Raw genomic sequence first — 137,073 nt, 5'->3', positions numbered from 1 at the left:
TTTCCATTTTCTCTTTTTCTCTATGTTTTAATTGTGACAGTCCAGCCCCAACAAATTATAAGACACTCAGAGCTACCTGGCAGTTTAAAAAAGCAGACAGCTTTGTTATGTCATTTGCACATTTTTATTGTAGGGCTTTGTTAATCCCAACGGGGCTAAATTTAGGTGGTGCAATAGCTCAAATTACAGGTTTAACAAGTAAATCAAGGTAGAAAGCTAGATACAGTACATTACCCTAAACCTGAGTGCATAAATGAACCATATGGGGAAAACCAGTACAGCAGGTTACTTATACTCCAGAACAAAGTCATATCAATACAGTATATTTATATATAAAGTTATAAGTATGCATAGGAACTATATTCAAGAATAATGTGTATAAACATCAAATCACTGTACATTATAAAGTCAAGATGTATGTGTATATGCAACAACAGATGAAAGGTTACTTATGCAATACATTATAGTCCAAAAGGTAAGAGCCAAAAAAGATAAGAGGCAAAAATATTTAATAAAATATTTATTGTATGCATTTGTCCACCAGGGGGCGCTATGGTGTTATCTATATATTCTCCAGTACCTCATTGAAGGCATGTTCACCACATTGAAAAAAAAGTTTTGAGTAATTGTTAATTAGTGTCATGCAACTAGATACTAGATACTAGTATATGGTCTCAAATCTGGTCTCCTTTCCATCTAAAACCTTTATTTTGACAAGTTCAATATGGAAACTCTTTGGCTTATAAGTTCACTGATACAAGAAACATCTTATGGCAGTATACCAACAGGACATTCATTTTTATTGAATGAAATGACTAAACATAAAAAAAATTGTTACAAATACAGATATCTGAGGCATGTGATTGATTGATGTGACTATGGATTATAACATCTAGTCTACTGATATGTTATAATATGTTGCGTGTGTATGTCAGTATGAAGCATCTAAATTAACAATTAAACTCAAAAACATTCCTTTTCATAATAATAATGCATTATCTGACTTTCCATTCCACCACTAATCCCCCTCATCATGGGCAATTTACATGAGACATTAAGTACATGAAAGTCATCCCCTGTTTTCAAAGGAAATGGAAAATTCTACCTTGAGAAGTTATGGTCAAATAAAGCGAATGACAGAAACCACACACACCTAGAGTAGAGTTCAAACACCCACGATACACGCCAATCTAATGTACCTCCTGTTCACACACCTCTCTTTCCTTTTTTTGCTCAGACTTGTTAACCGAAACCTTCCCTCCCACTAGACTGTGTCTCGAGACTATGGGGCCACGGGGCAGGTTGAAACAGACCTTCACGTTTACACTGAAAACCCCCTGGCTTGTCCTCTTGGTGCAGGATCAGTGTGTTGAGTAATCCCAAGCTCCATCTGTGTGAAGACTTGTAGCTGGTGATCAACTTGTCAGAATGTGGTACTGTATCTTGCAGTAGTAGGATGAATCACAATGTAATACAGTATTAAACTGACTGTTTCACGTCATTCAGAGTTAATGTAACATAATTTTAACACAGGTTTTATTGATAATTATAACTAGTCTACAGTCATCCCTTCCAAGAATTACAGAATCAGAATCAGAATCAGAAATACTTTAATAATCCCAGGGGGAAATTATTTTCGTTACAACACTCCAGATATACAAACAACAATTATTTATTAATTCATTAATTATACAAGTGTAATGACAGATGTGATTATTTCAAACGACCACAAGGAGTTTTTTAAGTGGATGTGAAACAGTCTCAATTCAATACTGATGCCTCTAACATAAGGAGAGAAAATTAGCCATTTCTATATAGTTATTCAGAGTCCCCTTGATATCAATGAAATGAGGCAATGGCAACACAATCGCTGCATTAAGTATGATTAGCTAATGTGTGTTACATCTCTTATAAAGTACTAATCACTTGATGTAATAATGTGATTTTATGACACGGTCTGGTAAAGTGTAGTGTTGAAAGGCCTTTTTATTTTAACAGTTTGACAATCATCAGTTGCTCATCTACATTTAAATTTTTCTGCAAACATTAAATAAATCAAACTTTTTTTTAAATAAAATGAGAATTTAAAAAAGTGGTTCACATGGAAATGAATAACAGAAACATAACAACACTTCACTTGAACCCCCCACTCTCATCCCACTATTCAGAATTTAAAAGCACTATATAGATATTCAATAAAAACATAAATACTACATTAAGATATAAGGTGTTTTCTTATTTAACTGATAATGAACAAAAAAATCTATAAAATATGTCTTCATGCAACTCTTGCACTCTTATAAACACTTAAACATGTCCTTGTATCTGCTTACAACTTTATTTTAGTGTGTTACAAACACTTTCTATAGTGCAAATGCTACAGAGGGGATAAAGTAAAGTAAAGTGTAACCACATAACTGAGGATGCAGTGCTGTTACTGAAGTTGCTATTTAGGTTTTACATGTAGGTACAGTATGTACACTTTTTGTTTCTCACACTCACTCACCACAGTAGGCAACATCTGCACCCTCATCTATAGATACACACACCCTAACCACACACCTCACTTTTCTCATTTCATGTTTCAGCTTACCCTGGCTCAATTGACAACAGAAAGAATTACAAGAATATGTTTAATGTGTGTTGTTTAAATTAGAATATACAAAAAAAGCAATATTTTTGTATTCCAAAAAGAAAAAGCTGTAAAATTACCAATTTTAAATTAATTGAGAACTCTTAAGGGACCCATGTTAATTCTCATGTTTCAAAGGAAAGAGGCAGTTGCTTTCCGCTGAAGAGGCACTCAAACCTCATATCTTCAGCACAGTCCATGGCCAATCAGCGATATCTGTGGCCCACATCACTTCCTATGGGTACACTGTGTATGTGACACTGACATTGTTTGTCCTCAGAGACTCTATCTACCCTGTCATTAAGGTGTGTGTTTACAGGAAAACTATGAGAGTGGGCATGTTTGGTTAACCACTATCTAAACTCCTGATAAGCCCCCAAATATCAACCTGAGCCCTGCGGTCTGTTAATGGCGCAGGGTCTCTGAACAATAGCCCCTGGAGTGAGTTCATCCCTGCTGAGGCACGTATGCTTGTAATCAGCTGTCAAATTTGGCAGGTGTGTGATGACTGAGATAGGAAGTCAGCAGAGAGATAATTTTTTGAATTGTCAGAGGAGGGAATAACAAATATTTAGGTCTACAGAGCCATTTTCATTGTGTTTCTCAATCTCTCTGTCTCACACACACATGCACACACACACACACACACACACACACACACACACACAGAGTTGTGGTTAATAGAGTGATAGAAAAGATTGTATGGGCAGGTGTGGACCTGGTTTTACACTACAGGATGCAAAGATTAGGATGATGTTAAAACACCTCCTATCAGCGAATCTCCCACATCCCTTCATAATAAAGAAGTGTTCATGTCGCTGGTATATAAGGAAAAACATGTCTTGTACATAGTTCCCTAGAGCATAGCAATAAAACACAATAAAAAATACTCAATAAATAAAATGTAAAAGTAAGAAAAGACCTCCACTCAAAATTGCACTTGTTGTTACTCTGTAACGTGTAAAGTTACAAAAGTATTAGTAACAAAATGCACTTAAAATTAATACAAGTAGAAGTACCCCTTATTCAGAATGGTCCCACTCAATGTTATTTTATTATAATATTGTATTATGATGCATTAACATGTAAGCAGCAGGGTCAGATCTCAAGGAATAGTCATGCCAAGAAGGTGGCATGGAGACTGCAGAAATATACAGTGTGATGATTTATTTGCAAAAAATCATCAATATTTGCTTGGAAAAGCCCCCAAAACATTACATTATTGGGGTACATTAGTAAAGCATATCTAAAGGTGGCATTAGGAATCAATGAATTGTTTTCATTCCAAATCTTACGACATTTTTCCAAATACATGTCTAAACTTCTTCAGACTTCAGCCACTAAAATGTCAGAAATCAGATAATTAAATTATATACAAGGCACCTTTCTAGATCTGCCCCTGGTAAGCAGAATCCATGTAAGTGGATCATAATCTTGTCAAATTCAACCCACTGGAGCTCTCGTCCTACTAGCAACAAGGTCATCTCTGATTCTTACTTATTTATAAAAGTAGGAAAATCACTGACTCATACCATCTGAATTGATATTCTTCAATAATAAGAAGCACTGATAAATTTCAAGTGGAAATAAACTGAAGTGTTTCAGGAATACTGTGTGTTGTTTTTCCTAGTACACATTCTGACTCTGAGAAAAGCACAGCTGTCACTAATAACATTTAAGGAAGCAAGTGAAACAGCATGCACAACACCAGTCTGTAACTGGAGAAACCTAAATCCAATGCTGTCATTATTTAGGTAATTAAATACACTTGTGTTTTTTCTATTATAAATGGATATTCATATAAAGGATGCTTACATGTGAGTAAAGTGAGAAAAGGTCAGCCACAGGCTACGTTGTCTTCAGGCTCTTAAAAACACGACCAGATGGGGGCGCTGTTGCTCATGTGATTTATCATAAAAACAATGGCGAATTTAGCTAATTTGCCAATAGACACAGATGAAAAGTACTGGGAAAGAAATGCCACTTTTCTGATTCAGAATGGCTTTTCCCTTTCATGATGAGCCATTTAATTAACATTTTTTTAGAGAAAGAAGTTCAAGATTGGTGTTTATGTGTGTGCATGTGTGCTGTATTGAGTGCGCATGTAAGTAGTGAGAGTGAAATGAAATGACAGATTGAAGGATGCTTATTAGATTACTGTAACGGTCCTGTATCACATTTAACCATCAATGAGGACTGGATGCAATTATCACGATACAAGATTAGCGATAATTTTGTTTTCATGTTGATTAAAGCAAGAGTTATGGAAAGAGATGATGAAGGTAGAAAGTAATGTTTTTACAAGTGGAAGATGGATTGTTTTACAAGGAGCAGAGGGACAGACTGTGGGTAGGAGGGACAGGCAAAGTGGGGGAGTATAGATGTCACATCTGTTCCTGCCACTCCCTAGCAGGCCTGAGAGCATGGGAACCCTCAGCAGCTCCAATGGTTGCAACAGGCTTCACAGAGTCCACTTCATTTATCAATTTAAAATGTAAAAGAAACCATACATTGGTCTGAATGCATCGTATTCGTAGGCGTAAAGGATGGATACTTAGCAGAGTTCAAATCCTGATCCACCCATCATCCAGTTGTGTGTTAAAATAAACTCTGCATGCTTAGTCTTTGGGTACGGCAAGGGAAATAAAAGCATCTGTCATCAGCATTTCATGCATGTGGTGTGCTCCATGTATGTAAATACACGCAATAAAAGTGTCTGGGGCTTCCTGTCTGCGGCTTGTGGCCCACACCATGCTCAGTTTGCCAGAGAAGGTTTTGAGTTTCCGTCACTGTCTTGCTCCAGTGTTGGCCCCCCAGAATGGTGACCACCTCACTTTAATAAGCTATTTCACAGGGGTCAATTCTCCTTTCTCCACGCCGTCAGCTGGGTCGTCCCATTCACCGTCTTCTTCACCCCTTCCTCACCCAGGCTCCCCCGTTGGCATGTGTTCAGTCCAGCGTTGTTTACTGGACAGAGCATTTAGAGGGGTTAGCGTTTCACCACGGCAGCTGTTGGCACCATGTGCCTCTCTCTTGGGCGGCTGGCCGACGGCACGCAGGCCACAGCTTCACACACCCTCCAGCATCCCCCTGAGGACCCTGCCCTCCCTCGCCCCCTTCACTTGGCCTTGGTTGAAACCAGTAGCCTCGATCAAATATCATACACCAGTTTAATGTGAAGACAGGGTTCTGGCTTTAATTGATTGCTCCCGGATGGTACTGACAGCCTGCAGCCAATGCTGCTTCAACTTGAAAATATAAATTCTGTGTCAACAAGGAGCACCCACTTTCTGTGTATACCGTATATATCTAACGTGTACAGACTTTATTCATTCTAGCACAACAGCTAATATCATATCGTCTGTCATTAGCAGGATTAGTGGCTCCTGTCACAGCATTTTCCACATCACCTTTCTCATTGATTGGCCTGACTGTAACGACCTCCAGGGCTCAACAAAAAACACAATGTGATTTTTCAGCTGCCTCTGTTTTTAGACACGCCGGTGGCGCAGCTCTAGGGATGGCAATGTCGTTCTGTTGGTTGGTCAGACCGCGACATTGGTCTACACTGAAATTCCTCTACAACTATTGCATGGATTGTCACAATATGTTATGGTTGCCAGAGAATAATTCTAATGACTTTGGTGATTGTCTGACTTTTCCTCTTTTGTCACCAATTGGCTAACATTTTTTGTCTTTTGGTGACATGTCGTCACAACTATTTGATGGATGTCTGTGAAATGTGGTACATATATCCATGGTTCTCAGACAAAGTGACCTAATGACATTAGTGATCCCCTGACTTTTCCTGTAGTGACCTGTGCTCATTAGTAAATGTAAGTGTGCTAACATGCTAAACTAAGATGTGTTACCATTCAGCTCCCATCACTGTGTCTGAATACAGCAAAGCAGTGTTGTTTACGAATAAGAAAGAGATGAAGAATAAAAGAACTAAAAGAAAATGTGGACATATGATTAGATGAGAATAAAGATACAGGGAAGATGAGTGCAGAGAGCGAAGTTATGTGCTACTTTGTGAAGATGTAGAGTGTAGAGTATGTGACCTATCTCTATGACATTTAGTTCTGTAAATCAGATGGAGTTCACTAATCAGCCAATCATCCGGTCAGCAATTTCTGTCTGACTAGTTGTCACTTTCTGCTGTGATTCAAGGTGACATGCAAGAGAGGCACACAAACAATTATCTTAAAGGTCCAGTCTGTGATTTTAGGAAACCAAACACTGGCTCTAGATAGGGTTAGGGTTTTTGTGCGTTTTGTGGCCACCATAGTTTCTCCTTCGCACTGGGTGGAGTTGCGATCTGCAACTATCCTGCTAGATGCCACTAAATCCGACACACACTGGACCTTTAAATAAAAAAACATGAAGACATACTCTGAGATCCTAACATGTTAGTGTCTTCATTTGAACTACCCCATCATGACTATATCTCTGTGATTGACAGATGGCTGTGTTTTTGGAGAGACAGGGGAGATTGTGAATGTTGGTAATCTCATCCCACCCGCCGCATAGAGTCTAGTGAGTCTTGGGAGAGTGGTGTAGAAGCAAGGTCAGGGTGACAGTTGTTAGACACCCATCCATACCATTTGGATGGAAAGTGATACCACAGACAGCTGACGCTGCTTCTGTCACTCTCGGGGTTAATTTGGAGCGTCTTAACATTCACTTTGCTCTGGACGGATTTGTAATGAACGTGGAACTCGGGGCTAAATGGAAATCTCAGCATCTGTGTCTCCTTATCTCTCCCCTTCTCTGTCTCATACACGCACACCAAATTACAGTCAACATCTCGAGGCCACAGAACAGATTCTTGAGGTTGTCTCGTAACCACAGAGACATGCGGTGCCCATAACTCTTTCAATCATATTCATTGTGGCAAGGCCTGTCAACCCTCCTGCATGCATCCTGCCCCACCCTGGGGTCCGGATCATGATAAGAGACCCTCTGTGAATGTTTCTCTCCTTCGCCACAGTCAGGCTGCATGTCAGGAGGTCCCTAAAATAAACAGTGGGGGAATGGGATGAGGCTCTCTGGACACCAGATATTCAATCTCCAAATGAGTCCCAACAAGTTCCACACACACCTTCAGCGCCAGTGTATGAATTTAAGGAGGTATAAAAGGGATGGAATAAGCAGCGGCGTGTTAACGCTTGATACGACTTAATATGACGTGCACAGTGCGTCTACTGGCTCCCTGAACAGGATGTTTTCTTTGATAAACAAGGTCACATGTTGACCCTGTGTGTATTGCTGTACAGTGATGCTTTTGTTAAAGTAATTCTGGTATATTACAACTTTGTTGTTGTTATTATAGCCAGGCTAGAGGCATGACGAGGGATGCCAAGGATGGTCTGTCTGTCGGTTGACCACATTGGTCCAGACTGAAATATCCCAACAATTACCGGATGTATTGCCAAAACATTTTGTCCAGATATAAGTGCCAGGATGATGAAGCCGGTTGATTTTGGTGATACTTTTCCTCCGGCCACAACATGGGGTTGATCTTTTTGGTTAAAGGGAAACTCCATTCATGTCACACATCAAAGTCTGCTTATGGGTCTTGAGGAGTACTACTAAATATGTTGTTGTGTCTGATAAATTGAATAATGTGAAGTCACTTGAGTCAGCATCAGTTAGGGCTGAAGATTGCAAGTTTAAAAATCTGGGGGTGGGGAGTGCAAAAGAAGTGAGTTTACCAGACCTCTGTAGCCCGCTCCTCATCTCTGCTCAAGGCTACATTAGCTGGTTCTAGCATAACACACTCGAACCATCGGCCGAACTGTCAGTGGTCGAGTTGTATTGTGATTATATTTTCAAACCCTTAAATTGAGACCCTTAAGTTTACTGCCTGTTCATGCGCGCACACATGTGTGGTCCATGTCTGGTCTCTGTAATTGTGGGTAATGTAGGCCCCAGGTCTTGACATTAAGTAAGATTGAGTAGAATATCTCTGGTTCTGCTGCATCAATTTAGATTTTCTTTTTTTAGTCCATCTTGAGTTGAAGAGTGTTTTTTGACTTCTCATCAAGCGTCACCAGCATATCACAATTTTATTTTAACCGGAGACCTTTAGCATTTACCTCAAATCAAGCTTTGCTTAAATAATCACAGAGTCATAGTGTGGCTGTCTCACTCCACCTTCCTATCTGTACTGTAATAAAACTGTATTGACCAAGCTCAGAGTGGGCAAGAAACATGAGCAGTCAGACAATCATGCAGGTTTCTAATAAATGTTCATGTTAGGCAAACTGGGTTTTGGGAAAGAGAAAACAATAGTGAACTGAAAAATCCATCTAAACTGTTGTCTTATTTATAACCTGTCTGATTAACACTGTGTTCCCACATATCAGCATTCCCTCCAGTGAGTCATCTAAACTGATAGAACTGACTGCCAAAAATATGAACTCAAGTTGTAATAATCCAGAATTATCCTTTAATGATGGAATTTGCCATCCTCATTTGGCTGACACTGCATGAACCATCTCTTTGTACCCCAAAACTTGGCCAGCTCTCAAAGAGAGACAGCGAAGGCATACTGGCATCCATTAGTGTCCATTAGTACCAACACTGGTGATGTGCGTGAAAGAGGGAGATCATTATTCAAAGAACATCAACATTCAGTTAGTTATGACAGAGAAGACAGACTGCACTCCAAACTCTTTCAAGACTAATACACAGTCCAGCTGTCTTGTTGCCATTCTAGTTGAAGTTATTGTGGAGTTTTAGTGTTTCCTGCTCCCTTTTGTCTCACTTGTGCGTATGTATATTCATAAATTCACACACAAATGTTTGCAGAAAATACACTTTATAAAGTTAACACATGCTACAGGGGCTGGTCCCTGAACCCCACTTGTCTTTGGAGCCACAGGGGAGGAGGAATAATGGTGGTGGTGGTGGGGGGGAGGAAGGGGGGGTGGGGGGTGCCGAATCTTCTCCTAAAGTCTTTCTCTCCGCTTGCCTTTTGTTTACATTCCACACCCCCAAACCCCCTAACCAGAGCTAATCTCATCAGTAAATTCCCCGGCTGAACAAATATCTCCTCTCATAGTGAATATTCTCACTCTTTGTGTGCATGCAGACACACTCTCTCTCTCTCTCTCTCTCTCTCTCTCTCACACACACACACACACACACACACACACACACACACACATAAAGCTTCCAGGCTCACAGTTCCAGTTAGTTGGCCAGGCTGTGTCTTGTCTTTGATCCCCTTGCTAGATTGAGACTTTGGTTTACGTCTTCTCTCTTCTGCGGTCTAGCAGCATGTCAGCAGGAAATGAGTGTGGAGGTCATATTTTCACTTTGCACTTTCATTTTCTCTTTTATTTCACTCGTGAAGGACACGAGTCAGACCCAGTTACAGACTGCACTGAGAGGGATCAGGGTTTGGTGTGATGGGTTGTGGGGGGCTGCGGGTTCAGCAGGATAACGAGTATCTTTGTTCCAGTGCTGCAGTACTTGGCTGGCAGGAGAGAGACACACACACCGACACACTGCCCATAGAGAGACCTTGGGGCGGGGTGTGGAAGTGAATATGAAAGGCTGAGTGGACAGACAGACAGGCAGACAGACAGGGATGGTTATGGGTTGCTAGTGAGCCACAGAACAGAGCACAGGCCTCCAACTGTGCAACCCTGACCCAGTCGTGCAGCTATTATGGATCGGATCAGTGGGCCTGTAAAGGCCAACTCCATGGCCTGCTGCACTGCTCCAGACCTCAGCCAACCAGGAAATGTTTCCCTCTAAGTGCCTTGAACTCTGCTTACTGGGGCAGCAAATCTAATTTATGTACTTTTTTGGTGATTTGCTGATACAATTGATTTCTGTATTTGGGTGTGTGTATGTGTGTATGTGTGTGTGTGTGTGTGTGTGTGTGTGTGTGGTTGAGTTTCTCCAGTTGTCCTTTCTGACACAAGGTTGTGAATGAGGGCCCATTTCCTGCACTGTTCTCACTCTGGGCTATATAGGTGGGGGGAAGGACCCAAACTAATGGCGTTGTCTTGTGTGTATGTGCATGTAGGTATGTATGGCTTGTCTAGGACAGCACGGAGCCGGGCCCTTCCTGCGCACCATTGTCCTTCAGCAAACATATACTTGCAAGCACGTACATGTAGCCAATGAATATTTAAGATGATATTATAACATTCAGCAACAATGGCCAATCCCCCCTGTTAATACTCGAGTGGCATTATGGGAAATGTAGGCAACAGGTTTGGATGATGAAGAACAATGCGTGAAATATATAATATGATATCTTTTGTTCGGCTGCATCGATTTTGATTCTTGAACTATACATCACGAGTCCGACGTTATAGAAGTACAATGCTAAATCAGTGGAGTACTACTTTAATTATATTTGTGTATGTCGCATTCATATTCAGATATGCAGTGATAAGTGGGGACTGTCTTCTGTGTTGCCCTACCACTAGGAATTAGATGTGATGCACATGTGGCAAAGTGCTTGATCTGTAACACTCTTGTCTCATTACTAAGTGTCTGGGCATGTTTGACATTAGCATGACTTACATACGTATGAGAGGCTTGTCTAAAAACTGAATGTGACGGCCATCAACGGAGGGTGATAATTGGGACACCTGAGGACCTCTGTTCTCTGATCCAGGACCGTATACTCCAGAGAGAAAACAAACAGAGGCTCCACATCCACTCTTGATAAAGTGATGTGGTTTTCCAATCACTTATCTTCACATAACCACTAGAGGGGTTGTTTTCCAACAAACAGCCGCCGATTCAGTCCAAGCCCTTTAGTAAATACTAGGCTATCAGATTGATAGAGACAACGGTGTGAAGTACCTACAGCAACAGCACAAAGACTTTCTTTCCCTTAAACATTACTGGAGGAGCGGTATTGGTTTTCGGTTGTAAATTGATATGATGTTGTTTTTGTTTTTTTTATTTTTCATGAATTGTATCACGTTTAATTAAAAAAAATCCTGCCTTTAGAAAAACTAGCACTAGCTGTTAGACAACCTGCAACTTCTGCAGCCAAATCATTATTTGAATACTTTTATTTGAATAATGAATGAAGATAAAAATGTTTTTTTTTTAGAAGAATAGTAACTTAAAGTCACCAAAATTAAAAATAAAGTACATTTAAGTTATCAATATATTATGCATGCATGCAAAAGAATGTGTTTATGCATGATCAAGTACTTTTGACCATGCTATTTAGAGTAGTAGCACTAATACCTCTCATATGATATAGCTTTTTTTTGGTCAAAATGTAATATATTAAAGGCTATGATGATACAGATTCTTAACTATTTTGCCTAAATCATATATCATATCATCAACAACTCTGTTAACTTGTGTAAATGTTTATTTATGCCTAATTTATATATCCAATCAAGTCAAATGTATTCTAAATTAGTATAACTTGACCCTTATAACTTTTTATTTTCTACTTTAATAAAAGTTTGGAAAAGCAATAAACATCAGTATCAAAAAGAATGTAAATTCATTTTTATTGATCATTTTATAACAGGACCAAGTAGAAGACTATAATGTGAGCAAGACAAATGTAATTTACAAAACATTTAAAACTGATCATTCTTGTTTTGCTGCACTTAAACCATTAAAATATTCAACTGAAGGCTTTTAGGAAGTCACATTTAAACATTATTCTAGAGATGAATGAAAACTTATTTACTGGACACTAAACAACACTTTTCATTGACTGCTTTATACAGCTACATACTGTGTGTTATAGTGCTTTTTTAAGACTTTGTCACCACTGGTTGGGTGTGAACCAAGAATAATACCTCAGACTTTGAGGTCTGATAGTAGGATGACATCATGTAGTCCTTGTCAAGGAGAGCTACTTTTTATCAAAACCTCTGGCCTCGCTCCATTCCTGCTTCCAGAGGAGGAAGGAAGGGAGTCTGAGTTAAAGGAATTGCAATGTGCTGCAGGTCAGACTTTGTAGCTCTGAGCGGCCAGAGTTCATACTGCAGAGGTCAGTCGCATTTATATTTAATCTCAAAGAAATTACTCTGTTTTCTTGCACTTGGTGTCGACCTCTGCGGGTTTTGTTTCTATATTAAGCTTTGATAGAGTTTGTTTTTCCGAGCTTTGGGTCTTCCCCTCTCCAACCTTGTGAATCCATTACAGAGCGTTTTCTCATGGCCTTAAATTTTCCCCCCAAAAACAAATAAGTTTCTCAAGTCAGAGAGAGTTTCACAAACAAAAACAGCAGCTCCGATTTCATGACAGATAAAAGACAGCACGCTCTGCCAGCACTTCTAACAAATCAGCACTTTCTGATTTAAAGACCAACCACACCTTACTATGTGTATTGGGGATGCAAAAGGGCATGTGTTAACAGCACGCATGACTTAATATGAGTGTGTGCCTGATAGATTTGACATTTCTCACGGTGGGTCAGGTGTTTTCCTCCTACCACCCTACATGCCTGTACACATCTCTTTTATTTCATACATCCAACACTTCATATTTGCCTTTCTGTTACGCAATAAATTTGTAGCTGATTGCTCTCACTCCCTCTTTCCTTCTCTCTTCTCCCAGTGTTTCCCACACTTCGTGCACCTCAAGAGACCTAGCCCCTTTTGGCGTTGGTCCATTTGGCAGTCACACCAACAGAAGGACCAGCATGTGCGTGGGCTTCATAATAAAATAATCTTTGCCCTGGGGTGCTGAAACTCTGCAGCTACTCCTTGACAGTTTCACTCGCCCCGAGAGGGAGAAAAAAAGAGGAGGAATCTGGCACAGACATGCTCTAAGTGTCTGCACAATACTGAATGTTGTTACTGAAATACTATAGAAATATCATGTTTCATGTTATGCTTGTGGAAAAAGTTATGTTACAAGTAGTCACGCCTTTTGAAGAGTCAGTAGAACAAGGATCCATGCAGCGATTTATGATGTGAGAATGAAACTGTAACAGGAACTGACACGTGTCCTCCTTTCATGAAATTAAGATTTGGTGGTTTGGAACGTCCAAATTTCAAGAACATACATGACGATTATGATTCTCACATCAGATGCACAAGTGTGGAGTTTGTTGGAGACCAAAACACGATGAACTGGCTTCTCTGGTTGTTCCCTTATTATCTGACTTCAACTAGAACATAATTTTCTGCTTCTCTAATGTCAGTGGTGAAAGAAATTACTTACCCAAGTAAAAGTAGCAAAACAAAAGTATGTAAACATAACAATAAGTACAAAATGCACTTAAAAGTATCAAAAGTAAAAGTACTTGTTATTATACATTATACTGATAGCAAAGAAGTGTAATTTTAAACCATAGGGAAGTTTAATCTGTGAAAAAGTTAAGTTTATATGCTTTGGATGTACCCAAGCTGTCAAATAAACATAGTAGTAGCAGAAAAGGTATATACTTAAGTAAAGTACAAATACCTCTAAATTGTACTCAAGTACAGTACTTGAGTAAATGTACTTGGTTGCATTCAGTGGTGGAGAAAAGATTCAGATCCTTTAGTAAAAGTAACAACACTCTACAGTCAAAAAATACTCTGCAATCGATACCCTGCATTGAAAATCTTACTTAAAGGTAAAAGTATATTATTAGCTAAATGTACTTTAAGTATCAAAAGTAAAAGTACTCCACTAAGAAAATGGCCCGTGAGTGTTATACTATAATATTACTGTATTATTGGATTTTTATGACCGATTAATTAAGAATTTAATTGAGTTTTCCTGCTGCATTTTGTCAAGGTAAAGCAAGTATTCAATATAATGTAAATCTATAACGATGCATCATATTTGATTTGACGGTATTTTATACAACTGTTTGGTAGAGCACATTTTGAGTTACAGTATCTTATTGAAAAAAGCTGCTCAACTTGATTGAATCATCTCCAACGCTCAGTTTAAGTATGTTGTGCTCAAACAATACACTAGATGTCGCTCTGTCTTTCAGCAGTCTGTCCTTTTCAGTTCGCCTCCTTACAGAAAGTTTGCAACAAAAGGTCACTCCAAAGTAACGCATATTTTCCCGACATATTAATAGTTCAGAGGTCTTACTGAAAGAATTATGTAACTTAATACAACAATTAATTTTTTTAACAAGGGTCAAATAATTTTCTAAAACCACACGGGTTGTGTCATTTGAGGGTAAGCTAAAAGTTGCTACGCTAGCTAATGTAATTATTAATTATGAATTGTTTTTAAGAGGACATATTTAATGTTTTTCTTACATATATTTGAAATAAGTTATGATTTGTTGTGTCTAAAAACGCGCTGGAACAAATGATAATAAAATAATAAACAAACTATGTATAAATAATATAAACTTATGTTACTTACTGTTGTCCACATCGTATATTTTAAGTTATTGCATTATTTGATTTAAATATTCATATACCAGTATGATTCTTCATTCTTACTGTTACATCATTTGATAGAGGCCTATATAAAAAAAATAGATTTTTGTTAATTTTTTGCGAGGACTTTAAAGGGATGTGTTCAATCTTAATAAGTAAAGTAACTAGTATTATAGCTGTCAGATAAATGCAGTAATGGAGTAAAAAGTACAATGTTTCCCTCTGAAAATTTAGTAGAAAGTAAGTAGAAAATTCAAATAATACAGAACAAGTACCTCTAAATGGTACTTACATGCGGTAAATGCAGTTAGTTATTTTCCACCACTGTTCAATGTTAATAATTGTACTATTGGACAGTGTGTGTGTGTGTGTGTGTGTGGGGGGGGTGTTTGTTCCTCCTGCAGCATGTGGAGAGAGAGGCAGGTTTTATTTGGTCTGAGGAGGAGGAGAGGGGGTGAGGAGGAGGAGGAGAGGGGGGAGGCAGAGGAGTGGGAGGAACTTGTAGAGTTGACTGCAGATTTCATTGAGAACTCGGAAAGCAGCAGGTTAACATCTATGAACTGAGTCCTCTTCAAGACTTTTGCTCTCTCTGTTGGATTAACCTTCTCCTCTCTGCTTTTTTTTATTTTTATTTTTATTTTTTGCCAAGGATATTTATTTAACATCTGGAGTATACCAAACTGCGGATCTATGCGAACCCTACGTGGGAGTCAACGACATTTGTGAAGCTGAAGAAGAGGAATGTATCGTTTCTTTGTGAAACTAACATTTCTGATTCCTGCAATCGTCGTCTCACAAGGTAAAATGTTTTTTAAATGATTTGTGGCAGGGTTTCACGATGCAGGCTGCAGAGCATTGGTCAGTGGTTAAACCTGAACACTTAAAATACAGACTTTAAAGAACTTTGATTACTGGATGGTTAATGGCTGCATTTATATGATCCTACTTCAACAGCTATGTGACTATGAGCTGAAGATTAGAAAGTGATAATAAAAACCTCTAAGAAACTTTCATTGGGTTATTTTTAAGAGTCTTTCTCGGTCGTGGGAATGAAATCATGAAGGGCAGAAGCCAAAAGCTGCGGTGCGCTTGGCTGCTGACTTCCCCAGTGTACGCTTGTGAAAGTTATTCTACACAAGTTAACTGTTTACTTTGTCTGCACATGCAGATCGGTCACTGTAACCGGCCCTATACTTTATTTATAGCAATTACTTATCAAATACTCACAATCCCATCATTTCATTGGCTGTACGGCCAATTAAAGATATTTAATTAGTTGTACTCTTTGGATTTAGGCCCCTTGATAAACTTTTTTTTTAAAAAAGAAACGAGTTTAAATAAGATAAATGGAAGTTGGTGCGTGTGTTGGGGCAGGAGGGGGACGCGCAGGGGTTGGGGGATGCGAGGGGTGGGGGGGTAGGACACCTTTTGTCTGCATGTATGGGAGAGTGTTGTGAGTGCCGGGTGGAGGGTGTGGGGGTGGAGGAGGTCTCATTCCCGTCTGCCGGTAAACAATGCCCGAGGAGAGTGTTTTATGGCTCGTGCTGGACTCTGATTTCTTTTGTTCAGCATCTGAGCCCCGCAGCTGCTGCGCTTTCCCCGCAAAAGCGTGCGCCCCCCCACCACCACCATCAACACCCCCCCTCTAAAAAAAAAAAGCCACGCACCACGCGCTCTGGCCTCACCGGTGTCCACAACAGGCTTCCCAATATCCCCCACGGACAACTGTGTAACAAATCAATTTAAGATTGGGATGTGCAAGCGTGCGCGTTAAAAATTAAATTCCTGCGAATAAAGATGTATTAAAAATCTCACTGATGAATAATTTCATCTCTGTCTAATCCTTGTTAATCCTAACAGCTTGTTTAACAGTGTGGATTTCACATACAGTGGGGGTGTGCTTTGTGAGTTCATGTTGGGTCAGAGATGTGTTCTAATATTCTTTCACTGCTCAACAGGTCTAAAATGCTCCCTACCCACTGAATCATGTCTGAATGGAGGAAGGTGTGAGGGCACCTCAAATGGAAATGGAGAGTGCAGGTATGTAACTAAAAAGCAGCAACATGTGCAGCACCAGATCTTGCACCGCTACACCACGCAACATAAACATTTCCTGTTATCTGTTTGTGTAGTGTGTACGTGTGTTGTTCTTGTGTTTTGGAATCTGTGCATCCTTAGAGGTTCAGTGTAGTGTAATTTTGGTACTTGAAAGTGCTTTTTTGGTTGAAAAGAGAAGGGGCCACATATTCCCCTCTTTCATTCCAGCCTTTGAGTGGGCCCTGTGCCCGGCAACCAGAGAGGCCCTTGAGCTTCTTCTGGGCTGGTGTGCTCCTGTACCCTTCCAGGAGCCGCATTGCTCTGTGTGGCTGCACACATTCCCAAAAAAGAAAAGAGTTTAAGAAGTGAAGAAATAAAAAGAGAACGCGGTTCCAGAGAGGTGAGAGAGAGAGAGGGGTAGCTGGACAAAAGCCCACCGCCCCCCCATCAGTAGGCCCGTTAATGAATGCAAGACCCCTTCACCAGCAAAGTGAGAGGACGCGTCCAGCCCTAAATCTTGTTTTTCTGCCCTTTCATGGACGACAGCTGGGGCTCGCCCGCCGCCCGTCACCCATTGTCCTGCAGTCAGAATAATGCTGTGTGACTAATCTGAGTGGGGCTTCCCATCATGCCACAGCCACCCCAAACACCACAACACACACCAAACCCCTGCCATAACCCCCACCCCTTCCAAAAGACTTGTCTCCTGCTTTCTGAATGGCTACACCCCCCTCCCCTCCTCCACCACCTCTGCTCCACCCCCCACCTTACCCGCTTATGATCTCCATTAGAAAGCCAGATGGCTGTGAAATGTAATTGGATTGGATGTCAAGAGAGTGAGATTAATTGGAATAAAGTGCAGAAATTTGAAGGCAAACAAGTGGGAACAGACAGACAGATTGGCAGATTGTGGGGTATTTGTTTAGGCTATGGATTGATGTTAATGGTTTGTGGGGGAGACACTCAATATGCTAATATATTCCCTTTAAATTTGACCTACATATAAGGTTGTGAGCTTACTGATGCACCTTGAATGTTCTTGTGCAAGAAGACAAAATATGAGGTGAAAGATGATGTCAGTTTTTAGGTGTCACTCATAGATGGTCCTGAAGGGAGACAGAGAAAGTTTTCCAGTTGTGGCATCATTATTATCCGTCTGTAAAGAAGCTCAGGGGTGGCCTGGTTTACCCTCAGGGCATGTGGTCATGGCAGGCGCTTCTCTGTTCTGCAGGGACAAGGGGGAGCTATTGAAGAGCCCATGCTGCTAGACCAGGGCCACCAATTCACTATATCTAATCTGCACACTCCACACACACACTCACACAGACCGCCGCACGTGTACACGCACTTGCACACAGAAACTCTCCCTCCACCCTCCTCCTCCACAAAGCTGTTATTGTGGTCCTCATTTCTGCTCAGTCCAATTAAAAACAGACAGGATAAGAGCATCACTTCACCCACCCGCACTCGCTCTTCCTCCTTGCTTTTCCTCCCATTAATCATTCATCCCTGCCAAGCCAAGCAGCCATCAGTCACGGGGTTGCACTGGGAGATTCAGCATCAGTGCTCAAGGGTCAGAGTGTAGCGTCTATACTGGGGCTTCCAATAACTGTGCAACTTTTGTTTTTGTCATCGTTATTTAAGTTTTGTGTCACATTAACCTATAAATTCAGTCTGGAAAATATGCAGTGACATAAGTGGAAAGTCCACTCTGTGCATCTGCACACTGGTTGAAAGGAAGAAGAGGCTGGCGCTGTGGCAGCCAAGGGGAAACCGATGCCCCACATTCAGACTGGTGTTGTGTGAGGTTAGATTGTGCTGTTACCATCACACAATGATGTTAAAGGGGAATGTTAAACACATAAAAAGTTAAAATGCTTTAAACCCACACATGCAGCTCTTGAAGTTACCCATGAGTCATGTTGTGGTTGGTGCAGCACTGTGTGTGAATATGGTGACACAGACTTGAGTGCTAAGGTAGATTTAAATCCGCTTTCAGTGCCGTTTCCCACGAGTGTGAGAACAGAGAGTGAAATCACATGCTGGCATAGAGAACAAGGTTAGGCTTGGTGTAAACTGTGGTAATCAGATGTCTTATGGATGGGTTTAGTGGGATTAAGTCCATGTTGAGACAAAATTGGTATTTGATTACCCGTTCCTACAGAAAGGATGTTTTCTGTCCTTCTGGAGTCTAAAATTAGTCACTCTTAATTTAAATCTTTTCAGTACAGATCCTCTCTAAATCAGGAACTGGCTTGTGTCCTGTTTATTTACTTGCTGTATATTTATCTCTCTGGGGTCGATTGGGCTCAGCTTTTGTCCTGAGATACTCTTGTTCCTGTATCTGCCCTACAAAGGGTAGGGTTTAAAGTTTTCAGGAAGCCCGGCAAACTTAATTTTAGGAATTTTAAGGCCAATTATTTGACAACAAAGTGGCATAGACCATACTGTAGATGAGACCTAAAACTTCCACTCTGCCTTTTGGACAAACAGCAGCACACATGAGAGGAAAACATAGTGATATGTGATTTAAAGGTAACGTCACCACACAAAGTTCACAATCACGTACTCTGATAGCAGCTACTCTGCTAAGCCAGACTAGTTACCTTTTAGCATAACTGTTTTTGTTTTTTTCAATGATTTAATTTAGCCACTGCCTATTTATGTGGGATAACAAACCGCATATAAAACTGATATATATCAATTACAGGAAATAACTAGGCACAGTAATAATGGTTTTGTCACCAGCTATAGCTTTTCATTTGATTTGGCTCTATTGCTTTAACTTTGCTGTGTGGTTTGATTGTTAGGTTTGGTTTTAAGATGTGTAACTACAAATTTAACACTCTTGTTTTCTGTGAAATTTTACATTTATATGAACAGAGAGTATTTTTTAGTCTTCAAACTTGGATGGGGAATAGACATTTGTGTGTTTGATTGAAGACATCAACTTATTGTTATCTCCTTACACGTGAACTCCATTTAAGGTTTCTATGCATAATTTCTTAAAATCATATCTATGCCACAAATGACTTCATTACAGGTTTAATTTTTGGGGAAATCACAATGTTGTCTAGACTTTTCAAGTGTACTTCAGTTTGTGGTGGCAGCAGCAGACAAACGGAAACAACACAAAGCTGCTGTAATGGGGAAGCACTCTGCCATAGTTCTGTGAAGTAAGAGGTTATCTGAAGGTCTGGGGCTTCCTGTTTCCCATGGCGCTGTAGGCAGCTTAAAAACTTGTAAGGGCACAGTGTTGTGTGAGTCAAATTTAGTTTCCACTTGTGAGACAGTAATGAGGGCATAGTGAGGTTGAAAGGTTGTTGCCCTCAACCCCTGCCTTTGCATGACTGACTGTCGATGCTGCTTTGCTGAAATAGACACTGTTTTGGTCTGAGGTGACTGTTAATAATAAACCCAGAAAACATCTCAACTGTCTCACTACATGCCTCAAATACTGCAAGACGTCTGACAGAAATAGACTTGAGACAGAAAATTTGACTGAAAGTCTGCGGTGGCTGGTGTGATCGGACCTCTATGACCTTGCACAGAGCTGTCCAGTATTGCATATTGATGATAAAATGTCTCGCACATAAAGGCCGTCTAGAGCGAACCCAGCACAACTAAAAAGATGTTCCACTCTCCCTCAAGGAATGCCGCTCTTCATTTGTCCTCCTATAGGATTACCGAACAGGTCTCTGTTAAAGCTCAGCTCCATGTGGGCTTAAGTGAATCGGGAGCATGACTGGGTCAAGTGTGCCTGCTGGTGTTTGGCTTTTATTGGGGTTAAAGCTCTGAGGCTGCCACTCCCCTGGTTGGGCCCATTCCCTAGATGCCAGGGCCCCTCTGATACAGCAGTGAATGAGGCTGGCGGAGAGCAGTGTTTAAACCTTATGTTGAGTTTGAATTTCAGTTTTAAGAACAACCATGAAAAAGCTGCTGTGGGGGCAAATATTTCCGTACAGGGGCCTCAGAGTGGACCGGGCAGTGATCAGGATCCTGTGAGTCTGGAGATCCTCAGAGCGGCCGATCAAAGCCGTGCTGTCAGAGCAAAGAGATAAGAGGCTATTTGGCTCTAGTGGGTGCTGAAAGTTCACAGGCACCAGCACGGGCTGTCAAATGCCGAAACACAAACCTTTCTGGCTGGTCAATGTTGCACTACAGGGCATTAGGCAATGTTGTAAACAGGTTAGATGCATTTGTGTGAGTGCATGTTTCCCTATCTGTGTTTTAATGACATACATGAGAGGAAATATTATCATGAGTTAATTACAGCTCATTATCCCTAATGTCACCATATTGCAAATTGATATATCTGCCACAAGAGGCAAGAAAGACTGGGAAGATGCACTGTACCAACCTGATTCAGTGTAACCTGTGTAATGGACTCCAGTCTACAGGTACTTTAGCAGTGTGTTGTCACTGATAACCATCAGAAGAAGTGGAGTGGCAGGCAGGTGTTTTGACTTGTTTGTCTGTCAGGTGGGGTGTCGCCACAGTTTTTATAGAATACGGAAATGAATCTGCCACCAGTAAAACAAGGTGCGTCACTCACACGCACAGACACTGTTTAAGTTACGACCCTGTTGTTTGTTGACTGGTATGTTGTGCGTGAAAGTGATCCTGCAAGTCATTAGTCAAGCAGGTGCTCAGGTCTGGTTACTGACTCATAAATCTTCACACTTCACTCCTTTTAGACAGTGAGACGGGAAATAGCTTAATCACTATCAAAATGATGATACTTGGATATATCACTGCATCTATCGTAAATTCTTTATTTATATTGTTGTATCACATCCATTATTTATATTAAAGTGCAGATCAGTCATTGTGATGGGAGTTCAGAACTTTCCAGACCCAGCACATTTCTCATTTTGGCAGAACCTCACTGTTCTCAGTCTTGCTCACAGATGTGGACCCCAGGGGTCAGACCTTGGCTAATGATTAGACATCAGCTAACTAGACAAAATGAATGAGGAGAGGAAGGCAGAAACAAATAGCCACTTAAAGACAAAAGCGAGGGGGGGGAGTAGAAGTTTAAGTGAAGAGAAAAGCAAGATGGTGATGTTACACTTTCATAAACAAGAGGAAAGAAAACCCAAGAGTATGAAACTCATACTGACACACACATAATAACTTTACGCTGCCCTCAGACATTTACATAACATTTTCCACAGCGGTGGCATTTCCAGCACACAGTGGGGCTGGTTTTGTGTCGGAGGATAAAGTCACCCCCAGAGTGGCAGATGGTAGATCAGGCCCAGCAGGGAGAGAGGAGAGAGGGGAGAGAAGGCAAAGAGGCCGTCCCACAGTCACAAAAGTGTTTGGGGTCAGAGGTCGGGGAAGCATCTGCTCCGGCCTGAGGGGACATTGCATCGGTGGGAGAGACCTGTTGCCGTGGTGTGTGCTGCTTAGCTTTTCAGCATGTGGGTGGATCTTTGTCTCCGGCTAGGCTGACTTCAGGACAAAAGGGGATCTATTACAGTTAGTTAGTGTGGGATGAAACACAAACACACACACACACACGAGTGCACACACACATACAGTTCATCTGTTTCATTAAACTGAGAAGTGAGGATTTTATACCAAAACAATGATCAGTGATTATTCGATGCGTTTTCATGGTAAAGTGAAATGGGAAGCAGGGGAAACTTCAAAGCCACCCCAAATGCTTTTACAGTCTTCTGCCAATTGCAACTGTCTGGGCTCCCTGTGGGGCACATGGGACTGTTAACAAACTCCCTGATTGGTCTCACCTAACTAAGTCAACAAGGGAGTTTTCAGCAGCCCCGTGTGACATAAGGGGAACGCTGTAAAAAAGCGAACTGCTGGGAGTAGTAAAAACCACACAGAGGAGCGAAAATCAGAGCAATGAATGAAGCTGAAGAGCTGAGTTGAAGCAGGGCCAGGGAAAAGACTGCAGGGAAAGAGTCAATGTTTGGTCTCAAAAAGGACATTTGAAATAAAAAGAGGAACAGGTAAGGAAGAGAGGAATTAAGAATGAGTGTGATGGCTGAAGGGGTGGGGGGGCTGAAGAGACAGAAGTTGCAACAGCTGACTTCACATGGGTTCTTTATGTCCCTGGAGGAGAGGTTGGCTTGTCAGCACCCCCATCTGACAAGGGGACAGAGGGGAGGGTGGGAGGGTGGGAGGAGGGATAAGGGGGGGGGAGGAGGAGGAGGAGTCCTGTCCAACAGCTGCCTTCATTAACATGCGCACCTGCTCCCTGTGGAGATACTCGGAGGCCAACAGATGCCGTCCCTTACGCATAAACACTCATACGCTCATATGCACAACTACACACTCTCACACAAGCCCCAATTCAAACATAAACACCTTTTTGCTGACTTTAAATGCTCCTACACGTGACACACAGGACTTCACCGCTATGTACAAGTTGCTTGTTAAATGATGTCTGAGCAGTTTGGGAATCAATATGAATTCCCTGTAATTAGTTTTTTGGGTGTAAAACTACCCAGATATTAAAAAAGGGAAGGCCAGTCTTCTTTGTTGAGCTCCTGTCCTGGGTTTCTATGTCTTCACTCCTCATTATCAGCCAGTTTGAGCTATGTGGCTGTAGCAGCATCCATCCTTAGCCTGGATGGGAGGGAAGCACCCGGGGGCTTAGGGCCTGAATGCAGTGCTTCATATAGGACATCCAGAGCCGGCACAGTCCCCTTGATCTCTAGGGTCATTCAGGATGAGTGTGGACAGCGTGGGGGTAAAAGGTAGATGGGAACGGGCTGTTAACGGCCAGACTATTTCGTGGCGTCTGTTGTCCCAGCACAATGTGTTTTCAAGGTTCTGAGGGAGTCTAATCCAGAGAGACACACTAGAACAACATGCTGTCCCTGTCCCGCTGCAATGGGACTTTCCTGGGCGGGAAACTTTTAGTGCCCCTCCACTACTCCCTCCTCCCACCCTCCCCATGTTCCCCTTTTGTTTAGATAATGGCCCATGATTTAAAAAAAAACCCTTGTTTTCTACTCATCACTTCTTCCCTCCCTTCACTGTCTCTTCCCAGGTGTCCCAGTGACTACGTGGGCAACCGGTGCCAGTTTCCAAGTCCGTGCAGCCCCTCACCCTGCCGCAACGGTGGCGAATGCCGGGCGGTTTCCCATGGCAACACGTTTGATTTCCGTTGTGTGTGCCGCCTGGGTTTCACAGACCGGCTATGCCTGACCCCCACCAACCATGCCTGCATGAGCTCCCCCTGTCGCAATGGAGGAACCTGTGATCTCCTCACCCTCACTACCTACCGCTGCCGCTGCCCGCCTGGGTGGTCAGGTATGTAGATCAAATTTTATCACATTTTGTACTCCCTCATTTCATCTTAAATCATCAAGATTAATCCCCCTTGTCTTGTTGTTTCAAGGTAAAACCTGCCAACTCGCCAACCCGTGTGCTTCCAATCCGTGTGCAAACGGTGGCCAGTGCTCAGCCTTCGATTCCACCTACATCTGCACCTGCCCACCAGCCTTCCACGGCCAAACCTGCAAGCAAGACGTCAACGAGTGCGCCCAGACTCCCTCCCTGTGTCTTAACGGTGGTGTGTGTGTGAACGAGGTCGGCTCATACCACTGCCGCTGCCCTCAAGAGTACACTGGCCAACACTGTGACTCTCCCTACATGCCATGCAGCCCCTCACCATGCCAGAATGGAGGCACCTGTGTCCAGAAGGGAGACACCACCTATGACTGTAGCTGCCTGCCAGGTAACAGACAAATATATATCTACATAAAAACATGCAGAACAATAGTAGTTGTTTTTTTTCTGTTGACATACGGAGTTGCATATGGCTAGTGCAGCAACAAACACACACTTTTGTTTTCCTATGACATCAGTTGACCTAAAAAACAGTCTGTTGTTGTAGTAAAATCTTATTGAGTGGAATGTGTAATCTCTGGTTACCCCCTCTCCCATCTCTCTCTGCCAGCCTGCACTGGCAGGATGCAGTCACACAGACGTTTCCTTCTGATAATCACCAGCCCACAACACTAGGGATATGCACATACACATAAACGTATAGATATACACACCCTATTCACTAAGGTCCACACACACACACACACACACACACACACACACACACACACACACACACACACACACACACACAAATGTCTTGTTTTTCTGCTAAATACAGCCGTTCTGCATCTTTATTGTGTTGGCACCCAAAGCCGTTACAGTGTTGGGTAAAAATTTGGTTAATCTTTGTGGTTACTGCTCTTAGAGGCAATCCTGCAGCTGCAAAGAAACATTTCCTCTCCAAACCAAATTTCTGTGAAAAGTTCAACATTTGGTCATTGTTTAAGCTTTTCAGCCCGGCTGTGTTATTTTCTGACTGAGTGCTTATGACCAGCACTGAGCACAAGTTGTTTAGATATGCAGATGAATGAGGCATATTGTGGGATTGTGTGTTAAAGTTTAACCCATGCTGTGTGTCTCTCGTGGGTGTCCGTGCTGGAATGCGGCTAGATAGCGAAGCTGCACGGCACCTGCAGAGCCACGGGTTGATAGTTAATCAGACTATCGTGGTTGTAAAACTCCCACTCAAGCCTTTGATGTTTGATGAGGAGACAAGTTGAACTGTCGTCTACAGGGCATTAAAACAATCTGCCACGAGGATGTAGAGAGCTTATCTGTCGCTTAAGTGCACAGTGATAACAAGAGGAAGAAAGGGTCTGATTATTAACTTAAAGCAAATGTTGCTAGATCTTTTTCTGTGCCTTTGTAACTCCCCGCTTTTTCACATCTCGTTTTGTCTTGTTCCCTCTCTCTGTTCGTCAGGCTTCACAGGTCCTCACTGTGAGCATAACATCGATGACTGCCCAGGCCACAATTGCCAGAACGGTGGCATATGTGTGGATGGTGTGAATACCTACAATTGCCAGTGCCCCCCTCATTACACAGGTGACCTTTTGCTAAGAGACTAACCATAGACCTTTTTTCCCCCTGTTTTTTTCTAAATTAAATCAGAAAAGTACAAATACAGCTTTGATAAACTTTTCCCTCCCACTGTGCTTAAGCCTTTTTTCACCTTATGAACAATTTCAGGTCAATACTGCACAGAAAATGTGGATGAGTGCGAGTTGATGCCCAATGCGTGCCAGAATGGAGGGACGTGCCATGACACTCACGGCAGCTATCACTGCGTCTGCGTCAACGGGTGGACGGGCGACGACTGCAGCGAGAACATTGACGACTGTGCCAGTGCAGCTTGCTACCACGGTGCTACCTGCCACGACCGCGTAGCCTCCTTCTTTTGCGAGTGTCCTCACGGGCGCACAGGTACGAGTCTCCATGGCTGTTCCAGACATACTGCACACTCAGATTATGATCTTAATGAAGTGATTAAATGTAATGATGCAGTTTGGTGAACATTTGCTCTTATGATGCTCACAGGTTTGTTGTGCCACCTGGATGACGCCTGTATCAGCAATCCATGCCAAAAGGGTTCCAACTGTGACACCAACCCAGTCAATGGCAAGGCAATTTGTACCTGTCCCCCAGGCTATACTGGGTCAGCCTGCAACCTGGACATTGACGAGTGCTCCCTTGGTAAGTTATAAAGTGGTCTTCTGGTAAAGTCTAGAAATTAAATCCTTTACAGTTATTATACATAAATGACCACATATGTATGACAACTTGCATCTTTAATGTTGTAGGTGCCAACCCTTGTGAACATGGCGGTCGCTGCCTCAACACCAAAGGCTCTTTCCAGTGTAAATGTCTTCAAGGATATGAAGGGCCTCGTTGTGAGATGGATGTCAACGAATGCATGTCTAATCCTTGCCATAATGATGCCACCTGTCTGGATCAGATTGGCGGGTTCCACTGCATTTGTATGCCAGGTAAGAGCATTGGTTAATATTGCATGGAGAGGAAAGGGTGGAGGGGGTTAAATACATGTAACTTTATCATTTTGAAACATTATTTAACCCTGAGACAGTGAGTAGAGTAAGAAATGAAACATGATATGACTCCTATTCTCGTGTCTTTGGGATTTCAGGATACGAGGGTGTGTTCTGCCACATCAACACAGATGAGTGTGCCAGCCAACCTTGTCTCAACAATGGCAAGTGCATCGACAAGATCAATTCCTTCCACTGCGAGTGCCCCAAAGGTGAGAAAATATCAGGGAATGTGAAAAATAATAGAGTTAATGGAGTGAAAGGAACAGGTTCTTGCATCCTCTAGGTCTCTTTAAACCCCTTTTTGGTCAAACAATGGGAGCAGAGAAGAGGTTACTAAGGAGTGGATCATTAACCTAGCTGTCAATGAGTAAAGCACACCATATATGGTTCACAGATTGAGTGTAAATGATTTACTTTTTCTAATAGTGCCACTGAAGGGATTACGGGTGAACAGGAAAGAGCGGGTCAGGTTGCAGAAATATTAGCATATTTGGCGGGCATGAGAAGTTTGTGTAAAAGCTTAGCGCCAAACTTTGGGGGCAGAGATTGGTTTATGGCCGGTAAGCTGGAGGCCATTGTGTTGTGGTTTGAAAGAAAGATTTCACTGCACAGTCAGAGCCGAGGAAGGGGGGATGGGGTGGAGGAGGAAGGAGTGTTGTGAAATGTTTTTTTAAGACCTACAGTGTTCTGCAGACCTACTTCAGATAGAAATTAGATTTTTAGCTCTCCATTTTCACATCATGCTCAGCTATGATATACAGGGTACATTTCCTTTTTGAATTTCACACTTTTAAGCAACAATCTGAAGAAAAGTTCGGTATTTTTTTGCAATGCATATGCAGGTTTTTCTGGGAATCTGTGTCAAGTGGACATTGACGAGTGTGCCAGCACCCCCTGCAAGAATGGAGCTAAGTGTACCGATGGTCCCAACAAGTACACTTGCGAATGTGCTGAAGGTAAACCAAACAATTTGTTATTCTGAATTTTCTTGCAAATTTCTTCCATCTTATCGAAGTTTTTTCTCCAAAAGAACATTTCCATTATTCTATTAAATACTGCTCTCTTTTTCCTGTACAGGTTACACAGGGCAGCACTGTGAGACCGACATCAACGAGTGCTACTCTGATCCCTGCCACTATGGCACCTGTAAGGATGGCTTAGCCTCCTTCACCTGCTACTGCCGCCCTGGCTACACTGGCCGCCTGTGTGAGACCAACATCAACGAGTGTCTGAGCCAGCCCTGCAAGAATGGTGGTACTTGTCAGGACAGGGAGAACACATATATGTGTGCCTGCCCCAAAGGCACAGCAGGTGAGACATTTTCGACAACATTCAACAACTCTGTCAGATTCTTCCAGTTAAAATGTTGAGATTTTCTTCATGTCTTATGCTTACATGTGTTTCCAATCTACAGGTTTCAATTGTGAGGTGAACCTGGATGACTGTAAGAGCAAACCCTGCGACTACGGGAGGTGCATTGACAAAATCAACGGCTACGAGTGTGCATGTGAGCCCGGCTACACAGGTGAGTACTGGGTGGAGTTTACAGGTGCAGGGGGATGGTCCCCTGAGCTTTGGGAGGGGCAGGTAGGACAGGTGGCTGGCGGGTCCACTCCTGCGGAACAATGGTGTCAGATTGCCTGTGTGGGATGTTGGGGGGGAGAGACAAAGGAACATAGTCCCCAACCTGATACACACACACAAAGCGCTAACTTTGTTTGCCATTTGAAAAGGCTGTGACGTTGAGCCTGGAAAGAGTCTGTAAGGTGATACTTTAAAAGGAAAGGAGCCTGGCCTTTAATCACATAGCTGATGTTTATTAGTGTGTAACTGCAAGACAAATCCTGTAATAATAGTATATTCACCTCATTTACTTCACATTTCCACATAATCTAGGATATAAAACTTTAGTGGCAATCTTATTCCAGCAAGTGGACCACTTGTCTTCCTCCCTTTCATGGCCCAACAGAGCCGGTTCTGACTGGTAGTGGCTGTGTGATTATGCTAGAAAGGGGGCAGGGAGGAACAAGTGTGTGTGTGCAGGCTTCTGTGCATCCCTCCTCCTCTTCCTCCCCTCCATCTTTTTGTGCTGACGGGGTGAGTGTGGAGGGCACGGCGGGACTGAGACACAGAGGGACAGAGGACTATTGTAACTGAAGATCAGGCAGTTGGGCCCTCCCCTCCTGATTGATGAAGAGCAGAGGAGGAGGGAGCTGGGTAGGGGATCAGAGGGGGGTTTAATTGTTACTCAGCTGTGTGTGAAATGGGCCTGGCCTTCTGTCCCTGTAAACAGCTCTGGGTGAGGTTAGTTCTCCCTGGATGGGGGGTGTTGTGTGAATAGGCAGAGTAGCTACAGCCCCCCCTCTCTCCTGGCAGCACCTCCCCCTCTCAGATCCAGCTGAAACCTTCCTTCTGCCTATTCAACAGGGCCCCATTCAATCAATGGAAGAGAGGCAAAGGGGCCTCCAGGGGCCGCCAGGCTAGGCACACATTGGAGCTGCTACAGCTTCTGCCTGTTGAATGTTTAGGGAGTCTTTAGTGTTAGCTCTCTCTATTGTCCAGCTGCCACAGAGTGCACCTCAGCTAGGACCTTATAAAGGCTCCAAGAATACCAGAAATCAAAGCGTCCAGCTGTGGGACATCCATAACAGCCAGTGTAGATAACTGTTAACTTCTTAAATCTTTCAAAAAGAATATATTCTGCATTGTGCTAAAATCATACCTCATTGTCTTTCAGGAGCAATGTGTAACATCAACATTGATGAGTGTGCCATCAACCCCTGTCACAACGGGGGCACATGCGTTGATGGCATCAACAGCTTTACCTGCCTGTGCCCAGAGGGCTACAACGACGCCACCTGTTTGTCTCAGGTGGATGAGTGTGGCAGCAACCCCTGCATCCACGGCCGATGCCAGGACCTCATCAATGGGTGAGCACAGATCCATGTTTTAGAAAAAAAATGACATGGGATGAATAAAAGTCATTAAATAAACATTTTAAAAACATCCTCACTGACCTGACATTTCCTTTGCAATGAAGCTACAAATGTACCTGTGACTCTGGCTGGAGCGGCCCAAACTGTGACATCAATAACAACGAGTGTGAGTCCAATCCGTGCATGAACGGGGGAACCTGCAAGGACATGACCAGCGGATACCACTGCACATGCAGAGCTGGCTTCACCGGTCAGTTATATCCCTTATGACTTCTTGTCACTCTATTTCTTTTCTTTTGCTCATTGAGAGTGAGTGTGTGCCCTCTTAACCTATATCTAACCCAAGTGTGTTCTCTTATCCTGCCACTTTAGGACCTAACTGCCAAACTAACATCAACGAGTGTGCCTCCAACCCCTGCCTCAATCAGGGCACCTGCATTGACGATGTGGCTGGATACAAGTGCAACTGTTTGCTGCCCTACACTGGTACGACATGTAGCTACTTACTTTTCCCGCAAAACATCAGACTACTACCTGGGCTGTTTAATGTAGTTAGCTGCTGACTCAGCTGTTTGCAGAGGTTGTTAAGATAATCTTCCACTTTCCACACAGAAGGCTTATCCCGTCCTATCTTGTGTTGTTTTAGAAAACATCAGCCATTGGCCACTAACAGGGATGTCTGTTTTTGGCATCTCTGTGTGGAAAGATATGCCTGTCTGCTTTGCAGGGATAACAGTATGTGTGTGTGTTTTGGAATAACATGCCACTGTGGCTAATATAGCTGGAGAACTGGAGCCTGCTCCAAGCCCTATTCCCACTTCCTGTTTCCTGTCTGTGATCGCACAATAGCAGGAAACAGGAAGGCCCTTCCTGTTTGGCTAAGTCGTCATGGAAATGGATAAGGAAGTGGGATGTAAACTGGGATTTAAATCAGTCTTCAAAATTAAATATTTAACAGGAGTCTGGAAACATATGGAAATGTAATAATAAATAATATTGATACTGAAATGTGAAGCAGTTGCTCCATATTACCAATGCAATGCAAACTGATGTTTTCTTTTCACTTCCACCAGGTGAAAACTGTGAGACCCTGCTGGCGCCCTGCAGCCCCAGACCTTGTAAAAATGGTGGAGTATGTAAGGAGTCAGAAGACTACCAGAGCTTCTCCTGCATCTGCCCTGAAGGATGGCAAGGTACCCATCCATTTCTATTTCGCCTGTTTCATGCATCCATGAAATCCATCCAGTCACAGCACAATGTGATTAACTTTTCTTCAACTGTCTTTCTCTTCCCGTCAAGGTCAAACATGTGAGATTGATGTTAACGAATGTGTGAAGAGCCCATGCCGCAATGGCGCTATTTGCCATAACACTATGGGTAGCTATCAGTGCAAGTGCCAGCCTGGATACACTGGCCAGAAGTGTGAGACAGACACTGATGACTGCAAACCAAGTAAGTAACAGATTGCACCACTACGGGTTCTCATCCTGTCCACAGAAACATGATTACATGTGAATTTATTTCCTCTTCTCTGTGTTTCAGATCCCTGCAGTAACGGTGGTTTGTGCCGCGATGGCATCAACAGTTTCACATGTACCTGTTTGCCTGGGTTTCGTGGTGGCAGATGTGAGCAGGACATAAATGAGTGTGAGAGTAACCCCTGTAGGAATGGCGCCAACTGCACCGATTGTGTCAACAGCTACACCTGCACCTGCCCACCTGGCTTCAATGGCATCAACTGTGAGATCAACAGCAACGACTGCACAGACAGGTAGCTCACCTTGGTCAAAATATTTTCTGCACTTACCTAACTGTCAAACTTTGCTGAATAATCAACCCAAAGCAAGTCTGATAACATTTTAACGTTTTTATTTTCTTTTGTTTTTTCAGCTCTTGTTTCAATGGTGGCACCTGTGTGGATGGAATTAATGCGTTCACCTGCCTGTGTCTACCTGGATTCACTGGCAGCTACTGCCAATATGATATCAATGAGTGTGACTCCAAACCATGTCTCAATGGAGGCACTTGTCTTGACAGTTATGGGACCTACAAGTGCACCTGTACCCATGGCTACACAGGAGTCAATTGTCAGGTAGCGTGAACTCATCTTTTGTCAGGCTAGTTGTGGTAGTGGTGGTTTCACAGATTGCCTCCATGTGTACAGTTTGTTAAGTGTTTTCTATCTTTGTTTGCCTGTTAGAATCTTGTTCGCTGGTGTGATTCGTCCCCCTGTAAAAATGGAGGTTCGTGCTGGCAGCAGGGAGCCTCTTACACCTGCCAGTGTCAGACTGGATGGACTGGTCTCTATTGTGACATCCCCAGTGTGTCTTGTGAGGTCGCAGCCAAACAGCAAGGTACGACAGCCAGCCAAATGTTTCCCACCATGAAATACAGCTTTTTATATTAAACTTGTTGAATGTATAAGTCCTGTGTGTGGTTGATACATTCTCTAACTCCTTTCTCTATGATTTCAGGCGTGGAGGTGGCTCACCTGTGCAGAAACTCAGGCCAGTGTCTGGATGCTGGAAACACACATTACTGCCGCTGCCAGGCAGGCTACACCGGGAGCTACTGCCAGGAACAAGTGGACGAGTGCTCACCCAATCCTTGCCAGAATGGAGCTGCCTGTACTGATTATCTAGGAGGCTACAGTTGTGAGGTAGATTGTTTTAAAGTGAAATGAAGTAAAAGTGTATTTGTACAAAATATGATCATAAAAATTCAGATCAGATAAATTATTTCAATAATCATTTTTATTTTTGCTTCAGTGTGTCCCTGGCTACCATGGTGTGAACTGCTCCAAAGAGATCAATGAATGTCAGTCACAGCCCTGTCAGAATGGAGGCACCTGCATCGACCTCATCAACACATACAAATGCTCCTGTCCCAGAGGAACACAAGGTATATACCTCCATAGCACATTCATACATTGGACAAAAAAATCAATACGACCACAAAAACAAGGATATGGATATTGGTCTAATCCAAAGTTTCTGCCTCCTGTAGGTGTCCACTGTGAGATAAATTTGGATGACTGCACCCCCTCCACCGACCCACTGACCAATGAGCCCAAGTGCTTCAACAATGGCAAGTGTGTGGACCGCATTGGAGGTTACCAATGTGTGTGCCCGGCAGGCTACGTAGGCGAGCGCTGTGAGGGCGATGTCAACGAATGTTTGTCAGACCCCTGTGACCCCAGAGGATCCTACAACTGCATTCAGCTCACCAACAGCTATCGCTGCGAATGTCGCACTGGATATACAGGTACTGATGTGCTCCTAGCAGCACGTAGCAAGATGTGAGTGCAGTGTCTAAATGATGTACAAATAGTGATACAGAGATATTGCTTCTGTTTTTCAGGTCAGCGTTGTGATAAGGTGTTTGATGGCTGTAAAGGAAAACCCTGCAGGAACGGAGGAACATGTGCTGTTGCCAGTAACACACCTCATGGATTTATCTGCAAATGTCCACCTGTGAGTAAAGCTGTGTGATCCATTGCCTCTTCAGAGATATTTCTTTTTTCAAGTATAGCACAATGATCGTAACCTCTGTCCATTTCTGTTCCTGTAGGGCTTCACCGGCTCTTCTTGCGAGTATGATTCTCGCTCCTGCGGGAGTCTTAATTGCAGGAACGGAGGTACATGTGTGTCAGGCCACATAGGCCCACGCTGCCTGTGTCCGCCAACCTTCACTGGGCCTGAGTGCCAGACCCCCACCGACAGCCTCTGCATCTCCAACCCCTGCTACAACGGTGGTACTTGCCAGATCACCCCAGACGTGCCTTTCTTCCAGTGCAGCTGCCCCAGCAATTTCAACGGCCTGCTGTGCCACATCCTGGACTATTCCTTTGTAGGAGGTTTTGGTCGGGACATCACCCCACCTCCGGAAGTGGAGGTGAGCTGCGAGATTCCCCAGTGTGACGAGTGGGCGGGGAACCATATCTGTGACTCGCTCTGCAACAACCATGCCTGTGGCTGGGATGGAGGAGACTGCTCACTTAATTTTGATGATCCTTGGCAAAACTGCTCTGCGGCCTTGCAGTGCTGGCGCTACTTCAATGATGGGAAGTGTGATGGCCAGTGCAACAGCCCTGGGTGTCTCTATGATGGCTTTGATTGTCAAGGACAGGAAGGACAATGCAAGTAAGTCTAGAAAACAGAGAAAAATGCTTGTTTTATTGTATTGTAGAAGTATTTTGGAATTTGTCATATAATTGTGTCCAATCCAAATACTAACCCAGTCTCCTTCCTTTCTTTCAGCCCGCTGTATGACCAGTACTGCAAAGACCATTATGCTGATGGTCACTGTGATCAGGGCTGCAACAATGCAGAATGTGAATGGGACGGCCTGGACTGTGCCAACAATATGCCGGAGAAGCTGGCAGATGGGCACTTAGTTCTGGTGGTCCATATTTCCCCAGAACAGCTGAAAAATCGTTCTTCAGCTTTCCTCAGAGAACTCAGTAGTGTCCTCCACACCAACGTGGTATTCCGCCGTGATGCCAAAGGAGAACCAATGATCTTCCCTTACTATGGCAATGAACAGGACCTTGTGAAACATAATGTGCTGAAGCGCTCTGCAGATGGCTGGCCCGAGTGGGCCTCAGTGCCAGCCAATGTTTTGGGTCAAATGAAGGAAAGTGTGTCCGCCATGGTCAGCCCTCGGAAACGCAGAGAGCTGGATCCTGTGCAAGTCAAAGGGTAGGCACCACAAAGAAGTCTTCTTCTGTATTTTTATCAGCACAACATAGCAGAGCAATATTTTGATAAATACAATTATTTGTATTGTAATTAGTTTGGATGAATGTTAATGTTTACACCAATTTCTGCTTGTAGGTCTGTGGTGTACCTGGAGATTGACAACCGTCAGTGTTACCAGCAGTCTACTGAATGCTTCCAGAGCGCCACAGATGTAGCTGCATTCCTAGGAGCACTGGCTTCCAGTGGGAATCTCCATGTTCCCTACATTGAAGCTGTCACCAGTATGTAACTCATCTCCCACCCTGTCATATATATATATATATATATATTCAACGTGTGATATTACAAATGTTCACCAACTTGAAACCAAGTAACACTGTGACTTTGACTATCTTTCCAGGTGTGAGACCTACTCCTTCCAGCTCAGAGCTCTACCCCATGTATGTTGTCTTCCTGGGTTTGGCTGCTTTGGGTTTCATCTGCCTTGGTGTTCTGGTGTCCCGTAAGCGGCGACGAGAGCACGGTCAGCTCTGGTTTCCTGAGGGATTCAAAGTGTCGGAGCCCAGCAAAAAGAAACGCAGAGAGCCGTTGGGAGAGGATTCTGTAGGACTGAAGTAAGTAGACTTTGAAAGTGGAATATGAAGGCAGCTATGCTTTAAAGTTGACCTGCAGCTGGGTATTTTCTTAACCTTGACTGGAAGCAGCGTACTTTAACATGTGTCTACTCTATTTGATGTCATTTAACTTCTAACCTGCCTCCTCTTTTCAACAGGCCTATGAAAAACCCTGACATAAATCTTATGGATGACAATCAAAATGAATGGGATGATGAAGATCCTGACTGCAGGCGCTTCAGGGTGAGACAAACTATTTGATATGAGTCTCCTCTTTGTTTTAACAAACTGTCTATTTTTACCGTTTCCAAGTGTACTGAGGCTGACGTTGTGATGATTGGTGTCTTTCAGTTTGAGGAACAGGCCATGTTGGATTTAGGTGACCATACTGACCACCGAAAATGGACACAGCAGCATCTGGATGCAGCTGACCTGCGTATTGCCTCCATTGCTCCTACTCCTCCTCAAGGAGAGATTGAGAATGACTGCATGGACGTCAATGTCAGAGGACCAGGTGTGTACACTTGTTTTTGGATGATCTACAAAATTATTTATCATTCGTCATCCTGAAAACCCCATAAAATATTTCGCAATCATGCATGTGACATGCACATGACTGGAAGTTTACTGTAATTCTCTCCCTTCCTCTTTCAGATGGTTTCACTCCCCTTATGATCGCCTCCTGCAGCGGTGGAGGACTGGAGACTGGTAACAGTGAAGAGGAAGAGGATCCATCAGCAGAAATCATCTCTGACTTCATTTACCAGGGCGCCAACCTCCACAACCAGACTGACCGCACAGGCGAGACTGCCCTCCACCTGGCCGCTCGGTACGCCCGCTCTGATGCTGCCAAACGCCTCCTGGAGTCCAGCGCCGACGCCAACGTTCAGGACAACATGGGCCGCACTCCGCTTCACGCTGCTGTGGCTGCAGATGCACAGGGAGTGTTCCAGGTAACCGCCTCTTCTTCTTCTACAGGAGCCTCATATCTGTCTTTGATTTCTGATAAACGTTTGTCCAGCAGCATAACAGCAGTTAACTAAACAAGTCTGTTTCCTTGCAGATTTTGATCCGAAACCGCGCCACTGATCTTGACGCCCGCATGCACGACGGAACAACACCACTGATTCTGGCTGCCCGATTGGCGGTTGATGGCATGGTGGAAGAGCTTATCAACTGCCACGCTGATGCTAACGCCACCGATGATTCTGGTAGCTAGAATTTTTTATCAACCCATCATCTTCACAGTCCATTAAGATCCTTTAGTGCGGTTATGATAATTAACCCTCTCCCTTTTCATTCTCCCTGCAGGTAAATCTGCTCTTCACTGGGCCGCGGCTGTAAACAATGTGGAGGCTGCTATGGTGCTGCTGAAAAATGGTGCCAACAAAGACATGCAAGACAACAAGGTATGGGAAATGATGTGACTATGATGGAGGTATTGGACAAGTATTTACACTAGTAGAATGCCTCGTGTATTAACAGTTTTTTTTTTCTTGGTTACTTTTTAGGAGGAGACACCAATCTTCCTTGCTGCTCGGGAAGGCAGCTTCGAGACGGCCAAAGTTCTTCTGGAGCACTTTGCCAATCGCGAGATCACCGACCACCTCGACCAGCTGCCCAGAGATATCGCCAGCGAGCGCATGCACCATGACATTGTTCGCCTTCTGGATGAGTACAACGTTGTTAGGAGTCCCGGGCTTCACAGCGCCCCCCTAAGCACCTCCAGCCTCTCCCCACCTCTCTGCTCCCCCAATGACTACCTTAGCAACCTGAAGCCTGCCCTGTCTGTCAAGAAGGTTCGCAAACTTAGCTCGGGTGGAAAAGGAGGGAAGGACAGTGGAAAAGATAATAGAATGAAGAAGAAAAAGTCGTTAGATGGGAAGGGTAACTTGCTTGACACGTCGGCTGTCCTCTCCCCGGTTGATTCCCTTGAGTCACCGCATGGCTATCTGTCTGATGTGGCCTCTCCTCCCATGACATCACCCTTCCAGCAGTCCCCACCTATGTCTCTAAATCACCTACAAGGCAATGGAGACCATATGGGCCAGATGAGCATGGGTAAGGATATGGGCTGTATGTCTTTTGACCCCAACCCACCCCGTCTCTCCCACATGCCTGTTTCCAGCCCCAACAATCAGGGCACATCCATAGGTGGCAGCCGAGGAGGCCAGTGTGACTGGGTCACCAGGATGCACCCAGGTGTAGGCCAGCAAGGAAGCTTTGCTCAGGCACAACCCATGTCCCACAACATGATGGGTGCTCTGCATGGCGTCAGCACTGCCACTCTGTCTCAGATCATGGGCTACCAGAATCTGCAGACCAGCCACCTCGGGTCTGCTGCACACATGATGCAGCAAGCTCACTCGCGGCAGCTCCAGCACCAGAACTCCAACTCCACCACAGCCGGACAGTCCCTCGGACAGAGCTTCCCAAACATCGAGCTGAACGGCTCCGAAATGCAACAAAACAACGGCTCAGGTCGTGGTATGCCCATCCACACTGTTATGCCCCAGGAGACACAGATCCTCGGCACCCAATTTCTCACCCCTCCCTCCCAGCACAGCTATTCTGGCCCCATGGACAACACACCTAACCACCAGCTACAGGTGCCTGATCATCCATTTCTAACTCCCTCCCCCGGCTCCCCCGACCAGTGGTCCAGCTCGTCCCCACATTCCAACATGTCCGATTGGTCGGAAGGCATCTCCAGCCCGCCCACAAGTATCCATTCGCAGATGAATCTGATCCCAGACCAGTTTAAGTAGAGACTTGTAAAATGGACAAAACTCGTTAGTGGAAAACAATATATAAAGAAAGTTCATACAGAAAGAGAGTAACAAACCTGCCTCCAGACTGAACATGCTCCTTTTTTATTATCAGTTTTTATACTAACGATAAGAACAGTTTTAGTTATTTTGTATTTATTTATGTGCTTTTTTTGACCTGAAATATAAAGAAGATGCTTTTATATTTATGCTTTTTTGTTATTTTTTCGTTCTGTAATGTATGGGAAGATTAGAAACCGTTTAAAAGGAGTGTATATCAGAAGAAAAAAAAGACTCCTAGATGTGTACACTGGCTATTTATTTGTGTCTTGTGTTGCTATATTCACTGGATTTATTTTAATCTTTTGATGCATCGGCCTTCATAAATTTTATTTTTGGGATTTGCATTACGTTATGTCTGTACAGATTTTTTTCAACTTTTATAGATTATTTTAAATTTTCAGTATTAATTAATTATATTTTAACCTCCTTTGTCTTTTAAAGTGACACAGGTTTTGTTACTGAACTACATTTCACTAAGTCTTATCACTGAGTCTGTGTTAGATGATGATCAAATATATATATAAAGTGTCACCTTCCTAATGTTGCTTGCTACACTGTCCTCTCTTGGCAAAATGATGGAGAGTAACTGAGCTGAGTAAACGCAGATCTTGTAATTTAATTTTGGAGATTTGGGACCTTTAAGCACAGAACAAATATCCCTTATCAGTTGAGAGATGCTTTTCAAAATGAGTGGAAAACGCACCTAAATGAACCTGAGCCTATTTTTATTGAACAATGGTCTGGGCTGGTGCTGAGTAATTGATTTGTGATCATTTATGATGAAAGGACTTTTTCTTTATTTCATATTGTATCCCAAATCAGTGATTATGGTTACCATGTTTAACCTGTTAAGTGTTACATTGCAGACCTGTTGTAGAAAGTTGAAATGTTACATTTGCCACAGTTTAAAATAGTGCCAGTGTGATTTTTGTTTTTCCTAAGAAAAGCAACATATTTGTGAGATTTCTTGTAAAAAAAAATGTCTTCGAAGTGGAGAACATTGTTTGTGGAAGAAATGGGGACCTTTGTTTGTGTGTTTAACGGCATCACCTGCACTTTGCAAAGGAGTGTGGTTTAAGGTGTCTAAATGTCATGTTTTATAAACTAATTCAGAGATAAAGATGTTTTTAAGAAAAAATGTAATTCAAAAATCAATGTTCATGCAAAGTTGTAGTTTGCAAAGAAGTATTTCCTGATTAAAATGTTTTGTAAAAATTGTCTTGATTCAATAAAAACTGCTGTCAAGCTTTAAGATATGGTTTTATTTTATTTTCTGAAGTATGATGTGACTGACAGTATGGCCACCTCATCTGGAGTAGTCAAACTCACCCATGGCATTAAAAGGTAAAGTATCACCACAGGTGTGGGTGTTTGCTGCTCTCTAGTGGTGATAGTATGAGACTACCACAGGAAAGACAACACTGTTGGTGCTGAAAATCATTCCAGTTTATTTCAGCTAAGATTTTAGTCTTGAATAAATGAGTGGATACAACCATAAAAACATAGGCACTAGTACAAACAGGATGTTGATATTATTCTTTGCCTGTAGAATAAGATAATCAGATTCATAGATGTGCGCTGGATCCTTGGAAAAAGACAGAAAAATAGCTGGTTCAGTCTTATCTAGAGATGAACAAATGTCATGATGGGATTCAGTCTACACACAAGACATACCTCATATGTATTCATGTTCAATTCTCCACACTAAATGTGGTTGCTTACGGGGATCGCTACTGTATATGCATTTGTCTGGGATTGCATTGTTATCTTTGTTTTAAAGCCACTGACTATTTGGAACCTTGAGTATGAAAAATCATTTTGTGCACAGCTGAAATTGAATTTGAACAGTCTGTTAATCCATTCAGAGCAACTCTCCTAACACACCGAGAAAACCAAGGTTACTCTGTTTCCCTTAGACTTCTGTCTGTAAAAACCTCCTGCTGTGAGCACATGGACATCACAGGAAGCTGTGCTATATACGCTGTTCAATTGGAAGACAATGGGACAAAAGATTTTATCCATTAATCACTTAAACATTCCATAGATTAGGGCCATTGTTTTTTAGTTCAGCCAAAATTGCAATTCACAATGTCGGGAAATGGGGGTTTTAGGTTGTGGAGAATGGGATTAGTGGTGCTTTTATAGCCTCAGGTATCCCATCAGCAAACACTGGAGGGCTTCCATAATCCTCCAGTATTGATAATAATTCAATATCAAACAAATAAATAATATATTACGAAAAAATACTCATATTAGTTTCATATTAATTGTAAAATATTGTGTATTCTTTCTTTTTCTTACATATATTCTATAGATTACTGTTGCTTGAAATATTTCCTGTACGTTCTATACAGATCCAATACTTGTATTTTGGTGTTGGTTAGTTCAGTGGTGTAGTGGTGCCTAAAGAAGTGGGTATACTCTTAATTTATGCCCCAAATTTTCTTTTAAAAGGGCCCATCCAGCAAATAATAAACACCCTGTGATATAATCAGGGACATGTAATACTGCTCTTGTATATTGACTGAGTTCAGCCACAGAAGAATCAAGACTGACCCACAGAGGGGGGAGACAACTGCCTTCTTATAATTATGTAAAGATATATATATATATATATATATATATATATATATATATACATGAAGAATTCCTTATTCCTTATTCCATTCACTCATTAAAATTGGACAATTATGTCACGCCTTTGCCATCCTAGTAAAAAAATGACTCAGAATAGTGAATGAGGGAGGATATAGAAGTAGGTATACCTAATGACAACTGAAAAATAAGTGGGTATACTGGACCTATTACTTAAATAAATGCATGGTTGCAAGATTAAAACTTTTAATTTATTAATTTTAGATACATTATTTTGATTTGCCATAATTAAAAAAGATTGATGCAAACTGTTGCATTAATTTTAAGGCTAAAAACTGAAAAACAAAAACAACAACAAAAACAACAACAAGTTATTTGCGGGGAAAAAAATCGCATTATGAAATAAAACAGACATTAAATAATTAAATTAAAAAAAAAAGAAAGTTTGCTTATTCATATTATTCTTTATTTCATAGTGTCTTTTTCTTTTCTTTTTAAAAAAAAAATATATATATCTAACATTAAAACGTGTATTCTGTCAGTGTTGCAGTGCCACAAACATCCAGACCAGACCACCGTTGATACAGGCCTGCAGCGCCCCCAGCAGGTGAACAGTTGTATTGCAGCCGAGCTGACAGAAGACCACAGTCGTCCCCATAGAGACAGGCTCCGACAACAGGGCTGCCCGTTAGACCCGCTACCCCTCTGTCTCTGTCTCTGTCTCTCTCTGAGGCGATGGCAGCGACACTATGAAACCACCGGCTCTTGTACGTTGATAATTTCCTCGAAAACATACATCCGGATGGTTGCCAAACAGATTTTTTATTATTGGATTAACGACCATCAGCCGCCAGCCAGCTTTATCCTGAGAGGCCGGAGATTTCGTGTCGCCGTGCAGGGAGGAGTCCCTCCGTTATTTGACCGTTAACACCCGAAGCCATCATGTCGGCGTTTTAACAACACATCTCAGACACTAAAAAGCCTTGAGAGGACCCAATGCAGTCTTAGAGGTGAGGCTTTTTTTTTTGTTCGTGCTATGTCGGTTTATGTTTCGGGGTGTGTGCGTAGTTTAGCTGTAGCTAACCTTAGCTAACGAATGAACTTACATGGTGCGAGGTTGGTGTTGGGTCATTCATTGGTGTCCCCCCGTCCAGCCTCCACTGGACCTGGCTGGACAATAACCAACTACCACCAGCTGTCAAGGAAAGCTAGTATTTTATTTGATGTTTGGTGGCTAATAAACCCAATGAGCAGCTCTCATTCAGGTACCAAAGTGCAGCTTTTTCTTCCACATCACCAGCTGAACCTCAGCCGAAACAATATGCAAATAAAGGATGCTTGGGTGGGATTTAAAAGTGCATATAGATATATATATATAGATATGGTCAAAGCTTAAGAATCGTGGTGACTTGGCAGCAGACAGCTACAGCGCCAGCAGGTTAAACAAGGTGAGTCTATGTGTAGTATTTCATGTTATCCAGGGAGCAGGTGCTGTCAGAGAGCCAGGCCCCTGTTGTTGTTCCTTATATCGATGATGTAATGCCGTCGGCCTGCGACTGGCAGTAATGTTTCTGTGTCTCCTCCGTGCAGGATGAATGTGGAGGTGAGTGCTGGCAGGGACAGCACCAGGAGGAGAGCAGCGGCCGCAGCAGCAGCAGCAGCGGCGGCGGCGGATGATGCTGGTGGAGGAGGCATGGAGGCTCAGGTTGTACCGCTGGAGCTCTACGACTCTGCAAGAGCCAAAATAGACGCAAATCTCCGCTGGCTGTTTGCCAAAGCCTATGGTATAGGTAAGGCTTCCCCCTTGTTTTCCTCTCACGATTGAGACTTTGAATTGTTTAAAATACTTATTTATTTATTCATTGGAGAACTGAACTCATGCAGTTTAGTCTGGTCTAGCTATGCAGCCTAGGGTGAATGTGTACATTAATGATAAAATATCAGCAGCTGCACATGTTATAGTCTATACAGCCTTAATATAGACTCTGCACTGTGGTTGCATGAACAGTTTAGTTAATGCAAAAAATCCAAGTCGATTGAGCCTGAACAGTTGCACGCTGTCTTACAGAACAACAAAAACAGCCTTTATCACAGTTAAGCCAAGGCTAAAATAACAACACATCTTTTAACAACGCATACAGTAGCTGTATTTTTACCAGTACTTGTATTATTAGCTGATATTCTAAAGGCCAGTCACATCAGTTTGGTATCAGTGAAATAGAATATATAGTACATAATGTACACGACCTGTGCATGAGAGGATGTAGAGATGGTGGTGGTGTTGATACACAGTTGTTATATAAGGTCCACATCTCTCTTGCTTCACCCTCTCTTTCCGAGCACAAAGGAAAAACTAGTATGCCCCTATATAGAGCCAGTGTTTAGTTTGTCCCTTCTGGGCTATTGTAGAAAAATGGTGATTCAACATGGTGGACTCCAGGGAAGGCAGCCTGCAGCATCTGTATATATATGTATATATATATATATCATTCTGTTATATTACATAGATCCTCCTAAAAGTTATAAACTGGACCTTTAAGTCACCTTTCAACCAAAAATGCCCAGCTTCTTAAATGTGACTATTTGCTGCTTTTTGTGGTCTTATGTGAAAGTAAACTGAATATATTTGGGTTTTGGACATTTAAAGCCACCTTGGGCTTTAGGAAACCTTTTTTTCTGAACATTTTCTGACATTTTATTGACCAAAATCATGTCGTCATCCATGAATCAAGAAAGCAATCAGCAGATTAGTTGATAATGAAATTAATCATTATTTGCAGCCTTATATTGGAATACTGGTATTACCATCTGATATAATAGAGGCCTAAAACAGGGTTTAACCCAGAGAGTTGTGTAGCCGACGCAGTGAGCCACCCATATCTTTACGCATCTCGTCTTGAGATCCATTTAGATATCAGATGACTGCCCGCACAGTAGTCACATACACTAAATATACACCATTTGCTCTGTGAAATTACGCATTTGCTGTTCTCTCATAAAGATTTATGTTTTATCTTCTAAAAGTATAGTGTAGTGCTCTTTGTTTACAAGTGAAGTAGCTCACTGCCGCTATAAAACACTGCAGAAAAAACCCCTGCTCAGTTTGGTATCATTTAGAAACAGCGTTGATATTATATGGTCCAAAAAGACAATAACAATACATCTTGTCTAAATATTCAGTTCCCAGAAATGTTGAAATAAAGTTATTGAGTAACATCCCTAAGATTGTCATTTGTAAATGTAAATAAACCTCCTGAGCTCTTCATACCGTGACATTAAAGCAGCAGTCCAGAGCTTGATGATTGTGAGTGAAGATTTAGGCCGACATCGCACAATCAGCCAAAGTCTTTTATACACAGGTCACTAGCCTTGCCATCTCTGACGAGCCCTACTGAAACATTAAAAACGATTGCTCCACATTGCCAGTCTGTAAGCAAACGTCTGCAAATGACTCCTTGAATGTGGGTTTTTGTGTCACTCACTGACTGCTCTTTGGTGAATGTGACCATGCAGCTCTGCTAGTGGTGTTGTTATCAGTTTTTGGAAGGCCACACTGAGACAGAGATTCAGTGAAGGAAAAATCTTTGTCATCATATCCATTTTATGAGCCAGACTCATTGTAGTTTAAGTGTTTCCTGCCCTGCAGTGCTGTCTCCTGTGTTGCAGTGGATGACTCAGTAAATTGAATCTGAGAGAGGGAACAAATCCCTAAAAGCAGTCGATCATTAAGGATATTGTGAAAATGAAAGTGAAGAATACTGAAGTATATTCCAAATACGTGACTCATCCAGTGATTGCACCATCAGTATGACCGATCACATTAATCTCCCAACAGCTGGAGCATTTTTATGTTTAACAGAGATTTTGGAAATATCCAGAGCTCTGTCTCGCTGATCACAGCTTTGCCTCTCTGTTACCCAACGCTGTGTTGTTCCAGGGCAGAGATCAGATGCCCATAATAAACACAAAACCATCGCCCTTTCCCTTGTCAGGCTTCCTGCTTCCCTTAATCTGATTGGCTCCTCTTGACGTCAGTGTGCCAGGGACACTTACGAGCCCTTTACAGCTGATAGACTGAGTTCTTGCACTCTTACAGTACTAGTATTATATGATTTGATTGTTATCATAACAAGTACATACAGTAGAGCTGGTACAATCGGTGTAGTTTTGTATATCTCAACTATAGCTTAGTTTTTTTTTTTTTGATAAACTCAGGTACCAGTTGAAATAAAATGACCCAACCGCACTTGATTTTTTTTATGTACCTTCTGCAACCATAATCTGTATGGAATTATCAGCTATTCAGTTCTTCCTGCTTTACACTCAACCCATTTATTCCCATTCCGACATTCACCCTGATTTCCTTTGGTGGGGCCACTGGTGAGAGTCACTACCCATCTTAATGTTATGTAGGGCGGCAATGATTATTTTCATTGTCGATAAATCTGCTGATTACTTTCGCAATCGGTCTACAAAATGTTAGAAACAAGGGGAAAAAATGTGCAGAAAAATCAACGGGTTTCTTGAAACTTAAGGTGGCAACTTCAAATTGGTTATTTTGTACAACCAACAGTCCAAAACCCAACGATATTCGGTTTATAAGACAATCCTCACAAATTAGAATCTGAAACTAGGAAATATTTGACATTTTTGTGTTAAAAACTCATATCTAATGATCCATGTACCGATCCGATGCTAGTGCTCTCTTTCTCCGCCATTTAATATCTGTATACCTCACTGCAAAGAACTTATTGGAATCATTTATGTGAGTTAACATTAGGTCAGGGATTACTGTGGCATGGGACTTGGCAACGGCCACCATTGAAGGAATGTAACGCATAGGGGAAACACTGAATTTTAAAATGACAGACACAAAGAAATTTGCACTGATACCAATCGGATTGGTGCGTCCTAGTCAGGCTTGGTACCTTTGAGATGCCCCTCAACTTTATTTGCCCTTATACTTTCTTATTCTGTGTTGCCATTGCAATGATGCTGTACCAAAACCGATTTGGAATTTAGGTTTAGGCAAGAATTAAATATTTTGGTTAAAAGACTATGATACCGTAAGACAGCTAACTGACTGGAGCTTATGAATATATTATAGTTTATTCTTGCAAAATATTGATGAATTAATTCCCACTGACACATAATGCAGCATAATTGCAATTTATAACTACTTAAAAAGCTTTAATGCTTTATTCTTGTTAATCCTATAATGTCTACAATAAACAACCCCTACTTAAAGGCAGTGTGTTCCTGTTTTGAAACATCTCGTGTTGAAATACAATGTGTCCGTTTTATGTTTGTTTTCTGTGAAACAATCCCTGGTCACTGATAATCAGTGTGGAGGTCAGAAGAACCAAAACACTCTTATTAGATTATTAGATTAGATTAGAGTGCAAACCAACCAACACAGCAGTGCTGGGAGGACTGTGTTGTCTCTGTGTGCTGGTGTGAAAGTCATCACAGCCAGTCACATGTTTAAGTGTTTAATGGGATTGGACGTGAAGGCTTGTGTCTTTGTTCATTGTTTGTTTGTTTGTTGGTTTAGACCTATGACATGATAATCAATGACATTTGCCACTGAGAAAGTGTGTAGTACACTTAAATCGCAATGTAGTTTTAATTCGTTTTTTAAATTAAATTTAAGATATATTTTCTGCAATACATATTTCCTAAGTTCCAGAAAAGTCCATTATTTTCTTCAAGTAACAGTGTGTTTCACCAGTCGCCTGTCAATGGCATCATATCCCCTTTGTGCATGTGTCAGTGTTGTGGTTGTCTTTCAGAAGCTGTCATAAATGGGCTTATTTATCTAACTTTATCCAGTTTTAAACCACACTTTTACAATATGCCTTTTAGATCTTGATCCTTTTTAACTATATATTTTAACAGGATGAAGGACACAAGCTGTGCAAATGCTAGCAGCCGCTCGGCTCACAGCCCCTCAAAAGCATCCTTTGTTTGCCAGACAGCATCAGAATAACACTGATATTTAAGGTACTAGTTTTAATCACTGGTTGGTTTTGGAGAGGAGGAAACCTCTGCAAATAATTGGGCTCCTGGTAAAAAACTCTTGAACGATGAACACTGAAGGAATCCTAATCGAGAGAAGCTGACTGCAATGACAGCAATAGTGGTGAAGACAACAACTCCCGCAATTGCACGCTTCTTCACAACATCATCAAAGTTCTTATTGTTTTGTTGTGGGAGACCCCATAAAGGCAGAAATTACATATCGTACGTTTAACTAATAATGGCTGTAATTATATTATGAGATGTAAACAATACAGAACTGCAGATGTCCACAACATGGCTGCTGAGAGCACGTATAGTAATTATAACATGCAGTGAAGTACCACTGCCATTAAATCAAACCACACACTACATGATGAGAGTGAAAACTATATTTACGTTTACAGCGAATAAAGCACTCGTGGAATAGCACATCGAAAGTATGAGCTCCATTAAACTAAAGATCCTGACAGATTGTCCTCATATACCAGCTTTTTCATTGTCTCTGCAGGGTCAGACCTCCAAGTGTGCCTACAGGGTACATCGGCTTAAAGTCTGTGTTTTCCAAACATACTGTCTTGTGGAGGATCCTCCATTAAGCCTTCTTATTGGAGAGGATAGTTGTGTCTTTCCCCTGCAGAGCTTGCAGAGTCTGACAGCCTCGCCCTGACTGTCAGCAAGATCTCTGCTGATCAATCTGACCTTGTGTCTGAAAGAATAGGAACAAAGGCTTTCCCTGCACCCCCTCCTCTTGATTTCCCCTCACACACACACACACACACACACACACACACACACACACACATGCACACCAGGGGTGGGCTTTAACAGTTGGATCAGGTGGATAATAAATATCTAAGTATTAGTAACTAGGATTAGAGAGCAGTTCCCCCTCCCCTACAATTCTTCACGCCACTCATGCATACACACCCACACCCACACCTCCTGATGTCAGGGACCATAAAATGATCCAATGAGCAGGCCTTGGTGAGGAGGAGATGGGACAGCAACCCAGCCCCCACCTCCGGCCATGCTGGCATCCCCCATCACCATCTCCACGGCAACTGGGGAGGATGAGAGGGCATTCTGGGACAGCTGAGGCTCTTCAGCCTGGCAGTGGCAGGGTAAAGAGAGACGTGTTTGCAAATCTGCATGGGGGAGACATGCAAGATTTGCTTTTGTTGAGAGGAACAAATGAGACACATCAGGGCAGAACTGGAAGGATGTATAATGAGCAATTTCTCACGTGATCTGAGATTCTCATGCCCATATGGCAGCACCACACAGCAGCAGAGAGTGAGATAGATACTGTAGGTAGACTGTGCCAAACAAGCAGTCTGTTATGAAACACCCAGCTAAGGTTGGTGTGTGTGTGTGTGTGTGTGTGTGTGTGTGTGTGTGTGTGTGTGTGTGTGTGTGTGTGTGTGTCTGTTTTCCACTAATGGATTTTATTTTGCCAGTTCATCTCAGTCAGCTGGCTTCTAACGTGAAGCAAAATGAGAGATGAGGCCATTGTTGAGTGGTTGAATATTGATCTATGTATCATTTTCCCCTCTTATTAAATATGGGGATTTTAAAGCCTAATTTCTAATTTGCAACCAATGATGAATGTCTACAAAATGACCATTATGCATTATAAAAGTGTGTGTACAGTTTTAATGGTAGGTCAAAGTAGCACCAGAAAGTAGCTTGCTCTGTTGTCAGATAGTGATAGTTTAAGATTTTGGCTTTCTTGCCAAGAGTTAGATGAGAAGAATGATAGCACTTTCATGTCTGTGCATTAACTATAAAGCTAGAGCCAATGATACAAGCACCTCTAAAGCTTGTTATATATCTTGTTTGTTTACTCCGTGCAAAAACTGAAGTGTATAAATTACAATTTATGACTATTTCTTGAACCCTAATATGCTTCTGGCTGTAGCTTCATGTATAGCATCAACTCTTGGTAGGAAAGAGAATAAGTTGTATTTTGCAAAATGTGTATCTTAATTGTTTTAAGTTATGTTCACTGAAGTAGGCATCTCCATGTATCACCACAGCTGATCTGGATGGTGAAATGTAATCAATACTGATTGTTATAATGGACAAAACAGCTAATATAAGACAAATCTTTCTTAAAAGAGGTATTTTTCTTAAAACAATTCAGTTTGGTAATATTAATCATTCAAGATTTAATCTTGAACCCCATTTTAATTCCAGTCATTCACTTCCTTTCCTTTTCATCATATATAACCATAACAGTTGCTAACTCTATCAGACAACAGTCTCCCTGTTGCCTGAATTTACCCAGAAAGTGCTGGAAGCTACATTTCATGAGTGATTCAGGCCTTAACTCTGGATTAACATGTCCAAGACCTATAAAAATAGATGCCCCATGAGCAGGGAAACACTAGGCTGGCTGGGACAACACCATCCGCTTAAGTATCCCCACTAAGTCCTGTTAGCTCATTGGCTTAAAGCCTCTGGTCCACCTATTGGTATTCAGGGTTGCTACCTGGCATACTGTTTTAACCATTGACTTTGTCTCAGTGCTCTCTTCCAGCACTGGTTTCTTCTAAGACAGTCTAATACCTTGAACGTCTGTGTCTTGGGTTCTTCTCTGTTACGTAACGTGGTGAGGCAGTGGTGGACACGTGTCGGCACAAAAATAGTGTGGATACATGGTCTGATTTGTGACTTAATAAGTAAAAAAAAACCACACTACCTAACCCCGTCTCATAAAGTACACATTCATTTAATAATACATATATGCTTGTCATTCTTTCCAGATCACATCCCTGCAGACCTGCGGGACCCCTTTTATACCGACCAGTATGAGCAGGAACACATCAAGCCCCCCATCATCCACCTGCTGCTGTCTGGAGAGCTTTACTGCCGGGTGTGTGGGCTCATCCTGCACGCTGAGCAGGCCGCCTCACTCCAAAGCCATCAGTCTGTTATCCAGGCCCTGTCCAGGAAAAGCATCTATGTCCTGCAGAAAGACAACATGCCTGTCTCTGATATGGACCTCAGCTCGGCTCCCATCAAGATGGTGGGTAGCTTAACCTTATGTCTAGTTTAGATCACAGATGTTATAGACTTTTACCCAAGCCCATCCTAATGTATTCTGAAACCTGTAATCTGCGTATTAACTATATTTGTCCTGTGTGCACATTGGTTCATGCAGATTTATGCTGTCTGTATTTTAGGAGTCTTGTGTGCTTCAAGTGGTCACTCAAATGATAAGCATCAGTGATTGGTATCATTTTCACTAGATCAACTCATTGAAATCACAGCCTTTCTGTGGTTTTTAAAAGCCTTTGGTATTCCTTTATTTGGCATTTCCTTCCTTTCAGAGTTTGTTTTAACATTAATAGATGTTATCGTTAATTGCATCTAAATCGTATGTTTTTCAACATAATGTTTGGATCGATGATACTGTGTAGGGTCAAACGTGTCAGAAAGAACAGTGCTTTCTCAGTCGTTACATTGTAGGCCCTCAATTTTACAGTTTTGGATCAGTCTCACCGTTCTCATCAGTGTTTTCAGATGCAGCAGATGGCTGTTTGTCTACCTGCTTAGCAACAAATGGTAGACTGAAAAAGTTAGACAACAACAAAGTGAAGCACTTACCAGTTGCAGAGCCAGATATTTCCCTTAAGAGTTAGAAAAGTTAAAAGGAGAATGAATGTTGGACTTACATTCATCAAGATTCCTAACACGTTCACCAAAGCTACTTTATAAGCTGATAATATGTCTGTGTTGGGTTTACAATTTGTTACACTGCCTCCAAATGCCAAAAAAATTCAATTGATAAGGCTTTAAGAATTGTTAGATAATTAGCCACTCAGGAAATGATCACTGCAGTAGTATAACCTAGTGAACTGGCAACCCACACTTGCCATCTGGTAACGAGCTATTGTGACTTTGTTTTCCAGAGCCAAATATTGGAGTATTGGAATAAATAATGCACCAGTGAATGTGTTTTTCAGGTTTTAGAGTGTGTTACTAAAATATTCATGAAGCAAAAATGAACCAAAGGCTCAGTATTTGTCATTTATATGAACCCATTCTTCAGAGGTATTAGTCATATCCCACAGGTGTGAAAACACAAAAGGCAACAAGCTGGCTGAGAAGCAGCAGTTTATGTTGTCTTTAGGTGTCACTATGAATGCAATATTTGCTCTCAGCTACATAGACTCATATTAAACTCAAGTGGAGAAACTGAACAGAGACCATCATTAGATGGAATAGATTCTTCGACAACCATTAATTGACCGTCTATCCGACTGTCATCTTAGGAAGTGTTGATTGAGAATGAGTTAATCTAGTGATATCTATCTTTTCCATTATCATGAAATCACCCTAAGTAAAAGAGAAATCAATGTGCCAGTGCTTCCAGCAAAACTCACACTTTCATTTTGTACAGCCTTAGCTTACCCTTGGACTTTTTGTACCAATAAAAAACAGGGTGTGAGTCATACAATAATGACACAGGCTGACAAGGATTTTGCTCTTAGAAGGCTGCATGTTGCAGGCAGGAAGTTCTGCCCTGTTTCCATGGCAACTCAGTGATGGAGCACCTCTTAACTCTCACTCTTGTGATTGTAAAATCTGATTTGTCTTCACTGTCAACAGAAAAGCATGCATACTGCATGTACTACTATTAATAATGTGGTACAATAGTTGTATGCGGTATAAACAGACCTTTGTTTTCCGATACATATTTACATTGTACAGAAATGTGACATGAGGCAGGAAATGTTTCTATTGTAACGTTCAAAGAAAACAAAAAATGTGTGTTCTTCCAGAGCTCCCACATCCACCTTATTGATGCCCTGATGATGGCTTATATAGTGGAGATGATCAGCATAGAGAAGGTGGTGTCCAGCGTTAAGCGATTTTCGAACTTCAGTGCCTCCAAGGAGCTGCCTTTTGACCTGGAAGACGCTATGGTCTTTTGGATCAACAAGGTAAGAACCATACCTGGGTGTTAATGTGTGCATTTGTGCCTTCATGTATTCGTTTTGACCGCCAGTACCTTTGTTGCTACAGGTGAACATAAAGATGAGGGAGATCATGGAAAAAGAGCTGAAAATGAAGCAACATCTGCTGGAGTCTCCCAGCCACCAGAAGGTAACACCCTGAGTGTCTCTTTGTTTTATTCCCTTGCCTCACACTCTCTTTGTCTGTCTCTTCTCACTGCTTCAGAAAAACCCCCCTATCTGTTGAATAGTGTCTTTCTTTAGTGATGTCGTTGCCTTTGTTTATTGTCCTTCTGGCTGGGATTTTACATGCATGCTTCACTTACTCACTGGGTGTATTAACTAGGTGTGTAGGTTTAGTCATTGGATCTTGTTTGCATTGTGATCTGATGAGCACCTCACATCACCTTTTGATCACAGATTCATGTATTTTTTTATTTTTTTTTTTTGTTTGGCGCTCCAAGTGTGGATAGCTTATGTCTGACACTGTGTCTCCTCTTCCTTGGACAAAATTGAGAAAACCCCCAACAACCCCACCTGAGGCGCAATTTTAAAATTATTGACTTTTTGTCTGTATGTCCACAGGTTTTCATCACAGGGCAAGTATGTTTCTGGATAGTGGAAAGTGTCATGTTCCAAGAATATAAGAACTATGTTGATGTTGGGACATGTCATACTGTCGAAGTACTGTCAAAAATATTTATAGTGCAACATAAAAAAGTCTATAATTGATATTATTAATGGATTCATGTTTATTTTTACTTAACTGTTGTTTTGGAATTATATTTTCTTTAATTTGGGCGGCTTTGGGGATGTAAACAGATATAATTTTGCCAAATTAGCAAAATGTAAATGTAAAAGTATTGTGAATTTGCTTCTATCGTTCCTGTTTGCAATGTACCCATAGTCCAATGACAGTAGTACAGACTTCTATTACTGGATTACTTCGATACGGAAGAAAACTAAAAAACACAATGATTCTCGGGCAGGTTCTGGAGTTATAGGGAGCTTCTTTTTTCTACGACTTCTGAGTGGATTTATGGACATTTATTTGTGATGGAGAACGGAGATCCTGTTGAGGTGTAAGACACAGTTTGTCATATCCACGTGGTCACATTTGATTGAGCTATGACTCTGCGCTCCTCCTTCTCTCCCACGCCTCCCTGGGGAGGCACGCCACACAGTTTGAAAACCTCTGCACTATGTTGACTCGGCTTGGTTCCCCTCAACCAGTCAGAAAAGCTGTATATTGCTAAAAGACGAGTGTAAGCACAGTGTCTTGATAGGCTGCTTCTTAGAGGGTAATGGGGTTGCATTAGTCTGAAATAATGTGACAACACGAAGTGAAATCATGAATTGATAGTTACAATATGCTCAAAAGCCTGTAGACATTCTTGACTCTCTCTGCCTAACCCTCTCCAGTTGTCTTTAAGATCAGATCTATCTCCATGGCAACAGGGGATGATCTGATTCCTTGTGACTTTATATGACCCTTGACTTGTCTGCTGCTCTTCCTCTTTGTGTCTCCCAAAACTTTCCTTCCCTTCCTGCCTCTTGGATACTAGTCTCCCTCCAAATGGTACTGGAAGCTTGTACCTGTAAGTGCAACCGCTAGCAATCTCCTGTGTGAGCGTACAGTGTGTGTGTATGTCTGTTTGAGATGTGTGTGTCAGTGTCAGATTATATGTACTGTCAATGGTCATATCAGACGGCATAAAAAGGAGACAAACTAAAAATAATAGCTTCTGAGATACACAAAAAACGCCTGAGGTGAATTAAGACCAATTTTCCAGAGAATGCAGTGATGTATAAAGTCAGTGATGTGCACAGTAAAGATGACACAGTGCCCCTTAGTGGCAAAGGAAGAAACAGCAAGCTCATAAGACTTTTTTTCCCCTGCTCGTTTGCTTTTTTACGTTGCATGAAACCCTTTAGCAATTGCTTCAGTTGCAGAGCAGAGCTTTCACATTCATCACCTTCCCTCCCCCCAAAAACAATAACACACTGCTGCACTTTCTCATTTCTTTTTAACCAGCAATGGCAGTTCTGACTTATTGTTGCCATAAAGCAACCTGTCTGGAGTCCAGTGGTTAAAGTCCACTCATCCGGTCACGGCTTGCCTCATTTCATTAACTTCCTCCGAATCATTTCTTTCTTCCCTCACCAGCCTGATATATTTCATGCTCTGGCCCACTGCTTATTGGAGCCTGTGGAGTTCTCTCGCGTGGTAATGTACTCACCATTGAGCTTTTTCTTAATTTCATCCAGACCTTTATTGTTTTCCCCCTTTTTTTTAATCATTTATCACATGCAGCAAGTACTAAACCCACCCTTACCTGAAAATGGAACATCTTTATCAGTCTTTATGAGTGAAGGCACACATTATTTCTCCACATGACAGGTCAGATGCACATGGTACTCCTCTAAAAGACTTTGCAAAGCTCCACCTGACCTAATCTGATAAAGACCATGAAGCACTGGATGCCAGTTACAGACACTTACTCTACAGTATATGTGTTAAAGACAGCCACAGGATAATTTGTGAGAAATGTTGTGTTTGTATGTGACAAGTGAGCATATGACTCTGAGTGTTCTGATCAGATAAATGTGTGTACTTTGTTTAAATGTGTGCCCTCTCTTGCTGTGTAGGTGCGTTACCGCAGAGATCACCTGTCAGGTCGAACATTTCAGCACTTCCCTCTGCTGGACGACCTGTTGAAGGATGTGTGCGACGGCACGGCTCTGCTGGCTGTGATCCACTTCTACTGCCCAGAACTCATTAGACTGGAGGGTACAGTAACACTGGACTGAATAAAGATATATGATACTGTGGTTGTTCCCTTGAGCCACAGCCCACCTCTCTGTTGCTGTTGTTGTTATATGACCCTTTAAAAGAATAGTTTGACATTTTGGGAAATACTCTTATTTGCTCTCTTGACAAAAGTTTGATGAGTAGATTACTCGCATATCTGGACGCTAGATATGAAGTTAGATCCAGGAGTGTTGGCTTAGTTTAGCTTTAAGACAGGATGCAAAGGGAAACAGCTAGCCTTGCTAGTTGTAAAGGTAGGCTAAATAAATCAGCCTACTATCACCTCTAACACACTATTTAAACATTATAGCTCCTTTTTTATACCACCTCCCAGCTAGATCCAGGCTAGCTGTTTTTCTCATATTTAGTGTACAGATATGAGAGTGGTATTGATCTTCTCATCCGACTCTCGACAAGAAAGCAAAGTGCATTTCCCAAAACTATTACAGCATACAGTATTCACCTGATAGTGTTGACCACTATATCCTGTTCTGTGCAGATATCTGTCTGAAGGAGGTTCCCTCTATAGCAGACAGTGTGTACAACATCCAGCTACTGAAAGAGTTTTCGAATGAATACCTGAACAAATGCTTCTATCTGACACCTGAGGACATGCTGTATTCTCCACCAGTACTAAAGGTGAACCCAAAAACAGGAACCAGAAAATACTTGATCCAACGACATTATGATGTCTTTATATTGACCTTGATCATTGTGTCTTTCAGAATAATGTGATGGTCTTTATTGCTGAGCTCTTCTGGTGGTTTGAGAGTGTGAAGCCAGAGTTTGTTCAGCCCAGGGACCTTCAAGAAATCAGAGATGGTATAACATGCACTTTACTTTGATATATTTTTGTAATTTACTGAGCTGCTGCTGGCTCTTTCAAACAGTAGTGTGCTATGTAATGGCTTGGACAAATTGCCCACGTGAGCAGTGCGTGACTGCAACCTTGCTGAACTCCTGCAGTGGAACTCCTGTGGTGTACACACAGAGAGCGTTTCTGCTGCTGCGCTGCTGCTGCCAGCCCTCTCTTCCTACACTGAGTTTGCCTTTGATACAATACAATAAAAGCCTTGTTAACAAATGACTGGATTCGGTCCACAGAAACACTAGAGGGCTTTTAATCTGAAATGTATACAGAAGGTGTTGAGTTAAATATGTCTGTGACATGTGATGCAGATATAGACACTGAAACTGTTGTAAAAGGTGTATATGTCGCCGGTTTAATGTCAGTATGACTATGAACAGATCCTTTTCACTGTCTATTTTAGCCGGGTACTGCATGCTCTTTTTTAACTCTTGAAAAAATAGGCGAGAGCTCTATTCTAGTGAAGCGCAGCTGCAGCCACGCCTAAGACCTCATGCCTCATGCCGCCTGTGACTGCTCTAACCTGTGCACATGGGCACTAAAAAGCAAGGTGTTCCGCGATGCACAGGTGCTGCTGCAGATGTGGACAGTGTGTCCAGGCTGTTACAGCATCCCTTCTAATGGCTAATCTCTCTTTCTACCATGTTTGTAGTGAGATTGCTGCTGCAGCCTAAGAGTTCACGGCCCCATGTTCCCATCTCCAATGTCACTAAGCGTAGTTTCCTGACATCATCGAACTCTGCTGACACCTTGACCACACCCCTGAGCCCGGACCTCAGGTATTATCCAGTAACTGTGTATTCCAGTAACACCGTACAAGAACAGTTTTACTTTCAAGTTACAGGTTTACTGATATACTGTAGTTTTTTTTAGATCAGAGTTCTGAGAAAGGCCCCATGCCTAAACCTTGTTTTAGTTTTTTATTGATGTCTGCACATTTGTATGCTTGTAATGTAAAACTTACATGAGTCTTACCACTCATACACTAGTAAGTATGGTAAAATACAAAAATATGAACAGCCTCCATGTGTGATGTACATTTAAATCTTACTTCAGTAATTTTCTAACTTTAAGACCAGCAGTTTTTGGCCATTATCACAGTACTTTATGCCTCTGATCTTAACATATGAAAAAAATAATAATAAAAACTTCACACTACATTAGCGTTAGTATATACATTATTTGAGATACACATTATTAGAGTTTTATTAGGAAATATTTCTCAGTATAATAACATTTTTTTCTTATTTCAGCAGCTTAACTTTAAAAGTCAAATCTCTTTGTTCTTCCCTTACAGCACAAAACCAGACTCATTAAGCCCTTCTCACTCTTTACTGCCGCTGAGACAGAGACAACAGAAAGTGGCTGAGGAAAGCACTTCAGGTAATATAAAAAAATTACTCAGCCTCCTCAAGTCACAAACAAATTCTTTAAACACTGAAAAGGGAGAGGGAAGATAGAGAGTAGGAAGAACTTCTGATTGTTCTTTGAAGGTGAAATGTTGTATCGTTCCTTATTTGAACGTCCACTTCAAACAAAAAAACAAGGTACTTGATGAGTTGTAAATTAAATAATTTCACCTGTATGTTTAGTGGTGTAACATTTCAAAGTAGTGCACTTCTTCTGTTATATCAGTTGTTTGAGGTCAGTTTTATATTCTATCTTGAGAGTTCATTCTCCAATGAATGTTATGAAAATCGTCCACAATTAATTTAACATGTTTGAGAAGTCCTTTTTGTAATATGGATCATATTTTCTTTGTACAGAACTGAGAAATAGGTCCAACTCTATGGCGCGTACAGATACAGGCTCAATACTGGCCTGGCCGGAGAGGAGGCCGAGGTGAGTAGTGTGATTACAGCCTTTACAATTACTGTACTGACTATGGTTGCATTTCATATGTCAGCAGGTTCCGATATAACAGACAACGGTTGTTTCATGATTCATTATCCTTAGCTCACATTAATCGATTACTCCCTCTACCCCTGTCCAGGCCTTTATCCCAGCCGGGGCCCTACGCTCTGCATTGTCCCCTGGAGGATGATGCAGACAATATTAGCCTAGCTCGCTCCATCAGCAAAGACAGCTTGGCCTCCAATATTATGAGCATCACCCCAAAACACATCCTGGGGACGTGTCCTCAACTGCCTCCACACCGACTCAGTGGTCAAAGCCTGCTTAGTCACATGCGCATAGAGGATGAGGAGGAGGAAATAGAAGAGGAGGAACTGGTTGCTGTAATCCACCCGTCTGCATTTTCACGGCGTCGACTTGGGAGTGACATGGAACAGGATGAGCTGGAAATCCAGAGTGCGCCCTCCACGTCAAGGGTTTCTAATACTCGTTGCTCTCCTCGTCTTGACTTGGGTCCCTTTACTCCCGACCGCCAGGCAGACAGCTACTATCTGGAGCCTTTGATGCCTGCCATCCCTAAGCCAGCCAAAGAGAAGAGCATCAGCCTGAACAAGGAGGAGGAGAGTGGTGAGAGTCGCTGTAGAGGAGCAGCAGCAGCTGCTAGGAAAGCAACCACCAATGTCCCAAGCACCTCACAGAGGAAATCCCCCGTAGCTGAGTCAAACAGAAGTACCTTTACGCCCATACCTGTGGCAGACGCATTCCCTAGCTCTCTGAGGCCACCCACAGAGGGGTCGATAGGCATCTCTCAGTCTGGAAACAAACAGTCCCATGGCTTTTTCCTTCATTTGTCAGGAGAGCCAGAGACCCATAGTCCTTTCTCCACTGCGATGGAGGTCGGGCATGACTCTGACTCTGACATTGCAGACCTTGAGGAAGATGAGGAGGAGGACGATCAGCTGGAGCTGACTAAAGAGGTGGTGAAGAGAGGAAAGGGAAAATACTTAGAGGAAGGAGAGGTGTGTGAGTTTGGAGAGGGAGATGGTGAGTCAGTGAAACTGAGAGAAGACTCGAAGGTTAGTGAGAGGGACGATAAGGAAGACTGCAGTGGACGCTCTAGTCCTTGCCTCAGCACCATATCCTGGGCGAGCAGCTGCAGCGCTTCAGGCAGCACCAGTGTCAAGATGACCAGCTTTGCAGAGAGAAAGCTCCTTAAACTTGGTCTCCGTGATGGATACTCAAGTACCAGCAGCTCTCAGAAGACCACACCAGATGGCTCTGAGGTTGCGCCCTTCCCTCCCTGGCAACTGAGGAGTGACTGTACCTCTAGCTGGACAGGGAAGGAGCCTATTTCTGTGCTGGGGAAGAATATGGTGGTGAGTCCCTCAGTAGTGCCTTCAGAGCTGCTGCAACTTCACATGCAGCTAGAAGAGCAAAGACGTGCTATTGAGTATCAGAAGAAGAAGATGGAGACCCTATCGGCGCGGCAGCGACTAAAGCTAGGGAAAGCTGCGTTCTTGAACATTGTTAAGAAGGGTGGGGGGAAGAGTGATACACTTCCCCTGCCCCTGAAACACTCTGAATCTGTAGAACTAGCTGACAAGAGTAGAGTGAAGCCCCAGTCCTGCAGGGATGACTCCTGTCTTGATGCTCTGAAGGTCCAAGCAAAGGCAGGTCAAACAGAGGGAGGGCAGATGAAAAGAGACAACAGGTTAAAGACCCTGTCTCAGGATAATGTGGCTGAACCTGACTTGAATGAGTGTTCCCACTCCATAGATTTACTCAATGAAGCTATTAGTTCCATTCAGCACCAGATGATGCAGCTCTCTTTGCAGCAAGATCTGCTGATGAAGCGTGTGGTGTCACCTCCAGAACGTGTAGAATCCGTCCCGAGCACAACCCCAGATACAACCCCAGACACAACCCCTGTCATAACCCCTGTCATAACCCCTGTCATAACCCCCGACACAACACAATCAACATCCACTACCTCAGACTCCAGATCCTTTGCTGTTCACTTTGTAGAAATCAGTGGCAGCAACTCTGCCCCTGCTCGCCGTCCTCCCAAGCTTAGTTCCAGCCAACGCAGCAAAGCCTCGGAGCAAAAACATATTCAAGACAACAGCAAGACGGCTCCTGTAAAGACCAATGCTCAGTCCCCTAGAGAAAATTCTGGTGGAGACCAGAAGACAGGGAGTATTGTGGATAGCTCCAGGCTGGAGAGAAGCATTCAGAGAAACACCACCTTCAGAGTTGACCCCAACCAACACAGCAGCGGAGAGGGAACTGAGCAATCCCTGGACAAAATGCAATCACAGGACCCACAAGTCATCTCCAGTACATCAATGTCTCCCTCACAGGCTGCAGAACAAGAAGAGAACAATGTTACCAACTCAGGGAAAGAGGCTGCGGGTGGAGATGAGAATACTAAGGTGAAGGGTCAACTGATTGAGGTTGACCTATCAGGTCAGCTTAAGGAGGATGGCAGTGCAGATGTTACAGACGGCACAGCAGAGGGCGAGCAGAAGAATATGCTGGGGTTCTTCTTTAAGGTATAATTCAGGAATTCTGCATTTTTATGTGTGCACTGTGAGCGAAGCATAGCTACTAACTTAAAGATGATTGCTGCTTTTTATCTTCTAGGATGATGAGAAAGCAGAGGATGAAATGGCGAAACGTCGTGCTGCCTTCCTCCTCAAACTGCAACGCAAAGCTGAAGAGTCGAGACTACGCAAACAACAGCAAGAAGCCGAGAGTGAGCTCAAACGTGATGAGGCCAGGTAAGTTTTCATTTCACACACTCACAAATTGATTATTAGGAGAAGGAACTGTCTAAGTCTGCAGGTATGTGTGCAGGGCCGTATCTTTGTCATGTAATTAAATTCTCTGTCTTAACTCTCCTTCCCTCTCATCAAGGCGTAAAGCAGAAGAGGACCGTGTTCGTAAGGAGGAGGAGAAAGCGCGACGAGAGCTTATAAAGCAGGAATACCTGCGGAGGAAGCAGGAGGCGTTGATGGAAGAGCAAGGTCTGGTCAAGCCTCGCCCACGCACTAAGTCCCGCAGGAACAGGCCTAAATCACTGCATCGCGAAGAGTCCAACAGCCTCTCCAAAGGATCCACCACACGTAAGAACACCTTTAGTACTTAAACAGTGTACATTTTGTCTAGTGCTCCATGTTTTATTTGTTGTCAGCTTAGAGTAGTGTGTCTGCATGCTGTTGTATCATCTGTTTAGCTGTGTGTGTGCGTGTATTTTCAGTTTATTTCACCTTGTGTAGACTCATCGTCATCCTCTGAGTGTCTACATGTGTGTTATGCAGGTAATTCTCTGAAGGTGTCCATGTTGATCAAAGCGAAGGGCTCAGCAGCAGGCAGCAGGGGAGGTGAACCTTCTAACCTGCTCTGCATGATGTTAATATCAACCATACACAGCCCATTCAAACAATTAATGCAATAAACCCTTGGAGTGTCAGCTATAGATTACATACTAGGAAGATAAATATTAGTACTCAATTCTGACTTATTCATTTTGTTGTTGCCTGTTACGCAACTTTTTTATCCCTTGTTTTATTCACAGGGTTGTACTCTGTATTTAGAGTAACATTACATTATTCATTTGGGTCACTGCTTGTCAGTACAGTACATACAGTAGAACTGGTGTGGAATGGATAAACAATAGTGTTATTTTGTTTATTTAAGCAACTTAATCCTGCTGTCGCTGTCATTTTCAGCTGATCTGAGCTACAGTCATCTAGGATCGACGCTCTCTTTGGCGACTGAGGCTGACAGTGTCATCTCCGGAGGGGCGGAGTCACAGAGGTGAGACCTCCCATGTTGTGTGTATGTGTGGGGGATAATCTCTTCCAATCTTGTCCACCCATGTAGTCATCTGATTGACCTATAAGTGTGCCTTGCAGGGCTGGATCTGTGTGCTCTATGGAGTCGTTCCCTATGCTGAGCAGGGCGTCTAGCAGGAACATGGAGAGGGACTGGGAGAACGGCTCTATAGCCTCGTCCATCACGTCAATGGAGTACAATGGTGAGCACAAATGCAGAGAAAGACTACATATTTATTTACCCGTCGCCATCACAAAGCAAACTTTTGTGCAGAACATTTCCTAACCAAGGCTTAAGATGATTTTGTCACTTGCTTTAAAGAAATAGTTTGTGAAATGTGCTTATTTGCTTTCTTTTTTGCATAGAGTTAGAACAATATCACTCCAATACCTGTGCAGTAAATATGGAATCCAGAGCCAGCAGCTGATTAGCTTAGAATTTAACACGTTAATTCCGACAAAAAAAAAGACAAAATGTAAAAACAGTAACTTGTGGTTTTTCCTTGGGAACTCTCAGTCTTTATGCTAAACTAAGCTTATCGATTCCTGGTTCCAGCTCCATACTAATTACATGGAAATGAAAGTGGTACTTATCTTCTCATCTAACTTGTATGCATGTTTCCCAAAACTATTTCTTCAGACACTTACAGACACATATCATATTAATCGTTTTGTTACATCTTGATTGTTAAAGGTCCTAAACTCTTCAAGGAGCCGAGCTCAAAGTCCAACAAGCCAATCATCATCAATGCCATCGCTCACTGCTGTCTGGCTGGAAGGGTTAATGAGGGTCAGAAGAATGCTGTTCTAGAGGTCAGTGTGATCACTTGAAATGTATTTATTGGTGATTAATTATTGTGAAGATGCAGAAGTTATGCCACTTTTTTTGCTCATGTTTGGCTGTATTCAGAAAGGTTTTGTGTCTGTGTCATTGATCACAGGAGCTGGAGAAGTGCGAGTCCAATCACCTTATCATCCTCTTCCGCGACGGTGGGTGCCAGTTCCGCGCCATTTACTCTTACTCACCCGACACCGAGGAGATCATCAAGTTCACAGGCACAGGACCACGCGCCATCACCCGGAAGATGATCGACAAGCTCTACAAATACAGCTCGGACCGCAAGCAATTCAACGTCATCCCTGCCAAGTCTGTGTCCGTCAGCGTGGACGCCCTGACCATCCACAATCAGCTCTGGCAGGTCAAGAGACCAGGGAGTGCAAGGAGGAAGTGAGAAAGAGGAGGAGTGAAAGAAAACACTGGTTATAGTTTGTGTTTTATCTACTACTGTTGGGCGGGACCCAATAATCTCTGAGATGATTGACATGCGATCATGTGAATGACATGTCATTAGACAGGTGGAGTTAGATGTTCTTATTAATGGAGATGTCAGTCTGTGGCAGCGCGAGAACATGAAACTCCTGCCAGCTGAATGCTCTAACATTTTTTTTTGTTTTATTTTCGTCTTATTAGCTTTTTATTCTGCATGTCACACTTTTATGTTTTGATTTGTGGATACGTCCTACATTAATTAGGCACCACTGACGATGGATTGATTCTTATGTAGCAGTGAAGAGACGGACCCTCGAGTCGAATACCACTGAGTCTACTTACTACTGATACCAAGTGCAACTACAGACAGGTAGCGGTGAACATTAACTCGATGATGTCTTGTAAGCTATTTCAGCTTGGCAAAAAATACCCTACTGCTGTGATTAATCCAGGCTCCACATACAGAGCCCCTATTATTCACCGGTAACTACTACTGGTCAGTGCTTTTCTGAAGAGGGAGCTTTGAGCAAACTTTTTTATGTGAGTATGGAATGGATGTCAGTGAGTGGTAATGTCCAGTCTTGTTTTCTATTTAGTGTGTTTGGGGAAGTGTGTGAGTCTTTGTGTCAGGGAAGGGGAGAGCTGAATGCCTGTGCATCCTGCTCTGAATGTGTTTTCTCACTCTCTTGATTATGCTTTAACAACATCTATCATGCAACAGAACAATGGAGCAAAGCAACAAAACTGTTTTCTTTTTAGTTTTTTGGAAGCTATGTGTTGCCGTTACAGTGGAAGAGAAATAATGTTTTTACAGTTGGGGGAAATTATACTAGTATTTATTCCAAACAGGAAGCGCTTTTGAGACTCAGTGCATTATACCCTTTCAGTAGTGCATTATATTGTATTAACTTCATACTTATATTCCACCACCCATATGAGCCATCTGAGATCCCAGAGACTGGCTCATATTGCTGAACCAAAATTAACTGAGCTGTGCCACTGAGCTTTTTGTTGCTCATTAACTGCTCAAAGGATTCTGGTGAGATGTACAATTTCAATGTAGCTTCTGGCGCTGAACACTAGTAATTTCCCTGTAATGACTGACTGTCAGCAGCTGGTATAACGTGGGGAGGGGGGAAACTGCACAATACTTGATATTTGTTTGCTGCATTTTGTACATTTTTGAGTAGTATTTTTTGTACATTACGTACAAGTTATGTTTACTAAAGAGCAGGCACTATTTTGAGGTTTATTCTGTTACAGGCTTTCAGAGATGTTACGAGTCTTATTTCATTGTGTTATATTTTATGTTTATTTATTTTAAAGAGATATAATAAAATGCAACTAGGTATGTTTTCTGATGAAATGTGTGTGTTTGCTCAAGTTATTGGGTCTGTGTGCATTTTTGTGTGTATACAGTGTGTGCATCTGGTGCTTGCTCTTTCTTTGACCATCTGCCATCACTTTTCACTCTCTTCTTTTTCTTTTTCTATCTGGCTCTGTTTCTCTGTTGTCCTCTATTCTCCCTCTTTATCTCTGGATGTGGTAGAGATTAGAGAGTATTTATGAAATGTCTGTAAGGTCATAAACCATAGTTACGCTCATATATAAATTACTATACACTATTATGCACAATCACACTCATACACACTTCTGTTTGGGCCATAAATAATTTCTACTACACAGACAAAACAAGATATAACATGTTCATTTCAAGAAAGTTGCCAAGAAAGTGGATATGTGTATCTCCAAAAACCCTAACCCTGCAATTTTTTGTAATTTATGACCACTTGGTGACAGTGGAAACCAGATATATATTAACATTAAATATGGGGAACTCTGCTTATTCAACTGTTTTGAACATTATCATTCATTTTCAGTGGGGGGTTTTTGCCATGACTCTAATATTAATTCTCTTTTAGCGCTATTATTAGTTTATACCGACACCTGAGGTGGCCCTTCAGATGTGGAAACCTCCACCATGTTCAGCAGACGATATCTGTGTCTGTCTGCTGTTTGGTGATAAGGAGGAAGTGTTCAGTGGGATGTTAGAGCTTTTTCACTGAAAACAGCTGCCTGCTGCGGGCCAAAAATGACGCTGTAGGAGTGAACCGAAACTAAAGTTTACCAGCATTTGTTAGCAGAAAGCAGTGTACACGCTATAAACACTACTTTTGTTCCAATGCAGAAAGCATTAATTTCATACTCAAATAAAGTGGCAGACAGAAACTGTATAGTAAATAGGCAGGGTCGGATATGAAGAAATATTACAGATGAAAATTTGCTTTTTAGCTATATCTGGTACAATATATGTATTGTACATTGCCCCTGCTAAATAAACATTAATTAATGAATTAAAAATGAATACATTTATTGGGTGGCAAGAGGGTGGACTGGAGACTTTAAGGGGTGGCAGAAATATACATATGCTGATTTAATCACATATATCAATAGTTGCTTGGAAAAGCCTCCAAATGAAAAAAAAATCCTAAAAAATATCACATTATTGAGGCACATCAGTAAAGCATTGAATAGAAATATCTAAAGTTAGCTTTAGAAATCAATAAATTGTTTTATTTCCAAATCTTCAGACATTTTTCCAAATACATACTGTATCCGTTCTGTTTTTTAAAATCAATATAAACTAATGTGTTAAATTTGACACCAAACTGGAGGTAGTTAGATCTGCCTCTGTAAATAGGTGGTGTTTTTAGACAGCCATGCTTTTACAAGTCATGGTGATTCACCATTTCTCTCTCTTGTTGTTTATTCTTCCACATCAAATATATATCAAGCCCCTACACCCACAGTTAAATCACACAGGTGTTTTCACTTGAGTTGTCTGATTAGACCTCGTCTCCAGTTTTGAGTGCCAGTTCTGTGACTCAACTTCAACTAGTCACGCAGCTCCTTCCTTCTTGTTTCACATAATTATTTCTTTTCACCCGTCGCTCTTTGTTTCGCCTTCCTGTTTTCCATTAACAAGAACTTTTCTCTCACCAATTATTCCACCTTTTATTTTGGTTTTGGTTTTTTTCATACAGTATGTTTCATACAGACCTCTATCGTCTTCTGCTTATCATTTAGGACGACAACAAGAACAAATCTACTCTGAGCTTAGACTGTTTCCTTGGCCATCCTTGTGTGCCAAATTAAACTGACCAGTCATGAATAGTCTGTATGGTAATTTTAGAAAGGCTCACTCTTGCAGACACCAAGTCCAAGAAATTACCTGTACACCTCTGAGTTATAGTTGTGTAGCCATGCATGTTTTTTGTACTGAATGTGAACATAATGCTAACATGGTAATGTTAAAGGGGCATTAACTGCCAGGTTAAGAAAGGAGAATATTTTGGTTAAAATAAGTACGTTAATTAGGTGAGTTACGTATATAAGTTGTGTGTTTTTGGAAAAAAACAGGAATTTGTTTGAGAGGATAACAGGCTGTTGGACAAATGGGCTTTTGGTTAATAGGACTATTGGGGTTTTGGAATAATGTATCTGTTGTCATGGTGAGGTCACCAGGCAACCAGCAGAGACGCCAGGAAATCAACAAATAGTCCAGCACATAACCTCGAGGAAGACCACAACTTTACACTTTGGGTAGAGATTAAACAAATGATTATAAGATCTTAATTTATGAGCTTTCGAGGTGCTGGTACGCAGATGTTTGGACAGAGCCTGGTTCGCTGTTTCCCCATTTCCACTCTATTCTAAAAGCTAAGCTGTCTGTAGCTTCATGTTCAGCATATCGTGTGGTATTGATCTCACTGAATCCCCCAAAATCTCAAACTGTTCCTCTAAATTGCCATTCCCAGGTTAAAGACATGTAACAATACTAAGACAAAATTATTGGACACAGAACAGTTTCAATGTGCTTTTTCATAATATAGCACTTTAATGTGCAAATCAAAATAAAATGAAACTCAGGTACAAATATTTTCCACATTTAAATATGTATGAAGTCAAAGAGTCAAAGTCAAAAATTCTTGTATACAGAATGAAGCATTTTAAAAATACATTCCTTGCCCTAACAGCCACAAATGTAAATTAATAAGCAACTTCTTTCACCGAGCAGTGCTGAAAGTAAAATGAGGTTTTCTGATTACTAATATAGTACAAATCAAATAAATCCTTCATGGCACAGTACTGAATATATGGCATGTCCTGTTTAAAGGCTTGAAATAAGCTATTGTAGTGCAAAAAACCTCATTCAAACTAAGAAATGTACTGCAGCGAACATATAACCATCATTGTCTGTACATAACTTACTAATTAAGACCTCTACACCACTGAATAACAACTTCTATGGTTCAGCTACAAAAAAAAGCTTTAAAGGAAAGCTTTAATGCACATATTTTATGTAAGTCATACAGTGTTGAATGTTATGTTTGATTTTTTTTACGTGATAGGTGGTAAACGTGTGTATGGCCCAGGGAAAATTAGAATATGTGCATCTGATTTCTGGTAATCTCAAAAGATCAAGAAAGGCAGATAAATCCTGAGCCACTGACCTCTGCATCAACAAAAATATCTGATCTTGATGTTCAGCTTGTACTTTACCTGAGGGAGCCGCGACCCAAAAGAGCAGAAACAGAATATAGAATTCACTCCGAAATTTAGGAGGTTTCAATGACAATGAAAATCACTTTTGTGTGGTCATTCAGATTAACTCTAACCGAGGGCAACACTGCTAGTTGTGTTAGCAAAATTCATTTGTTAACAAGCTTGTCCATGAGTGCTCATCTGAGAGTGCTTTCACAGACATGAATACACGATTCTTACATAACAGTGTCTGTGGCAAGAGGATGAAAATGTCACAGATGACATGTCAAATGTCATCTGCCAAACAGTAGGCACTCATATAATACAGTTGTACACTGCAGTGCTGGAACATTGTAGCACAAATAGTCCTCTTTCACATTGGACGAGCATGGACGCAGCCAGACCCCCATTACATCTGATTATGTAGGCGTGTACCAGTGAAGGTCAGCATGGTATCAGAGCTGGGTGTCCTCTCTGGTGTCTATGCTGGACTCGCGTCTCTCTTTCAGGCTGCTGCTGTGGATCGGAGGCTCCTCTGGGACATGAGCCAGAGGGTCTGAACGAATCAAGTACCTGAAAGAGGAAGAGAGAGCAAAAGGGCAGGTAAAGAATGGAGACAACAGTGGGTCAATTGTAAAGAGTTGCCACACGGGATTGATCCCTGCTCGTTAATCCTTCACTGCAGACTTCACGCTCTTAGCCGTGAAAGGCACGAGGAGCTTAATAAACAAATAAACTGTGGTATGCACTCGCCACTCTCCATCATGAACAGGAAAACAGCCGTCGCCATGGATACTGATAGGTGCCTTGCTCGCTCAGCTGTTGTGTTAGAATATATGTTTCCCTGTAATTGCATATTATTTCAAAAATAATGTGAAACAAAATTGGTAGTGACTGTTTGTGAAGCAGTATGTGTTTTTATGGGGGTAGCGGACCAAGTTGTAAACACAACACTGACATATTATCCCCTTATAAAGAACTTATACTGAATGTGTAATCAAATAACTGCCTATTTACACATCCAGAAGACAGAGCAACAGTACTATCAATATTCTGGCCAACCTTTTAGCTCTGTTTTGGTCTCCACCACCTGCTGAAGGCTCTTTAACTGCTATAAATGCTCCAATATGTTCAACAGCTAGTCACTAACTTTCTTTGCTCTCTTTGTTTGATGCTGAGCGGGTAATGTACAGTGGGGTTTTAGAGCTTTTATGCTGAAAAAGGCCCACTGCTGTTTCTGGGGGAAAAAAAGGTTGATAAGTCACCCAAACAAGTGTCAGGTAAATAAGTCTCTGTAATTCCATCCATTGATAATATAGAAATATGAATATGAAGTTTTAATGTACTATGAGATAATGGGTAAAAGGAAGTTATCATGTGAGTTTTTTCCATCAAACTGCTTTGATTATCACCAACCTGGCAACCTCTGTCTCCAGCAAATGAAGCCAACAAGAAAGTAACAAAAAGTGCAGTTCCTCAAAACGGCCACTTGAGGCTGGCTACAGAATTGATCATTCTCCATAAGGTGCCATGTAAAAATGCCCACCTCTACAGCAGAAATAAACATGTTTACAGCCTGGTTGAAAATACGGTTTTGGTCTCTGCCTCATTCGGCCCACCTCAGCTCCATTTTTGGATTATGATTATCACTTGGATTAATTTCAGCAAAATGTTGACAGTAATACACATGCAAGAACAAAATAAAATAGCTTTGAGAAAGCTGAGAAATTAACTAATAATAATACCAGTGGTAAAAATAAGTACATTTTATTCACGTCTGTTGCATTTGGTTTGTATGTCTATTTATTATAAACACACACAACAAGAGCAACATAAAGGAGTAATGCTTACACAATATCATTGAGCTCCAGCCTGGTGTCAGGAGAAGGGTTAATCAGGACGTAGGACAGAGTGTTTTGGTGATCATTCTGCTCATCTGAAACAGAAACTTTACCCAATCAGCAAACTGGAATAACCATATGTCTAATTTCTAGCTGTCTAACTTAAACGCTTACCTTGTAGGTATCCCAGATTGACTCTGTTCATGACGTCACTGGCTGTCAGATTAGTCAGGTCTTCTACTAACAGCAGTTAGATGAGAAACAGACAAACTTTTAAGCAGAAGAAGACAGGAAAGTTTGGGAAACAAAAGCTTGGAGCAGTTGGCTTTCTCTCAGTTAAAGAGGCGTCCATCCTCACCATATCCAGAGGTGGGGAGGCCCAGATGCCTCATGCGGTTGCGGACCAGCTCAGACAGCTCTTCCCTCTCAGAGCGTCGGTAGAGGTTGAGGCGCTGCTGAGCGATGCGCTGGGCGTGGTCCTTGCTGGAGTCCCGGCTCGCTCCCTGCCACCTCACACTTTTCTTACTCAGACGCCGTGCCCACTGCATGCTCTTCTTCCTCAGCAGGGGGTGATCTGATTGGTCATTGCTGCGAGACTCGTCCCCCTTGTCCTTGGTGTCCTCGCAGTCGTCAACACTGACCGACACCTGTGACTGGGGTGAGGAGACAGCAAGTTACCTTTATGGGCAGGATGAGCATCATCATACAAGTTCAGAAAATAATATTTAATTATAATGTGAATAATTCTCAGGTGAGATAAATAGATAATTTTGGTAGCGGCGTGACAATGTCAGGCAGGCGGTTGAATATTCTGATCCAGAAATATTTAAAGAACTATTAGAACTATAGATGGCCATGAAATGATAGTTAAGGTCGCCAGTGGCTAAATAAAGAGTTTGGCCATCCGCTGACTTTTCATCATATCGCTCAAAATACTTTGATTCATGTTATGCAAAACTAATGAAATTCTCATCGCATCAGCCGTTCCTTGTTATTAGTGCATACTATCAAATGTTAACATGCTAAACTAAGATGGTAAATGTTAGTTAAAGTTAAAACTTACCAGCTAAACATCAGTATATTAGCCTGTCACTGTGAGCATGTTACCATGCAAGCATTTAGCTCACAGAACTGCTACCATAACTGTTGACTCACAGTCTTGTTATATACCATAATACATTATTTATGAGTCAGGATTCTGCTATAAACCAGAGATCCCAAGCTTATTTGTAATAAACATGTTCTTACATCACCTCTGAGATCTCACCTCAGAAGTGGTGAAAATGTGTGATTCTGTCCGATAGATCCCAATAGGAATTTCGGCACTAGAGGAGCAGAGTTTCTGGAACAGTCTGCCATAAGTACTAATCCATAGATCTTCCTCTGTTACTTTCATCTGGAAAGAGAGATAAATGGGTATATTATAAGTTATATAAACTGGAGCATGGCACTGTGTCAGGTCGTTTCTTTCTTCTTTTGTACATTATTTTCTTCTCTCTAACTCACAGCACAGAGGTATCCTGATCCTGGAGTGGTGTCCAGCCCCAAAAGCAGCCTTGCAATAAGAATCATGTAGTCCTTCACAAAAGACTGATAGGAAATCACAGAAGAACACTTTTATAACAGTGGACATAAAGAAACTGAAGCAAGTTTTCTATCAATGACTGAACACAAGAGGGCACTTTTGCTTTATGATGGTAATGCTGCTCTGTTTCTTCAGGTGATACTGTTTCTCTGCTGCTGTAACACACATTCATTTCTTTCACTTGGTATTTAAAAAGAGTCATCTGAGGTGATTAGCTGTAGGTGTGTACCAACCTGATATAGCAGGGTGTCCAGCATGCTAATACTGAACACTCTGCCTGCAGCGAAGGGTAGGCGAAACATGAAGGCCAAGTTGGAGCCTTTATCACGCTCTTTCTGTGGGGGAGAGCCAGGGTCAACAGCATTTAAAGCTCTGTCACTTTTCTGAAGAAAGTCAAATGGGAATGGCAAACACATGACAACAGTGAATAATGGCAACTTTAAAAAAAAATCTACATTAGATAGTATCCTCTACGTCTAATTCAATTCATACCACACGCTTCACTGCCTTACCTTCTCCAGCTTGGAGAGGGCCAGTGAATAGCAGTCCTTTGCTCTGAACTGCATGAATCTCATGTTGGATGGATGAGTAAGCTCTGTGATAATACTGAGACTGGGAAACAACCTGGAACAAGAGAGAGAAGGGTGCTACATTAAAGAAAGTGGCTTAAAAAAAGAGCAAATAAATGAGGATGAGACTAAATATCACAAACTTTGAAAATAATTTTGGAAATACTGCTGTTGTCCAATGCAGGCTCATATACACACAATGATTTCAGAATAAAGTAATGTTAAAAAATTAAAGACCACGTCATGAATAATAAAGGATAAACATTATACTAGATCTGTTGACTTACCTGAACATCGTCTGTACATTGACAATAGTTTTGGCATCGGCCATGTAGTCCTCCTCAGCACTCATTGTACTCTCTTTATCCACAACAACCAAATTATCTGCGTAGATAATTCCACACTGCAGCAGGCTGTCCAGACTGACACGTGCACACACATAGAGACAATCAAACAAACAACAATGAGCATAACAACAGCAGACACCAATTTACCTGGAACATATTGTACATTTGATTAAATCACATAAATCACATACATTTAAATGAGAAAATAAATGTAATAAATAATAGAAGTATAATGAAAAGCAGAAGGTTATATATGACTTACTTGTCTATGGTCCCAGCCATGTAGTAGACCATAGGAAAACAGCAGATGGCCTCCAGAAAGTGATTATCTGGCCTACAGGAAACAATGATTACATTTTGTTTTCTATTGACCTTTTTACTCAAAACCACATAATGCATTGGGTTTCTTTAATGGATGATGCACAAAGTGAGTTGGCTATTCACATATGGACATACTTGTAGAAAATCGTGAATATAACTTTTTAAAAAATCAGGTTAAACCTTAGCCTTGTGGCATTTATTTTCTTTCTTATGCGATTTGGTGCAAAATATATTTGAAGTTTTGTTTAAAAATGCAGTGTACAGTAAATGTAAATACAGTGTGATGCTTGATGTTGTCTTCAGGCTGAGGGATGAGTCCATCTGGTGCTGCGCGCGCTCAGAGAGATTTAGTCGCTTTATTACTGCCAGTCCTCAACCACCACCCCTGACAGAACATTACTTTTGCATCTGCCCAGTCCTGCTGACTAGAGACCCAAGGCTGTCGTAAGTGCGTATGAATTGCGTATCCAAGTGTGTGGGTGTTTGTATTTGTGTGTTTGCAGCAGCGATAGGAAGGGAGGGAGAGAGCTGCACGGAGGGAGAGGGTTTATTGTTATGTGCGCGTTTCTATGAGAGTCCTGAGAGCTCGCATGTGGGGGCTGAAAAGGGACACATCAGGGTTGTCAATGAAAGCCTGCTTGGAGTTCTCCAAAGAAATCATTTTCTTCATCTTTTTCTCCCCTTGTAGCAATATATATCATTCAGGTTCAAGGCAAAGCAAGTTGCTATGGTTACAGTCTGGAGCTGCAGCGTTTTTTATTTTTCTCTGTCGCTCAAAACACACCGTCGCTGTGAGCAGCAGCAGTACCCTAACATCAGGACCGACAATGGAGTTCCACCTCCACAGCCTTGTCCTAAGTGATGTGCTGACGTGAGCTTTTAGCATACATAATATTTCCCAGTGTGACATGGTGAAAAGACAGAGTGAAGGGCAGAGAAAGGAACAATGTGTGTGTGTGTATGTGTTAAGGAGAACTCACGGGTTATCCAGCAGCAAGACAATGGGGTTGAGTTCTTTCCTGGGTCTGTAATAAGCTCTGAGAGGCACAATGAAGTTATAGAGACCGTTTCCGGCAGTCTCAGCAGACACGATGATGAGTTTATTTTTAAAACCATAAGCCTTAGCATCCTCAAAACTGTTGTGCCTGCAACCCTGCAGAGTGACCACAAAAAGACAGGTATCTTAGGTTTGCTTTTATGTGAAGGACAGAGAGAGGAGGGAAGGAATACAAGGAATGATGGAGGCAGTAAGTAATTGAGTGACTAAGTTAGAGGAACAGCGACTGCCCACCTGGTCGAGTCGTAGGCAGCAAAACGGGGCTTTTTCAGCCAACAGATGGCACAAGGTGGGCGAGCTCCCAATGTACGGAGAGTTAGGGGGATAACCTTTCACGTACCTGCCAACGAATCCAAAAAGCATGAATGACACATTTCATGGAAACATACTGTATTTAAAACATTTAGCAAGTTTTCTTGTTGTAATTTCTCGTTCTTACACAAATACCTAAAGCTGGTTTCCAGTGGTTTGTCCATTTGGAAGTTAAAAAAGAACATTTAGAGGCTTTCAGAATATGCAGAATTCACTACTTTATTCGTGTTAACTTGGAAAGTAGCATTCAGATTCAGCTGCATGCTGGGTAAATTATTTTTGGCTCAACCTGAAATGAAACAGCATTAATTAATGGCTGTAGAACTGAAAGACAGTTTATACAAAAGGGGCATGATCAGGTTCAAGACAATAGCACAATGTAAATTAATTCAGTCATCATTCAAAGTCTATCAATAAAATATACTTAAAAGTATCAAAAGTTTAAGTAGTGCAGAAAATAGCCCCCTGTTAAGGTTATATGATTGTATGTTCAATTACAGTTGGAGTTTGTTGAAATTGAACCAGATTTAACTACTTTACAGTGCTGGAAAGTTTAAAGTAAAAAAAAAAGAACTGTAGATAAATATAAATATAAAAATAAATGTAGTGGAGTAAAACCTGAGTATTTTTCTGAACTGTAGTGATGTAAAGGTGTAAGGTAATAAAAATAGTCACCTAAGTACATCACTACTGGAAGATACAGACAACCTTTTAATACTTTCAGGGTCATTAATACAAAGTGACCTGTTGTTTGAAGGTAAGAAACTGTAGAAGAAGTAGTTTAAAGAAATCTAACATCAACCGGAGTAATATTTAAGTTAGTTAACTGATTTACTAATTGTTTTATAGCCTGTGTTAATTTAAGTAATGCTTGTGGTTAGGTTTGTAAGCTATGGGTATATGTACACACACACAGAAACAGAAACCTTACTCAGTAGGTGAGTGGCCTTTCTCATCTATGAAGACAGAATCATCTTCTGATTGGTCACTGAGGAGGTCACATGGCAGGATTGAGGAGGAGTCAGCGATCTCCTGAACTGGAGCGATGCTCGGCCGGCGGCCCCCTGTTCCATTTATTGTAGGCGGGACCAGTTTACCACCTGAGAGATCAGGTGGACTCGTATTCTGGAGATCCATGGCGACAGTGCCTGTAAATTATATTCACCTGAGCTTTAAATCATACATAAGGAACCAGCGTCTCCACAAAAAATCCAAATTCATAAACGAGAACAGTTTATTGTGTGCTATATCCGGTCTCACCCATGCTAGCGATGATGCTGTGCACAGGGAGCTGCGAGGGTCCATCATAGTTTCCCCTGGCAGGGCGGCCTTTCCTCTCCTCCTGGTTGAAAATGAAGGCTGAGTTCTCCTCCTTGGTGATGTTGATGTAGTAGCAAGTATCTGTGGCAGCCATGATGTGACGTGGGCCGGGGTTCAGGAGAATACTCTTGTTGTCTTCCCTCTTTATACCGATCAGACACACGCCGTACCTGCATGTCACATATCTGCTGTTAGCACATATCTTGTAGTTACATTCAAAGCCATAAAAACCTGGAACTTCACAAGAACTGATACCTGAGGGTTAAAGGAATGGTCAGGAAATATTGGTATTCGCTTTCTGCAGAAAGTTAGCTTAGTTTAGCTTAGCATAAAAGACTGGAGACAAAGGGAGACAGCTTTAAGGGGCTCTGTCTGCTCACTTATTTACACATTATACCTGGTAACCTCACAATGACGACTCCCAGGCAAAGAAACAGTCTGCCATATGACAACCTGTAAAACTCTCAGCAAGAAAGTAAATAAGCATAAAATGTTGAGATAGTTCTTTAAATAAATTTAAACTTCAACTCCAATTGCAATTTACATTTTGTAGCCACAAACTTAAGAAAGGGTTTTGTAGTCTGCAACATATTTGAAAGCACTTCATCACTATTTTCTTTACAGTATAATAAAAAAAATAGTTTCTGTCCTTTTGCATTTACTTGTCTGTATAAAATTCATATTAAACCAGGATGATAGATATAATAGGTCCCCTAATGTTTCACTTCATTATACGAGATGATACCAGGTCAAAGAGACAAACAAACACTGACAAAATATGAAACAACCCCAGTAAATGTTTTGATATATTTTCAACTTGTCAGCATCTGAAAGAGATGCTTTAGTCAACTTACTTCTTGTGAGCATGAAATGAAGCGTATGTGAAGCTTTTGCCGTTATACTCTCCAAAGAACTTGCTGTCACACAGTCGGATGTGGTAGACCTCGTTGCCGGAGCAACATCCGTACATCCTCTGCCACTGTTCTGGAGACTGCTGTCCTTCTCTGCATTCAATCAGGAAAAATACAACGGGTCAGTAAACCTGATATATATATAATTTTTTTAATTTTGTTTGCTCACTGTAGTCCTGACACAACAGTGAATCCCTGCTTTTGTGAACATCTATTCAGAATCAATCATTATCATTTACAGAACTCTTTATCTCCTCTCCTCACATCCCTCCACTCCAGACCCTCGGGGTTGCGTTGGGTCTCCTGGATTCTCTCTTGAAAAGTAGACAGCTTGAACCATCTGTCAGTCAGCCAGCTTGGCTCTAATGCCCTTTGTAATGACTTCCGGTAATTACAGTAATTGCTCAAGCACTTTGATTGAGTCGAGCTACAAGAGATGCTCAGAACAACCCCAAGGTTGCAGTTTATATACTTGCTTCTTAGCACTTCTAAATATTTACACAAGATGACTTATTAATGGTATTTCACTCTATGGCTTCCATACTGTAACTAATTATAAAAGACGAAACAATCACCCAGTTCCTTTTAAACGTATTTGCCACTAAACATCCTCCATGTAGTGCATGTCTCTAAATTCATCTTGAATTTGTGTGAAAAGACGTCCACACAGACGACATACACAAGTGTATTTCACATACTCCCTCATACACAGTCAGACAACTATACTACACATTCATATACATCTTTGTAGCTATTGTGTGCAAAGTCTATATGTCTTTGTCTAATAAAAATACACAAAGCTTCACTTTCCAAAGAGTCGTCAGGAACACAGTAAGTGTTATAGCCCATTGATTCCCCTTGAATGCAGTTTTCCTCAGCCATTGACATCAGCTTTTAAAAGTTATCCGTACGCATGCTGTGAAAAATCATTTTCCACCAGAGAGCTTTTCACTGTTTTACAGAGAACACATCCTGTTCTCTTTTTTGGCTTAATGCACTCTCCTTATTCTCCTGCTGTTTTCCCACAATGAACCAAGACTTTTGTCTTTGCTTGGGCTTTTTCACCTCTCTGTGCCAGTTCCATGGCAGACATGAACATGTGAAAGAATTTTTTGTGGTCGCACTATGGAGATTTCAAAAAGGCTGAGAAGGTCGCTGGTTATGTAAGATGACTGACCGTCCACGGGAGGTGTGAACAAGGAGCGTGACCAAGGTGGAGGTGGCGGGACACACACAGTTGAGAGCCAACATGGCGTACTTGAACTCCTCCTCACACACAACATGATCTGAAAAGGAACAAATGGTGTTGAGTGAGGCAGTCCAAGAGGTAGAAGTTATATTATCATATGTTACACAGGAAACACTTTCTGGCCGAGAGTTAGATGATTGCTACCACTCTCTTATCAGTCCGTTAAGTATGAAGTTAGTTAGATCTGAGAGTCGATTAGCTTAGCATGAGATCAATAAAGTCCCCCTCCACTTAAAAATATGTTTTTCTTCTTGTTCCTACAGTTGGATGTTTGAGCTTCATTTCGCAGAATGATTTATGTGCAGAGTTTGACACTACAAGGATGTTTCACAATAATCTGCTGAAAGTGGAAAGTTTCTCTGAGCTAAAAGAAAATCTGATTTCACATCCTGGTCCAGTCTGCAACTTATGAAAGTGTGATGTAAAAACTTGAAGCCATCAGTGCACATACACTGAGAATGGACTTTACAGTGAGGAAGGAGACATCTTGTGTCCAGCAGCAGAAATGATCAGAATGAGCATATTCATAAATTCTGGATTTTTTAATGAGGTAAACATTTTTAGGGATTTGAATGCGAAAACTTCATTTTTTTTCCTGAAAAATCACACACATTATTTTTCCCAGCAGACTATTCGTATGTCTTAATACATGTCTGGAGGGGATCTTTATTATAGACTTGCTCTCTCCAAATAAAAAAAAACACCTACCAAGCTTGTTAATTAACACATTATGTCTCAATTGTTAAAATGAAAATTGAGGTGAGGTGACAATGTGAAGTTCTGAACTATTTCTTGATGACAGTGGCCTTCTGCAGGGATTTCACATGTGAGTCCACTAGTTGCCTAGCGACAAGAGAGTCACAGAGAAAGTTGCAGCACCCAACTCCCCCAGTAAAACCGAACATTTCTGCTTTTAAATCAAATTCAACAAACGAAATATAACTTATAAAGTAGTGACCTTTTGAGATTTTGTTACCTTTAGATAGGGGCTGGCTAGTTGCTTCCCCGTTTCCAGTCTTTACTAGATCAACTAATATATATATTTACTCCTGAAAATTTTTGGTCATTACTAGCTAACTAACATTAATATATTGTCATCTGTTCATATAGTAAACTTATTAGCAAGCAGTTACCTATTTACACATCCAGCAAACTTGGAGCAACATTAGCAGTAGCGTTCATTTGAAGCCATTTTGGCTCACCTGATGAATGTAAGTCCAATATTTCCTGCTCACTGTTTTTGTCTCCACCAAATCTGCTAAAGTGCTCAAGTTCACCAGCTAGTCTCTAACTTTGTCAGTGTGCCTATGGTGCTGGGCATGTAGCGGTTGTGGTAGCCAAAAAAAGTTGCAGGCTGGAAAACCAAAACAAAAAACTGAAAGATGCTACAAGACTTGACTTGAGCTGACGGGAACTGCAGAGTAGGTGATAATTCTCATAATACTGTACATCTAACTCACCTGCAAATTTTACATGGAACTTATTTTCGGGTTTGAGTATCTGGACATAAAGGGGGCAATTTGGAGCAAAGTCCTTCACTGCCCAGGCTCTGAGGATGGTCTGATGGTCCTGAGGGGAAACATAATACATTTTCACCCTTGCATTTTCTAATAAACCGCCTCTAATTAATTAGTAATTGTCTTCATGACTGACAGCATTAATGACTTGTGTTTCTGTAAACAAATGAATAATCAGCTCATAACTGACAAAGAGTTATGGCAGAGTTCATACATTGTTCTTCTTCTTACCGCAGCCATGCGATCCACCTCATTGCGGCTGCTTAAAATGAAACAAGCCTCTGCGTCATCCATTCTGCAGCACCAAGACAAGTTAACATATAAGAGAACAAAGTCAAAATTCATGAAAAATGAAGGGAAATTTCTCAAATGCAAAAAAAAAAGCAGAGGAAAAAAATGACGAAACCCTGCCAGAAAAGAGTCAGCCAAAATTCGACTGAATGGCCCTTTGACAAGTCAGAAGAGATAACAACATCTATTGATTCAATATTTAATTTAACATTCCCTACAGACAAACACACACAGATAAACTTGAAATGCTTTGCACTGTATATGTGCTGTGAATGTGGAACTGTTTTTGCATATGATTAACACAGCCAGGAGAGTGCAGAATGCAAAACAAGTGTGGGTGGATTTGAAATGGTGCCAGATGCAGGATTTAAGCTCGACACACACCCAGTCCTCTACTTCTAATTGCTCTATCAGAACCCTGCCAAATGTATACAGTGAAGTTATATAACCGATTTCATCAAAGTAATACTTTGATGTTTAGTGTAAGATTTTCCCTACCTAATGGTAAAACTGTTAATAAGACTATGTGTTTTGACATGCTATTTTCATGTCTGGCTTTCTGTTTTTGTGGTTTTAGTATTGATCTTCTATAAATCTGTGGGACTCAAAAGATACAGATTAAAAAAAAACAATGATCAAGAGGGAGATCCTGACTTTTAGTTTCCCCCCTGGTAGCAATGCAGAGTATTTTTTATTTCTAGTAGTGTGTGCCACTACTAATGGCGAGTAAACTGACCTGTGTGGATAAAATCAATTGGATTTACCCTTTAAGCCTGACTTGCACGCCAGTGATTAATGCTACAAAAATAAATTTTACTTAATTTGACTTGACATACAGATTGACAGCAGATTTTTCAAACCTTTCATCAGTGTTAAGATTTTCCACGTAGTCTCATTCATAACACTTTCATTACTTAAAATTACCGGAGACAGATCATGTTTTCTTTTATCAGAAAAAGTTTTCCATTTAACAGCTGAGTCTCAAAAGACATGGGTATAACTTGAATGAATAATTACAATGTGGTATGAGCATTAGGCAGCACAATCGCTCTGACAAGCCTATTTATGAGAAAAGAATGAAAGAATAGAGAAAGGAATTAGAGAATATATAGAGATATATATCCCACTCATGGTTTGCCGCACTTACTTATACCTGCATAAAATGCAAAATATAAAATGTTATGCATCCACTGTAGACAATTTGAGACAAACTGTCTTTATCTTTCGACACATCAGGAATATCAACATAATGCCCTCAAGTAAACATCTCACACTCAATCCTCCTCCCCAGAAAAGATGCAGACACAGGCTAATCACTAAGATCCGTAATCCTTCCAGTAGGCTGATTGGTAATGGAGATATCAGTATTCGATGATTTGTTTCACCTTTAATTATAGCAATCATAGCAATTAGACAATTCAATGTCATTTCTCAGAACAGCTGGATTTGCGTGGTTAAGATCTTTGCCAGCCACACAGCATATCAGCAATTCTTTCAGCAACAAGACTCTGTCTGTCTGAAAGGCTAGGCACAGCAGTGCTTTGAGCTAAATGCTAATGTCAACAACACAATGACAAGACTAACATGTTAATGTTTAACAGGTGTCCTTTTTTTTACCATGCACACCACAGTTTAGCATGCTAACATTTGCTAATTAACACTAAACACAAAGCTGAGGCTCAAGGAAATGTCATTAATTTTGCAGATATTTGGCCTTAAACCATATTGGACCAATTCAATTTTTGATGATGCACTAGATGAAAAGGCAAGGGAAGCTGTTGCAATTATTCTGATTGATTCATAAACTGTCTTTACTAAATTAAATTAGAATCCATCTGACATTTCACAAATTTTAACTATCATTTTATCCAAATGGCCATCAGGTTATTGTATCTGGTGGAATTCATGATGATCTTTTGGTACTGGCAAATGTGCATGGACCATATTTTGATGATAAACAGCTCTATTAGAAACTTCTCACTTCTGGATGTAGTCTCACCACCTCATTATAAGAAGTGCTGAATATGATAACTCTTCCTCTATCAGAATCTTTTAGAGTGATTCACTCATTTCTTGATCAGTAAGTATCACTACAGCTGCTCTCATATTGATTTCTTTCTGGTAAACGTCTTCTTCTGTGGACCCATTGTACTGTAATCTCTGACCATGCTGTGATCTCAATGGACATTTCACTGCCAGGCCATTAAAACCACAATGCTATCAGATGTTGATGTCTTCAATGATCAAATCAAGTTTTTGTTAATTTCATTTCTTACTTTGGAGACAGTAAACTATTGGCGAAAGTACTGGACCTTTGCTTAGAGTCAGTTTCACCATCCATTATTTCAACAGACCAAACACGGGTTACTAAAAATAGACAAGTTCCTCCATTCAATTGCTAAAAATGAAACAAATAAATAATGAAATAATGTAGTAGCTATCGAACTATTGACCATCAGCCTCATTATGTTTATACTTGCACTCTTGCAAACTATTCTGACTCAAAGTCATGCCACCTAATGTTAGCTACTTCTGGCCATCACATTTACGCTTCAAAAATCTTAAAAGTTCATTTGTGAAGATTATCAAAATGTGTAAACACTATAACCTTTTGCTTGCCACAGAGCTTATCCAATGGAAAAATGACATTGGATAAGAACCAGGGTGATCCTACAAAAAGACCTCATTACTGCAGCACTATATTACAGTATCTTATTATATGCAGATGACCTCCTTTTATACATTTCATACCCCACAAAGTTAATACCATATACCCTGGATATCAAATTTGAATTTCAGCATGAGTGAAGTAATATGATAATTTCTACTCCAAAAATTACTATTCAAGATAGTATTTCTGCTGAAAACATTCCACTATATTACAGGTTATCTGGGACAAAGAATATCTGAGGTTTGGCCTTGCTTGATTTTCAACTAAAGTACTTGCTAATCTTTGCTCTACATTATACTGGTTGTACCTTCCATAACTCTGTGTTGGAAGTCTTCTTTTTTTTCGAATCACTTGAGATGGTGAGATTCCCAATCCATATCATCAATCAACGCTCTCTTTAGGGTCCTCCCTGAAGCAACAGTTCTACCCATAAATTAGATCCTATTGGTTTCCTGACCTTTATTGCCAGACGTCTGATATTGCTTTGTTGGGAGAAATCTTATCCCCCCTCTAATGCTGGCTGGATTCAGGATGTATCGTATTGTATGCGGTAAGCAAAGAAATATTATCTGTGAGCAACAGTTGCTAAATTTGATCATATTTGGCTCCCTGTCCCAGAAAAGCTGTCAGTTTAGTTTTATCATACATGAAGAGTAAAATGTGTTATAGGAAGACTTAACCCCATAACCTTATGTTTGATTGTGTTGCCCTATTTATTGTTATTTTTATTTTATATATTTCTTCTCTCTGTCTGTCTTACAATTAGGATCTATTTTTCACCTTTTTCCTACTTTTAATATTTTTTTAAAGTAAAGGGTTTCTCTGATTGTACATGTACATGCTTGTGTATCTGTAGATATGTGCATGTATATGAGTATATATATGTTTATATTTGACCTGAATTAACCCTGAATTTATATTACTCAGTGTTTAGTGGAAATATTATTTGTAAAATATTAATGTACACAATATTGTAATAATTCATTCATGAGATATATTTAAAGGGATAAGTGTAACCTTTGCCCTGCTGGTGGGCCTCATCCTCTGTGGATGATACATTTCTGCACAAATTACATGGTAATGTAGTCATAGAGCCGACGTCATAACTGCAAAAAATTTGCCCCTCTCTGGTTCCAGAGATTTCAGGATCTGTCACTTACTTGGCTCTTAGCAGGTCCTGGTCTTTGAGAACAGAACCTTGCAGATAGATGACTCTTTGAGACCACAGAGGGATCTGCAGCACTCTCCGCACCTGGAGGTCCATTTCACTTGGGCACAGGATCACCACATAGTAATCCTTCAAGATTACACAAGAACTACTTTAGTATCTACTGCAAGATTCACTAAGAATCATGTAGATGATGTTAATGTCACAAAATTTGGCTATAAATTTCCTTTTGTGTCTTATCTGAACCACAAGAGGTATTTTCCCTTTAAATATTCTTAGAAACATACCATGCAGACTATTATCACATCCTATATGTGTACTCCAGACAATACAAATGTTTATCTTGTGTTGTTTGGTACCTGCAGTCTGGGATGGGCGTAGAATTCATTGAGAAAATCCATGAGCAGGTCTATCTTTAGTGCGCTGACACAAAGCACTACATGTTTCTCTGTCTGTGCTCTGTGGCGGCTGTAATTCCCTCCAGACTTCTGTCTCTCCATCCACAGGTACATCAGCTCCTCAAACTGACACAAAACAAGCTGAGTGAAACTAGAACTCACACAGGAACATTCAAAAGTTACCAAACATTATTTAAAAAACTTCCTACCTGCAGGGGCAGCACCACCAGAGCCACACAGATCATGATGACCACCAGTAGCTGGGAGGGCCATATGCGGGGAGTGACGTCTCCAAAGCCAACGGTGGAGAAGGTGACGATGCAGAAGTAGAAGGAATTGAAGAGGGAGAGGTTTTTGCCGGCTCGCTCCAGATGCTGTATTCCACATGTGCTGTGTAGAACAGTTTAGATATACCACGTATACAAACATAATGCCAACATTTATGACTAAAATGTACTATTCACTATGAACTCGGCAACATAAAGTATAATGGAATATATTACTAAATAGTGGTAATTTAGATAATTTAATGCATTATAAAAACATAAAGCTTTATACTCCTCCCTTAACTTCTGATCACTTTTCAATTTAAATGTATTTTGTTTGTGATTTTTGTCCAACAAATGAACTTGATTTGATTTCAACTTCATTCATTTGTTTGTCATTCTACAACACACGGTTGCACAATGAAGTGTAAAAACATTTTTTATGGTGGAGTACAGAAGATGAAGTGTAACCACAACCTGAGAAAATAAGATGCTCTGTAGTCTGGAGTGAACATTATTATTATGCTTTTATGCCTTCCTTTACCTATAATCTCTTGATAAAACAGATTAAAACAACTCCATGGGTTTACACAAATGTTTTTATTCAGTTATGTATACCCTTTATTTTCATTTACATGTCCATCATTTACAACTAAAAAAAACTATGTAATGTGGTACAAATTACAGGGGAAAAGTTCTGAAACGGTTACAATAATTTGTTCAATTTGTTGTGTTGACTTTAGCATTGATTTTGAGCAAGGAATTTAATTTGTTTTAAACTCAAATAAATATTTATTTTATTTATGAATAATAACTTTTCTTTAAATCAAATTATTTTATGTACATCCCACCTGCAGGTTATGCTAGTTTGGCATTTGGAATTAATTGGAAAGATATCAACTCATCACATCCAAATTACATGATTCCCTCTCACCAGGAAACTTCCTAGGGAATTATTAGGAATTGATGGACCAAGTTTTACCAACATTTACCAATTTCCTATCTTGCTTTTATGATGCTGAGATTGGTGTATGCCTAATCGCTATTTGATGTTAACGGGCTAATTACTGTGCTATCATAGAAATGTATGCAATATCACACACAAGCTCTGCAACCTACAGCTTAAAATACACATTTCTTATTGGTGTTGATACATGAAACATTACATATTTAATATTAGACAAAACACCAGCACAGAGCTGAACTAAATAATCAAACAAAAGTATTCTGGGCATCCAGTCCTGTTCATTTAAATTAAACTTAGAGAGGTTAGAAGCAGCCTCACCCAGTGAAGACCAGGCAGAGCAGGGTGCAGATGAGAATGAGGACCTGGTTGAACATGGCTGAGTTGGTCCTCTGGATCGCTCTGTGGACATCATTCTACCCAAAAACAACAGCATACTTTAACATTTAAACCTAAAAACCCACATGTGCGCATATAAAAGAAAGATAATAAACTTGTATCTATCAAATGTTTTCTCTGATCATCCATATCAGTTCTGTCATGGAATCACTCACATCATTAGTTTAGCTATTTATTGCAAACGGAGCTGGCATAATGGTTCTACTCTGCCTCCTGCTGCAGCAATACAGCTGAACAGAATGAAGTACAGAACAACATGATAAAATGCAGACAGGCTTGCAAATTATCTCCCAGTGGAAGCCCTCCGGGGCGCACACAATCTTAGCACAACCAAAGCCAGAGAAGGATGTGTTGTTGCAGCCTCAGTACAAATGACTGTGAACATGAGGGCTGGAATAAATCAGTGCAGAAATGTAATGGTTGTGATAGACTTGCTGTCAGCAGACACAGCTTAGTCTGACTCAGAGCTTCTTGCCTTAACAAAGTCATTACAGTGTTGATTAAAAACAAGTCATTAACAGAAACAATTAACTTAATGCCTTTGTTTACTCACAATCATGTTCTCCAAAGCACACTTGGCCAGCCAGCAGTTGAGAAACACAGGAATGAAGATGTTCCTTATTGAGGGCCAGAAGATCTGAGAAGAACGTGAGACATTCAAACTCACTGGATAACATTTCAGTTTCTTCAATCATCTCAATCCCATATTAAAAACTGCACACAATGGGAAATATTCATCTTTGTGCTCCAATAACAGTTGAGCAGGCCTCGGTCAACTTTCTCCTTTCCTGTATTTAGATATGCTACGTGCTAGGCTAATCTATGTTTAAATGACAACCACGTTTTGAAGATGGTTAAAAGACGCAACATATATAAATAAATGTTAGCTAGCGGACTAAGTAATGATTGATGTAAATTAGCTAGATAGTTAGCTAGCGTTTTGCTAACATTAAAATGTGACTATATAGATCTATATGTTGCTTTTATCTTTTAACCTTCTTTAAAAATTGGTTGACCGAGGCTCGCTCTTGTTATATAAGATGACTGTTTCAGGGGTAGTCTGCAGTTTCTACCCATTTACATGTGTAGAGTTCAATTATCTGTGCCTGTGTAGCTTAGTCTGACGATACTAAGCGAAGCTAACAAATCTGTGATGGAGGCCCAGTGGTGCGTTGAACTGAAAACTCCACACTTATGAGAAATATGTGTTGTAGCTTAGCTTTGCTATGCAGAGGTTCAGTCTGGTTTAGCTAACTCCGACTCACAGTATTTACGTCCTTTATTCTTGAAGGCTGACATTGTAAAAATATGAAAAAAAAAAAAACTGAGTTAACAAGTTAAACACATGTGGTTTACCAGTGGGAGAGTTAAGATAATGAGTGTTTCAGTGTTGTTTTACCGTAATGATGAAGGGAACTGTGTTGATCATCTCCAGAAGAAAAGACACCTGAAATATCTGCTCCCAAATGTTCCCCTAAAATCAAAAACATGCACAGACTTTTTAACAGTTTTACCTGTAAGCACACAATAGACAGTGAGTCACTGCACAGATACATTCCTTAATTGTAGTCTGTCACTTTCCACGACCACTTAATCCTTCACCTCAACCAGATCCTGTAATTATCGTCAATCCTTAATGTAGCTGTGACAAATGACTTGCACTAATTACACCACTTAAGGACTGTCAATCTCACAGACTGTAAGTGACTAAATGCACAGACTGTATTCAGTAATCATACTGATGTGATTGAAGTCTTTATTTTGTGCATCTTACCTTGTAGCTCAGATACATCAATAACATAGTCTCCAGGAAACTAATGATGGCCACAATCACCTGTGCAAACCAAAAACAGAAAAAAAGATAAACACAAAAAAAGTTCAGCTGTTTACGTGGTCAAGCGTTAAGATTAGATGGTCAAATATTTGATCATGTCAGTTCATATACTTCAGTTTATAAAAGCCTGGCTTATTTAAATGATTTTATTATTTTGCTCTGTGTAAATTCTGTTGCGACTCACTTGAATGGCCCAAACAGGAACCTTCCTATCCACCCAGAAGATCAACTCCCTGTCAAACAGAGAATACAACTATTTTATTAACAATTAACTAATTAAACATAAATAATATACGATATATGTAATAAGACCTGTGGATGACCACGCTGTTATTATATCTTTAGATGGGCAATCATAGAGTAAGAGATAATAGATATCTAATGCCTAACATTGCCCCACATAATACAAACAGTGATCTCATAAGGTTAATCAGGTGCAGGTAATAAGCTGAAAGAACACACACATAGAATATTACTCATACTCGAGGCTACATAATAATTTTCTACTAATTTGAACATATTAACTGCTGCCTTACCAGTTAATTTCTCTGTCCTGCACTGATCCGTTCCACTGGCAGTCAACGCTGCAGGATAGTGATGACGGTGGGGAAAAGAGAACAAAATGATACAGAATGAAAAGTTAACGAGTGCAGTGTGTTATGCACGCCAGTGTAACTATAACTTCTTCTAACTTCTTTTATGTCCAACACAGATAAAACTGAAATGCTTATTGTTGGGCCAGTCAAATGAATTAATTGATTCAATGTGTCTTTTATTGTTTTTCTTTCAATCTAATTTTTATCATCTTTGTACAGTATGTTAGTTCTTCTGTTGCTTTCACAGTTCTTTGTGTGTTAGGCAGTGGTGGAAAGTAACTAAATATGTTTACTTAAGTAATGTATTTAAGTACAAATTTGAGTTACTTGTACTTCCTTTATGTCCACTTTCTACCACCACTACATTACAGAGGGAAGTATTGTACTTTTTACTGTAATTAATGACCAGCTTTAGTTACTAGTTGCTAGTTACAAATTCATGTTGCCACATAAGACATGTTGGAACAATTAGATTAGATTAACAGAAAATGTATTTCTTATTTTCATTTTTCATGCTAAAACATTTCATGGTTCGAGCTTCTAAAATGTGAGTATTTGCTTTTTCCCCCTTAAATTAATAAATTATTTTAATAATCTTTTAATAATTTGGATGTTTGTACTGTTGGTTGGACAAAACGAGCATTGTGAAGGTGTCACTTTGGACGATTCTCAGTAATTTTTATAATTGAAAAAGTTATAATAATTATATATATTGAGTACTTTGTAATAATTTAAGTGCACCTTCCTGATTATACCTATATTCTTTTAAATGTTCAATGCAAAAGTTTTCCTGCAATGTAGTGTCAAACACATTAGTACAGTTTCAGTGTAAGACTCATTCCACCGAGATGCACCACAGTAAGTCATTCCTGCCTGTGGCCATCAAACTCTTCAACTCCTCCCTCAGAGTGTCAGACACTCATTAAACTGGTGCCTGTAATGTTCTCTGGTTAATGTGCAATATTTGGATAAATGAGCAATATTCTGGCTTATTCTCTTATTCTTGAGGATGTTAACATATTGACATCATCAGTTCTATTTTTTCATTACACTTATGTTGGTCATGTAGCATACACTTACTTCTACCTCTGTATATTGTATTATAATGTACATACTTTTATTATATTTTAATATTTCTATTTTATTTAAATGTTATATGTATATATGGATATATATATATTTCTATATCTATTTCTAGATATACTGTTAGACATTATAATATAATTATTATTTCTATTCTTTAACATTGTGTGAGCACCTTGAGCTGCTGTAACAAACAAACCCTCCCTCCAGGGGATCAATAAAGTATTTCTGTTTCTGATTCTATCAGCGTGACAGTAATACTTCCTCCACAGCTGATGTTGGGACACTACCATGTGATAATGTGTTATCATAATTCTTGACTTGAGTTGTTCTCTCTGTGTGTGAACAAACCATTTGTTGTTGCCACTGGGAGCGTTTTGCTGTCCTGTGCTGTGACTGGCACTGGCACCCTGACCGGGGTTGTCTGTCGCCACTCGGATGATGTACAGCAGGCAGGTGAGCAGCTTCAGGGAGAAGTTGAACACACGAATCCTAAGACCTAAAGGCGAGAGAGGGAGCCATTTTCCAAACAAATACTCACCACAAACACCACTACAGCAATACTGCATAATGGGATTTATTATAACTCATAAGCAACATCAGCGTGTGTAGATTTACAGTGTGGTAATTCTCTTTAAATCTGTGGTTACTAAGCAAGAAATGTGTGGGATTCTCAAGTACTGTTGTTTTCTATATACATCCTGGTCTCATTAGGTTTGAATTTGTGGGTATTGCTTTTATTGTGTCGACCTTTAATGGACTCTTTCAATTACGTAACATGTAATGTAAGAAGATGACTTGCACCATGCACTTACTTGATCTTTGGTTTTTGATGAAGAAAAGCTTCAGTCGCTCCTTGAAGGTGTTTTCATTCACATAAAACTCTACCTGCACCCTAACAGGGAAGAGAAAGAGAGAAGAAACAAGAATCAGCAGCACAAACAGAAGAAGCAACGCAGATGGGTTTTTTCGAAGCGGTTTTTAAAGCATCAAATTTTGCACAGCATGAATATTCATAATGTTGTTTTTCTCCCGAGGAGGGTTTGGTAATTGTCTCTGATTTGGTTCCCAATTATGAGACAGGGTAACTGTAGGACAAGCAGCTCAAACCAAAGGAGAAGAGCAGCTGTCAAGGTATGGATGATCATTTCATCCAGAATTAAAATCAAAATAGAAAATGGTACATATTCATTATTACTATCTCAGTAACCAGGATAATCGGGTCATAATTAAATGAAAAAGTAAATTAAATATAATATGTATATTTTGAAATAGCATGTTTTCTCTTTCTCTTTTTCTCTTTTACTTGATAAGACAAAGTGTGAAATGTTAAATGCAGAAAGAAAACAATATATTTTAAAGGTTCTATATGTAACTTGCAGAAAACTGTTAATAGCAACACCGTTGGCTATTAAGTGAACTGTAGTAAATGAACACTGAATGCTGGAAAATACATTATACACCTTGGGTTTGTACAATTACATAATTTATTTTTGACTAAACTCAACACGGTTTTTATATTACATAAGTTTGTAATGTTATCATGGATCAGGTTAGCTGGTCAAGTAATGTAGCAAGTTAATAACATATATATATATCCACTCAGATAGTGTTTTGGTAGTAATAATGTTAACCAGAAAGCTAAAATCTGCCAGCCAGCTGCAATCCCGCCATGCTGAATTGCTGAACAATTGCTGAACATGCATTCAACAGAATTTTGCTAAATTAGCTAGCTAGCAATTTGTCCGCATCAGTAAGCAAGCTAACGTAAAATCTCGATATCACAATATAACGTTATAGTTCACAAACTGTGCAGTAATGTGACTTCTTTGAACTTTGCATTGGGTTGGTGCTGTTTGTTGACATTAGCAGACTCCATTTATAACATAGACAATATATACGTATATGTATATTATGTCTATGATTTATAAGATAACGTTAGCTAGAGCTGCACAGTGTTGACATGTCTGTGGTTGAAAAGCGGAGAGAAAATGTGCGCATAAACATCACATCCTTTGAATTTTCTGTCCCAAAACCTTTACAAATAAATCCGGCATATTTCTATAAGGGGGGGAAAAAAAGAAAGAAAAGACGCCACATAACGTATGACGCACTTTTTTGTTGACAAAATGTTAAAACATTTGTTTATTCAGTGTGTAATTGATACACATTTGTGCAACTGGATGATGTAAGAACCACTTTAGGTTACAACAATGATAAATTAAAATGTTCTTTCACTTTATTCCATATATAATTTTTTGTCAAAGCCACAGAAAGCCACTGCAGATGGTTACATAGACAACGGTTCCCTGTGTTTTCATTACAGAGCTGTAGCACTTTAAATCTGACTCACATAATAAAACAATTTTAATCTTAACCAGGTTTTGGAACCGTTTCAGCATTAATGCATCACGACTTTGTCTGTGCTGGTGCCCTACCGCATGCAGCCGATGCCCTTTTTATCTCATGTTTTGCCCCTGCCCTTCAGACAGTCCACCACTGCCTTCAGGGGTAGTTTTTTGTGGGTAAAAAAAAAAAGTCCTCTTCCAATTCTATGAACAAAATTATATAAGTGTGAAACAATAGTACATGCTGGATGTTAATTTGTGCGACAAAGCACAGAAGGAGAAACAGTCAGAGAGAAGAAGCAGAACTCATACAGCAGATTGCTTGGCAACACACAGATGTAATGTATAATGTTCAGAGTGCTGCCTTCAGGAGAGAGCGCAGACTGGGAAAAATGAAGAGACAGAGTGCAAGCATAAGAGAGATTAGTAGAATTTGAGGACAACTGAAGGCTTGTGAGGCTGTGCTGTTGCGGTAGTAATCCCAGATTTTGGCTTGTGGCTGAGAGGTTCACAGTAGGAAGGAAAAAGCAGTGTGGGTTGTTGGATGCCCCGACATCTCTTCGGTGTGCACTGCAACATCATTGTGCACCCCTAAAATAGGCCGTACGACAATAAAACTACACCACAGAGTGGAGGAAACCCTTCAGAGGTGAAACAATGAAATCTTCTCCAATGAGCTCTGAAAACAGCTGTCACATCTGGGCAACAGCAGGGCAGAGATGAGCTCTGGAGGTAAAGACACTTCAACTGAGAGTCCTACAGATTGCTCTCCGTCTGCCTGTCTGTCTGTCTGTCTGTCTATCTCTGTGTCTCACCCTTCCACCCACTCACACGCACATAATGGTGCAAGTAATGACCCATAATCAGCTCCTGTTGAGCACACAATTACTAACTGAAGTGGTCTGACATTAGTCATACTGCGGTGTCACATCGGAGTTTCAGGCAATAAGACGCGCAGCTCTGGGAGTAATCAGATCTTTTAAAACGACTAATTGCGGCTGAGCAAGTTCTGCAAGTACAATCAGCTCTGAAATAGGCCTGCTTTTATCAAATCAGTTCACCCCGAGGTGTTCATCACCAACAAAAAGAAACCTGTTGCTCTGAATACAGAAAGTTAAAATAAAAAATTAAAACACACACACACACACACATACAGGCACCATATCAAATAGAGTTCCAGCTTCTCAATTGTGATGTTTTTCTTTGTCTTATGTGATAATAAACAAGCAACCAATAAGAAAATAAAGTTGCAGTCCTAAATTATGAAACTCTTTTCTCTTGTGTCTTTAATAAAGCCATTATTATTATTATTATTATTATTATTATTATTATATTAGAGCTAATTGGCAAATTTAAAAAAACGATTAAACTAGCAATAATGTAAAATAATAGAAATAATAATAATAAGATAAAAATCACTGTGGCTCTAAAATTTGAATATTTTTTGTCTATATGATAATATATGAATAGACTAAACGGAATTTTTCCAGCTAATAAACACTTTATATTGCAGTTTAAACATTAGTTGATTAGTTGACAGACTAATATATATTTATATATATATATTTTTAAAAATAAATTTAAGTTCTTTCTTTAGCAAAAAGTATAACATTTTGGCTTTGGATTTTGGCACAAAACAAGTCATTTCTAAAAATCAACTTGAGGCATCGTGAGAGGCAGAAATCAATATATCGATAGCTAAAGACAATCGTTAGTTACTTAATATTACAGCCGTTGTGTCGATGAAATAAAACAAACTTTCAGGTTCTTACAACTATAAAAAAGAAAATAAAATAAAAAATAAACACGAAGGCATTTCTGTGCATCTCAGCAGTTTTTAGGCGCGCTTATTAAATTGGTCTAAGGGAGCTCCCGTCTTTTGCCTCCTGCAAGTGCAAACTGTCTCAGTTGAAAAATAAAAATAAACAATAACAATAAAAAACCAACAACTTCTCATTCCCATTCAGCACACGAGCTCCTCTCCACTGACATTAAGACATCATGCGCACTTATGAAGAACACCTCTCTGCTCCATGTGGCCCTACCTCTGCCCGACATCAGGGTCCGACCTCCAGGTGCCCACGGACGGGCTGACCCAGGTTGGGATGATGATCTTCGGATCCATTGTCCATTGACACCTGTAGCTGCGTCGTGCAGTCAGTCTTAATTCCTATACAGTATAAAAGCTTGTTGACCAACGCTCCCTCCCCGCAGCTCTAAAACAACACAGCACTAACTGTTTGTCGGAAAAACCAATTATTTTTACGCTTTAGGGGAGGAATGAAAAAAACAAAAAAACACGCAACAAGAATTAAAAAATAAATAAATCTGAGACAAAGCAGTGCTTGATTAATCATTTATTTTAAGGGATGAAGAGCTTATTGGAATATTTTTAGAAATGTATACAATCTCTCTCTCTTTCGCTCTCTCGTGCGCGGGCCTGTTGCCACAGCAACGTTGCTATGACTGGAATAACCCTAACTGATGCTGTTGCAGCATGTCCCCTCTCTGTAGCAGCACTGCAGCTCCTCACAAAGCTGTTAATCATTCCCTGAGACACACTGGAGGAACGAATCAGTAGCACATAAACACTGATTTGTCTTTTAAATCTTTTTTTATGTATGTTGGGTTTTTTTTGCAGGTGGCATTGTTGGCTGCAGTGTGTCAGTATTTAGTGAGGCTTAGAAGTATTTCAAATGTGTCATCTAAGCTCTCATGACTTACAGCCTACAAAGCCGAAAGGCATGTGCCGTCTGTCTTTCTGTTTTGCCCTTCTGTCAAGAGAAAGCAACAAGAGGCGGGCGGCGGTCGGGCTCTCTCTGCTCGGCTGATGTGAAAGGTTTTGGCAACATAAATGACAGACTACAGCAACAAAAGATGCTTTTTTCCTTTTGGATTTGAGTAGAAAATACAGACAAGAGGAGAATCAAGAACAATGTAGGATGCTCTGCTCTCTCTGTCTCACTCTCTCTCTCTCTCTCTCTCTCTTCTGTGTCCCTCCCACCTTTTTGTCTTCTCTTAATTTGAAGAGTCTGAAGTAGTAATTTATAGATGACCTCCTCCATGAGTCAGTGCTTTTGAAAATACCAGAAGAGGCCACTCCACTTGAACTCTCCTTCGCCCACACTGGTACTGTAACGCCACTCATTGTGGCTTTCCAAGTTACATGAGAAGACCCTCACACCATAACTCATGCCTGTTAAATATGTGACATTTTCACTTAAGCGTTCCACATTTGTACATCGCTAAGTTTAGCTTGCACTGACGTCACTAAGGTGGAAATACAGACAACATTTAAAATAAAAGGAGAAAAAGAAGAATGAAGAAATGAGGGAGGTGGGACTGAGAGAAAGACTAAAGAACTTCAAATAAGGCTGACAGGTTGACAATAATGTGCATATCGTTATGTGTTTGTGTGTTTCTTCTCACGCGTGCCTGTCTTTGAAAAAAGGAGCATTTTGAGTGATGGACGATCCCCGGGCAGATGTGACATTTGGAGTTTCACAACACAGCTGCTGGACACAAGCCTGAAGACTGACCACTGAACATCTAACCTGAAGCATCACTCACCTCCAACAACACTATCTACTGGGGACAGGAGACAGGTTCATTTGCAGGGAAAGAAGAGAGGAATGATAATAACTGTCTAAATGGGAGCAGAGAATCCAGACAGCTTTATCGAGGAGAAAAGAGTAGTTGTTGCAAGGACAGCTGGGGAAAGGTCACATTTGACTGAAAGCATTGGCAGAGCTTGTTGTTTTTTCCTCGTTAAATAGATTTGTCAAATATTACAAACAGCACTGTGGTCTCAAAGGTTTGCTGCTGCTGTAATCACATCTAAAATTAAATTTTATCATCACTCTCCCAAGGTCCATCTGGCAGAACACCAGAATATATACTGAGCAAATCTCTTTAGGAAATGCATATATGAGAGTATGACTAACTGCTCTGGATTGTTGAATTTAGCTCTCTTCAGAACCTCTGTAATTACAGAAAAAGGGACACGTGTTTTTTTTTTTAAAGTTATTTTTTGACTCTTTGTTTCAGACTTTAGAAGCAGATCTCAGAAAAAAGCACAACACCGCTACTGATCTTGTCTGTCAAGCTCAGATGCTGCAGCAGAGTACAGCACTGAAGGTACAAGAGGAGAAAGTTTGCATGAGGAAAGACAGATGACTGATGGTGAGATCTCATTTTAAATTTTCAACAGCATTGTGAATTAGGTCACAATGCTGTTGAAAAACATGTTTCAGTCAAACTTCTTCAAGTTTCAAATAAATTCTTGGGAGAATGTATCAAACACACACACAATCTAGCCAACTTGACAACTCACAAAACCACAGTGATTCAGAATCAACTTATTTTTCAGCACCATGGACAGCACCCCAAGCTCTGCAACTGTTTTCTAGGCTTCATTTCCACCACTTACACGAACATGGTTAGGAAAAACACTTCACATTGCACTTGTGTATGCTTTTGTGTATGCTAAGACTGCAGGGGATTGAAAAGATAAACACTCTCATGCACAACAACTCTGATGTTACTTTAAAATAACTACAAACACTGCCACAAAGGTGTGTCAAGTGGGGCTTGAATGCCAATTAGGTTGTCAGCTGGTTAAAAAGAGGTCTGGCAATCAGCACTTTTGATAGGCGAAAAGCAACATGAGATGACTAACAGAGCTGTAATGAGGTCAAATTGCATCAAAATGCAATTTGAAATGAAGCTGGATGAATATAATGGACAAATAGAGATTAGGGTGATAAATACTATTTGGTTACAGTCTAATATGCTGCTTTTATTAGCAGCATTTGCAATAGAGTAATTTAATGTTACAAAAGGCCTTCTCATTAAGGGTTTTTGAACTGCAACCTATGATCATAATTCTTTGCCTTAATTAATCTTTTCACAGTTTCAGCTCATTAATAATTTGTTGGATCCTGAAGTAATTTTAATGTCTTGTTTTGACGCAAACCAACAGTCCTGAACCAAAATACTACTATAATTAATATCGTAGAATGCTAAGAAAACTAGCAAATATTTGACAGTCTAAAAGTAATGAATGTTTGGGCATTTTTGTTTTAAAAAAACACTTGATTGATCAATTATTAAAGTGGTTACTTATTAATTTTCTGTCAATAGACCAGCAATTCCCAACCAGGGGTACTTGCAGTTTCTTGGGGGTACATTCAACTAATTTGAAAACACAATAGTTGGCTAAAAGTAATAAATAACTGGATAAATAGCCAAATTTAAGAGAATAGTTCAATGTGTAAATGGCTGAAATAGCTAAAAGTAACGTTACGGGATAAAAGGTTAAAAAGGTTTAAATGATTAGCTAAAAGTAAAAAGTTGAAATAACTGGCGGAGTCAATGAAGGGATGGTTGAATTCATCGGACAGGAATGTGGGGGAATGTCTGGATTAAGAGATTTATCAACTGCTTGTTTAAGCTTTAAAGTATTATGGTCAAAATCTTGGTATGTCTCTCACAACTGACACTTTTTTCACCAAAAAAAACCCTGCTGCCTACCTGTCATCATTCTGGAAGCTCTGGTCCCCGAGCAGCAGGTCTCTGAATCGGAAGCGGGGCGGCAGCGGAGGCACCTCGCTCTCCTGCTGCTCCATCTTAAGTGTGGAGATGTCTAAGATAACCCCGCTGCTGTTGATGGTGGTCTGGAGTGGCGCTGGAGAGGAGCTGGAGGAGGGAGAGGAGAACAGTAAAGAAACAGAAGGGGAGCAGGAAGGACAGGCAACGTTGAGAAGGAACAAAGAGCAGGAGAGGAGAGGAAGCAAAGAAAAGAAACATGAGATAGAAAAAGTACAGTTGGTGGATTGATACAGGAATACACCAGAAAGAAAATAGGAGAGAAAGAAGATACTGAAAAAAAAACAGAATTCCTAGTTTATATTCTCCACTCTGAGCTTGGTCGGTGTAATTAGGCTCTTTCACTGTATGTTTGCAGCTTGTTCTGTAATGTGAGCTGTTCAAACTGAAGTCATTCAGACAAGCAGCCAAATAAAGCATCACACTGTGTCTGTAAGCACGCATTTGTGACCATTTAAGCTTAATTAGTAGAAGCTGAAGTACAGCTAGTGACGCTGTATGTACTCAAGTATTTCTCATGATAGATCTGTCCAAGGTGTGAGCAATAAAGGATTTAAAGAGTCAATGCCCAGCACTTCGACCATTAATTTTGGTGTGGGAAGGTTTCAGCCAATGTGAAAATTACCTTTACTCTTCCACATTTATCTGACTGATATAATTACTTTTCAGATTTCACATTTAAAAAATAACAATAATAATCACCATCATCATCATTTGTGTAGCAGAAGTAAATTTTTTGTTCTCCCCTGCCTCAATAATCATCTTATGGCCTTTCAGATTTATCTTGTGAGCCTTTTGTTGGAGCTCAACCCCTACATCTATTCCTACTTAATAGTCTACCTATTCTTCACTATCCCGTTGATTCAACTCGTGTAATGTGAGAAACTGTACTGTACTTGTTTTGCCTGAAAGAGGTATAAAACACTAAGATCACTTGAGTAAACTGGACTTGTAACTTTGTGTTCCTGGAACGAAAGCTGAGCTCAACATTGCAAGTGTGCATTAGAGCCGCAGTACAGGAGAAGTTTCCAGAAACAGTTTGGACTGGAAACAGAACATTTTCTGAGTATAGGTTGAGAACCACTGGAATAAAATATCTGTAAACTGTAAGTAGGTAAAACTAGCTCCACCTCAAAAAGCTATAGCTGTATTACCAGTGTTTACTTTTGAGTACATTTTGCCGATAATAGTTCTGTTTGAGTCCACCACCTGTTTCTACTCATGCTATCGCTCAGCTTCAGGCACACATCAATAATCCTATAAAATAATTACAGCTGATGAAGGGCAGGACGGGGGGGGGGGGGGGGGGGGGGGATTGGATGACATGCAGCAAAGGGCTACAGGTCGGATTCAAACCCATGCCCACTGCAGCAAGGACTTAGTGCACATGGGGTGCCAGCGCTACCAGGTGGGCTATCCAAGTCCCCCAGATCCTGCTTTCATCTTGATATCAAATCATAAAATCTGTAGGATAGCACATCTGGTTAGCTGGATGAAGAGCACGCTGCAGATGTTGAGTCAGCCTTATTCAATCAGCCTGAGTAACATGCAAAGGAGGAATGAAGTGCAATGGGATGTTACCTTTGAACCAGGATTAGAAGCTGTGCGGAGATCACTTGAAGGAATGAGATGAATTAGATGTTGAGTAAATGGACTGATTTTAATATTTTATACTGTTTGGAGAATACACTGCAGATTCACTTAATGGAAGTCTTTGCTTCCAAACATCCTTCCATTAAATATTAGTCATTGCAGGGAGATGTAAGAGATGGACTTTATGATGCAAATGAAGTGTAAGTGGTTTTTATGTGAAATCTTCTCGACTGAATGTGAGTTTTTCAGTCTCTTCCTAGAAACTAAACTTATACAATCTGTAGAGAGGCGCTGGCAGGCAGAGTGTAGAAAAGCCTTGAACCTCTCTTTCCTCTTTCTCTACATCACTGTAACTGTTTGCCATAGTCCTCCATTAAGCTTGTCAAACGTATTACATAATAGATGAAGGGTATATTTCCCATGTGGTTTTTGTGAAATCCATCCATCTAACTTAACCAAACAAAGCCCAATGGCAAAGAGCAGAGAGCAAAACACATCGGATGAGAAGTTTTGTGATTAGATTGTTCATGTGTCAACACATGTCTTCTTTGGGACTTTTAATGTACATTTTCTAACACAAAATGTCAATTTTCTTTGGTAAAAAGTAACAAAAATGTTCCAAGAAGACATACAAATGCAGAGACCAATACATTACAACATTATTTAACATGTGTATTATGAGTTTTAGTAATGCAAACATATTTACAGTGATCCAGGCTGTAATAGTGAAAGCTCAGACAGAGACAGACGGCAAGCCAGTGAACAGCTGAACACACAACAGTGCTGCTGACAGGTACACAGTGAGTGGATGAGGCATGTTTACGCACAGCAACACAACTGACTGGATACAACATATTCATTTTATTATAATAATAATATAAAGATAGAGAAAGACACAGTGTTTATTCTAATAAATCCCTCATCTTCCAAGCACGCCACTGACTGTGGACATAACTTTGATGTGTTGGAGTGAAGCTCCTACTAATCTCCTGATATGATACATAAAGTTTGCCTTCTTACTGCTGTTGGTGCGTGTCTTTCTTACCGTGGTTTGTGCTCGTTCACGGTCCCATCATCGTTCACAAATGTCTGGTTCACGTAACATTCACTGCACATTTTGGCCGGAGATCCGGCGCTGCCGTCGGACTGGAGAGCTGCGGTGGTCGGCGTTGAGTCCCCCTTGACAAAGTCTTCTTCCTGGGTTAATTGCATCGGAGGGTGATCTGCCCAAAAAGGAGTGGACACCCCGGAGAGAAAAGATGCGCTCTTTTAAAAAGCCCCGGTGATATCTCCCTGTGCGGATGCCCACCTTACCTATTCAGGTGCATCTTGGAGGTATGGAAGAGTTGTTTTTTTTGTCAGCCTGCGCAGAAAAGAAGCTGCGAGCAAAGTGACAACTGGCGAATTAACTCTTTAAATAGTCAAACTGAAAGATGCAAATGAAATCATTTGGGTGTCAAAAGAAAAAAAAACAGAGTGAAACGTGAGAGGGGAAAATAAAGTGTGAGATGCAGAGGACAGGTCTGCAGCAGTGAACATGACGGTGATGACAGCTTTCCTTGCCGAGGTATCTGTACACCTAATGACATAACTGTTGAATTATCACCCAACTCCTGATGAGGAGAGAGAGATTAGCACCATCTGTTGGAGGCTGTGGGTCTCTCAGCTTCTCTAGAATGAAAATATGGGAACATATTTGGACAAAATTTAAAGTATTTTAATCCTGATATGCAAGATAATGATGACAAAACACAAAAATGACATAGATGAAGCAATGTTGTGATATAAAGGGGGGGAAATGCATTATCAGCTTCTAAATGTAATAATTTATCACATGAACACTGGATTATATTTTACAAGTGTTCTTTCAAACGTTCTCAGATGCTTTATTTAATTTTTTTAATTCAGTTTTATTTGTATAACGCCAATTCATAACAATGTTATCTCAGGACACTTTTCAAATATTGCAGGTCTACACCTTACTTCTTATAAAATTATAAAATTTCCCACATGTAAAAGTAAATACAAAATGGTAAAAGTCCTGCATTCAAAATCCAAAAGTATTAGCAGCAACATGTACTTAAAGTGTCAAAAGTAAAAGCAAAGGTACTCATTCTGCAGAAAGATGGCCCAGCTTTGACATAAATTACATCAGTGGGTTAGTAATACTGATGTATCAGTGTGTAAGTCGCAATTTACTGTTGTAATCTTAATAATTTCACCTCTTTGGGCCCACAAGACTCCTTTAAATGAAACCATTTATAAAGTTTTAAGGGGAACTCACTCTTTGGTAGAAATGCTAACAAGTCACAGAGATCTGAAACGTGACAAAGGACCCCAACTACACACTGCATTTCTGTAAGAAGTCAAACACAAAAAGGTTGGGAACTATTGGTTTAGTCTTTATCAATGCTTGTATGTATCATCTGTTTTAAAATGTAAAATCTGAATCTGAAAAGCTCTCAATTAAAAGTAGTAATGTAGAAAGTACAATATTTCCCTGTGAAATGTGGTGAAGTAGAAGTAGAAGATAGCGTAACATAAAAATACTACATGTACCTTAAAACTGTACTTGTACAGTACTTGAGTAAATATAGGCGTTAGTTACCTTCTACAAATACTTTGCACAAGAAACTATTTTCAGCTTTATGTGCAGAATAAAACGATGTGATGAATACTAACAAATACAGAAATTACTATCTATACTATCTACTACTTTACTATCTACTTTCTATTAATTTGCCTATAACTCATATCTGATGTGTTATATTTTTGTCTTTGTGTTAAACAGGACAGCAGCCATTACATAGGTTGGAGATTTATTTATTAAAGTGTACTGTACCACGTGGAGTCCAACCTTTGTGTGATTACAAGACAGCAACATTAGACAACAAGATGATCACAAATAAAAAATAAATATATTTCAAAAGATCTTATCTACATAACAGAAATGTCCCCTTCTGAAGGATACATTGTCTCATTTTTATAAATCTCTCCAATATCTCTCGAAAAGGATAGTTCAAGCTTTTTAAAGCAGGGTTGTATCCATAGTCAACCCGACGGGAAACTGAAGCGTTTATATCTGATTTAGTCTGGTAGCGTTTCTAGAGAGCATAGTGGGATATAATGGCTTCAGTTTCCTGTCAAAAAGGGCAAAAACTTGAACTATGCCTTTAAAAACTGAATATATGAGAAGTTTTTCAAACACACAACTCCTTTTGTCTCTTCGGGAATGTCTTTATATCTGGCTTCCTCTAGGGAGCTAAAGGAGATTCTCATAAACACACTAATCCCAGACGTCACAGATAGATGATATGTGTGTATCAGGACAGCAGGGTGATAAGTAATACAATAGGTTGACGATGATAGGATGATTCATCGTTCAAGTATAATCTGAAAATCCCACATTCTGACACCACTTGGTGCCAGCTGTCACTGTTTCCCAGGTGTGTTGAGCTCAAGCAGCAGATCATCCCACCTTTCACACAGAGGAAACCCAGGAGGAGTCTCTTACTCTCTAACAGACAGCAGGGGGAAGGCACAAAGGGGCCGGCAGCATCACCGGGATTAACAGCCTTCTCTTGGGATAAGAGGTAATGCTTACGGTTCGTATTTCACTGCAATGCCAAAGACGATGATTGCAGCACAGCCTGATATTGGTAAATATTAGAGCTGGAATCAGAAGAAACTGGGTTTAGAAAAATGTTTTGTCTATGTAATCCTTCAGGAGAAGGCCACAAGCACTGAACTCATAAAAGCAGTGGTGGATTAAACACTGAGATCTTTTACTTAAGTAAACAAACTAATACCATAATGTATAACTACTCCATTACAAGAGTCATTGATTTAAGTCATTACAATCAAATGTACTCTATGGATTATATATATTATTATATTTTACAGGTAGTTTGGTTCAGTAGTTTGGTTCAGTGGTTCCAAACCTTGCGGTCCGGCCCCTACGAAGGGTCAAACAATAAATCTAAGGGGTTGTGAGATCATTTGTGGGCAAAAATAAGAAAAAATGAATTCTGTTACATTACTTTTCTATCAGGATTTTCTTAGCTATCTTTAATTCTTAGTGAAATATGGTGTAGTGTGATCTATTTGGGTTGTTTCAATTAAACTATCTGGAGATTTTAGAGGGGAAAAGTCCCACCAGCTCACATCTGAGACATTACAGTTGGTGAAAACTGGTTTATTCTTTAAAAAAACAGATTTTATAAGCTGAACGTGTGATCATTTAAAAGGTGTGATGTGGTCATTTCAAAAAGTAACTAGTAACTTCTACATCAAATAAAAGTGGTGCATTGAAAATTACAATATTTCCCTCTGATATGTAGTGGAGCAGAAGTATAAAATAGTATAATTTTTTTATACTCATGTGCACAGTACTGCAAAATTGTACTTAAGCAGAGTACTTGAGTAAAAAATCTTTATTTACTTTCCACCATAGCATAAAAAGCATGAGAAGAGAAGCCAAATTACTTTCACTACACTGCCAGAAGAAGAAATAAAATAAAATGTAAAAAAGATTGACTGACTGGATGTTATTTATTATTTATTTCTTTGTTTATTTGATGACGCAGACTGCAGCGAGTATTATGGAGACGTGGGAGAGGTGATATGATTCACAGGGGGTGACGGTGACTTGAGGTTGTTGAGTTTTAAGCTGGTGTGAGGTTTTGGATTGAGTCAGTCGCTCTCACTGAAGTGGGAAGTCTTTTTACTGCTGGAGAGAAGTCACATCTGTGAGATTATCCCACCAGGGGAGATGCAATATGAAGAAAAGTTTTCCCAGCGGATTAAAAGAAATAGTGTTGAATATGAATACGGTCATATAGGTTCATGTCATATTTATATAATTATTGTGTGTAATTAAACATTTATTCATTTAAAACCATCACGCAATATGCAAACCTCTGAAGAATGTGGTAAAAAAAAACTAAAATCCTGAGCTTTTGACAAGAAAATGGATCTGATGCAGTAGAAATACAATAATCTTTTCAGCCATGCTAGTAGGCACAACAACAACTATTGGGTGGATTGTCATATATCTCAACATGTAAAGACATTAATGCCAAGAGAATGAATCATAGTGACTTTGGTGACGCCCTGACTTTGCCTTTTGTGATTCAGAGTAAAATGTCTCAACTATTGGATGGATTGCCATGACATTTTGGATACATATGCAATCCCAGGTAGAATCACTTTAGCGATACCTTCATTTTTCATTTGGCATCAACATAAGGTCAATGCTTAATTTTGTCCAATACTTTGGTTTATGACTAAAGCCAGTGGAAGTACTGTGATCTTTTCCTTAAAGGCCCAGTATGTAATATTTGGGAGGATCTATTGTAAGAAATGTAATATAATATGCATGAGTATGTTTTCATTAGTGTATAAACACGTTAATATAAGAATCGTTATGTTTTTGTTACCTTAGAAGGAGCTGTTTTTATCTACAGACGGAAGTGTTGCATTTTTTGGGTGTTTTGCGGTAGTTTCTTCTTTGAACTTGGAAGGGGAGGGTGAACTGGGGAGTTGTGTTAGACGCCACTAAATCCTACACACTGGTCCTTTAAGTAAAAATAGCAACACCACAATGTAGAAATACTCTGTTACAGGTGAAAGTCTAATAATATTAGCACCAGAATATACCTCAAATACCAAACCTAAATGTTCTTATAAGCACTTTAATGTTGCAGCTGGTAAAGTTGGGGCTAATTATAATTGCTTTATACTGATGGGTAGCTTGTGAACCTCTTCACTTTTTTATTTGATGCCACAAAAACATCTAATTTCTGTTTTAAAAAACCTTCAAGGTGTATCTGACATTTTTCTTGAATCGCATTTGTAGGTCTAAATTTCGATACGACCCTTATGAAAAACAAAACAAACAAACACATCTGTGGTCCGACTGCATCCTCTTTAATTACAAAAATGTCACTGTATTTAGAAAACAAAAATATTTTTGAGACAAACAAATTCAATCAATGTCTGCAGGATGTGGAGAGCAGTGAGAAAGATATTGTATATGATGATGTGAATTTGTGCCTGGTTGGTGAACATCTAAGGGAATCTAGAAAGCCTCTAATTATTCCTTAAGTAAGTGCTTAAGGTAAACAGGTATTGACTTGTTATCAGAAGATGTGGAGACATATTGATGTCCACTGGTATCCATTTATATGGTGAATTACAATAATTAGTCATGGCTCTATGCTTGATGCTTTTGTGTGTGATACACCAGTGATCTAGTGTTGCATTACAAGAGAAAATCAAAGAAGAAAAAAAAAGAAAATTAAGAAATTAAGATATCTTAGCTTTTAGTCTCTATTATTAGTCAAGCTCCAAAACCACTGGATCCTACATTTCCCATAATGCAACAACGAAAGCCTGTTTAATTAGAAACTCTGTTTTCTATGCAAGTCTTACAAACTCCACACTGCCCGTTTGTAACACAGGTTTTCTGTAAAGAATAAATCAGTCTCAAACGGAAAATAACCCTGATGATATTATACAACTGTTTTCCCAGGCTGTGTAATGCTCCTTATGACAAAATTGTTGTATAAAACGTGCCACTTTAATGCACTACTAATAAAAACTGAGGAATTGTTGTCCCTTTACTCTTACATTTCTATACTTTACTTCCAAGAGTCTGCACAAAAGAATCATGTTTTTGAGTCAGTCATCTTAATTAGACTGAACAGTGTCCAAAAATGTTAAGGTATAATTATGTTTGCAAACTTTACCTTACATTTCACTTTTATTACTCCCCCGTAGTTAGAGGATACTCATATTTAAGTTACTAGACTTACTCACGAAGTCAAATAAAGAAAAATGAAGATGAAAATGAGCTGTTAAATGGTAATGTATTATGAGAAAAGCCTGATAAATATAATAATGTGCGTAAATTACCTAGCTCAGGCAAAGCAAGTAAATAAAATTACTTCTATGAGTTAATGTTGAACATTGTTACGTGTTTTTGACAAATGATGTTAAAAAAACTAAGAAAGTTTTAATCAACTGAACTATTTATCACCACATCCTGATTTGTTAGAACATGTAGAGAATGAGTTTATTATGACAGAGTACAATACGTTCAGTGAGATTATTTAGGCACTTACCCATTACTTAAACATTAACTAGAAACCCATGAAGTGTGTTTGAATCAGTCTGCTCCTTCTGTGCTGACTGTGGCCACAGCTGACACATAGTAAGGTCCCTCTCTGAGATAAGTCTTCAGACGGATGTAATGCTGGCTGCCCAGTATCTCTGCTGCTGTCGACGAACACACCAGTGACCCCACCAGTGCAAACTTGGCATCTTTGGCCTCCTTTGTCTGACCCGTTGAACGATCCAAAACAAACTCCATGAAACTGGGAGTGCTGATCATTAACTTCTGACCCCAAGGCTGAGTGGCAATGGCCTGGAAAACACACGTAGGGAGGATACAAATATTACCGGAGCAGCATTGATGGCATTATGAGACTAAGCAAAATTTCAGTATCACAGTGAGGAATTAATGGTAGTTAGAAACAGCTGATCACTCACAGTGAATATCCCCAGAGCCCCACAATGCAGCTCTGGGAACGGCTGAGTGCTAATGTTGCTAATCATATCCATGGGATGGTTAGACAAAAGGTGGAACCAGGACTCTGTCAGGGCCAAGAGGTCTTCTGTCTGCTGCTCTGGCTGCGAAAAAACATTACAGATTCATTAACTGATCAACTTTTTTTCCTTTATGAAGGTGGCATTATGTAACTGAATATTCCTTATGTGTGCACACATACCTGTAGAGTGAGAAGTTGTGATATGGCGTCCAAGCTGCGCACTCGGAGGTCTGTAGCTCCAGCGCTGGCAAGCTGGCTCATTCTTAACAACACAGATTTGAACTTTTCTCCTGAAGACACAAAGCGAATCGGTCACAAAAGATCAGCTATAAGTACAAGAAATATAAACATGCTGAGAGGAGCCGTTGCTCCTTTGGCTTTTATTAAATAAAACCTAGGACGGAAAAAAAGAAAAACAACAGGCAAACCTGTTTTCTGAAGGACCTGCTTCCCCTCCACAGAGGAGCCGAGTAATCCCAAAGTGTCCAGAGCCACGCCGATCATCACAGGGTCCGGGTCCAGAGCCATCTCAAACACCTTGTTCTGGAAGGCCGGGTAGGTTTCACAAACCTGCTGTGGGCTGTCCATAATGGCCAGATTTCCAAAGAACTTCACCAAACCTACAGGAGTAATATTTTCACTGTAAACAACTCAATAATGCAGCATTGAATTGCTGTAATAAATAAAAGAATACTCCACCTAAAGTAAACACAAGAAGACTGTTCAGGCTGTGTTTCTGTATTTTTCTTGGAGACATTTTCTAAAGAGACTCACCCGGAAGGTAGAGGGAGGAGAAAGGGTCGGTTTCTGCCCCTCTGATCATGTTGGAGATCTTATCCATTATACCCTGCTGGGCCAAATACTGCCTGCCATGCTGACTGTGGGCTAGAGTGGTCACCATCTCAGTGGCTGTAGCTCTGGCGAGAAAACAGACACAAATTTTCAGCATGAAAGAGGAAAAAAGACAGATATTAAAAGGGAGACTGTGCAAGCCAGGCAATTTAGCAACTCTCAATTTGCAGTAACTACATTATAATTTTCCACACAACTTCTCTGTATTTATGACTAATGATTAATCTTATTACCTGATCAATACATCATCTCCTGTCAGTTCTCCAAGCAGCTGAGAAATTAAGCTGCTGTTGGCACAGTAACCGAGGGAAATGGGAGACATAGACGAGATCTCGACCACCAGCTGCATGCGGCAAGAGAAAGTTTTATTAGGGAATCAGTATGAGAGCTGTTTCACGTGTGCTTAAGTATATGCATTACAAACACATGCATTCATTTCATGAGATATGTCACAGAGAACAAACTATAGAAGCAGGAACAATAGAGAGAATCTGTGTTTGGCAGCATTGGAGTGTGTGATTTAGTGCAATTTTCCAGCGGATTAGAGAGTCTGCTAGATGACTGCAAGATGATTTTATGAAAAGAAAAAAAACTATACACTGGGGGGGAAACAAACGTGGAGTTCAACTGTCATTCCACTGCCGCCATGTGCATGATTACAAGAGTCATCTGGAATGAATTAAAACTGTAATATAACTGAATCTAAGTGCCCATTTTCTGGCATGATTCCTTGTTGTGATTAATCATCTTTTCCACTGATTCCATCCAAATAAATGTTACTTAAAAACTGTATGTCACGAAAAAAAGGTTGCCGTTTTTGCAGCCACAAAGTAACCAAACACATTTGAACGTACCTCATATATTCTGTACCTGACAATGTCACTTGTGGCCATCACATCCTTCATCACTTTCAGCATGTCGCTCTGGAACAATTTGTCCAACCCGGGCTTGGAGTGACTCAGTTTAGACAAGGTCTGGATTGCCTAGGAAACAAAGAAGTTATTGCACCCGCTGTAGGCTCATTAAAAACCTTACACAGTGCTTCGGTCATCACCTGCTTTGCTACAGCCATCATCTCTTCTCCGATGCAGTGAATCACTGCTTGAAGAATGTCATGGTTGTTGAGGATTTCAGTGACAGCGTCGGGGTGCTCCACTATTCTGCCAATCTGACGAAGAACAAAAAACATAGGCAAGGTCAGTGGCTTAAAGGCTCTTTTGTTTTTTGTGTGTGTGTGTGTGTGTGTGTGCGTGCTGTGTGTACGAGTAGCCCACCTGTGTCAAAGCCAGTATCTTAACTGTTTGATTGGGATGGGTCAGACCCCCCTGCAGCTCCACTCTGTAGTTCTGGGCCAAGCATGTAGGGCTGAGGGCCATTAAGATGCGTTCAAGGATGTCCACACACAGCTCAACCTGCTCCCTGTGAACACAGCTCACATTAGGAACTTTAATAAACAATTCTACGGCTGCAACTAATTATTATTTTCTCAATCAATGGATGAATTAATTAATCGTTTGTTCTGTAAAATGTAAGAACATAATGAAAAATATAACAACCTGCTGAGCCCATGTTCTCATATTCAAATTGCTCGTTTTGTCAGACCACTAAATCCCAAAGCTATTCTCTTTTCTACCATATACAAAGAAAAACAGCACATATTTACATTTATAAGAGGTGGACTTACAGTGGAGTTGTGTGGAAAGGTAAAGAGTATTTGAACAGTGAGATGTGTTTACTGTTTAGCGCTGTACTCCTGCACACAGCACTTAAAATTAAGTAATATCCATGTAGTTTAAAGGCTAATTTGCAACACTCTCTGCTTGCACGGTACATAAAATAATATAGGGGAAATGTGTGTAAAAAAAAAAAAAAAGCACGGATATAAATGTAACACAGGGCTACACAATGAAAAGTGTGTTAATGTCCACACCTGCACTGCAGGCTGCAACAATCTGCATTGTAGCCTGTTATAAACTAACGTTAGCTTACCCCACCGGTATGTTAACTTACTGTTTAAATACGCTACTGTTAAAATACTGACAGCTAACTGACTCAGCAGTTCACACCCACCAGCACGATACCCAAGAGTGAACAAGGTGCATTGTACCAGACCAACCTTTGGTTTGAGTTTAACAAAGAGAATATCACATTTAAACGCTGCCCGCTCACTGAGTCTCTCAACGCGCTGACAGGTATCGATAATACGGCTGTTTTTAAACTCTGCAGCTCTTCAATTGGGTCTTCGACACCGGAGATTTCCTCCAGTAAGCTCTCAATGGATGCAGCCATGACTGTCAGTGTTTTGGGAAACTACCGACAAACCGAGTCTGCCTTCTTCTTCTTCTCCTCCTACTTCATACGTCATGGCGCGTTACCGCCACCTGGTGGGCAGACCTGGCTACTACATGATCGATACTTAATCACCAATAAAGTTGAGGAAATTGCTTTTAAACTCACTCAGAACCTATATCTAGCTAAAGACTTTAATGTTGTTTTTTTTATATATATATATTACCATTCTAGAATAAAAGGAGACCCAACTGGTTTAAAATCTAACTTTCAAAGGCAATATCAACATTATAATCAAGATAATATTGATATTGATGCAACTGAATGTCTTCTCCCACACATTGACTACAATGGTAACGACATTTGATGAAAATACACTTAAATACAACATTTCTGATACAATCTGTTTTGGCAATTGCTGTTTAGCTATAGACAGTTACTGGGAGTTTTACTTTAAAACACATTCCTTATCGTATAGAAATAACTAAATAATAGTAATAATAATAATACAATTTAATGTAATAATAATGTAATCATAAAGTTTGGGCAGTGTGTGCAGCTCTATCATGTGTAACGTACAGTGGCGTGCACAGACTTTTTGAAGGGTAGGGGCGGAAAGAAAAAAAGGGGCACATACAGCGCATCCTCACCACTGTAGAGGGCACTTTAACACACGTTTTTGTCTCCGAATAGGACACTTTAGCGAGTTTTGGCTCCCAAGAGGGCACTTTAGCTCGCGTTTTTCAACAATAATCCTGAACACATCAGGGATCACAGTCAAGCAGCAGCCCTTTGATGTTGACTATTAATTCTGACCACAAGGTGGCGCCAGATGATTCATCGTGATTGAAAGTTATTTAATGGGGGAAGCTGGGACTTTAGGAAGATACTAAACCTCCAAATGCTGTAGTACAATAGTCTGTTGGCAATGTCCAGGTAGAGAATAGAAATAAAAACATGTTTCTGCTGTGGGAAAAATCTAGCACAATATGAATACTTAATATTATTAATATAATTAGTAGGCAGGCTGATTAACTCACAAGGTCGTTGAATAAAATCAGTGATCAACAATACCCTGTGGCTCTTTTTTTTTTTTTTTTGCATCTCTCTGTTAAAATGTGTAAATTCAGATTTATTTTCCACCTCCGTGGCTGCAGTTTATTTTTATTGTGCAGTTATAATATTAATAAAAGTCAAACTTTCATTCTCTCCAAAAATAAGTTTAACATCCTACTTGTTGGTCAATTCTTTGACTGGAATGGTATGCTGTACAAGTAGTAAATATCAAATTCCCACAACACTTCCCATGGTCCCTTACTCACTCAGTAAAAATCATCTGATACCACTGTGAGAAGTTTATGCTTTTCAATAGAGCAAGAATAATAAAAGTGTCTCTTGAATGCTTTTTTGGTGTATTTGACTTTAAGATGGAAAATATTTCATAATAAATCTTTTAGTTTCACTTGCTGAATTCCACAAATGCAAATTCAATGACTCTAAACTCTTTCCTGCTTACTTTGTAAAAAATTAAAATAAATAAACAATGTGATATGGAATTTTGAGATAAGACAGGATAAAATGAAATTTATTGATTCCACACCAGCTAAAAACATTTGTTACAGCAGTTCAAGATACACAAAATTACAATAAATAAGAAAATACATAAATGAAATAGAAAAATACAAGACATAATAGAAATAAAAATAAGCATTATATTAAGACTACATACACCTTTTATATACTGATATTGTAAAATTCAGGAATTCATGAATTCTGAGATCAAAGCCAAAAATCTATAACTCTGAGATCAAAGGCAAAATTCTATAACTCTGAGATCAAAGGCAAAATTCTATAACTCTGAGATCAAAGGTAAAATTCAAGAATTCTTACATTTACCCTAGCAGAAACTTTTTTTTTTTTTTTAATACTTTGTTGGAAATAATAGCATGTAAAACAATTTTGTGGTTAAATCCTGAAACAAATCATTTTTGGCCATAAAAGGAAACATGTGATCATTTATTAACAAAAGTCATTGCATACTATTTTAGAAGTTACCTGGTTAACTGAGTAATCCTGCTTGGTTCACTACAACCCACCTAGTCTCTAGTTTTTGGAAGGTGTCTGACTGATCTACAAAACCAAAGCTTCCCAGCAATTTCCCATGATTAGTGGGCTATTTTACTTTATTTTGGGCAAAAATAAATGTGGGCACTTGCAATAAACTGAATTGTGGGTTTTTTTTTTTTTTTTTTTGCCGTAATGTGATTTGTATTATATTGTGTATTATATGTGCAATTATATTTATTTTTTACACTTAAAATAATCTGTGCAGTTATCTCTGGGCAATGTTCCTTTTACAATATCAGTATATAAAAGGTGTATATAGTCTAAATATAATGCTTATTTTTATTTCTATTATGTCTTGTATTTTTCTATTTCATTTCTTATTTAATGTGTATTTTCTTATTTATTGTAATTTTGTGTATCTTGAACTGCTGTAACAAATGTTTTTAGCTGGTGTGGAATCAATAAAGTTTATCTTATCCTGTCTTATCTCAAAATTCCATATCACATTGTTTATTTTTTATAAATCTGAGAGTGACTGACACACATTGCTCAAAATTTACATCCTCACACCTTTGGGACCACAAAGTTTATCTCATTTCCAATCTCAATGAGAGCAGACACAGGCTTGCATGTCTGCAGCACAAAGCAAACCAGGTAGTAATAACAGCCGAAAACACTCCTCAAATACCGTCTCACACATATCATAGATGGTGAATTAACAGTTAGTTCAGCAACTCTGTCCAAGTTCAGTCTGAGTCCCTATTTTGCCTGTGATCTCAGAATTCTTGAATTTTGCCTTTGATCTCAGTATAAAGGGCTAGAATTTGATGAGCCTTTTGATCTCAGAATTATAGCTTTTTGCATTGGATCTCACCTTGTTTTGCCCTTCCTGATCTAAAGAAGCCCACAGACCACATTGCTCATATTGACTGTCAGTATACTTGACTTTTGCTCGTTCTCATCTCAGAGTTCTGGAACTTTGAGATTAAAGTCTCAGAATTCTCTAATTTTGCCTGTGATCCCAGAGTCATAGAATTTTATTCCTTTTATCTACTAGATATTATAGAATGTTGGACTTTGACCCAGAGATAACTGACACACATTATTTTACAGTGTAAAAAATAAATATTGAATTTTACATATGATACAAAGAATAATACAAATCACATTGGCTTGCAAAAAAATAGAGCCCAGAGTTCTACAATTTCAGCTTTGATTGCAGAAGTGCCCACATTTTGGCTTTGTTCCCACAGATAAAGTAAAATAGCCCACTATCTCATGGGAAATTGCTGGGAAGTTTTGGCTTTGTATATCAGAGTTACAGACATCCAGCCTTCCAAGAACTCAGAGTACTAGAGTGGGTTGTCTTTGAACCAAGCAGGATTACTCAGTTTACCCGTTAACTTCTCAAAATAGTATGCAATGACTTTTGTTGATAATTGATCACATGTTTCCTTTTATGGCCAAAAATGGTTCGTTACAGGAGTTAACTACAAGATCTTTTTTACATACTATAGTTTATAATAAAGTATTTGAAAAAAAAAAAAAACAGAGTTTAGAAAAAATGTTTCTTGCAACGTTTGATCTCAGAATTCTTGAATTTTGCCTTTCATCTCAGAGTTATAGAATTTTGCCTTTGATCTCAGAGTCATAGAATTTTGCCTTTGATCTCAGAGTTATAGAATTTTGGCTTTGATGTCAGAGTTCTAGAATTTTTCCATTGATCTCAGAATTATAGAATTTTGCCTTTGATCTCAGAATTATCGAAAAAACATTTGTTACAGCAGTTCAAGATCTTCTTGAATTTTACCTTTGATCTCAGAGTTATGGAATTTCTCCTTGGATCTCAGAGTTATAGAATTTTGGCTTTGATCTCAGAATTATAGAATTTTTGCTTTGATATCAGAATTACAGAATTTTCCCTTTATCTCAGAGTTATAGAATTTTTGCTTTGATCTCAGAATTATAGAATTTTGCCTTTGATCTCAAAATTATAGAAAAAACATTTGTTACAGCAGTTCAAGATCATCTTGAATTTTGGCTTTGATCTCAGAGTTTGCCTTTGCCTTTGATGTCAGAATTCTTGAATTTTGGCTTTGATCTCAGGGCTATAGAATTTTGGCTCTGATCTCAGACTTATAGAATTTTGACTTTGATCTCAGAATTACAGAATTTGGCTTTGATCTCAGAATTCTTGGATTTTGCCTTTGATGTCAGAGTTCTAGAATTTTGCCTTAGGTCTCAGAGTTATAGAATTGTGGCTTTGATCTCAGAACTATAGAAAAAAACATTTGTTACAGCAGTTCAAGATCCTCTTGAATTTATCTTTGATCTCAGAGTTATAGAATTTTGGCTTGCTTTGATGTCAGAGTCATAGAATTTTGGCTTTGATCTCAGAATTACAGAATTTTGGCTTTGATCTCAGGATTCTTGAATTTTGGCTTTGATCTCAGAATTATAGAATTTTGGCTTTGATCTCAGATTCATAGAATTTTGCCTTTGATCTCAGAATTATAGAATTTTCCTTTGATCTCAGAATCATAGAAAAAGCATTTGTTATAGCAGTTCAAGATCTTGTTGAATTGTTCCTTTGATCTCTGAGTCATAGAATTTTGGCTTTGATTTCAGAGTCATAGAATATTGCCTTTGATCTAAGAATTCTTGAATTTTGCCTTTGATCTCAGAGTTATAGAATTTTGGCTTTGATCTCAGAGTTAAAGAAGTTTTGCTTTTACTCACAGAATTATAGAATTTTGCCTTTGATCTCAGAATTACAGAATTTTAGCTTTGATCTCAGAATGATAGAGAAAACATTTGTTACAGCAGTTCAAGATCTTGTTGAATTTTGCCTTTGATCTCAGAGTCATAGACTTACGGCTTTGATCTCAGAGTTATAGAATTTTTGCTTTGATCTTGAGTTATAGAATTCTGGGTTTAATCTCAGAGTTCCAGAACTATGACATGTATTACGAGCAAAAGTCAGTATCTACAGTCAGTTTGAGCAGTGTGGTTGTGGGCTTCTGCAGATAGGAGGGGGTGCAACAGGGTGGATCCCATGGAAGACAGCTCTCTCATATAAAGGGCTCATCAGATTTCAATTCAATTTTATTTGTATAGCGCCAATTCATAACAGAAGTTATCTCAGGACACTTTTCAAATAGAGCAGGTCTAGACCGAACTCTTTAAAACATTTATACTTGTGTACAGGTATTTTCAATTATGCGTCTTATTACACAGGGACTCAGAGTGAACTTGAACAGAGTCGCTGAACTAACAGTTAATTCACCATATATGATACGTGTGTGACAGTATTTGAGGAGTGTTTTCGGCTGTTATTACTACCTGGTTTGCTTTGTGCTGCAGACATGCAAGCCTGTGTCTTCTCTCATTGAGATTGGAAATGAGATAAACTTTGTGGTCCCAAAGGTGTGAGGATGTAAAATTTGGGCCATGTGTGTCAGTCACTCTCAGATTTATAAAAAATAAACAATGCGATATGGAATTTTGAGATAAGACAGGATAAGATAAACTTTATTGATTCCACACCAGCTAAAAACATTTGTTACAGCAGTTCAAGATACACAAAATTACAATAAATAAGAAAATACACATTAAATAAGAAATGAAATAGAAAAATACAAGACATAATAGAAATAAAAATAAGCATCATATTTAGACTATATATACCTTTTATATACTTATATTGTAAAAGGAACATTGCCAAAAATAAAGTAAAGTAGCCCACTATTCATGGGAAATTGCCGGGAAGCTTTGGTTTTGTATATCAGTCAGACACCAGCCTTCCAAAAACTAGAGACTAGGTGGGTTGTAGTGAAACAAGCAGGATTACTCAGTTAACCAGGTAACTTCTAAAATAGTATGCAATGACTTTTGTTGATAAATGATCACATGTTTCCTTTTATGGCCAAAAATGGTTCGTTTCAGGATTTAACTAAAAATATTTTTTACATACTATAGTTTATAATAAAGTATTTGAAAAAAAAAAAAAAAAGAAAAAAAAAAGTTTCTGCTACGGTTAATCTCAGAATTCTTGAATTTTGCCTTTGATCTCAGAGTTATAGAATTTTGCCTTTCATCTCAGAGTTATAGAATTTTGCCTTTGATCTCAGAATTATAGAATTCTTGCTTTAATCTCAGAGTTCCAGAACTATGACATGTAGTACGAGCAAAAGTCAGCATCTACAGTCAGTGTGAGCAGTGTGGTTGTGGGCTTCTGCAGATTGAGGGGGTGCAACAGGGTGCATCCCATGGAAGACAGCTCTCTGATATAGAGGGCTCATCAGATTAGCCCTTTATACTGGTGTACAGGTATTTTCAATTATGCATCTTATTACACAGGGACTCAGACTGAACTTGGACAGAGTCCCTGAACTAACTGTTAATTCACCGTCTATGATACGTGTGTGACGGTATTTGAGGAGTGTTTTCGGCTGCTATTACTACCTGGTTTGCTTTGTGCTGCACACATGGAAGCCTTTGTCTGCTCTCATTGAGATTGAAAATGAGATAAACTTTGTGGTCCCGAAGGTGTGAGGATGTAAAGTTTGAGCCATGTGTGTCAGTTACTCTTAGATTGCACCGAAGTTGCAAATGCCAGGTTGATATCATGTTTGATCAGAGTCCGTCAATCATGAACGACTGCACAACATGGCTCATTTGCTTCTCACATCAGAAAGGACGTGAAACCAACAGCCATCTCACTCATGGTTAAAACTATAAACCACCATTGACAGTATAAGGGCCCACCCATGGACATGACATCAGCTGTCCTCCTAGGGCCCTTGTGATCAGATGGGCCCCAGTGCACCAGCAGTACGTATACCACTGACACCTCGTGGCCCTGAAGGTGTGAGGATGTAAAATTTGAGCCAGGTGTATCAGTCAGTCTCAGTAAGAAGGTTGATTTCATATTTGATCAACATCAAGCAACATCATCATTTACTGACAGTTCTCACATCAGAAGAGCAGGGCTTAGGAGTGTTCAGCAACAGTCTTTTAAGTCATGGTTTCAAATTATGAACCAGCACAAAAATTACACTTAGCCAACCAACATAAAGCAGCTTGTTCTAATACTACCCAGTTTGCTGCTTGGTGCTGCAGAGATGTGAGCCTGTGTCTCCTCTCATTGGCTGTAGCTCATTTCATGGCTGCCCGACACCATCAGATATTTAACTTGCTAGATATTTTACAAAAATTAGGTTTTATTGAGAGTGGAAAAGAGACAAATCTTCAACACCTTATGGCCACGAAGGTGTGAGGATGTAAAATTTGAGCCATGTGTGTCAGTCTCAGACTGCCCCGGGGGTGCAAGTAACATGATGATATCATGTTTGATCAAGAAGAGGAATGAGTTATCATTGAATGACTGCACAACATGGCTCATTTAGTTAATTGGAAAGGAGGCGAAATGTGGCCAAAAATGATTCGTTTCAGTATTTAACTACAATTCTTTTTACATGCTATTGTTTCTAATAAAGTATTTTAAAAAAAAAAAAAGTTTCTGCTAGGGTTAATCTCAGAATTCTTGAATTTTGCCTTTGATCTCAGAGTTATATAATTTTGGCTTTGATCTCAGAGTTATAGAATTCTGGCTTTAATCTCAGAGTTCCAGAACTATGACATGTAGTACGAGCAAAAGTCAGTATCTACAGTCAGTGTGAGCAGTGTGGTTGTGGGCTTCTGCAGATTGAGGGGGTGCAACAGGGTGGATCCCATGGAAGACAGCTCTCTGATATAATGGGCTCATCAGATTAGCCCTTTATACTGGTGTACAGGTATTTTCAATTATGCATCTTATTACAAAGGGACTCAGACTGAACTTGGACAGAGTCCCTGAACTAACTGTTAATTCACCGTCTATGATAGGTGTGTGACGGTATTTGAGGAGTGTTTTCAGCTGTTATTACTACCTGGTTTGCTTTGTGCTGCAGACATGCAAGCCTGTGTCTGCTCTCATTGAGATTGGAAATGAGATAAACTTTGTATACTTTTATATACTGATATTGTAAAAGGAACATTGCCCAGAGATAACTGCACAGATTATTTTAAGTGTACAAATAAATATAATTGCACATATAATACAAAATGTTTATACAGTGGATCGATACAAATAACACAATAGATGTTTTGGAACTTTTGATATATATTGCCCCTCAACAGGCCACAACTAGGCAAAATTAAATTATGCTTGTTAAGCACTATATCAAAAATAAATAACAAATCTATACACTCTTTGTTGTGCAAAAAAGTCGTTGACTGACTCGCTTGTGTTGTTCGTTGTGTGTCCGACTATGCGTGCTTTCGAAAACCCGCCCAACTCTACCTCTGATTGGCTTACCATGAAATTTTACTCAACCTCAGCCAATCGTCAGCATTTATGCGCTTGTCTCGTGCACTGCCCACTAACCAAGGAAGAACAGTAAAAAAGTCTTTGCCTCTCGGCTCAGAGATCTAGTTGGTCTGATGAAAAAAACAGCTTCAATTATAGTAACGCACCGCATTTTTTGGCAGTAACGGTAACAGCGTTATTAAGATGGGAAGAGTAATCAATTAGATTAGTTGTGACTGAAAAAAGTAACAGCGTTAGTAACGCCGTTATTTATGACGCCGTTATTCCCATCACTGGTTGCCTCAAGCTATGGACACTTGTAGGGCTCTCACTGGGTTGCACGCCTACACCGTTACTGCCAAAAAATGCGGTGCGTTACTATAATTGAAGCTGTTTTTTTCATCAGACCAACTAGATCTCTGAGCCGAGAGGCAAAGACTTTTTTTTACTGTTCTTCCTTGGTTAGTGGGCAGTGCACGAGACAAGAAGAAGAAAGGAAGGAAGGAAGAAAATACTTTAAGTACAGTATATCTACCAATTGTCTGAAGTTTTTTTTTTATTTGCACAACAAAGAGAGTATAGATTTGTTATTTATTTTTGGTATAGTGCTTAACAAGCATAATTTAATTTTGCCTAGTTGTGGCCTGTTGAGGGGCAATAAATATCAAAAGTTCCAAAACATCTATTGTTTTTTTATCCCTATAAACATAATATCTACATACATGGCATTTGATTGGAGGCTAGTCTCACTTTGTCAGCAACATTAAAACAGTTTAGATTTGTGTACATTGTTTCTGTTAATAATGTATTGTATTAAGTGTCCATTTCATTATAATATTCAGATTTATCATAAATAATTGAACATGCACATGTATTTTAAGTTCCATTAAAGAGGGGTGGAGGTGGGGTCACATTTGAGCATTTAAAAATGTACTTGAAAGTAACGCAATAGTTACTTTCTGAAGTAACTAGTTACTTTTATAATTTGTAACTGAGTAACTAATATAGTTACTTTTTGGAAGAAGTAACTAGTAACTGTAACTAATTACTTTTAAATTACTTGTTTAAAACTGGAGGCAACACACACCGCGAACTAAAAAAGAGGGTGGTATTGGAGAGATGTTTAGAAAAGGCCCAACACTGGAGGCAACAGGCCGGCAAGCACCTGAAGCTCTCCTGGATCTACTCGCCTGCAACTGCACAAAAAAATGTTCACTCGATGTATGTGTCTTGCAAATGGCCTCAGGTGCACAGACATGTGTAAACTGACAAAGTGTGAAAACCAGGCGACCTGTGTAGAAAGTTCAGATTAAGACGAGGACGACATGGAGAATGATGATGATTAGATAATAAAATAATGGATATCAACATACAAACCAGTCTTTGATTAAATATATTGACTTTACAACCTGTTTCTTTATTGACTTTTACAACTAGTAGGGCTCCATCCTATTTGTCCATTCTATTCGCTCTATTCTATTTTGAAGACTTGTGCTGGCTGCACAAGTGTAATTTAAGGCTCTCACAAATAAATAGTATGGGTATATTATACATTTTCTGAATCATCAGAGTGCCTTGAGTATTGAAGTTGTTGAGTTTTGTGTCCCTGATGTTCCTTCATGCCCCAGGGATAAAAGAAAGCATACAGTTTAGGCAGAAATTGTGAGAAAATGTGTGTTATTTCTGGTTTAAAGAAGTCATGTGACCTCTGTGTTTGTCAGACAGATTCAGTACTGGGCTTAAATGAAAGCCTAAAAGGTCCCCTTTCCAACGATACCAAGCACCATATTATAGAATATTGACAATATCCCTACCATGAGCCCAAACCAAATATACACCAGATTTCAAAAACGGAATTTATCTTAAGGGGTTAGTAACTTCATGAGCTGAAAAAAGTGATTTCGCTACCACCCCTGCACTGCTATCGTGATTTTTCTAGTACTAGGGCTGTATACCTTGCCAAAAATCACTATGAGACTTTGTCCCCACAGATGATACCGATGGCCCAAATTTGGGGCCCTGGCTCATGGACTATAATGGGCTCATCAGATTAGCCCTTTATACTGGTGTACAGGTATTTTCAATTATGCATCTTATTACACAGGGACTTGTGTGTTTCTTGTGTGTAAGAAATGAGTTTTGCAAGTAAAGTCAATATTAATTTATAAAGTAAAGTCAACTTAGTTTAAGTAGAAGTCTATTTAATTAAGCTAAGTTGACTTTACTTACTAAATGAAGTAGACTTTACTTCCAAAACTCATTTCTTACATTCAAGAAATTAAGTAGCCTATACAAAGACTAGCCTTGCATTATCTACATAATAATCTGATGCAAAAAGTTGCCTTACCTTTTTTAAGTAGATCAGGCACAATATTTTGTATCATGCTTGGTCAACTTAAAAAGTTAAGTATGTGTCATCTATGTGTTGGAAATTACAATCCTCTTATGGGGCGGCTGTGGCTCGTGTCGTCGAGTGTCATGTCGAAGTATCCCTGAGCAAGATACTGAACCCCAAATTGCTCCCGATGCCGTGCATCGGTGTGTGAGTGTGTATGAATGTTAGTTTCCTTTCGATGGGCTTTGCGATCACTGAGTGAATGTGTGTGAAAGGGTGAATGTGGCACGTAGTGTAAAAGCGCTTTCAGTGGTCGGAAGACTAGAAAGGCGCTATACAAGTACAGGTCCATTTATCATTTACCATCTTATCACATGTCAAGATATGCTGCCGTGGAGCCAAGTGTTGACCCTACTGATAAATAGACAGGAGCTGCAACGATTAGTTGATTAATCAATTAGTTGCTAACAACTAAATTAATCGTCAACAATTTTGATAATTTTCTTTGAGTAATTTTTTTAAGAAGAAAAATCCCAGATTCTCTGATGTGAAAGTTTTAAATTGTGGACTGTTGATCAGGACAAAACATGACGTATTAGGTTGTGTCTTGGGATTTGGGAAACAGTGATTGATTTTTTACCATTTTCTTACATTGTATGGACCGAACTACAAATCGATTTATCACACTGTATACTATGAACAACACCCACATGAGTCAAACAATCTCAGGTATAATTATGCATCTTAACCCAAAACAAGACTTGGAAGTTGTTTAGCTCAAATAAACAAATTTATTTGACAATAAAATATGAACTCCATTCCACAGAGTCATGAACAGTGAAGGGATAACTGCCGTCAGCACAAGACATGCTATCAGAACCCCACTGACAGCCTTTCTTAGAGGTCAGAACATCATAACAAAATGAAATCCTAGCTGTCAAAACAGCTACATTCAAATTCACAGCTATATTCAGATACATTGATAAGGCAAAAAAAGAAAAACCAAAATCCAGCAGCTCTCAAAATTTAAAAATGTAGTAAAGAAATCTCCAGTTCTGCATGGTTGTGGCAGTACATGAAAAGCTGCTTGAAAAATAAAGTTCAGGTTACTTTAAATGCTTTTGTGGTGGAAATTCAATTCAGCCCATTCATGTGAGATGCAAGAATCAGTTTGTCTTTTCACCCGGGTGTAACTCTGCGCAGAGTGAGCCTCTCAGCTTGTTAGCATGAGAAGGACTCCCTTTTCAGAGCTGCACCCTTATTTATTGAAGAAAGAGAAACAAATCAGGTGGTACATAGGAGATAACAGTTTGAACGAACGTCATAACCTTGATCAAAGGGAGATGTCTGGGGCCAGTCTCTAGAGGAGTCATCCTCTCCTCCCATAGCGACAGTAAAACATTTGAGACATTGTAATCACCGGTTGACCGTTAATCTTCATCGTGTGGGAGAGGTACCAGGTGCTGAGGGCACCCTTGAAACAGATAGGTATTTTTGTACGCACAATAGTTCATAAGCATGAGGTTACATAGAGTGCATGCACTATAAGTCATGAGAGTGAGGTTACTATAGAGTGTATTAAAGTGTTTACATAAAATGTATCATAATGTATTAAAATTTTCCATTGCACTTTACTTGAGCTGGAGCTGAATTATTTGTGCCGTTTTAAGTGCAGAGAACAGATAGAATTCACAATACATAACAAAATAAAGCATGCGCCAGCATCATCAAATTCAATCAAATTAAATATTTTCCAGCATCATAGAATAAAAAAAACGAGTAGTGTAACCTGAGAGAGTGCATTGGGAGAACCTCAGAATGTGCAGTGTAAAACTAACTGTAAAACTTGATAAGAGTGAGCTCACTCAAATCCTACACCTTCAACACCATATGTATGGCTTTTAAGCATGCAAAAAGACCTTGAGATCATGGACTTTGGAGGAAAATATTTTGTTAGTTAGTTGCTTAGTTCCAAGGCATAGATAAGGCCCATCAGATAGGTGCAATCATGTGCCACATCTGGGATACCAAAAAGGACTTCTGCTCCCTCAATGGCTATTCCAACTTGCTTGGGGAGACCATCCCTGGCTTTGCTGACCATAAAGATGCCGAGGACAAATGTAGTAATGGCTTCTTGGACAGCTGCAGCATCATCGTCATCGAAAACCTGTGAAATACACCAGAGAGAATAAAACTTATTTATTGTACAGTATAGTAATGTGAAGGATGCATAACTCTTCGTTCCCTCTCCAAACAGAAGATCAGATTGTTGTGGTAGTTTTGAGTAGTATTGTACCGTAGCAAGGGTGTCTACAGGTATCACAGAGTTCAATTAAATGCCATTGAAGGCCATTGTAAGTCAATTTAAGACCTATTGTTGGAGAAATCATCTTTCGCTCATTCAATAAAGCAATGCAGCTTTATATAAAAAGTATCTTATATTTGGTTCTGTTAGCTACATAATTCTATAAATGGTTATACATCAGTCATTACTTTCTTGTTCTTTCACTACAGCGTTTTTAATAATAATATAGCAAAGCAAAATCATATTCCAATAGATTCCAATCTTCAAAATTCCATAAAATAATCAAATCCAATTGTTAGCAGCAGTTATCAGCAAACCCCAGGATATTCTTGTACACAGAGTACAAGTAGTCTCTAGATATCTGTGATGATTTTCCATGTTTCACTGCAGCAGTTTTAATAATTAGACGTTAAAATATTTATGAAGACCACAATGGAAATAAGTCCTGGACTTAGTGTTTTTTTATCCTCGATTGTACTTTGTGTCCTTCATGTGTAAGGCATTTTAATACAATTAAATGAATCAAATCAAATCCCAATAATTTCTACATAGGCACATTATTAAAAATCTACTAAAAAATCTTGTCAAATTATCATCAGCAAACAGCTATTTTTGCACAAACTTGTCTCATATTGACAGGGCTTTGAATCGGAGTTATATTTTCTTTACCTGGTAGTCTTTGATTAACTCTCCAGTGTTTTCACCAATGTAGAGAGTGAGGCCTCTGATCACAACTTCTCTTCGGGACTCAATGTTGCTGTCCTACAAAAATATGAAATGAGAATTTTGAGAATAAATAATTATACTTTATGTTTATTATTGAGGTTGTACTGGGTGGCTGGGTGGTGCTGGTGTAATGGAGTGCAATATATTGAAAAGTGTTAATATTTTGTCCCCCTCAAATATGTTAATGGATTGGACAAAAGTACATGGATCTCTGCTCAATAGAATGCACTCGAGTCCAGTACACTACCACTATGAACTCAATAATGAACATAAAGTAGAATTATCACCTTTCTGACAATGTCAACAAAAACCAAAAATGTATAAGCTTCGTAAAAAAGACTTTATGGCAGAACTGTTGTATTGGATTGCATTAGATTGCACACGTGTTCCTAATGAAGCCTGTAGATCGGTCAAATATTACAGATTATATTGCTGAAGCATATTGTTCTGAGGCATATGCATGTTAAAGAGCATACGACTGTTCAGGAAAGTATGAAACTCAAGAATTGAAAGAAAAAACTGAACTTAAACTAGGCCACCTTCAATAACGTAATCAGGCAAGTATGGCTTTTAGTCTGACAGCCGCCTCAGGTAAATATACTGCTCATTTTAGCCAAGTTTAGCCTTTATTCTCAAAGCTTCATGAGCTAAGCATTGTGTTCATTAGCTTGCACATATAATGAAGTCGGCAAAGTTTTTCTTGGCAGTTTAATTTTGGCATGTGCCTGGCTGAAATTGGGAATTAACAAGTGCCCCCAAAACACTCTTGAATCTTAAAAACAGGAAGATGTGCGACTTTCAAAATTGCAAAAGTAAACTAATAAAGCATTTTTAGCAAATGTAATGTTTTTTAAACATTAATTTAATAGCAAACTCTCTCCAGCTAGTAACACACACATGTTGCAAATACATTTACAATAAAGTTCTAATAAATCACGCTGTTCTAGATACGGATGAATTACACACCTAAAATATATATAACCAACTCAGGCCCATGAGCGAACAGTGAATCTAATTTTTGCTCCACATTCGATACTACAATTAAGCAAGTGTTTGTATATACAAACCTTCATCTGTAGTTGTAGAGTCACCTGGTAAGGATACCTTCATCCAGTGTAGTTGTCTAATTTCTGGCGATCCTGTTTGCGCTTCGAACCAAGCCTTAAACATAGCAGGAGTGTGGTTTTTCCTTATAGCCACATACTATTGTTAACTTCAAATTACACTAGAATCAACTATTTTCTATTTTTGACGCTTGACGCGAGCAGCACGCGTCAATATACACAGACAGACTCGAGCGGGCGGAAGCCAGACACAGAAAAAGCAAAGAGAATCCGGTGAATTTTCAAAATAAAATACCCTGTGCAATCTGCCGGTCGTTAAAACAGACAAAAGCGAAACTTATTAAATACGTTGCATATTTACACATGTAGAAGCATGTTTAGAAGAACATACACCGAGAAAATGGCCAAATCTGAGCAAGTAAACAAAGTCTGGCGGGCTAAATTTAAGCTAAATTTAAGGAGGAGATTCCTTCAGTGTTTAATTCAATGCCATGTCTGAATTTAACAGAGTCCTATAACGACTTTAGTCCCTCTGAAATTGATAATCTTGTCGATAGTGCTGCAGGCTCACTACGATCAACATTAGACTCTATCGCTCCTATAAAAAGGAAATTATTAAAACATAGGAGACTAGCACCGTGTTACAACCACCAAACCCGCCAGTTAAAACAAATAGCTAGGAAATCTGAAAGGAAATGGCGCTCTTCCAAATTATCAGAATATCGCTCAATTTGGCAAGATAATCTTAAAACTTATAGAAATGCCCTCCGTAATGCCAGAGGAGCCTATTACTCAGCATTAATAGAAGAAAATAAGAATAACCCTAGGTTTCTCTTCAGCACTGTAGCCAGGCTGACAGAGAGTCACAACTCTATTGAGCCACATATCCCCATAAACTTAAGTAGCAATGACTTCATGAGCTTCTTCTATAATAAAATTATTACTATTAGAGAGAAAATGAATCACCAACTGCCATCAACAGTTATCAGTGGCTCTCCAAGTTCAGGGACTTTTACTAATGTAAAGATATATATTTAGACTGTTTTTCTGCTATCGATCTTCTTCAGTTAACTTCAATCATTTCTTCATCGAAGCCATCAACCTGTCTATTAGACCCGATCCCAACTAGGCTGCTTAAAGAAGTTGTTCCCTTAATTGGCACTTCTTTACTGGATATGATTAATCTTTCTTTATTATCAGGATATGTATCACAGTCCTTTAAAGTAGCTGTAATTAAACCCCTTCTTAAAAAGCCCACTCTTGACCCAGTGGTTTTAGCCAACTATAGACCGATTTCTAACCTCCCCTTCCTCTCTAAGATTCTGGAGAAAGTAGTCGCCAAAGAGTTGTGTGACTTTCTACATAACAATAGTTTATTTGAGGATTTTCAGTCAGGATTTAGAGTTCATCACAACACAGAGACAGCTCTGGTTAAAGTTAATAATGACCTTCTGATTGCTTCTGACAATGGACTTGTCTCTGTACTTGTATTATTAGATCTTAGTGCTGCATTTGATACCATTGACCATGATATTCTTTTACAGAGACTTGAGCATCAAATTGGCATTAAAGGAACTGCACTAAGCTAATTTAAGTCATATTTATCAGATCGCTCGCAGTTTGTACATGTTAACGAGGAATCTTCAATAAATACTACAGTTAGTCATGGAGTTCCACAAGGTTCTGTACTTGGACCAATACTATTTACTTTATATATGCTCCCTTTAGGCAACATTATTAGGAATCACTCCATTAACTTTCACTGTTATGCAGATGATATGCAGTTATATCTATCAATCAAGCCCGATGAAATTAATCAATTATCTAAATTACAAACATGTCTTAAGGACATAAAATCCTGGATGACCTGCAATTTTCTGATGTTAAATTCAGAAAAAACGAAATTCTTGTTCTTGGCCCCAAAAACCTCAGAAAGACAAAAGACTCACTGTCTAAAGATATAGTTACTCTAGATGGCATTAACTTGGCCTCTAGCACCACTGTCAGGAATCTTGGAGTTAACTTTGATCAGGATTTGTCATTTAACTCCCACATAAAGCAAACCTCTAGGACTGCCTTCTTTCATTTACGTAATATTACAAAAATTAGACACATACTATCACAGACAGATGCAGAAAAACTAATCCATGCATTTGTTACTTCAAGGCTGGATTACTGCAACCCTTTATTATCAGGTTGCCCCAATAAGTCCATTAAAACGCTCCAATTAATTCAGAATGCTGCAGCACGAGTACTGACAGGAACTAGAAAAAGAGATCACATCTCTCCTGTACTAGCTTCTCTGTATTGGCTCCCTGTAAAATGTAGAATAGAATTTAAAATCCTCCTCCTCACCTATAAGGCTCTTCATGGTCAGGCCCCTTCATATCTTAAAGAGCTCATAGTACCATATTACCCCACTAGAACACTACGTTCTCTGAATGCTGGGCTACTTGTGGTTCCTATAGTCTCTAAAAGTAGAACAAGAGCCAGAGCCTTCAGTTACCAAGCTCCTCTTCAGTGGAACCAGCTTCCAGTTGTGGTTCGGGAGGCAAACACCCTCACCATATTCAAGAGTAGGCTTAAGACATTCCTCTTTGATAAAGCTTATAGTTAGGGCTGGATCAGGTGAGTCCTGAACCATCCCTTAGTTATGCTGCTATAGGCCTAGACTATCGGGGGATTTCCCATGGTGCACTGAGCTCCTCCCTTCCTCTCTCTTTCTGCACTCATTCATGTTCCATGAATGCATTTTACTAACTTCACTTATTCCCCAGAGTTCTTGTGCTTTCTCGTCTCGCAGGTTCTTATCGATCCTGGTGGAGCCTCCTGCCATGGTCCTGCTAGATTGCCATTGCCAATACTGTTGTTGCTGTGCACCTTCTGAAACGCTCCCGGTAGGTTTTGAAGTCGCGTGAAGGATGGACCAAATACGCGACGCTCATGCAACGGACGGCGGAGGGGCCCGGTGGATTTTCGGTGCAAGTTAACGTCACACACCAGGCCTCGAGTAAAGCCACTTGCTAACGTTCATCTTCAAATTAAACGAAAAGACTCTACAAAGTTATGATAACGGCTGGCGCCGTCTAATTTCTGGCGGCACTGTTGGCTGGCGTTCGGAGCCACGACACAGAAAAAACACATACAACATTCTGAAAACTGAAAAGACAGTAATATCTAATCTAACCAGCTACTTAGGAAAATGTATTCTTACCTTAAAGTTCAGTCGACTCAACCATAAACTCGACCTCTGGAAATGTGGCACTCTGCTGTTTTCATGCAGGAGGTACCCAGAAGGCAAGTGTCAGTTGGCGGGATTACGGGAACAACGTAAATGAAACAAGTTTACTGTTCGTTGAGTGTTTGTACTTGAGAAGATCGACTTGGATAACTAAATAACGCTTGTAAATGAAAAAACACACAATATATTGTATTTTGAACAAATGCATATTAATTTCAAACGATACATTTTCATGTAAAGATACAAACAGGTTTTTATTGTTAATTTTACAGATTTCATTAATGTTATATTAACAAATGCTCAGAATCACTTTTTTCAGTGCAGTTATAGAATTTTGGTTTTCATCTCAGAGTTATAGAATTTTGGCTTTGGTCTCAGCATTCTTGAAATTTACCTTTGATCTCAGAGTTATAGACTTTTGCCTTTGATCTCAGAATTATAGAATTTTGCCTCTGATCTCAGAATAATAGAAAAACATTTGTTACAGCTGTTCAAGATCTTCTTGAATTTTACCATTGATCTCAGATTTATAGAATTTTGGCTTTGATATCAGAATTATAGAATTTTGCCTCTGATCTAAGAATTCTTGAATTTTGCATTTGATCTCAGAATTTTGGCTTTGATCTCAGAATTATAGAAAAAACATTTGTTACAGCAGTTCAAGATCTTCTTGAATTTTGGCTTTGATCTCAGAGTTATAGAATTTTGGCTTTGATCTCAGAGTTACAGAATTTTGGCTTTGATCTCAGAGTTATAGAATTTTGGCTTTGATCTCAGAATTACAGAATTTTGGCTTTGATTTCAGAATTCTTGAATTTTGCCTTTGATCTCAGAGTTATAGAATTTTGGCTTTGATCTCAGAGTTATACAATTTTGGCTTTGATCTCAGAGTTGCAGAAGTTTGGCTTTGATCTCAGAATTATAGAATTTTGGCTTTGAACTTAGAATCATAGAAAAAACATTTGTTACAGCAGTTCAAGATCTTGTTGATTTTTGGCTTTGATCTCAGAGTTATAGAATTTTGGCTTTGATCTCAGAGTTATAGAATTTTGCCTTCAATCTCAGAATTCTTGAATTTTGCCTTTGATCTCAGAATTCTTTAATTTTCCCTTTATCTCAGAGTTATTGAATTTTGGCTTTGATCTCAGAGTTATAGAATTTTGGCTTTGATCTCAGAGTTATAGAATTTTGCCTTGAATCTCAGAATTCTTGAATTTTGCCTTTGATTTCAGAGTTATAGTGTTTTGGCTTTGATCTCAGAGTTATAGAATTTTGGCTTTGATCTCAGAATTACTGAATTTTGGCTTTGATCTCAGAATTATAGAATTTTGCCTTTGATGTCAGAATTAATAATATAATTTTGGCTTTGATCTCAGAATTATAGAAAAAACATTTGTTACAGCAGTTCAAGATCTTGTTGAATTTTGCCTTTGATCTCAGAGTTATAGAATTTTGGCTTTGATCTCAGAATTCTTGAATTTTGGCTTTGATCTCAGAGTTATAGAAGTTTGGCTTTGATGTCAGAGTTATAGAATTTTGACTTTGATCTCAGAATTCCTTAATTTTCCCTTTATCTCAGAGTTATTGAATTTTGGCTTTGATCTCAGAGTATAGAATTTTGGCTTTGATCTCAGAGTTATAGAGGTTTGGCTTTGATGTCAGAGTTATAGAATTTTGACTTTGATCTCAGAATTCCTTAATTTTCCCTTTATCTCAGAGTTATTGAATTTTGGCTTTGATCTCAGAGTATAGAATTTTGGCTTTGATCTCAGAATTACAGAAAAAACATTTGTTACAGCAGTTCAAGATCTTGTTGAATTTTGCCTTTGATCTCAGAGTCATAGAATTTTGGCTTTGATCTCAGAGTTATAGAATTTTTGCTTTGATCTCAGAATTCTTGAATCTTGGCTTTGATCTCAGAGTTATAGGACTTTGGCTTTGATCTCAGAGTTATAGAATTTTGGCTTTGATCTCAGAGTCATAGAATTTTGGCTTTGACCAGAATTTTGGCTTTTGATCTCAGAATTCTTGAATTTTCCCTTCATCACAGAGTTATTGAATTTTGGCTTTGATCTCAGAATTACAGAATTTTGGCTTTGATCTCAGAATAATAGAATTTTGCCTTTGATCTCAGAATTCTCTCTGATCTCAGAGTTATAGAATTTTGCCTTTGATGTCAAAATTTTGATCTCAGAATTCTTGAATTTTGCCTTTGATCTCAGAGTTACAGAATTTTGCCTTTGAACTCAGAAGTACAGAATTTTGGCTTTGATCTCAGAGTTACAGAATTTTGGCTTTGATCTCAGAGTTATAGAATTTTGCCTTTGATCTCAGAATTCTTGAATTTCCCTCTATCTCAGAGTTATTGAAGTTTGGCTTTGATCTCAGAGTTATACAATTGTGGCTTTGATCTCAGAATTACAGAATTTTGGCTTTGATCTCAGAATTATATATTTTTCCTTTGTTCTCAGTATTCTTGAATTTTGCCTTTGATTTCAGAGTTATAGAATTTTGCCTTTGATCTCAGAATCATAGAAAAAACATTTGTTACAGCAGTTCAAGATCTGGCTTGCATCAGAGATCTGAGATTGGACGTGCTACGGTAAGCGTACTGACTCACTTCCGGTTTACTTCCTGCTCTGTGTACACTGTTTGGTGCTGTAGCTCTGTCAGTGAACGCTAAATATAAATTAGTTTTACTCGTTACAGCGGTTATTTACCCGCTTAACATTTAAACGTAGACTAGTTCTACTTAAACACTTGGAGTTTCTCCCTCTTTTAGGGACTTTTCACTACTTTCAAAGTTTTTCATACACTCTAGTTTCATTAGCATTAGCAGTTAGCTATGGCTTCTCCCTCTTCCTCTCCTCTGTCCTGCTCAGTGTGTCAGATGTTCAGTTATTCCTCTGCCTCCTTTAAAGATAATGGTACCTGTATTAAATGTAGTTTATTTACTGCGCTGGAGGCGAGGCTTAGTGAGTTAGAGGAACGGCACCGCACCACTGAGATATCTTTAGCCGCTATAGTTAGTCAGCCCCCGGTAGCCGGTGCGGTCCGACCCGAAGGTAGCTTCTGTTAGCTCTGTAGTTCCCCCGGTAGTTCCCGAGCAGCCGGGAAGACAGGGAGGCTGGGTGACTGAGCGAAGGAAGACTAGGGACGGCGAAGCCCACAGGTCACCACCAACCGCTTCACGTTTCTAATACATTTTCCCCTCTCAGCGATACACCCGCTGAGGAACCAACTCTGGTTATTGGCAGCTCCATAGTCAGAAACGTGAAGTTAGCGAAGCCAGCGGCCATAGTTAAATGTATCCCTGGGGCCAGAGCGGGCGACATTGAATCAAATTTAAAACTGCTGGCTAAAGATAAACGTAAATACAGTAAGATTGTTATCCACGTCGGCGGTAACGACACCCGTTTACGCCAATCGGAGGTCACTAAGATTAATGTGGAGTCGGTGTGTAACTATGCTAAGACAATGTCGGACACCGTAGTTTTCTCTGGACCCCTCCCCCAATGTGACCAGTGATGACATGTATAGCCGCATGTCGTCATTCCACCGCTGGCTGTCGAGGTGGTGTCCAGCAAACGATGTGGGCTTCATTGATAACTGGAAGCCTTTTTGGGGAAAACCTGGTCTGATTAGGAGAGACGGCATCCATCCCACTTTGGATGGAGCGGCTCTCTTATCTAGAAATATGGCGAAGTTTATTTCTAAAACCTGACAGTCCAGAGTTAGGACCAGGAAGCAGAGCTGCTGTCTTACACACTTCTCTGTGCTTTCTTTAGAACAGTCACCCACCCAAAACCCCATAGAGACTGTGTCTGTCCCCGACCACCTAAACTATTTAAAGAAATAAAAACAAGAGGAGTTCAACATAAAAATCTAATAAAAATTAAAACCAACTCCTCAGTAGCACAAAATAAGAGAATGAAATGTGGGCTGTTAAATATCAGGTCTCTGTCCTCTAAAGCTGTTCTAGTGAATGAATTAATATCAGATTATGATATTGATTTACTTTGTCTTACTGAGACCTGGTTGTCCCACGAGGAGTATGTTAGCCTAAATGAATCCACCCCCCCAGTCATATTAATACTCACATTCCTCGAGGCACAGGCCGAGGAGGTGGAGTAGCAGCTATATATGATTCGAGCGTTTTAATGGACCCTAAACCTAAACTAAATTATAATTCATTTGAAAGCCTTGTTCTTAGTCTTTCTCACCCAAACTGGAAAACACTGCAGCCAGTTCTATTTGTTATAGTGTACCGCGCTCCTGGACCGTACTCTGACTTTATATCTGAATTTTCAGAGTTTCTATCAAGCTTAGTCCTTAAATCAGATAAAGTAATTATTGTAGGTGATTTTAATATTCATGTGGATGTTGACAATGACAGCCTTAGTAATGCATTTATATCATTAATAGACTCAATTGGCTTCTGTCAGAGTGTAAATAAACCAACTCATTGTTTTAATCACACTCTTGACCTTGTTTTATCATATGGCATTGATATTGAACATTTAATAGTCTTCCCACATAATCCTTTCCTATCTGACCATTATTTAGTAACTTTTGAATTCATACTATTAGATTATAAGCCATTAGGCAAAACTTCCTACAGCAGATGTTTATCTGACAGTGCTGTAGCTAAATTTAAGGAGGAGATTCCTTCAGTGTTTAATTCAATGCCATGTCTGAATTTAACAGAGTCCTATAACAACTTTAGTCCCTCTGAAATTGATAATCTTGTCGATAGTGCTACAGGCTCACTACGATCAACATTAGACTCTATCGCTCCTATAAAAAGGAAATTATTAAAACATAGGAGACTAGCACCTTGGTATAACCACCAAACCCGCCAGTTAAAACAAATAGCTAGGAAATCTGAAAGGAAATGGCGCTCTTCCAAATTATCAGAATATCGCTCAAATTGGCAAGATGATCTTAAGATTTATAGAAAGGCCCTCCGTAATGCCAGAGGAGCCTATTACTCAGCACTAATAGAAGAAAATAAGAACAACCCTAGGTTCCTCTTCAGCACTGTAGCCAGGCTGACAGAGAGTCACAGCTCTATCGAGCCACATATCCCCATAAACTTAAGTAGCAATGACTTCATGAGCTTCTTCTATAATAAAATTATTACTATTAGAGAAAAAATTAATCACCAACTGCCATCAACAGTTATCAGTGGCTCTCCAAGTTCAGGGACTTCTGTCAATGTAAACTTAGATGTATATTTAGACTGTTTTTCTGCTATCGATCTTCATCAGTTAACTTCAATCATTTCTTCATCGAAGCCATCAACCTGTCTGTTAGACCCGATCCCAACTAGGCTGCTTAAAGAAGTTGTTCCCTTAATTGGCACTTCTTTACTGGATATGATTAATCTTTCTTTATTATCAGGATATGTACCACAGTCCTTTAAAGTAGCTGTAATTAAACCCCCTTCTTAAAAAGTCTACTCTTGACCCAGGGGTTTTAGCCAACTATAGACCGATTTCTAACCTCCCGTTCCTCTCTAAGATTCTGGGGAAAGTAGTCGCCAAAGAGTTGTGTGACTTTCTACATAACAATAGTTTATTTGAGGATTTTCAGTCAGGATTTAGAGTTCATCATAGCACAGAGACAGCTCTGGTTAAAGTTAATAATGACCTTCTGACTGCTTCTGACAATGGACTTGTCTCTGTACTTGTATTATTAGATCTTAGTGCTGCATTTGACACCATTGACCATGATATTCTTTTACAGAGACTTGAGCATCAAATTGGCATTAAAGGAACCGCTCTAAGCTGGTTTAAGTCATACTTATCAGATCGTACTCAGTTTGTACATGTTAACGATGAATCCTCCATAAATACTAAAGTTAGTCATGGAGTTCCACAAGGTTCTGTACTTGGACCAATACTATTTACTTTATATATGCTCCCTTTAGGCAACATTATTAGGAATCACTCCATTAACTTTCACTGTTATGCAGATGATACGCAGTTATATCTATCAATCAAACCCAATGAAATTAATCAATTATCTAAATTACAAACATGTCTTAAGGACATAAAATCCTGGATGACCTGCAATTTTCTGATGTTAAACTCAGAAAAAACCGAAATTCTTGTTCTTGGCCCCAAAAACCTTAGAGACTCATTGTCTAAAGATATAGTCACTCTAGATGGCATTAACTTGGCCTCTAGCACCACTGTCAGGAATCTTGGAGTTCTCTTTGATCAGGATTTGTCATTTAACTCCCACATAAAGCAGACCTCTAGGACTGCCTTCTTTCATTTACGTAATATTAGAAAAATTAGACACATACTATCACAGACAGATGCAGAAAAACTAATCCATGCATTTGTTACTTCAAGGCTGGATTACTGCAACTCTTTATTATCAGGTTGCCCCAATAAGTCCATTAAAACGCTCCAATTAATTCAGAACGCTGCAGCACGAGTACTGACAGGAACTAGAAAAAGAGATCACATCTCTCCTGTACTAGCTACTCTGCATTGGCTCCCTATAAAATGTAGAATTGAATTTAAAATACTCCTCCTCACCTATAAAGCTCTTCATGGTCAGGCCCCTTCATATCTTAAAGAGCTCATAGTACCCTATTACCCCACTAGAACACTACGTTCTCTGAATGCTGGGCTACTTGTGGTTCCTATAGTCTCTAAAAGTAGAACAGGAGCCAGAGCCTTCAGTTACCAAGCTCCTCTCCTGTGGAACCGGCTTCCAGTTGTGGTTCGGGAGGCAGACACCCTCACCACTTTCAAGAGTAGGCTTAAGACATTCCTCTTTGATAAAGCTTATAGTTAGGGCTGGATCAGGTGAGTCCTGAACCATCCCTTAGTTATGCTGCTATAGGCCTAGACTATCGGGGGATTTCCCATGGTGCACTGAGCTACTCTCTTCCTCTCTCTTTCTGCACTCATTCATGTCCCTTTAATGCATGTTACTAACTCCACTTCTTCCCCGGAGTTCTTGTGCTTTCTCGTCTCGCAGGTTCTCATGGATCCTGGTGGAGCCTCCTGCCATGGTCCTGCTTGACTGCCATTGCCAATACTGTTGTTGCTGTGCACCTGTCTGTCTGTCTGTCGCTCTCTCTCTCTCTCTCTCTCTCTCTCTCTCTCTCTCTCTCTCTCTCTCTCTCTCTCTCACCCCAACTGGTCGAGACAGACGACCACCCACCTAGAGCCGGAGGATCTGTCCTAGGTTTCTGCCTTTTAACAGGCAGTTTTTCCTTGCCCTTGTCGCCAAGTGCTTGCTCATGGTGGTACTGTTGGGTCTCTGTAATTAATGTTAAAGAGTTCGGTCTAGACCTGCTCTATTTGAAAAGTGTCCTGAGATAACTTCTGTTATGAATTGGCGCTATACAAATAAAATTGAATTGAAAATTGAATTGAATTGTTGAATTTTACCTTTGATCTCAGAATTCTTGGATTTTGCCTTTGATCTCAGAGTTATAGAACTTTGCCTTTGATCTCAGAGTCATAGAATTTTGGCTTTCATCTCAGAATTATAGAATTTTGGCTTTCATCTCAGAATTATAGAAAAAACATTTGTTACAGCAGTTCAAGATCTTCTTGAATTTTGCCTTTGATCTCAGAGTTATAGAATTTTGGCTTTGATCTCAGAGTTACAGAATTTTGGCTTTGATCTCAGAGTTATAGAATTTTGGCTTTGATCTCAGAATTACAGAATTTTGGCTTTGATTTCAGAATTCTTGAATTTTCCCTTTATCTCAGAGTTATTGAATTTTGGCTTTGATCTCAGAGTTATACAATTTTGGCTTTGATCTCAGAGTTGCAGAAGTTTGGCTTTGATCTCATAATTATAGAACTTTGGCTTTGAACTTAGAATCATAGAAAAAACATTTGTTACAGCAGTTCAAGATCTTGTTGAATTTTGCCTTTGATCTCAGAGTTATAGAATTTTGGCTTTGATCTCAGAATTCTTGAATTTTGCCTTTGATCTCAGAATTCTTTAATTTTCCCTTTATCTCAGAGTTATTGAATTTTGGCTTTGATCTCAGAGTTATAGAATTTTGGCTTTGATCTCAGAATTACTGAATTTTGGCTTTGATCTCAGAATTATAGAATTTTGCCTTTGATGTCAGAATTAATAATTTTGGCTTTGATCTCAGAATTATAGAAAAAACATTTGTTACAGCAGTTCAAGATCTTGTTGAATTTTGCCTTTGATCTCAGAGTCATAGAATTTTGGCTTTGATCTCAGAGTTATAGAATTTTGGCTTTGATCTCAGAATTCTTGAATTTTGGCTTTGATCTCAGAGTTATAGAAGTTTGGCTTTGATGTCAGAGTTATAGAATTTTGACTTTGATCTCAGAATTCCTTAATTTTCCCTTTATCTCAGAGTTATTGAATTTTGGCTTTGATCTCAGAGTATAGAATTTTGGCTTTGATCTCAGAGTTATAGAATTTTGGCTTTGACCAGAATTTTGGCTTTTGATCTCAGAATTCTTGAATTTTGCCTTTGATGTCATAGTTATAGACTTTTGGCTTTGATCTCAGAGTTACAGAAGTTTGGCTTTGATCTCAGAATTATAGATTTTTGCCTTTGATGTCAGAATTATAGAATTTTGGCTTTGATATCAGAATTATAGAAACATCATTTGTTACAGCAGTTCAAGATCTTGTTGAATTTTGCCTTTGATCTCAGAGTCATATAATTTTGGCTTTGATCTCAGAGTTATAGAATTTTGGCTTTGATCTCAGAATTCTTGAATTTTACGTTTGATCTCAGAATTTTGGGATTTTGCCTTTGATCTCAGAGTTATAGAATTTTGCCTTTGATCTCAGAGTCATAGAATTTTGCCTTTGATCTCAGAGTTATAGAATTTTGCCTTTGATCTCAGAGTCATAGAATTTTGCCTTTGCTCTCAGAATTATAAAATTTTGGCTTTGATCTCAGAGTTATAGAATTTTGCCTTTGATCTCAGAATTCTTGAATTTCCCTCTATCTCAGAGTTATTGAAGTTTGGCTTTGATCTCAGAGTTATACAATTGTGGCTTTGATCTCAGAATTACAGAATTTTGGCTTTGATCTCAGAATTATATATTTTTCCTTTGTTCTCAGTATTCTTGAATTTTGCCTTTGATTTCAGAGTTATAGAATTTTGCCTTTGATCTCAGAATCATAGAAAAAACATTTGTTACAGCAGTTCAAGATCTTGTTGAATTTTACCTTTGATCTCAGAATTCTTGGATTTTGCCTTTGATCTCAGAGTTATAGAACTTTGCCTTTGATCTCAGAGTCATAGAATTTTGGCTTTCATCTCAGAATTATAGAATTTTGGCTTTCATCTCAGAATCATAGAAAAATCATTTGTTACAGCAGTTCAAGATCTTGTTGAATTTTGCCTTTGATCTCAGAGTCATAGAATTTTGGCTTTGATCTCAGAGTCATAGAATTTTGGCTTTGATCTCAGAATTCTTGAATTTTACGTTTGATCTCTGAATTTGGGGATTTTGCCTTTGATCTCAGAGTTATAGAATTTTGCCTTTGATCTCAGAGTCATAGAATTTTGCCTTTGATCTCAGAGTTATAGAATTTTGCCTTTGATCTCAGAATTACAGAATTTTGGCTTTGATCTCAGAGTTACAGAATTTTGGCTTTGATCTCAGAGTTATAGAATTTTGCCTTTGATCTCAGAATTCTTGAATTTCCCTCTATCTCAGAGTTATTGAAGTTTGGCTTTGATCTCAGAGTTATACAATTGTGGCTTTGATCTCAGAATTACAGAATTTTGGCTTTGATCTCAGAATTATATATTTTTCCTTTGTTCTCAGTATTCTTGAATTTTGCCTTTGATTTCAGAGTTATAGAATTTTGCCTTTGATCTCAGAATCATAGAAAAAACATTTGTTACAGCAGTTCAAGATCTCGTTGAATTTTACCTTTGATCTCAGAATTCTTGGATTTTGCCTTTGATCTCAGAGTTATAGAACTTTGCCTTTGATCTCAGAGTCATAGAATTTTGGCTTTCATCTCAGAATTATAGAATTTTGGCTTTCATCTCAGAATTATAGAAAAAACATTTGTTACAGCAGTTCAAGATCTTCTTGAATTTTGCCTTTGATCTCAGAGTTATAGAATTTTGGCTTTGATCTCAGAGTTATAGAATTTTGGCTTTGATCTCAGAATTACAGAATTTTGGCTTTGATTTCAGAATTCTTGAATCTTCCCTTTATCTCAGAGTTATTGAATTTTGGCTTTGATCTCAGAGTTGCAGAAGTTTGGCTTTGATCTCAGAATTATAGAACTTTGGCTTTGAACTTAGAATCATAGAAAAAACATTTGTTACAGCAGTTCAAGATCTTGTTGATTTTTGCCTTTGATCTCAGAGTTATAGAATTTTGGCTTTGATCTCAGAATTCTTGAATTTTGCCTTTGATCTCAGAATTCTTTAATTTTCCCTTTATCTCAGAGTTATTGAATTTGGCTTTGATCTCAGAGTTATAGAATTTTGGCTTTGATCTCAGAATTACTGAATTTTGGCTTTGATCTCAGAATTATAGAATTTTGCCTTTGATGTCAGAATTAACAATATAATTTTGGCTTTGATCTCAGAATTATAGAAAAAACATTTGTTACAGCAGTTCAAGATCTTGTTGAATTTTGCCTTTGATCTCAGAGTCATAGAATTTTGGCTTTGATCTCAGAGTTATAGAATTTTGGCTTTGATCTCAGAATTCTTGAATTTTGGCTTTGATCTCAGAGTTATAGAAGTTTGGCTTTGATGTCAGAGTTATAGAATTTTGACTTTGATCTCAGAATTCCTTAATTTTCCCTTTATCTCAGAGTTATTGAATTTTGGCTTTGATCTCAGAGTATAGAATTTTGGCTTTGATCTCAGAGTTATAGAAGTTTGGCTTTGATGTCAGAGTTATAGAATTTTGACTTTGATCTCAGAATTCCTTAACTTTCCCTTTATCTCAGAGTTATCGAATTTTGGCTTTGATCTCAGAGTATAGAATTTTGGCTTTGATCTCAGAATTACAGAAAAAACATTTGTTACAGCAGTTCAAGATCTTGTTGAATTTTGCCTTTGATCTCAGAGTCATAGAATTTTGGCTTTGATCTCAGAGTTATAGAATTTTGGCTTTGATTTCAGAACTCTTGAATCTTGGCTTTGATCTCAGAGTTATAGGACTTTGGCTTTGATCTCAGAGTTATAGAATTTTGGCTTTGATCTCA

General features: G+C 39.7%; 5 protein-coding genes across 11 annotated transcripts; 3 read left to right on the top strand and 2 right to left on the bottom strand.

The window, feature by feature from the left end:
* Window positions 1-15,493: 15,493 nt before the first annotated feature.
* LOC127370442 (neurogenic locus notch homolog protein 1) lies at window positions 15,494-39,263 on the top strand. Its single transcript, XM_051412488.1, has 34 exons — window positions 15,494-15,775; window positions 16,935-17,016; window positions 24,038-24,300; window positions 24,389-24,727; window positions 25,804-25,926; window positions 26,071-26,304; window positions 26,419-26,574; window positions 26,682-26,867; window positions 27,026-27,139; window positions 27,773-27,886; window positions 28,008-28,241; window positions 28,345-28,455; window positions 29,668-29,860; window positions 29,971-30,116; window positions 30,239-30,352; window positions 30,940-31,059; window positions 31,166-31,318; window positions 31,409-31,637; window positions 31,757-31,958; window positions 32,067-32,220; window positions 32,341-32,525; window positions 32,635-32,767; window positions 32,873-33,130; window positions 33,227-33,339; window positions 33,437-34,008; window positions 34,126-34,566; window positions 34,702-34,847; window positions 34,967-35,180; window positions 35,339-35,423; window positions 35,532-35,694; window positions 35,835-36,133; window positions 36,244-36,391; window positions 36,492-36,589; window positions 36,692-39,263. Exons 1-34 carry the CDS (start codon window positions 15,718-15,720, stop codon window positions 37,946-37,948), a joined length of 7,437 nt encoding a protein of 2,478 aa, XP_051268448.1. The 5' UTR covers window positions 15,494-15,717; the 3' UTR covers window positions 37,949-39,263.
* Window positions 39,264-41,236: 1,973 nt separating this feature from the next.
* On the top strand, window positions 41,237-63,594 carry LOC127370508 (calmodulin-regulated spectrin-associated protein 1-B). 4 transcript variants are annotated; one of them, XM_051412632.1, is made up of 20 exons: window positions 41,237-41,616; window positions 42,197-42,396; window positions 49,393-49,655; window positions 51,415-51,576; window positions 51,659-51,739; window positions 53,154-53,186; window positions 54,238-54,379; window positions 54,900-55,039; window positions 55,126-55,222; window positions 55,921-56,047; window positions 56,566-56,651; window positions 57,035-57,110; window positions 57,262-59,674; window positions 59,766-59,902; window positions 60,039-60,247; window positions 60,443-60,505; window positions 60,854-60,941; window positions 61,040-61,161; window positions 61,653-61,771; window positions 61,900-63,594. In XM_051412632.1, exons 2-20 carry the CDS (start codon window positions 42,198-42,200, stop codon window positions 62,188-62,190), a joined length of 4,848 nt encoding a protein of 1,615 aa, XP_051268592.1. In that variant the 5' UTR covers window positions 41,237-41,616; window position 42,197; the 3' UTR covers window positions 62,191-63,594. The 4 variants fall into 4 exon arrangements, with proteins under 4 accessions (XP_051268592.1, XP_051268593.1, XP_051268594.1 ...); XM_051412633.1 differs by lacking the exon at window positions 53,154-53,186; XM_051412634.1 differs by lacking the exon at window positions 60,443-60,505.
* A 2,509-nt stretch (window positions 63,595-66,103) lies between these two features.
* LOC127370751 (potassium channel subfamily T member 2-like) lies at window positions 66,104-98,588 on the bottom strand. Of its 4 annotated transcripts, none has more exons than XM_051413102.1 (31): window positions 98,066-98,588; window positions 95,353-95,517; window positions 88,288-88,367; window positions 87,824-87,971; window positions 86,330-86,377; window positions 85,978-86,026; window positions 85,734-85,793; window positions 85,359-85,433; window positions 84,513-84,596; window positions 83,882-83,976; window positions 82,540-82,720; window positions 82,292-82,456; window positions 81,925-82,061; window positions 78,034-78,097; window positions 77,746-77,854; window positions 76,214-76,322; window positions 74,980-75,129; window positions 74,066-74,295; window positions 73,737-73,953; window positions 72,728-72,833; window positions 72,417-72,589; window positions 71,378-71,449; window positions 71,056-71,190; window positions 70,712-70,823; window positions 70,433-70,582; window positions 70,121-70,204; window positions 69,882-70,010; window positions 68,973-69,267; window positions 68,789-68,854; window positions 68,625-68,709; window positions 66,104-67,346 (listed from the first exon to the last, which is right to left on the bottom strand). In XM_051413102.1, the coding sequence occupies exons 1-31, from the start codon at window positions 98,230-98,232 to the stop codon at window positions 67,229-67,231; spliced, it is 3,858 nt and encodes a 1,285-aa protein (XP_051269062.1). In that variant the 5' UTR covers window positions 98,233-98,588; the 3' UTR covers window positions 66,104-67,228. The 4 variants fall into 4 exon arrangements, with proteins under 4 accessions (XP_051269062.1, XP_051269064.1, XP_051269065.1 ...); XM_051413104.1 differs by having other exon boundaries at window positions 68,789-68,851; XM_051413105.1 differs by having other exon boundaries at window positions 68,789-68,851; window positions 70,433-70,534.
* Window positions 98,589-102,927: 4,339 nt separating this feature from the next.
* psmd5 (proteasome 26S subunit, non-ATPase 5) lies at window positions 102,928-107,806 on the bottom strand. The gene is made up of 10 exons (XM_051412967.1): window positions 107,599-107,806; window positions 106,757-106,901; window positions 106,537-106,650; window positions 106,337-106,465; window positions 105,716-105,825; window positions 105,405-105,547; window positions 105,059-105,250; window positions 104,811-104,920; window positions 104,572-104,712; window positions 102,928-104,446 (listed from the first exon to the last, which is right to left on the bottom strand). Exons 1-10 carry the CDS (start codon window positions 107,769-107,771, stop codon window positions 104,189-104,191), a joined length of 1,515 nt encoding a protein of 504 aa, XP_051268927.1. The 5' UTR covers window positions 107,772-107,806; the 3' UTR covers window positions 102,928-104,188.
* A 21,983-nt stretch (window positions 107,807-129,789) lies between these two features.
* LOC127370680 (uncharacterized) lies at window positions 129,790-131,391 on the top strand. The gene has a single exon (XM_051412944.1). The coding sequence runs from the start codon at window positions 130,019-130,021 to the stop codon at window positions 131,309-131,311; it is 1,293 nt and encodes a 430-aa protein (XP_051268904.1). The 5' UTR covers window positions 129,790-130,018; the 3' UTR covers window positions 131,312-131,391.
* The last annotated feature ends 5,682 nt before the right edge of the window (window positions 131,392-137,073 follow it).

The sequence above is a fragment of the Dicentrarchus labrax genome, unplaced genomic scaffold, assembly GCF_905237075.1.
Source record: "Dicentrarchus labrax unplaced genomic scaffold, dlabrax2021, whole genome shotgun sequence".
In the NCBI taxonomy this organism is placed as follows: domain Eukaryota; kingdom Metazoa; phylum Chordata; class Actinopteri; family Moronidae; genus Dicentrarchus; species Dicentrarchus labrax.
This window is presented reverse-complemented; position numbering and strand designations above follow the sequence as displayed.

Bases quoted from the DNA above. Each gene is read 5' to 3' on its own strand.
- LOC127370442 (XM_051412488.1), top strand. From the start codon at position 15,718: ATGTATCGTTTCTTTGTGAAACTAACATTTCTGATTCCTGCAATCGTC. The intron at 25,927-26,070 runs GTGACCTTTTGC...GAACAATTTCAG, and splicing joins GTGCCCCCCTCATTACACAG to GTCAATACTGCACAGAAAAT. The intron at 26,868-27,025 runs GTAAGAGCATTG...TTGGGATTTCAG, and splicing joins CCACTGCATTTGTATGCCAG to GATACGAGGGTGTGTTCTGC.
- LOC127370508 (XM_051412632.1), top strand. From the start codon at position 42,198: ATGAATGTGGAGGTGAGTGCTGGCAGGGACAGCACCAGGAGGAGAGCA. The intron at 51,740-53,153 runs GTAACACCCTGA...CTTGGATACTAG, and splicing joins AGTCTCCCAGCCACCAGAAG to TCTCCCTCCAAATGGTACTG. The intron at 54,380-54,899 runs GTACAGTAACAC...TGTTCTGTGCAG, and splicing joins AGAACTCATTAGACTGGAGG to ATATCTGTCTGAAGGAGGTT.
- LOC127370751 (XM_051413102.1), bottom strand. From the start codon at position 98,232: ATGCAATTAACCCAGGAAGAAGACTTTGTCAAGGGGGACTCAACGCCG. The intron at 88,368-95,352 runs GTAGGCAGCAGG...CTTCCCTGTTAG, and splicing joins AGCTTCCAGAATGATGACAG to GGTGCAGGTAGAGTTTTATG. The intron at 82,457-82,539 runs GTAGGAAGTTTT...GTTTTGTGTCAG, and splicing joins TGGTGGTGCTGCCCCTGCAG to TTTGAGGAGCTGATGTACCT.
- psmd5 (XM_051412967.1), bottom strand. From the start codon at position 107,771: ATGGCTGCATCCATTGAGAGCTTACTGGAGGAAATCTCCGGTGTCGAA. The intron at 106,651-106,756 runs GTGGGCTACTCG...GTTCTTCGTCAG, and splicing joins AGATACTGGCTTTGACACAG to ATTGGCAGAATAGTGGAGCA. The intron at 104,921-105,058 runs GTTTGCCTGTTG...TTGTGTCTTCAG, and splicing joins GCAGGTCCTTCAGAAAACAG to GAGAAAAGTTCAAATCTGTG.
- LOC127370680 (XM_051412944.1), top strand. From the start codon at position 130,019: ATGGACCCTAAACCTAAACTAAATTATAATTCATTTGAAAGCCTTGTT.